Genomic DNA, 120,184 nt, shown 5'->3' with positions numbered 1-120,184 from the left:
TAAGTCTTTTTTTGAGGCCCCTAACATTAATTAAAAATACCCAATATCTAAGTAGTTAACGAAAAAAATTAAAAATGTGCAAACTTGCACGTTATAACAATCTACCTAAAACGTGGAAATGCCGCTGTTCATGTATCACAAATTTCAAAATTAATTTAACATAGCAATATTATAACAAAATTGACAGTTGTATTAAACACGTTCATAATTTGAAGAGTAAAAAAAAGTAGGTATATTATTAATCTCACAATATTTTATTTATTAACATTTTGAAATTAAACATCGCATTGTTACATCAGTAATATATTATAATTACAGCTTAATTAATTTTAACACTTTCAAATTGTTATATGCTGTAAATAGTACAGTGAAAATTATGTCAAAAAAAATCTGGTGGCTTTAGAAGCAAAAGTCTATGACATGCCTTATCAAACCTGGGTATTATAGTCACTACCACTGCGCTGTTTAAAATATATCATATAACCACTGGAACATTTATAACAGTTTATACACTTATATGGCTACATACTAAAATATTTTGTGTTCGTTGGATGCATCAATGCCCTCCTCCCATGTATGCAGCCCAAATTATATAAATACAAATCAATACATTTTATTTGTTGAAGTTGATATTTATTTATTTTATACATTTCCTAAACTGAGGGTCAAAAAGTTTTACATTTCTTTTATAGTATTCCGGCATCCGGATGCCCACCAAACATCTGCTGCCGGGGCAAGTGCTCTTAAGGCCCGTCAAATTTACATCAAATTTCAAAAATTGGTTTTGCGTAAAATTTACCTCTTTTTTTTTGTTTTTCTTGATGCTTTCTAAAATTACTCAGTTTTCAATTTTGACCTCCTAAAAGTACCTACTAGATTAACTTTTCTATCAGAAAAGATGTTGATCTCGAAAATTTGAGCATTTTTCTAATCAAAATGTTGCTGACAGACAGAAAACAAAAAAAACATACAAATGTATTTTGCTCCGCTCAGAATCTATATAATGAACTGAAAAATTAATACAGAGCTAAAAATATTAACAAAATAAGATTTGAGAGATTATCTCAAGGTATATTTATCTTAGTTGTTATGTACTAATCCTTGTAGTTTTTTTTTATGTATGAAAAAAAAATTAACTTTTAGTCATTGATCAATTTTATTATTAACAGTGAAATTAAAAATTGTTTTTTTCCAGAGAAGGCTCCAACTTATAATGACAAATATAGCTACATACGAAAAGAAACGAACGCATATCTTTAATATTTTTTAATTGCTATTATAAAAACGTACGAGGAACCTTGTGAATTTTTACACTGTGGACATTTTTTAATCAAGATTTAGTAGAAAGAAAACTAGATAGCAATAATTAATAAAATTAATGTAATATAATAAATTGGTTTCATATTATAAAAAAGATGGGTAAGTGGATGTCGCTCTGCTGTACTGCAGAAGATTACAAGTGGATCACTGTAATGGATGGTATTAAATTTGAATTCAATGATATAATATCATTGTATAAGAAAAACGATTCTGAGCGAAAATGGTCAGTCAGCTTATGATATTATTAAGTATATTTGATGATATTATTGTGAATAAAGTAATTTATATATAACCTATTTACGTGGAGCCTTCTTTTAAATTTTCAATCCTTAGCTATAAAAGTTGAACATTTTATACATTTTTAACTACAAAATAATTAATAAATTATAAATTTTATAAATTTGAGCCGCTTCTTAAAGTAATAAAAGCTGGTCGCACAGACACGTCATATACATCTCGTAAAAAATCACGGTGCTGGTTAAATTATAATAATATAATAATAATTACCTATATGTATTGTGTTTAATATTACCTATGTAGTATGATATAATGTTGGCGTAACTGAGAATATAATAATGCAACTTTCTATTTTCCCTCACGGGTTATACAATGCCGATGTAGGTACCTTTCATAAATTATAAATATATGTATAAAAAAAAAAAAGTAGAAGTAGGTAATTTTTTTTATCTGTGATTAAATGAAGCTGTTACACCGTGAAATGGTTTTTACAATACATGTTTATTGTTTAGTAAAAATATTATTATGTATAAATAAATTCATGGGCGCCCGCAGGAAATTTATCAGGGAGAGGCATAATGAAACCAAACACAAAAAAATACATTAAAAAAAGTTAATTCCTTGTCAACTACAAAATGTGTTAGAATTATATGAAATCCAACACCAAAAAGAACATTAAAAAATATATTCCTTACAACCTAAAAAATGTGTTAGAATTACATGCTATTTATTCGTTATTAAATAAAAACTGAAGTCTTCGTGGTTGTTCTCTTGCAAACCTTGTTATTAACTGTTCAATTAATTTATCTTTTCTTATATCAACTCTTTCACGATGGACACTTAACATACATAGGCCATTTAATCGGTCTTCACCCGTCGTAGATCGAAGCCAAGTTTTAACCCTTCGTAAAGTGCTAAATGACCTTTCGGCTGCACAACTTGTAGCTGGCAAAGACAGAAAAATTTCTAATGTAATTGTAATACCAGAGAAAAATATTTTGCTATGTTCTAGTAAATCTATTATGTCCATACTTTGGCAGTCTTTTTTGTGCCATAAGCTAAACCAAATTTCACTTTCAGCTAACAGATTTTCAATTTTATAAAAATTATAAATATTAGTTATGCTGTCAGTGTACTCTTGTCAATCCAGAATTTACTTGTTCAATAAAACTAATTGTTTTACCATTCATAATATCCATAAAATCTTTTGCTCTTGACATTGATTCAGTGTGCCAATTTGAAGACAAATGTATTAGTTGTATTATATTGTAGTATAAAATTTGAAGTATAAAATTCTCAATAAGGGGTTCAAAAATTAATTGGTAACATTAATTAGTGTAGTGGATTTACTGTTAAAAAAATATATATAAATTATGTAAACCTATTTATGTTAGCATTGAACATGAGTTTAAATTACTTAACTTACTTAATAACTGCAAGAATATAATCATTTAAAGCAAGCCATTTAGCATTAAAAACCCAACCGGACACAGAAAAGTTGTAAGCATCTAAACTTTTATATGCTTTAAACTGTTCTAAAGTATAAAAACTTTGGGTTAAAACTAAATAATTGAAAATGTCAGGATAAGTGATTTGTGGTAAAATCTCCGAGTCAGTTGTCCAGATGATACTTGAGTCCTTCATTAAAAAATAGGGATCTCTTGGCCCTAAAACCTCAATTTTATCTAAATATCTACGCTTTACATCGCCCGTCAGACTCCTGGCATGATTGCATGATTACTTAAATAATCAGACATTATAAGAAATGTACAATGTTACAAAATTAACCAACTATTTGAACCTAAAAATTCTATAAAAGTTAAAACTATTAAAAGTTAAAAAATAAAAAATTTTCAAAAAATTTAAGCAACATTTAACAAATTCGCATTAAAAACAATCAAAGTTGGACCACCAATTGCTGATAAGAATATTATCAGACTAAAAACTAACCTAAAACAAAATGATCAATATGCGTCGGACCAGCCCAGGGGACCGTTTTTTTGTAGAGCCGCGGTATAGGCGGGCGTGCCGTTTATAATTTTTCCGACCGTGTTCCGGAAGGTGGCTACGCATTAAACCTATATATTCGGAAAGTCAGGAAAATTCTCTATAAGACGTTCATAGTTCAAAAGTGTACACGGCTTTCGGGGACATAGTAATATGCGTCAGACCAGCCCAGGGGTTTAGCTAATAAGTGTATTTTTTTAAGCCAAAAACTAATAAGTATTAAACACACTTAAAATAAAACATTGAGCCCTGAACAATTTATTCAACATTACACTATTGCTTATAGTTGCTTGTAAAATGTATAAATTCATGGAATGTAATGAGGAGACATGGGGACATAAGAAAATAATAATAATATTATGTTCCCTTTTATCTTAGAAAATATTATGTCTGCGTACGCCTATGGTAATTTTATACATGAACCTGAAGCTAAGTTATTAAATGAGATCAACCAAAAACATGCTGACTGTGTATACGGGCAAAAAAATGTTTATCGAAGGAAAAGATTGTATTGTCCGTTTAGAAGATGTTGATGAATTACATTCTTAGAACTATAATAATAGATTATTGTGTAAAAATAAAAATGGTCAACAAGAAAAATTTGGTTTTCTACGGATTAACTCTTCAAATATCGTTGTTCCATATTGTATTATATACACTTTTGAACTATGAACGTCTTATAGAGAATTTTCCTGACTTTCCGAATAATTATCTTACTTATTTGTGATTTCTTGTGCAAGTTAATAATAATAATTATCAGTCCTTTACTCCTTTCTTATAATGTATGACTTACATATAGGTTTGGGATTTGGCTACAAAAGTGTTCATTATACTAATAATAATAATACATTGTAGGTATATTATAATGTTTTAAGAAAACAATCCTAATAAGTAATCCTGATGTAGTTGCTAACAAACTTAAAAAAATCTTTTTCTTTAATACATTTTGAAATTTTTCTTTCAAAATTTGTATACAGAGAATTGATATTAAACCAAATATACCGTACCACTGTAATAATTTGACTATAAACATGTTCATCATAGTCATTGACATGCAAACTTAGACTTATAATTAACAGCTACCTAATAAGAATTTGAAAATTTAACAGAATATTCTCAGTTAATAGTGAACTTGTTGCTTCTTGGTTTTGGTATATAGATCTTGATTTTATTTGATAAAATATATTGGTAGGTAATTAAATGTATTTATAATTTTTAATTTGTTTATTTATTTTAACAACTATCATTAATCATTAGTACAATTTATTTTTTTAATTAATTACCTAATTATTTTTATTTAATATTTAATTACTTTTATCTTTAATGAGTTAATTTTTGTTGTTTCACAACTAAATATTCCATTTAATATATAATTTTTTTAAATTTTATTTAAATACATACCTACTTACTATTTGCATAATTATATAAGGCTAACTTTATTTACTTTTATTCATTTTTTACAATATATAGTACCTATATAATCTTATGAAGTCTGATGATGAGTAGCTATCTTGTATTTTATTAGGTTACGTTTTAATGTCCTAACTATTATTTGTATAATATTATTTCCATCTACTTTTTTTCATTTTTTGTTCATTCAAAGAAAGGTCTTATCAGTATAAATTAGGACTCCACGTTCTAATATTATATATAATTCATACACTAATAAATACCTATGTACATATGAGTTGTTCCTAAAAGTAATTTAGATCGTATCAAACTAAATAATAATAAATTACCTATAGAAATAGGCTAAAGATATTGTGTATCCACACTTCATTTCAGTTTATTATTCGTCATTGTCGAGCAGTGTATATTACGATAATAACATAATAATATATTTAATAATTAATAATTCACGTTTTAAATTATATATTAGCATGTTTTCAACATGAGTGATGGACATAAACGTTTTAGTGGTTTAGACTATAAAAAGCGTGCAAAGATAAATTAATGTGATGATATAATCGACGATTTCGCATCGAAAAAAGTCCGTCGTAAAATGTTAAAATAACGTATAAGATGAAAAATGTTTTATTGTTTATTAGAATTTATAATTACTCGTTTTGTTTATAATTACTAAAGACCTAATTTGTTTAAATTTAAATAAATTTATTAGTAATAAATACTACTTTTTTTTCCTGATGAAAGGGGTGGCATATTTAAAAGGGCCTTGGACAGCAACTTTTCTAAATCCGGTCCAGCATAATAGTTATTACCTGCTAATACAGGGTTACCGAACGGAACGCAAAAAAAACGGTTCAAGAACATTGTTGTTGTTCATAAACAAAAATATAATGGAACGAAACAAATTACTTCATTTAGTTTATAGGTCCTTCTTATTAAATAACATTATAAACTATTAAGTTCAAGAGCATTTTTAGGTAATTTGTAGATGCCCAAAAATCTCTGTCTACGTTTAATCTCGTTTGTCGTATACCAAACATCTGACAAAAATGTTGACATCTTTATTGACTTTCGAACATATCATAATTATACGTTGATCTACAAATTTTACATCGAGTTACACAATCGATTACAAGCTGTTTTAAATTCATCTTTTTTAGAGCTTCCAAATTATTTAGTAATTTAAACGTCTTCACCAACCTCCGTGATTTGTTTATAGTTGATTTTACACATTCTATTTTAAATACATCTAGTATCGATGGTTGTAAAGTGTGAGGAGCACATCTTATATGCCCTCAATAGGTACCTGCGATATTTTGACTCCTGCGCCCAATTCGTAGCCTGCGACCAAAATGCTGCGCCCAAAATGATGGTTGAAGGCAATGTCTCTTGATTACTTTTATTTTATTGTTCGTTTATTATATTATTTTCTTCATCAGAACATTCAGAAATATTGTGACTATTTTTCGTCTATGTGCACGTCTTGGTCATCATCAATTATCGTTTTCAGAAACTTATCCATTACACTCGTAGTCTCTATTTATTTCGCGATTTAATGAAACAGTTTTCAACGTAGGTATTCGCTCCATTGTCCGTTATAATAGAATAAATAAATTCCGGATTTAAGCTATACATTTCCAATGTTTTTAAAAGTACACATTTTAAGTTGGTAGATGAAGTTTGATTAACAATACTGTCGTAGCCAAATCCCTAATAATAATTTTTCTTAAATTGTCACTAGTTCCTGGATTGGTGACAAATGCTTGCCACACATACACGTATTCAAACAACCTTACCCTCCCCACAGTAACAGACTAATGACCCCAGTTGTTGAAGCCTTAACTAAAAAAAAAATTTAAATAAATTTAAAAATCTAAAACATTTTTAACAATACCTATTGAGTTTAAACGAAACATTGAAGAGGATAAACAACGTAAATCGTAAATCGCAATTATAAAATACCTACTGAAGTACTAACGGTCTAAAGCTTAACTAATATGAAACTATAGATGTGCGAATAATTAAGTTTCAGAACCAAATTTCAGTCTATTTCAATATAACAACCTAATTTAGTACTCGCTTTATAGAGTGGCGCCGAACCCTATATTCAGGTAGAACATCTGCCCTACCTCATACTATTTTGGTGGTGGGTGGGTGTTGCAGTGGTTGGGTCAGCGAGTTTATTATAAGTTATAGTAAATTATAAATAAAAATACTTTATAATTAAGTCTTTAGTATTTAGGTAGACTTATTTATGTAGCCTAAAGCCTAAAACCACAATAATATTATAGTTAATAGATATATACATAGGTATACGATGATAATATTATTATATCATTAATTTTTTTGTCAATGTTTGGTATATAATATACTTATCTATGGTTTGGTTATTATGGTCCATGTGTTAAAGTGGCTTAGCCAGTATTAACATGTAACGAAAAAATTCGTTACGAGTGGATATTTTTTTACGAAAATAGAATTATCAATATAATATTATTATTCGTGAAACGTTGAATTGTGCAGAGTGGTGAGGGCGCTGCATTGTTGCGACGGGAAGATGATGAAGAATATGATATTGATGTTGACCCTAATATTGATATGGATGATGATAATGATGACGATAGAGACAGAACCGAACAAATCAAAACAAATATGGCCAGCACGCTAAAAATGTTTAACATTTTCTTTACAGCTAAATTAGCTACTGTCTTCCCAAATCTGTTTTATGTTTTAAAATTAAGTGTAACTATACCAGTTGTAGTGTAGAAAGAAGCTTATTAAAACTAAATTAAGAACATCTATGATACAAGATCGACTTGAACATTTAATTAAAATCAGCTGTGAGAGAGATATTTAACCAAACAACGAAAATATAATTATTTCTATGGTAGGCAAAAGCTCTGTGCTAAATAAATGTTTAATGTACTAAAAAATTTTATCAAGTTTATCAAAGTTTGTATGATTACTACTGATATGATTTAATAAAATAATGTGCTGTATAGGGATATTATACCTTTGTAATATCAAATATTTTTTGTAAACGTCAAATATTATTGATCATGGGATGGGGTGGTGGTGTTTCATAGTTTTAAAAGTTTGCCCTAGCTGATTTTTTTGGTTTCGGCGCCACTGGCACTCCTATACCTATAGTATTTAACAAAGCCACCCGTAAATTTATTTATTTATTTTTATATTCTGAGTGAAGCGAAGGATCGGATCTATTAGTTTCACAATGATGTTTATATTTATTTTTTTGTCTACAGATACTTTTTGGGATAGTAAAATTTGTCCAAAAGTTACGTTCAATCACTCTATGGATCAAACATTTACAAATTGTCCCTCTAAAATGTTCAGGTGCAACATTTAACACATAAAACACAACATATCTACAGTGCAATCTTAGTTTTAAAACTCTTCATAAATATATTATATGGTTTATTTATGTAGGTATAATTTAAGTATTTAACAAAATATTATTTTATTTAAACCATTTTGCACAGTGTCCCATAATTTTTAGTGCCTGCCTTGATTGCCTCCGTCTTACAAACGTTCACATAGGTATAATATAGCGATTCACCATCGGAACATATTACTATAAAACGTTCTTCTGATTAAATATTCAAGAACGTATAACTTTAAAACATTCGAGAGCGTATTACTGTAAAACGTTCTTCTGGTTAGACGTCCAAGAATGTATTATTTCAAAATGTTATTCTGATTAAATGTACAAAAACGAATCACTTAACAATGTTTATTAGGTCTATCATTCAACAACTTTAATTTTTTCAACGTTTTTTTTAAAGTATTAGTACTAGGCTCATAGTATTCTGGCACATCATTATTTGTTTCTTCTTCAGAATCGGTATCTTGAAATGGTATAGTTTCATCTTCTATGTCGCTGTTTGACCCTCCCAAAATGGCTGAAGTAACATTTACATCCGGAGCAACTTTATTTTTTTTTTTTAGAGTAACGAGGCACTCTAAAAACACAAAATATAGATTGTAATAATAATTTATGAAATAAGTCTAAATATTATTAATTATCAATGTCACCCCTCATTAATTATCAATCTCACCCCACAGTAGAATACACTTTGGTAACAGTTTAATATTCAAATAAAATAAAAAGTACAAATGGGATTATATTCCCAGTTAACTAGTCAAGTTATAAGTAGTAAGTATAAATAAATATAATAATGTATTAATTACTTTGCGGGGGAATTTTTCCCAGCACACAAAACCTTAAACTAAATATTGCTTTTAAATTTGTAACGATGACGACGTAAATAACAAGAAAAACCGTTTTATCGACTATTATTAATAATTTAGTATTATATAACTTAACCAATTAATAGAAAAAAAACACTTTACTTTAATCAGTGTTAACCACTGTCAAAGAAATAATTGGATAAAAATCAATGTCACCCCAATTTACAGTAGGCAATCTACCTGTGGTAGACCGCGGACCCCGGGCTATTTGTACGTAAGTGTATGATTTAACTCTTAAGTATCAAAGTTATACCAAGTTTGTCGTATTCTACCTATGGTGGATTAATATAATCAATTAATACAATATACAAAATATTAACCTAACCTGTTGCGTCACTGTTGTAATTTTAACATCCAGATTTCCTACTTTTCCAGTAAATTTTCCTAAAGTTTTCTTTCATAGAAACTTTTTCCGTGATATACTCTTTCGTTTAAAGAAAAAATCAAAAAGATCTGATAAGTAGTTCCAGAGTTTACCCTGTACAAAGATTTTCATTTCGCATTTATACAGTTAGATAATATATATATGTATTCTTATCTATCTCAGTGTATATATGTTATCATATAGTTCAATGGTGGTCACAAGCTGCCACACGATAATCAAATAGCAACCCAGAGGCCACCGTGATGCGCACGCACCGGATCCCAAAATGACATGCTAGCTTGAGATGCTCGTGTTTGGTCTCCTTATTCTAATATACTTCTACAATAAATACTAATAGTTAGTATATAAGTCTGTGCTTACTCTAGTCTTCATGATATCTATGGTTCCGAATTCCGATGATATCTTGCTGTAATAAAAATTGGGAAATCTAGCCCCAAATTACCCTATTTTTTGAATTATCATGGTTGGCAGCACTGTTGTTACCGTATACAACAAATACTTGTTGACTGTTGTAATTATTTAAGATTATTACTTATTAGTGCGATGTGTTTGTTGTGAGCGTGGTTGTGAGTTAGTGTATTGACAAATGGTATTTAATCTTTGATTAAATTAAATTATTTTTCCGTTGTAAAAAGACTTAAGTCGTGTTGATATTATTGTAACGTACACTGAAATCACAAAGTAAGTTTTTGTTTATCCGCATCTAATCGCGAAGCACCGCATGAAATATTTAGATATCATTGTATTTAGCATAGGAGATACTCCTTTAATTATTATTCAATGTATTTTAGGTAGCGACAGGTGTGTCCAGTCTGCTCAACGAGACAAAGCTGTGAGTTATTATTTTATGACCGCATGACCGCATCAAGCGATGACTGCTGGAGAACCCATATTCTTTTCCACTCCCATCAAATCCCACCAATTCCCACCAACTCTGTCCAGCGAGAGAACTTTACCTACCCCCCCCCCCCCCATTATACCCATTCTAATATATTAGGAATGATACAACAACGTATATTAATGTTATACCTATATTTTTATTTCATAGAAGATTATTAACGATTTTTATTGCCAAGTACTTATTACTGATTTTGAAATCGATTACATGCACTGTTTTTAGTCTTAAGTGTTAAAAATACTGGAAATATTATACAATGCAAAATACAAGGCAAATTATGGAACTCAGTCCATGTGAATACAAGTTGAAGAATTCGTCACATGAAGAGGTATTCCTAACGTTCCAATCCTTACTTGAGTAAGTAGTTAGTGATTTAAACTGCTACATAAATATTATTAACACATTACTTTTTTAGAAATAAGGTTTTATGTGATATTAAACTAGTAACAGATGACGATAACTTTATATTTTGCCATAAAGTGGTTCTAGCATCAACTTCTTCATATTTTCATGCAATGTTCACACAATTTGCAGAAAAGAATCTAAATAGTGTTGTTATTAAACAGTTAGATTTTACTGACTTACAGCTCATAATACAATATTTATATTTTGGTGAAATAAAAATCTCTGAAAAAAATGTAAAGGTAGGTAATAATAGACAATGTTTGATTTAATTATAAACGCACAAATTAATTAAATTATTTTTTGTTTATATCTCAAGGGTTTGTTAATTGTTACAAGCAGCAAATCTTTTGCAGTTACAAAAAGTAGAAGAGGCATGTTGTAAATTTTTACAGGCACAATTGGGCCTTATTAATTGTAGTATAAATGCGTTAGCTGATTTATATGGCTGTACGGAATTGAAAAATATCTCTGAATTATACATTGGACATTACTTTTCGTATGAAATATTATTTATTATTATGATTCTATAAGGAAACTGTATTAATATTGTCATATTTTGATTCTTAGGCAAATAGTAGAAAGAGAAGAATTCTTATTTATGTCGTTGGAAGAAATAGTTAAGTTGATCACCAGTGAAGAAATTGTAGTTCTATCTGAAGCAAAAGTAGGCATTAATTACATTGATAATTGTTATTTTTCAGTAACTTCATAATAGGGATTGAAAATTGAAGTAACCTACTTACATAATTATAAACTAATTCATTTATAAGTTTATTCATTTTTGTAGATATTTGAATGTGTTATTCTATGGGTTAAACATGATTTAGAATCCAGAAACCATTTTCTGCCCCAATTAATGGAACACGTACGATTGCCATTAATACCAAACAAATACATATTAAAAAATGTAGTTTTTCTTTAAGTATGCTTTTTATTTATTTGATTGAATTTATATTTTATATATTTATAATTTTTTAAGGTAAAGATTATGTAAATGAAGCATTACATTTTCATTCACTTAAGTCAGATGATCTTGTCACTATTCCAAATAACATCCGAACAAAACCAAGACAGCGTGGTGGTTCTCATAAAGTATGAATCCGTTATAATTTATTTCTCTTCTAATATATTTAAAGTTTTAATTATAACAGGGCATTTTAGTTGTTGGTGGAATGTGGAAAAGTGAAGCCATGTCTAGAAGTACAGAATGGTATGACCCTACATTCAACCAATGGCAGTCTGTACCACAACTGAATACACCACGTCTTAGTGGTGGTCTAGCTGTAATAAAAAATAATTTCGTGTTTTATATGGGTGGTTATAATTCTAAAGGAACTTATAAATCTCTTGATATACTAGACTTATCTTCGATATATCCTAGCTGGAAATCATCTGTTGATATGTTAGTAACACGACGAAATTTAGGTGTTGGTACAATAAATAATTATATATATGCAGTAAGTTATATTGAAATAATACTTATGAGGAATTAGTAATTTCTGTTATAACGTAGGTACATAATATAAATCATATAATAAATTTAAGGTTGGCGGCTGTGATGGTTATAGTTGTTTAAATAGTGCCGAAGTTTTCGACTGCACTACTCAAGAATGGCGTATGGTATCTAGTATGTCTACTAGGAGAAATTTTGTTGGGGTTGGAGTACTAAATAATCTCTTATATGCGGTAAGATATTATTTTATTTTATTAATTTAAATTTGTATAAGGTACATCTGTTATAATTGTAATCGGAATAAAGAAATTCCTCAGAGGAAAATCTTGGAGTATATCCCCAAAATAAACCATTTCAATAAATTTAAATTTGAAATGAACTTATAAATAATGTACTAATTTAAATATTTGTTTAAATACCTGCTCAGTTCAATGATTTAATAATTACATGAGGAACTGATTTTTTTTCATTGACCGACTAAATAAAAGTATTAAAGTGGAAGCTAGTATAAGACAAACTAAAATCAAAGTCAAAGTAGGAAACGCGACATCGAGAATGGTGGAGGTAAGAACCGGACTTAGACAGGGGGATGCCTTGTCGCCAGTACTCTTTAATTTAGTATTAGAGAAGGTGGTCCGAGAAATAAATATTGGAAGAGATGAAGGAGTAAGAATGGATAGAACTTGCTTCAGTCTGCTCGCCTATGCAGACGATATAGTCTTGCTAGGAGAAGACGAGCAAAAAGTGGTAGGTTTATGCGGCAGGTTAATAGAATCGGCAAAGAAGGTAGGGCTACATCTCAACATAGAGAAAACGCAGTACATGAAAGTTAGTAGGGAACTAGATAACCTTCAGGAAACCGAAACCATAACAGTTGGCCAGTACGAGTTCAAAAGAGTAGAAGATTTTAAATACCTGGGCACGATTGTAACGCAGAAGAATGAATGTCAAATTGAAATTCAACAAAGAATAAAAATGGGAAATAAATGCTTCTATGCACTAGGCAAACTACTAAGCTCGAAAGTCATGTCAAAAGAGGTTAAAACTCAGCTGTATTTGACAATCATACGACCAATAGTCATGTATGGTTCCCAATGTTGGACGTTACGAAAGACTGAGGAGGAAAGATTAGCAGTTTTTGAGAGGAAGGTACTTCGTAAAATATATGGACCTATATATGATCAAGAGCTTCAAGGATGGAGAAAAAGACATAATCAAGAACTGACGGAGCTTTTCAATAGACCAAATATTATGAACGAGATCAAACGGAGTAAGTTGGAATGGGCAGGACACGCAGTTAAGAAGCAAGATTCAATGGTTCAAAGGGTACTCCAAGAAAACCCAAAGAGAAAAAGACCACTGGGTAGACCAAGGCTACCCTGGGAAGATGGAATAAAAAAAGTTTTCCTAAGTGCTGGCGGAGCGGAATATGATCACAGGGACTGGAAGGAAGTAGCGGAGAATAGAGAAGAATGGGAAAGGATTTGTTCTATGGCAAGATGGTCTCAAAGGCCTTAAAAAAAAAAAAAATAAATAAAAGTATTAAAACTTGATATTACTAAGGTTAATGTTTGAAAATGATAAAACAAAATATATAAAAGTAAATGTATTTTCAACATTTTAGCTTAATTTTTACTTTTTGTTAAATGTTGGTTATTAATACTTGAAAAAGATTGATTTTTAATTTCTTATAGTTTTTAAAAATATATAACCTTAATTATGATATAATATATAATATATATATATATATATATATATATATATGAATTGTTAATAAATATTTTAGTTTAACGTTTCATAAGTATGTATTCAATCACTGTCATTGAAAAATGCTATATTGTACTTCATAGATTTTATTTTCTAGGAAAAGGGATTTTTAATTTGAAAATGGTATTAATTTAATTGTTTATAGGTTGGAGGTTATGATTCAAAGGATAGATTAAACTCTGTTGAATGTTATAATCCCTGTCTTGATAAATGGACACCAATCGCGGAAATGCGTGAACGTCGCTGTTCTATGGGGGTTGGAGTTATAGATGATGTACTGTATGCTGTTGGCGGTCATAATGGATTAATTAGTTTGAGAAGTGTTGAAGCATATTGGTCTGTATAGGTGTTTGGACTACTATTCCCCAAATGCATTATCGTCGATGTCATGCAGGTATAACTCGTTTAATAATTCTAAATTATTTTATGGCACACATATTTTTAAACTTATTTAATTTAACTTTAACTTTTAAATATAGGTGTAGCTGTATTAGAAGGTGTATTGTTCGTTGTTGGTGGATTTGACGGAGCTTCTAAATTGAATTCTGCAGAATTTTACAGGCCCAACACTAACTCCTGGACCATGGTCCCAGCACCAATGAATGCTTCACAAATTTATCTTGGAGCAGTAACCATTGATAATCCACGATATTTTAAAACTTTTCATTCATGATTATTTTTGATACAATATATTATATTATTGTTGTCTCATATTTTATGATAATATATTTATTGTTTTTATATTTATTCATAATCGTACAGTTTTTGGTTGTTTAAGTAAAATATTTTTGTACTATATTCGGTAATATCACAGACAATTGCAGATAATTTTATTGTTAAAAATATATAAAATTTTTATTTCTATATCTTAGGATTTAAAATTTAAATACTGTAACCAAAATTTTTCCTAAACACAGCTTCTTTAAAAATAAAAATAAAAATTTGAACTTCAAATTTGGATGAAATTAGAATTTAAACAAGGACATCAGTTTTAGTTGTTTTGTTTTAATTTAAAAATATTATTCCCATGAGTAGGTTTTTGAAACTTTTAAAGTAAGTTTATTAAATATTTCATTCACACAACAACTTTTCAAAGCAATATTTTCAGCAAAATGTAGTTCAATCTACAATATTGCTTATAGTAAAATAAAATACTTTCATAGCAATAATATCATAAAATATCCTGGCCCCTAGGTATTCAGTAATATAGACTGACGGATCATTTTTGCTCAGAATGGATTTTCGTATGCAATGATTTCATATAATTTTAATTCAAATTTAATACATTTATTACAGTTAGTTATTCAATATCTAGTGTAAGACAGACTAGTACCTACTCACCTGCCCGTCTTTTTTCATTTACTAATGAATTTATTCAAACTCTAATTTTTGGAATTATGACCATATTATAAAATATTTTGTTCAAATTCTTGAATGTTTTTTGTACTTCTTAAGCAGTATCCTATATGATACAAATTTCAGTTTTTCAAATAAGATTCTTCCTCTACTGTTGCGTTAAATTTTTTGGAAAATGATGTACCAGATTTTATTAATGTTTATAACAACTACCTATAATAAATAATAATCAATAAAACGGTTTTACAAAAAAATTTTAAATATATATATTATTGGATCTTTGTTATACTTGGGTAGTTGGGGCCAATTTTATAACTTTGAAATGTTAGTAGATTAATATTAATGCCTAACATTTCAAAATCACCAACTTACATATCTTCGAACTCATTATCATGGACATGATATTTGTACGCACGGTAAAAAAACCCTATAAGGTCCACTAGATAATATTCTTACTTATAAATTTTATAAGAGGTCAATTCACTATAATTCTTAAACTAACAGAGCTAAACGTGATCTGCCGAGCGTACAATTTGCCATGTTATGTGTTTGTATGAGAGAGAGAACACGTGTGAGTGTAGTGTCCACTTAATAAAAGGTACTTTTTTTTATTTAAATAAAGAAATACGTTAACACAGAATTTAAACATATGTAACATGTGAAACATAAGTAGTTACATAGGTGTATTATGCAAGGAACTTAAATAATGAATCTATAAATATAAAAATGAATAAATGTTTGTCTGTCTGTCTGTCTGTCTGTGTTGTCCTATGGTTGCCATAGGTTTTGAAGCTACCTATTATAATAATAATTATTGGTTGCCGGGAAACCAAGTGCACGGGATCAGCTACTAGCTAGTAATAAATAAAAATCAGTAGGTACCTATCAAAAATGTATTTATATATGCTCGAGTAGAAAAAACACTTGATTAGGGGCATAGCTAGGATTTTTTTTTGGGTAGGCCTACTATAAAACTTTTACTTGCCGACAGAAATGGGGGCTTTTCCCAATTTTTTTATAAGCCTACCATAATTTCAAAGTTGTCAATGATTATTCTTATCAATATTGAATAATTAATAACTTTAAAAAAAAACAAATTGAACCAAAAAATAAGTAGATAGGTAGTTTCAAAAAAGGAATTTTTATTTAAGTACCTAAATACGAGAGTTTTACAAAATACAATTATAAATATTAATTCTTATACTCGTAACTAATAATATACGTATTGTTAAATTAGCCTCATCAACAATTAAATTAAAAATGTCGCTCCCAAGATTAACTTCTTTTACTATTTTATGTAATGTAAGGTTTGATGCAGCTTTAATTAAATCATTTTGTATATCAGGTGACGTATATTTACTATTTTTTTGGTAATGATTTAAAATTTTCATTTTCTAATGAAATTAATTTAATCATTTCTAAAAAATTACCTTCGTTTACGTCATGATAAGACGAATTTGGATTATCTGTATCTTCGGTAGAATTGATTTTTCGATGTTCTCGTATTCCTATGTCTTGTCGAGCACAATACAAAATGAATCGTATTATACTCGTTAATGATTCTCTGTTTTTTATAATTTGGTCCTTAACTTGTTAGTTACTTTGAGATGAAACTGAGCCGGTTTTTTTTGTTGATAGACATGAGTTGTATTTTATTACAGCAAGTTTATGCGAACTAGTATTTTCATGTTTTTTTTGTCATATTACTAATATTTTTTCAATCGGAATATCCAAGCGTAACTGAATATTCCAACCAAGGATACTTGCTATACCAACTGCTCAGAAAACCTCCATGTTTTTCAGAAATAACTGTACGAGGAAAATTAATAACAGGTTGCACAGCATTTTCGTCACAAGTTGAACTTAAATCGAGAACGTTCAATTTAAAAAGTCCATCGGAATTTGTTTGTTTCGAATCTGGTTTCATTAATTTCATATTATTTATTAAATATACACTGACATACTGTAACTGTCTGTAACGACTAACGACAATTCGGAATAATTGCGAATCGAACAATACTACCCTACGTGCAATAAGATGATAATGAAATCTATGTGATGTCTGTTTTTGTTCTCAAAAGTGACATCACACCGTAACATCTATGTGCCATCATATAGATTTAGAGAAAAAATTATTATATTGCGATATCTATATTACGTCGCACAACAATTGGTATATGTGAATACAATAAGTATAGTTTGGTAGAAGTTATTAATTGGTATCAATAGTTAATTATAATATGAATATGTAACTTCACAAAGAAGTTACAACGACTTTTAATATGTGAAATTCTAACTCAGTGTATATATAATATATATATACATACATATATATATATAATTTTAATATAATGTGATATTTATGAATCCACCGCGTTTTTATCGAAAAATTATTAATAGTTTTAATAATATTAGAAAAATTAACATTACATATTATATCATACATGACGTATAATTATATAATATCATAAAATATACACGAACAAACGATACCTATTGGCTATTGCTGATAAGTGATAAGGAAAAGTCCATAACAATTATTTTTAACCGATGAGCATTTCCCGTGGAATTTCAAATTGTACCATAGTGTTGTAGTATATAGCGTCCTGCGAAAGACTCGTTAGTCCTTTTGACGTTACTAGTCGTTACAGTCAGTCAGTCGTTAGTACCGTACTATTGTTATTTGTTATATTCACAGTCCCGAAAAAGTGAAAAACGTATTCTATCTACTTACTAAATTTGGTTATATTGAAGTTACAAGTTTACAACGTATTAGTTTATTTTACTATAGTTTGTTAATTGTTATTTGTGGATACTATCTACTAAAACATGGCTTCAAAACAGGTAATTATTATTTACTTTTACAATTCAAAATATTTGGTATTTTTTTAGTTAATATATTATGTACCAACCTATTAAGTTATTTCAAATAGGATGGCTAGGTTAATAAAATTAAAATAGGAGATATACAGATACTAGGTTACTATATACATTTATTATGGGCACGTCTGGCCACTTTATTATATAGTTTATGTATAATTGTATAAGCTTATCTTTATATTTGTAATTATTAGCTTAGATATTTCTGAATTGAGCTATCTATTATGTAGGCACCAAATATTTATGATAAATAAATATACATAAATATTAAATATTAATGTGTTTATACAAATTGGGCGTAGGTACTACCTACTGTATTAAATTTAAGTTGTACCTAATTATAAACATTTTAATATTACATAGGTATCTACTTATTATTTTTTTGGTATTTGTACACATAAATATGTTACCATTTGCATAAAATAATTTAATTTTTAATTTTAGTACTTTGTATATTATGATAAATGATTATATGATTATGTAGATATTTACAATGTGTAATTACAAAAATTTAACCTAGGTTTTCTAACCTACTCATGGTATCATAATAATGTATATTAACATTGTACACTGCAATACTGAATAATTAATTAATATTGTTAGTGGATAGTCGGTTATTTTGAAGGAGAAAATAAGTACTCAGTTATACCAGAGAGTTGGCTTATTTTATGTGGAAAAATGTATATATCAAAATGGCCAAAATCTGGTAATATCCCACGAATGATATCTGAATGTACAGAATCTGAGATTGATTGGCCAACTTACCCTGTAAAAGTAGTTTCACGATTTTATAGTAAGTACCTTATCTATAATGTTTAATCGTTAATATTCAATAAAATACAATAATTATAAATACTTATGTTAGACAATTACAAAGAAGCTTCAAAGAAAGAAAAAGAATTATTTATTTCTGCTTCAGCGTCTGAGTCAGACTGTATTGTAAACAATCTGCCAGATAAATCAAAAAAATCAAGAAAAAGAACTCTTTTTAATTTAAATGAAAGCATTGACAGCAGTAAGAGTTCTATAAATTATTATTTTAAATACCTACTTACCTACATCTTTTATAGATGATATAGTCAAGTTGAACTATTTTTATGATGATTAAATAATAATTATTAATATGTTGACTATTTTCTTTTAGCAACCAGCAGTACTCAAATATCTCCTATCAAAGTATATAAGGCAAATGTTGGAGTTGGAGACGATACTTCAGTTTCCAGCAATGCCAAAAATACTACATTAACAAATTATTCATCAGCGGATGCTGAAATATTTCAATCAATAACAAGTAACTATCTAAATTATATACATTATATACCTCATTTTAAAGTGATTGAATTATTTTATTTTTAGGTGCTTTGACACATGTATATGATAATGATGGTCATGGTGAATTGTCAATAGAACCAAGACAAGAATTGTTCCCTGCATGTATGTATCAATATTTAAAAAATTTTAATACCTAATTAAGAATTGTATAAAAAGAAAGAAAAAAAAGTTTATTTAATTATAATATTATATTAGGTATTCACTATATTTTAATTTTATAGGTACTTTTTCAGTTGATCAAATATCAAATGATAATAACAACCAATATATTACTACAGAACAAAATGATCTGAATAAATTAATGTTGGAAAAAATTACAACTATACTAGCATATGTCAAGAGAATTGATGGGAAACTTGATGCAATGGGATGCAACTTAAATACAAGTTATTCAAGAACGAGTGTGGAAAATAATTTTTTAAGTCTTTTTCCTATGAAAACAGTTGAATCCCTAGAAGAAATTGAAAGTAAACTTATATTGGACTCTGTATTTGAAGAAAAATTGGTACTTAAATAATATTTTATCTAAACATTTTTAAAACACATTTTTACTTAATTGAAACTTATTTTTTAGATCGATTGTGTTACCCAAATTGGCGGAACAAACATTCATAATTTCACTAAAAGAGTCTATAGTAGACTTTTTACAAACCAATTGGCAACTTCATACTCGTGGACTGGGTTCAGAAATAACAATCAACTGCAACATCTAAGAATTACTAAAATCATAAAAGGTAATTTTACTATACACATATATATTTAAAAATATTTAATATTAATACATTCACTGTACTAATTTACCTTCTACATACATTTGGGGTTAGAGAGAACTGGGATAAGTAACATTTTGTATTCAAGTCCAATATTAAAAAAAATGTAATATTTAATTAATAAATACATTTTTAAAAAATGTAAAAAATGCCCTGACATTTCTTGGTTAAAAAAAATTATTACTTTTTATTACAGTATGTATTCATATTAAACTTTTGAAAAGAGCAGGCAGGTTACTATTAATTGTACCTAAATTAAGTATGATTTATAATGTAATGTGTACCACTAATTTGTTTTGTAAATATCAAGTAAAATTGTTTGTATCAGTTATTATGTTATTTTTCAGATGTATGTATGAAGAACTTCAAAGGAACTGAAGTAGAATTTGAAGCAAATGTTAAAAATTGGTTTAAAAACGGAAGTCAACGTCAATCACGGGAAAAGCAATAACAATTTAATTTGTTTAAATTTTTAGTTACTTACAGTATTAGGCCCCAAAGTGTAAAAAGTTTAAACACATTAACTATTTATTAAATTATGTTTTTGGCTAATGTTTTTTAAATATTATTAATTTGTTATAATTATTCCTATATTTATTTAATTAAAAATGTAATGAAATAAATATAATATTCCTATTAATTATCAAACAATTTTTTCAATTTTTTTAACTAGATTAGAAAAAAAAAGATCTGCATTTGATGTCAAAGAGGAACTTCTTACGGAACGTTCAAAGTGGATTAGCTGATCTATCACTTGCAGTGACTCAAAGTATCGTGGAAGTAGAACCGTTAACACAAATAAATAGTTCTCTAAATTCTTTGAATATAAGTGATATTATTCCACCATTGGATCAATTTATTAATTGTGGTACTGAAAAATGTAGTATTGATGATGGTATTCCTAGTTATTTTAATATAAATGATTCTAATAAAACTGAAAAAACTTCATTAGATATAAAGCTTAGTAAATGGATTTTGCAATTCCATGTTTCTCACAGTTGTGTGAATGCTCTGTTATTAATATTAATATCAGAAGGACACGATCTGCCCAGGACTACAAGGACTTTACTTAATACACCAAAAGCTAAGGATCATACTATCATAAATATACATCCAGGATCTTATATTCATCTTGGTGTAGAATTTATGTTAACTAAGTTCTTAACAGTACATTTAGACTTATTTGATAATGAAACCATAATTGAACTAGGAATGAATGTGGATGGATTACCTATTACATCTAGTTCTAAGTCATGTCTTTGGCCCATTCTCATTTCATTTGTGAATATAAAATGTTTATTAAAAACTGTAATACCAGTAGGACTATACCATGGTAAGTACAAAAAACCGACCTCAAGTCATGAGTACTTAAACCCGTTTATAAATGAAATGAAACATATTTTATCTAATGGAATACAAATAAAAGACAAAGTTTTGAGATTTAAGATTGTGCAAATTGTATGCGATGCCCCAGCGAAATCATTTGTTTTAAATGTAAAAGGCCATAATGCGTATCATGGGTGCAACTCTTGTACTGTTGAGGGAGATTTCATATGTAATCGCATGGCTTATTTAGATTTAAATGCTCCTCTAAGAACAGATGATTCATTTCGCGGAAAAAAAGATGAATTTTACCATAAAGATGTGAGTCCCCTAGAAGAATTGCCAATTGATATGTCATCTGCAGTTGTTTTAGAGTACATGCACAATATTTGTTTAGGTGTCATGAAAAGATTGTTAGTATTTTGGATAAAAGGTAAAAAACCAGTACGCCTCGAAAATCCTGAAGCCATTTCTGAAGAATTAAATAATATTAAGATCTTAATATTTAAATAAAGGAAATACAGTATAGTACAAGTATATGGTGATAATGGTATAGGTAACAATAATATATAACTATTTAGATTCTATTAAATAGATTGGTTATTTTAAGGAATGTTATTAAATAGTTAAAATTGTCTATACTTAAAATATCTCTTAATGTTAGGTGAGGAAAAATTTTTCTTTGTTCTGTTAAATTAGGGCATTCAAGGAGTAGGTGTGCTGTGGAAATCGGGGTGTTGTTGCAGAACTCGCAGTTTGGTAAAACTTTATAACAAGAACTTTGTAAGCAACGATTTTATCGATTACCTACCTATTTTTCAATATAATTCAATATATTTCTAGTATATTATCGACTAGTGCGATAGTCCTAATGATATTTTAATGACGTCGCCGCCGTGATGTAGCCAAATTATTATAGTGTTATAATAATATTATACTGTTGTAAAAACGTGTATAAGTGAATGATTATTATTATTTTTAATATTATTGGTTTTTTTCTAGAGAAAATCTGGGTAGGCTTGGGCCTACCAGGCCTACCTACTGGCAACGGGACTATTTTACTTATTTACCTCAGGTCCCATTTTCGGAATAATATTAAAGGTCCCCCTTAAATTCTTGATGTTTTATATATTATTATCAACAAAAATATATCAATATAGGTATATAAAAGTAGAGGCGGCTTGATCATGCATTTTGTGGTTCAATGAACCACTAAAAAGTTTGGGGTGGCTGTTATTTTAATTGGTAGGTATTACTTGGTCTTGGTAATCAGTGTCCGGTATAACCATATAGATAATATAAGAATGATTAATTTGATGGCCAATTCATTATTAGCAACAAATAGATACAATCACATACATTAACAATCAGCTTATGAAGTTATAAACAGCTTTAAGACGAAAATATAGTCACATAAAATGTGACATTATTTTGTTATTCAAAAATCGCAATCAATTGTATACTATAGAATTGTATTATAATAATATTGTTATTACTAAATGTGATATTTGCTGAAATGTAATCACTTATACTGAATTCAACAACTGATGAGTCAAAGCTTGATTAATTTGCTTTCGTGTATAAGTGTATTGTAGACGAGTTTGAGGTTTTTTTTTAATTTGAACAATAAAATAAACTGTTTCCACCTCCTCCAAATATTTTCTACACTTAGTAGATTTACTAACTGTTAAGTTAACAAAAAGTGTGTATTAACTTTTAACTTAACTAAGTTAACATATAGTTAAATTAACTTTTAACATTTTGTTATTGGTGCATATTAACTTAACTTAACTGAGTTAAAAAAAATCATTAACTTGCCCAGCCTTGCATATAGGTACCAATTAACATTGATTTTATAGTATATTATAAAATCAATGCAATTACCAATAATTAACACAGACAAGTTAACAGGTATGGGTAACCGAAAACCCCAATCAAATATTTCTATTTGCTGTTGTGCTACAATGTAGTTATGTAATTTAAAAATACAAAAATATAATATTTTGTATTTACCTCTATAACATGTACTATGACACCATTATGTCATCAATAAATATTATTTTCTATTCTATATTTAATAGATATTAACGTAGAGTATCAGTTTTCAACTTTTATTAATCGTGTATTCTAAAATTATAAGATAACTAAAGAAATATGGTGTTGTCCGAATTCACCCCACATGTCCGAAGTCACCCCTTTTTACAGTAGTCATTAGTACAAGAATCTTTGGTTCGGACATTTTTAAGGGGCTCCCCCTGCGGACAAAGTCTGCGCACGCCTATGGACATTTTATACATGAACCTGAAGCTAAGTTATTAAATGAGATCAACCAAAAACATGCTGACTGTGTATACGGGCAAAAAAATGTTTATCGAAGGAAAAGATTGTATTGTCCGTTTAGAAGATGTTGATGAATTACATTCTTAGAACTATAATAATAGATTATTGTGTAAAAATAAAAATGGTCAACAAGAAAAATTTGGTTTTCTACGGATTAACTCTTCAAATATCGTTGTTCCATATTGTATTATATACACTTTTGAACTATGAACGTCTTATAGAGAATTTTCCTGACTTTCCGAATAATTATCTTACTTATTTGTGATTTCTTGTGCAAGTTAATAATAATAATTATCAGTCCTTTACTCCTTTCTTATAATGTATGACTTACATATAGGTTTGGGATTTGGCTACAAAAGTGTTCATTATACTAATAATAATAATACATTGTAGGTATATTATAATGTTTTAAGAAAACAATCCTAATAAGTAATCCTGATGTAGTTGCTAACAAACTTAAAAAAATCTTTTTCTTTAATACATTTTGAAATTTTTCTTTCAAAATTTGTATACAGAGAATTGATATTAAACCAAATATACCGTACCACTGTAATAATTTGACTATAAACATGTTCATCATAGTCATTGACATGCAAACTTAGACTTATAATTAACAGCTACCTAATAAGAATTTGAAAATTTAACAGAATATTCTCAGTTAATAGTGAACTTGTTGCTTCTTGGTTTTGGTATATAGATCTTGATTTTATTTGATAAAATATATTGGTAGGTAATTAAATGTATTTATAATTTTTAATTTGTTTATTTATTTTAACAACTATCATTAATCATTAGTACAATTTATTTTTTTAATTAATTACCTAATTATTTTTATTTAATATTTAATTACTTTTATCTTTAATGAGTTAATTTTTGTTGTTTCACAACTAAATATTCCATTTAATATATAATTTTTTTAAATTTTATTTAAATACATACCTACTTACTATTTGCATAATTATATAAGGCTAACTTTATTTACTTTTATTCATTTTTTACAATATATAGTACCTATATAATCTTATGAAGTCTGATGATGAGTAGCTATCTTGTATTTTATTAGGTTACGTTTTAATGTCCTAACTATTATTTGTATAATATTATTTCCATCTACTTTTTTTCATTTTTTGTTCATTCAAAGAAAGGTCTTATCAAAAAAATGTTTATCGAAGGAAAAGATTGTATTGTCCGTTTAGAAGATGTTGATGAATTACATTCTTAGAACTATAATAATAGATTATTGTGTAAAAATAAAAATGGTCAACAAGAAAAATTTGGTTTTCTACGGATTAACTCTTCAAATATCGTTGTTCCATATTGTATTATATACACTTTTGAACTATGAACGTCTTATAGAGAATTTTCCTGACTTTCCGAATATATAGGTTTAATGCGTAGCCACCTTCCGGAACAAGGTCGGAAAAATTATAAACGGCACGCCCGCCTGTACCGCGGCTCTACAAAAAAACGGTCCCCTGGGCTGGTCCGACGCATATTATGAATTTCATGGCGCCATCTTGTGGTTGACGATAATACAAATGTTAGGTGCCTTGAACATAATAAAACGCAACCGCGCATACAATGACTGTTATCAATAACTGTCCGAGATAGGGATGGGAAGACCCGGTCATTTTCGTGATTCGGATCATTTGAATCAGTTCACTAAAAAGATTCGGTTAAAAGATTCGTTCGTGTTAATCCGAATCTTGAAAAACCCCACTAGATCATTTAGAGACGTGTAGCTCATGGGTTCTTTGAAGTGAATTGAACGAGTCGAATCAGCTATCAGTGTTTGATTCGGTGACTCATGACTCAGTATAACTAACATTTCAAATTTAATTCACAAACGAAAAAATCACTAATCAGCAGTATACTACCAAAAAGTCCGAGGTAAAAAAGTCCTAGGAAAAAAAGTCCGTGGTTAAAAAGTCCGAGGTATAAAAACTAAAAAGTCCGTGGTTAAAAAGTATGAATTATAAAAATACATCGGTGAAAAAGTCCGAAACATAAAAGGAAAAATACTATGTGATGCACAATCAAACTTCCAATTAGTATTAATATAAATTAACTAAATTATTTACCTGACAAAATAAAATTTTTTTTTTAAATATTATTTTTTGACGACAAATAGTTAATTAAACTGATAAGTCATAATACTAGATAAACATTAATATCATTACATTTTTGTCGTTAAATATATTATATTTTATATGGCGATAGTTAAAAATCAATTTAATATATTATTTCGATTTTTATATAGGTTAAAGGTAATGATACTAAGTACATTTTATATTTTATATTAAGACGATAGTTAATACCTCGGTTAATAATCAATTTAATTAAGATATTATTATCATTATAATAAAATATTATGTATATTTTATTTGTGTGTAATAATTATTTCGATTTTTTTTTAATTAATTATTTTAAATATTGTTATGTATATAATATAATATTCTGGACTTTTTAGGCTTCGGACTTATCTACGGCGGACTTTTTATGCCTTGGACCTTTTTTTCCTAGGACTTTTTTACTTCGGACTTTATTACCGCGATTCATTTCAAATATACTTGTTCACATGAACAACTTGTATCGGGTACAATGCTAAACATCAATTAATATTTTAGGGCCCCAATTAAATGACGGTTGGTGCCCAGTCACACCGCACACCCGGAACACCCCGTGCGCGCACGCCTATGTTATGGTAGTATGGTACAAAGCAAAGTAATAATATAAATATGATATCATTACATAAATATCAGTATCATTACCAAAAATATTTATTACAGTTATCGTTATTATCAGAAGTACCAAAATTATTGAACGACAAACGTAAAAATCAAATCAACACAGTAAAAAATGTTATTACGAAAATACGAAAACGACAGCTAGGCCGCCATTGCGGCCGGGGCCCAGGGCTTTATTTCTGTCGAGGGGCTCCTATTCACCAGATTTATATAATAGTTGTAATTAATTTTTTTTTTAATTTTAACTTCTACATGTTGCCTTTTGTGCAAGTGCACATGTAAATACACTTAAATACTAATAGAAAATAGTTGACATAATTACTAAATATATTTGTTGTTTTATTAATTATTAGTTTATAATTAAATTGTAACAAACTTACAACTACTTACAATATTATTGATTTTATCAATTAAAAAATGTTATTATAAAATTACTTTTGTTTATTATTTCTTTAATTATATATTTATATAGTTACCCACATGTGATAACTTTTAGTTTTTTTATATCAAGATATAAATAATTATAAGGTTACTATACAATTGGTATAGACTAACTAGATCTAGTTAATCAAAAAAATTGATAAAAATTAAGTAAACATACATTTGTTTATATACATAATATAATATGATATTCTAAATTATAAAAAAATAATCTCTTTATCTAAGAGATTCACATAAAAATGGAATATTAGTACAATTATACAAAAAATGATAATGGGTAATAATGGAGCATATATATTTTTAGATAGATACTGTATATTTTGTCTACATTTAAAACATCTACAACTCGTGTTTTTATTTGACAAAATATTCATTAAGCGAATCTTTTGATTTATTTATTCTTGTGACAATTTCATATTTATTCCTGCAAAAGTGAATAAAAAAATTAAAAATGAATCGTAAAAGAAGTAGTGTTTGGAATCATTTTAGTATGAAATCAAATACGATAGCTAAATGCGGTTATTGTCCCCAAGAAATTAGCTATAGTGGAGGATCTACAGGAAATTTAATAAGGCACCTGAAGACCAAACATATTACTGTACCTTTAAATAGACAGTTGAGGGAGCAAAGAGACAACGTTGTACTAGCTCAAGAAAATGAAGATGAGCCTATTGCTGTCACTCCGTCAAATGCCGAGAACGCTGAGAACATTGACGATGTACCTTCTTCGAGTAACGTTCAAAATCAACCAACTCTTTTAAATTATATTTCCTCGGTGGCCACTCAAAGAACAGCTACAGTGAGTTCTGCTTCAAGTATGCCAGTTGTAAGTACAGTCACATCATTATCAAGTCAAACATCTATGTCAAGTTACATCATAGCAAGTAAGCCAATTTCCATTTCTAAATCTAAAGCTATCGACCAACAAATTACTCGTTTCATTGTTAAGCATTTCCATCCTTTTTCTCTTGTTGAACAAGTCGAGTTTCGAAAGTTGATAAAAATGCTTGTGCCAAATTATACAGTTCCAACAAGAAAAACTGTTGCAAATAGCTTGTTGGTGCAGTTGTATGAAAGTGTGTATCAAAAAGTGAAATTAGATGTACAAAATGTTTCGGCTGTGAGTATCACAACAGACGCCTGGACATCTACTAACAATCAAAGTTTCATGTCAGTTACAGTACACTTTATAAATTCAGATACGCAATTATGTTCTCGTTTATTAGGTTGTTTTTCTTTTACCGAGAGACATACTGCTGATGAGTTGAGTAAATTTCTCTTGAACGTGGTGAATGATTGGGGGTTGGAAAATATGGTAGCCGCTGCTGTTACAGATAATGCAGCAAATATCAAGTCAGCAATTAATAATAATGGTTGGAGACATATCCCTTGTTTTGCCCATGTCTTGAATATTGCTGTACAAAAAGGTTTAGAATCAGTTCATCCTATAATAGCAAAGGTCAAAGGTATCGTTGAATATTTTAAACGAAGTACTTTAGCTCTTAATAAGCTCAAAAATCTTCAACAACAAATGGGATGCGAACAACTTAAATTAATCCAGGATTGTAAGACCAGGTGGAATTCCACGTTTCACATGATCCAAAGGATTCTCAAGGTGAAAGATTCTGTACTTGCAACTTTGGCTGTAACAAATAATGAACTGAACAACATTACCAGCCAAGAATGGGAATTGCTTTCTCAGTGCTGCAACGTTCTATCCATTTTCAATGATGTCACCGAAGAAGTGAGTGCTGAAAAAATAGTAACCATTTCAAAGGTAGTTTTATATTATGGATTTTTGGATGAACATTTAACATCAAACATTTATAAAAACGATACATTGCACGAAGTTGAAAAAATGGCAACCGAGATACAAAATGTTCTACGTACTTACTTTGGAAATCTTGAAGATAAAGATGTTGTAGCCCAATCTATTATTCTTGATCCTCGCTTCAAAAAACAAGGGTTTTCTTCGGACAGCAAATTTTTAGTGGCCAAAACAGTGCTTAGTAGGAAACTTCAAAGCATTCGAATTGGAACTGAAAACACTGCAGCTGGCCCAAGTACTGCATATCCACAAACGGCACAAACAGCAACAACTTCATCATTATGGAAAACATTTGATAATAAAGTAAATTCATTGATTGGTCAAAATAATCCAACTGTTGCAGGAATAGTAGAATTGGATAAATATTTAGCTGAGACGCTAATACCACGCAGCATGGACCCATTGCAGTGGTGGTCAGAGCGTAAACACATTTATCCACGATTATTTGAAGTTGTAAAGAGAAGATTATGTATACCAGCAACATCTGTACCGAGTGAGAGAGTGTTTTCTAAAGCAGGTCAGGTGTTAACTGACTTTAGAAGTCGTTTGACAACTGACAAGGTTGAAAAAATTGTATTTGTTCAATGTAATCTAAAGTAAAGTAAACAAGTTGTTATTTGTATTTAAGATTTATAATATTATTATAGGTACCTACTAATATACAATTATTATTATCATACTCATTATTATTAGGTATTATTATTATCCTATTATACAATAGTTGTTTATATTAATTAATATTTTATTACTTATGTTCAGTTTTCAGTAATCAGTATTTATACTACACTACTAATGCTATTTTTTTTCTTATTAATATTATGACTTGTTTAAAAAATTAAATATGATATGATGTATAATGTTTAACAAGTTGACTGCCTAGAGCGTCATATTTAACTCTCAACGTACCTTGCAATTTCGTTTGCTAAGAAATTTAAAAACCGTCTGTATTAGCTTTGAGAGTTAAATTTGATACACACTGTGGTTGTTGTTATGGGCTATGAGCATTAAATTTGACTCTCACATATTTTATTATTTTATTTTGTGAGAGTTGCGTTTAACTCTCATTCATATGCATCACTGGAAAGAGGAGAAAAAATTGAATATTAGGTTACAAAAAGCGGGAGCAATTTTTCATTGTTTTGTACGTATTGTGATATATGTATATAATGCACCCAAAAATTATCTATTTTACTCTAATTAAACATCAATATACTATCAAATTAATTAACAGTATGGGTACCGGCAAGTAGGTAAGTAAAATCATACAAATTTAAACTTAATATAACATATTTTTATTTTTAATTTGGTAATATTAAATGGATTACAGGTAATATGAACGAACAACAAATTATAGATAAAACAAATTAAAAACATAATTTTGTATCCTTTTCAATCAATACTATTTACAAATAACATTATGTTTATTTTGCCCGGACTCTGTGGTCATCAAAAAAACATTCGATGCAGTACACTTTCTGGCAAGCTGCACACCAATAATTTGATTGTTTCGTTATTCGCTGAGCATGTTTTCTTCCTCCTTGTTTTACCATTTCATCATAACATTTCACACATCGAGTTCTTTTTCCAGATTTAGATAGTTTGTGTTCAACTTCTTCTTTATCGGTTTCTTCATAATCACCACACATATCTTTTACCAACATTTCTTTAAATTCAGTAATTCCAATTTTCGTTTTATTTACCTTATTGTATAAACACATGGCATTTAAAACTGAAGTGCTCAGTATTATTTCAATTGCCACTTTCCTATACCATTTCATGGATTTTCTTAGTGGACTGTGGTATGAGGACCTCTGATCACATATGTCAACCAAAGCTTTTCCTTTGTTATAGTCAATAACAATTTCTGGTTTTTTTGTAGTTTGACCACGTTTATTTATTGTTTCGATCATAGTGTCTGAATGTTTAGTGGAGAGCATAAGAACATCTCTTTTGTCTTTCCACTTTAGAACAACTATACCTCGGTCACTCTGTTGCGCTATAACTTCTCCTTTTTTCAGTTTCTTTTGTACTACATCCTTTGGGTTTTGTTTTCTATTGGCCCTTAGTGTCCCAACTAAATGAGTATTTTGTTCCAAGAGCTTATGTTCCAAATTAACGCTCGTATACCAGTTGTCCGTATAAATTGTCCTACCAAAATTTAAATATTCATGTGTCAACTCCATAACTATTTTTGTAGAAACTTCCAACCCTTGGACAGCTTCTTTACCTGCATATATTCGAAAGTCAACTGTAAACCCATCATGTACACATAATTTGAATATTTTAACACCATACCTATGTCGTTTATTTTTTAAATATTGTCGAAATGAAAGGCGTCCAATAAATGGTATTACAGATTCGTCAATGCATAGCGATTCTTCAGGTATATATGCACGCTTATACTTGGAAACTAAAAGATCAACCAATCCTTGAACTTTAAAAAGTCTATCTCCAGGAGGACATTCATGGTTGTTACTAACATGAAATGTTCGGAGTAATAATTCAAATCTCTTAACTTTCATATACTTTGAAATTTTTGAGGAGTAAATCCCTTTTTTAGCCCAATAGTTCTGAATTGTTGGGAGGTGTTCTAGTCCCATCCACATTATAATACCTAAAAATCGTTTAATTTCAGCAGCATTTGTTTCTTTCCAAGCATTAAGTCGCGAATGACGACGAAGTGGAGTACTAAGTAATTGACCAGCATATCTATTAGTTTCAGTAACAATGAGATTAAAAACTTCAGTATCCAAAAAAAGTGAAAGAAATTCCCAAGGGCTTCCACCATACATGGTTTCATAAATATCCGGGTTAATACCTACAGTTTCCCTTGTAGAATTATAAGTGAAATTTGAATAATTAATTGTGGTATTTATAGTTCCCCAAATTGCTACGTTCTGATTTGTTTGTTGAATATTTATAGACACATCAGGTGAGCTTACCTGATCAGATTGAATCTGTTGACGACTTATCGTAGCATTTGCATCTGTTATGCTTGCTTCTGACTCACTATTATTTTGTAGATGTTCAATACCCTATGTATAAATAAATAAATTATAATTAAAAATACATAAAACAAAATAATTATTAATACTTCAAAATTGTAGTTGTAATTACTAATTAGGTAATATGTATTTAATAAATAATTAATTTAAAAAGTGGTTATTACCTCAGGAAAGTAATCTTCGTCGGCGTCTGTGTCGTCAAACTCAGAAAATTCGTCTGACGAGTAAACATCATCATCTGACATATTTATTAATATATTTTCTATTTCAAAATCATCCATTATAACAAATTGTGTTATTTAAAATTTGTGAAATACAAGAAATAGAATAAAATATCAAAACATTTAACGTTAACGAACGACGTGTCAAGAACAACGAACTAATAATACTAACTAGTAACTAGTAAGATATTTTATTTTCTGAATATTATCAGTTTTATAATACCCATAATCGTTTATTGTTGTTATTTTATAGCACATTTTGGGAATCCTAAACATAAAATGAAACAGTTACCATGCTAATATTAGATTTTATTATATTATAACATTTTGATAACTATAAAAATATTGTGAAAATACACTTATTGGCTATGAGCATCAAATTTAACTCTCACCTGAAATTCAATCTATTTTAAGCACAATCGATTCAAAATATCGTAAACATCATATGATAAGATAAACATCTATTTTTATTTAAATAAAACCAAAAACATTTATGACCAAACTCATTGTTTTGATTAGAGCGTGGTTGACCTGATTAGGTGAGTATTAAAATTAACTCACAAAGCTATTACAGAGGTATTCTCAAAAATGTAAAGGCAGTTAACTTGTTAAATATACTTATACAAAATACAAACCAATGTGTCAATTTTTGATTTCCCTTTATTGAGATTCGGATCATGAGGGACCATAAAAATAATGTAAATAATGTAAATTTGTAAAAGGTACTGTTACTGTATTAATGTAATAATAAGTAATAACTAATAACTATAAACTATTTTACAAAATTATTTTGCAAAAATGCAAATTAAATTAAATACTAAATAGTGGATTCTAAAATTCTAAATAATAATAAATATTAAATAATAAATAATAAATACTGATTAAGTGATAAACTGTGATTACTGAATACCTACTGATATCAGCTGATATCGTCGTACGACCATAGAACAATACGACGTACGTCTATCGCCCTTGGTGTATAATATTATCGTCAATTGTGTTCACTGATCAGTGCTCGCCTGGTTGATGGTTACTGTCAACTGTGTACTGTGAAGTATGTACAATGTAAACACTGTAAATTGTGACGAGTGTGACAGACCGAAACTATACTGGATCAACGAATCAACGAACCAGTATAATATAGGGTCTACACTACAACTACCTACCGGGTATAGACTATAGGTCAGTTAATCAGTTCACAAGACACAAATGAGTCAACTGATCAGAAGAGCCAATTAAACTATTGAACGAATCAATTTTTACATCGAATCTGAATCAGTTCGGATCTTTGTCGCGATTCGTTCAAAGTGAACGGGTCGTTCGCGAACGACACATCCCTAGTCCGAGAAAATAGTCCCCTAGCTTTGGTCCCCCAACTTCACACACGTAATAAACTTTTTAGAAAAATCAATAGTAAAAACAAATAAAAATAAAGAATATGAACAGTTGTTTCAAATAAAAAATCAATTAGAAGCTGGAATATTATCATCCCTTATTGCAGGTAAAAGTGAAGTGACCGAGAAAGAAATTACAGAAATGAATAAACATAGCAGTTCCTTACTTCAAATATTGCAAGGAAAACGAAAGATAATCGAAATAGAAGAAAATAAGGAACCTGTAAACAAGAACATCGATAAACAGAAACGATTTGTGGCCAAAAAAAGAAAAATTGAATTACTCAGTGGTAGAATAGAATGTAACGAAAGGAAATTCCTGATGGAAGGGTTGGTATTGGGAGAAGTACAAAACATACATACTTCCTACAATCATACTTACCAGTAATATATTTTAATATCCACTTGCTTTTTTTTTACTTTGATTTATTTTTATATTTTAGGACTTTAGGTTTGACAAATATTTTAATGTACCTATTTATTTAATGATGACATATTTTAATTTTACTGTAACTATTATATTATATTATAGAAACGTGATTTCCACAAATAGTGATAACAAATGTGAACGATTCTGATTGGTGGCGCAATTTTGCTCCCGAGACGCTCGTCGAAATTGTTGATATGCTATCAATTAAGGGCTATCAAGTATCAATGACATAGATAATATATTATATTATCTATGATCACAGATGTCTATATTATACTAGATACCGAACTCCGCTTATCTTGTGAAGCCCAAGTTTTTATTTTTATCTGTATCCGCCATGTTTTCGGTTGGCAAAATATTGTATAATTCATATGTTAAATATTGCTTATTTACTATTTTGTAACAATTAAAATTGTTTTTCTACTGATCTACTGAATTTGTTACGAACTTCGCTATTCGCTACATCCTTCAAGTTCATAATAATAACTATATTATTATATTATTATTATAATTATAATGCCAGTATCCTGTGTTGCCTTCGGATGTTCAAACAGATTTGAACCAGGGAAATCAATACATTTTTTTCGGTGATAGTATTCATGCTAATTTATATAGTTTGGTTTATTATTTATAAGCACCTAATTATGAATATATTTTTTTATAGATTTCCTATTAAAAATGAAGATTTAACTCAGCTGTGGGTAAATGCTATTAGAAGGAAAAATTTCAATCCAACTCAGTGGAGTCGTATTTGTAGTGTGCATTTCACTGAGAATGATTTTATGATTAGGCCAGATGCAGACCGACCATTATTGAAAATCAATGCTGTACCTTCCGTGTTTCCTTCATTTCCAACATATTATCAAAATAAAAATAAAAAACCAAGAAAGCCACCTACTCTTAGAACTATAACTAATGAACTACCCCTATTCCAGTAGGTAGCTATTTTATAAATTAGGTGCCGAAACCGTTAAATTTATCAGAACTATTGACAGGATATTCGATTTCCTGAACACCCGTAATCCATATGGTAATGGATACAAAAAACCACTCTATAAAAGTGATATTGAAAATATGAAAAAAACTATTATACCGTTAGTTGATTATTTATTAAGTTTAACCAATATAAATGGTACATTAATTTGTGATACTCCTCGGAGAACTTTTATAATTGGTAAGTTACAACAGACGATTATAAGTATAGTTTTTACATGCCCATATTTAATAGTTCAAAAATATTTTAGGTTTTGCTGTAGCTGTAAAATCAGTATTTTCTATTGCTGAAGAACTTCTAAATAATTTTGATTACAAGTATTTTTTAACATACAAACTTTCCCAAGACCATATAGAAATACTGTTTTCAAAAATTCGACAAAGGTTTGGTCATAACAATAATCCTAATGTATTAGAATTCAGAACAGCAATGAAACAAATATTATTGAAAAACTCTGTCACTTCTTCATATGCAGCCAACTGCATGGCTTTTGATAAATCCAGCAATGAAAGTGTTTTTGAAATACGTTGGGCAAAAAGAAATTCTGCGGACATTTGTCATTTACATGATGAAAGTATCTTAGAGGAAACGGAAAAAGAAGAAGAAATACCAGATATATTCATGAATGAAGCTGATGGCCTTAGGATGGTAAAAGAAAATATTTTATACTATATCTGTGGTTTCATTGTGAGAAGAATTTCAAAAAAAATAGATTGTTTACCTTGTTGTGAGAACTTACTGGAAAAATTTAATGAACATAATTATGCTATTTTAAATGAAAATTCTAAATTGGTTGCTATTAAAATAGAGGTGGGCTGGTAAAAAGTTCATCTTTTGTTGTAAAAGTTGTAAAATTTGTTGAAAAAACACTTATAGATTTAACATTTAATTTTAAATCAATTAAAATGTTGAATTCTAGTTTAACGTCAAAGATAATTATTTTTGCAAAAAATTATGTTTATAACTCTAATATTTTAGTTGATGTAAAATGTCCTAATGATGGATTCTTAGAGAACCATAAATTAGAATTAGTTACTATTATTTGTAAAGAATATTTAAAAATTAGATTGCACCATGTTGCAAAATCTAAAACATCTGATATTGTGAGTAAACGGCGTTTATTAACAAAACTAGTATTATTTAACCATCAATAAAAAGATTTACCTATAGCATGTATACTTTTAAAATAAAATTATATGAATTTAATTACTACCTATACTATTTTGTTTGTTTTTTGCGTTGTACATAATATTTATTAATTATTATAGAGATCTGAGGCTAGTAAATAGTGTTTTGCCAACTGAAAACATGGCGGCCGTCTTATCAGTGTGCCTCACTTTTCGTAATATAGAAACCACCCAGTTCGGTATCTAGTATAATATAGACATCTGTGTCTATGATTAATGATCATAATATCACAGAATTATAATATTATTCTGTGGTCATATTAATTATTAGAATAATATTTATATTATAGGTAGTCGCTGTCCACTGTCCAGGTTTAATATCTTTTTTCTATTCTGTACTCTGTGCGAGAGAAAACCGTTTTATTTAGGTACTATTGTTTTTTGTTTAAAATGTCAGAAAAGAGAAAGACTCTCGAGTAAATAGTAAATGCCAAGTGCTTATTAATATTTTAATTTTACAATAAACAAGTTAGAAACAATTTATAATTAATAATTATTATGTACTCTAGTCTCTAATAATTTGGTAGTTACATCATCATCATCTACTAGTTCTACTCAAACGTCCATGTCAGGTAATTTGACTTAATTTTAAACTATATTATATTTTATAATATACATAATTTTTTTTATAATACCATGTGATTTATAATTTCAGAAATAATTAGTTTAGCACCGTCTTGTTCTGTATCTAATACTCCAAATGTTTTTGATCAAGTCAATCAAATGCGTTCATCTAAATCAGGTAAGTATTTCTAATTGTTTTTCTTGTTCACATTTATGTGATGTCATTGTCAACGTGTGTTTATGTTAATGGTTGTATTTCATGTAACTTAAAATTGTAATGAAAGTTTCAAAATAACTAATAAATTAATAAAATAAAATTTTTTGTTGATAATCATAGTATTTTGTGATTTTATAGTAGAACCTAGGTACCTAGTAGATGGGTATATTAATTATATATTATAGCAGTGAAAACAATTTTGTATAATGTATGTGTTTTTATAATATGTATTTTGTATATTTTTGTGCTTTATGCTAATATTTACTTATAAATGTTGGTGAATTTGAAGCCTTATAAAATGTTTATTACATGTTACTAATGTATTGCTTAAGAGGACGTCGCACCCACTTATGTTGTCTCCATCTTACATGTGTACGACATAGCAAATTTTACGCTCAGCAGATCACGTTTAGCCCCGTTAATTTTAAAACTAAAACTTTGTACGTCTCAGCCTTTTGTACTTTCATGTTTTATGTACGATTATTGATTAATTTAATCTTATTATATGTGTTTATAATTTATTCCATGTAATTTGTATAGCTATTTGTTTAAATGTGATGTGTATTTATGTTAAATAAATTATATAACTAATTATTTGTGCCTTCATTTCAATCATTTGTGTGTTATGATCCATGATATACTTGTTTATAATTTAATTTTTGAATTACATAATAACATTCAATCTCAATTGATTCCAGAATCTGAAAAAAGTCTACTTGATACACATGATCCTGCAAATCATGCATTTAAGTCTGCATATAGCTTATTACTTAGTGATTTTGGACCCTATCAACCCGACGATTGTGATTTTCCAAAAATTAATGGTAGACAATTTAGGAAACAATGGTAGAACACTCACAGTTGGTTAGAATATAGTCCAACTAAAAATTTGGCTTATTGTTTTTACTGTAGAGCATTCCCATCTTAAAATAAGAAAGTTGCTTTTGTTTAAATGGTTTCAAAGCTTGGCATAAAGCAATAAAATCATTTATTCCACAAGAGATGCTGATAGTAGTGAAAAAGAAAACAATTTAAATAATTCTTTTTCAGAAATTAATATTTTTTTAATGGTATTGTATTTATTTAAATAGAAAAATTTAGCACCTACTGATGTTATATTTAAAATGTAATTTATTTTTCAAAAAACAATTATGAAAATTGAATGTATATAATAAAGAGTGTTATGGTGTAATGAATTAGTAATTAAAATGAACATACAATTTTTGTAATTTGTAACATTTAATTTTTCTTGGTTAGCTGCCATCGTAGTACTAGCAACTATCACTGCAATGTCATAAGTATCATCAGTAAAACTGAGCATCATAGGATGCATATATTTTGAAATACCTACCTATGTGGTATACGCATCTATACTCTAATCAATGAGAGAACGCACAGATTCTGCGTATCCCCCCGCGTCACACTGCTATTGAAACCTGTTCTTCTATGGCAGGATGTTGCGTGGGGGAACCAGTTTTAGTTGGTGCGCCGTGCGTTCTCTCGTTGAACAGAGTGTAGCAGTAATATTACAAATGCAGTAAGCGGTACTGATAGAATAATAATAATTTAATAATTAGTTTTTTTATATTATCATTCATGATACAAATTATTTTGTTTTGTTAAATACATGTATGTAAGAAGTATTAATTTTAAAATATATATACATCATTTAATTTTTCTTAATTCAGTTTTTTGAATACAAAATATACAGTGCATTACAATATACATGATTTTATTTTAAGAAATTAGGTAAGATAAGATAGATTTGGAGATAAATCCAGAGTTCCATCAAAATAATGATGGTCCAAAAGTAGTTACATTTAAATCATGCTTACGCGGTAAACCAGCCTTGATTCGTGGTAGAACCATGGTAGAACACATTATGTGATAGAGCGCATACTGCATCAGAGCCAAACTTAATTAATTTATTATGTAAAATACAAACAACTATTTGAAATTATAAAATATATTTATTACGATACTAATATAAAATTCCCGGTATTGGTAATTATAAATAGACTACAGAATTAACACAAAAATATTAAATACTATAAAACCGTGATGTTGTTTTTAAGCTTGTGTTCAATGCTGGATTAAACCAAAAGTAAAAAAAATTGTGATAAAAGTTTTTACTTTACATTTTTTATTTTAAATTTGTATTAATTCATAATTATTTTATTTTTTCAGTTGGCCAATTTTTGCATGGCTTCATCACAACATAGATGCCAACATATAAAAATTGACAAATTGAAAAAACATTTTTACTTGATCAATTTTTGCATCATGACTATATTATATTATATAGTTTTAAAATACTCGTTCTTCCTCCAACTATTGAAGTTGACTTGTAAAAAAAATTAATTATCTATTGTACCTAATTATATATATTTTTTTAAATTAAATTACAAAATTTGTATATCAATATTTCATGAGTAATTTTAACATTTTTGACATTATTTTCTTTATGGATTTTTAGACAGTTTTTTTTGTTAATTTTAAAAACACATCTAAGTCATCAAGTTCCGGGTTCTACTCAAAAATAATAAATTCGTTTTCCAATTTATTAATCCAGGGATGGTATAATATATAATTTAATTAAAGCTTATTTTATAAACTTAGCATTAAACACTTTAAACGGCTGGCAATTAAGAAATATTCATTTCAAGAATATTTCTTGTCTGGTATCAAATTAATGTTTTTTATAAAATGTATCATAAGGAATAAAAAATAAATAATATTGGCAATACAATAATATTACAGTCTTAAATTATACTTACATATAAAAAAGGTATTAATATAAAATGTCAATATTAATTAATGAACTTAATTATTAATACTTAATAGAACTGTTGTTCTGACATATAAAATTGTTTCACTAAGATTAATACAAATTTGCATTTAATATGATAATTTAATTTACAATTAAAGTAAAGTACAAGAAAACGATTAAATAACTTTACTAATACAATTGTATACATTTTTGGTTATAACACTTGAATAGAAAGTTAACTTGATATTAAATGTACTAATATATTTTTACTTTTCAATAATGAACTGGATGGTACCCAAGGTATTTATATTTTCTTATTGATTTTAAATCAAGTTTTTTATTTTTAATATATTGTCAATACATTTATAGTTTATACAGTAGTAAAAATGGCAGGTTTTAAACAGTTATAATTTGATTTATCCTAAACAAAAATTAATGCAATATTTAAGAAAAAAAAATCAGTCAAGTACGATAATATTGTTCCATTCACTTAATTCTAACTTGATTCTTACAATTATAAATTCTTATTAAATAATTAACAAACTAATATTAAACTGAAGGAAAAAAAATCATTATTTATGTTTGTATATTTAAATGTTTTGATATCTTAAATAGGTTTAGATCGTTTCATCTTATATAAATGCTATAAGAACACTTGCATATATGCATATACTGGCTCAAAACATACCAGACATTGGTTTACTTTTGGTGCGCATTTATAACAAGTAGATATGTGTCTACATGGTAAAAATACAGCTTGCATTTCTTCTTTGCAACAAACCTTACAAAGAACTGGATCAATTAGTTCATTCGAATGGTTGGTGAATGGAGAATGACTGAATTCTTTTAGATTAGTAACATAAAGGCCAACTCTCATAGTCATAGTAAATGGCTGTCTACATACAGCACACAGATCAAGTGTCACTGCACATTGGATACAAGCAATAACATGACCACAAGGCATGAAAAGCACTTCCAATTTTTCTTTAAAGCAAATTTTACATAACACAGAATCAGGTGCAGATGGATCTTGTGGAGTTACACGTATAATTGTCACAGGTTCCACAAAGTCCATGAACGTATTACTTTCGGTTAATGTTTCCAAATTCCTAAAAAAAAAAATAGTAATAATAAATAATATAATATAAGGATAAATGTTTTAGTTGAATAAATACAGTTATTAACATGATATAGAATTAAAATTTATATATATTATGAATACCATTTCACTAAATAGTTTTTAATTTAATTAAAATGAAAAAAATAACTTGACATTTTATTGATTATTTTTAATCAGAAATATTTTAATTGAAATCCGAGTATTTTAGGTGTATGTCCTTTTGTAAGGTTTATAAATACATCAATAAATAAATATATTGCTTTCCACCAAATTAAAATTTTGCATTGTCTATTTTAAACAGCTGTTTTTGAAACCAAAATGATTAAACATTATGGACTCTATGTTTAAGATGTAAGTCACTTCTTTGTTAAATATAAAACCAATTAAATTATTAATTAAACTTAAATAAAAATTACTTTAAAATACCAAATAAACTGACCAATAAATTAATAATGTCACATAATAATTCTACAAACATATAAAATAAATATAATCTTGAAAAATTATAAATTTTGATTTGTACAAGTGGCTCGACACTTTTCAAAATCTAAATATTTTACAAAAATATTGAAGTTTTTATCCATAACATGATGGTCTAGCGCACAGATGTGGTAAGTGACATCTTTTGGGGAAATGAGTACTCTATAAAATGTTCCATTTAATTTTTCATATAATGTACAAATTTTGTATGTGTATGTTTAATATTTTATCCAATAGATGGCATTGTTGTTTGGAATAAGTGCTGTGGTTTAAAAACGTACCGTGACAAATGCAGTATGCTCACTTACAACAAAAGTATTTTAACAGTGAAATAATATTGGTAGCACAAATGTTGCAAGTGCTCACTTACCACATTTCTATTAACATAATATAACAACTTGGTTTCTGTTATCAATAATCAATTATAGTTAATTATAAATAATAAATACAAAATATTATTATATTAATTATATTTAATACAATTCACTAATAATATTATGATAACCCATTGTAGATAATAATTACCATATTAATAATATTAATTATAATACAGTAAAACCTGTGTAATATGGAACCTGAATAACCTGGAAACCTGACTTTTATAGAAAAATGTTACGGTCCCGGGAAACCTAATCAGTTATACTACAAGCTAAATGTATATAATTTTACAATTTTTGATGGACATAAGGATGGTTATTGTTTTGTTTGGGATAAGTGTAATTGAAAGAAAGGAAGTTTAGAAATAGCAACATACCTTTTAAAATATATAACTCAACTGCCTGAAACTATTACCTATGTCTCAAAATTTTTAGACACGTGGTGGGCAAAATCGTAATAAAAATATTATGACCGCTATATTATATGCAGTAAACACTATTGAAAACATTAAGATAATTGATTTAAAGTTTATGGAATCTGGACACTCATATCTTGAAGCACACAACCATAGAAAGAGCTAGAAAGCACAAAAAAAATTATAATACCAGAGAATGGGCTTTATTACTTTGTTAGCAAGAAAACATCCAATTTATATAAAGTGATAACTTTAAATCATGATGATTATATAATGATTATAACTTAAAATATTTCCATCTGATTGTAAAAGTTTCTACGATGAACTACCAACAGCCAAAACATTGCATCGTCCAATAGAATCAGATGATGAATAAACTTTTTGTAAAATTATTGCAGATGTTTTTGTAAATTCTTCATTTGATAAATTTTCATTCTGTCTTTATTTATGCATATTTTTTTAATACTCTGGTTACTGAGAAGGTCCTCAGTAGTATTATTATAGGTCTATATTTTAAAACAGATATTATTTACCTCAAATTTATTTTTATTATTTTCCATTTTATCATTGGCTCGGTAGTTTGAAAAGTTTAACTTGAAAACAAAATGAAATCTATTAAAAATGCATGTTAGCAATTGAAATTAAATTAATAATATATATATATTATTTTACATTTTTGATAAAATAATGAATGTATTAGTATTAAATTTTTTTTAATGTGTGTACATATTGTACAGTAAAACATTTTTATATAGTTAATTTTTATGGAGTTTTCTTGTAACAAATTGGACTCACATTGTACTTTAGGGTTTAGAAAGGAAGGGGGACAATATTTGAAATGCATAATACTTTTCAAAATAATCAGGAAAAACAAAAAAAAATACTAAAGCAGTTTCTGACTAAATTGATTTTGTTATTTTTCTACTTTTTGTTGTTTTTATTCGGTTAACAAATGATTGAAACATTTTTGTTGGAAAGTAAAAAAGATTAAAAATTTCAAACAAGGCTGAACAAGTAATTACGTAATTATAAAATTTTTATATTAGCTTTAGAACGGAATTTAACAAAAATGTTTAAACAATTTTGTAGTAAGGCCCGATTTCACCAACACAGTTAATCACGGTTAACGCTTAATCGGCTGATAACAGATATTTAACCAGCCAAATTCGGCCGATTAAAACTCCGGTTAACTTTAACTGTGATTAACTGTGTTGGTGAAATCGGCCCTACAACATACATTTTCAATTATATTACCTTAGATTTGAAAATGTAATACAAAATTTCTCCAAAGTTTTTTATTAACTCATTACACGCTTATTTAATATCTATAATAACTCAAAATAACAGTGGATAAAGCATTCATCTTAGTACTTTTCATAGATAACTTTATAGGTAACTTAGTATCCTATTAATTCTTTTAATAATTTATCAGGTTACTGCTCAAAACCATAAAGTATATATAAACAAACCTCATTGTATTGCTGTCAACTGCAATATGTCTGTGAATGGTAAATAACTTATTCAATTCCTGTAAAAATAATACAATGCATATTATCAATTACATCTTAAAAATGAATTAAAAAATACCAACCTCTAGGTTGATTCGTAAACTATAGTTTACTTCACCACCAACCTCTTCCACAAAACGTTTGCCTTTACTTAAAAGAACATAACTACAAAGTGGTGACCACCGTGCATGTTCAACCCAAGGATCATCATCAACTTCCCAATCCATCAGACCTTGGTTACAGCAGAAACATAACATTCTATCGTTTTCACCTTAAGTTGCAAACATTGTTGACAATACATTCTGATCATACAAATTATAAATATTATAAAAGTTACCTATATAAAATAGCCCAGCTTTACAAAAAGTTTTAACATCATGGGTTAGTTTTTTTGTGAATGTTTCGAATGTTTTCTTACGAGATTCCAAAGAGGTTAATGCTTTATAATTTGAGTGAACTTTCATATTTGCATCTGTCACAATACCAACGGAACGTAAGAAATTTTGAATATAAGTCGTCAAAACATCAGATTTGTGATCTGTAAAAACAAATTATCATTAGTATATTATATTTTAATACATATACATAGATATAATTGATTATACAAAATACCAAAAAAAGTTATTACAATTTTAAACATATTTATTTAGTATAATGTATTTAAAAAAAATGTTTTTGTATGAAATGTATTTATATTAATTGTTTACCTAGTTTTTCCTTGAAATATGGACACTCTGGAGATGCCAATTTATGTTCAATATATGGATCGTCATCCTTTCCCCAGCATTCAAATCCGTTTGGGCAGTATAAACATCTCACTTTATCTTGTACGCCTGTATAATAAAACCCAGCCCTAGCCAATTTATCAGGTGTAATACATTCTGATGGCCATTTTTTAAATGACTTCAGACGATTTTCATACATTTTCATATCACAGATAGGAATAGTAGACTCTAGTGATTTTGTGATGCTTTTTGAACTTAGAGAAGGCAAAGCAGGCTTATGACTTGGAGAAGGCATAATCTATAAAGAAAAAAAAATGTAAAAAAGTACAAAACATATATTTAATCCATAATACATGAACATAAATTAGGCTATACTAACACACATTTGTTGTATAGTATAGTATAGTATAGTATACAACCTAAATTTTGGGTATTCACTTAATATTAAAATTAACTTATATTTACCCATAATTGTAGGAATGTGCCTATTTTAAGGAACCTACACCTAACCGATACATACACATTCTGCAAAGGATATTCATAGAATAACATAGAAAAACACTCACATGGTACCTAAGAATTATTTCTGTTTTTTGGATTTGAAGTAAAATATTATCTTCATTTAATGATTAGGTACATATGAATATTGCAATATTTTTAAACTAACAATGATATTGTTTGATTAATCAAATAGTATAAATATGTAGGTTTATCGAATTATAAGTTTTGAATTGAAAAAAAAATGGTATCTTTATAATATGCCAACCCTAGGCTGACTATCAATAAATCTTGTAGAAGCTGTAACATAATATGTCATGGATGCAAAATAAAAGTACACGATACTTACAAACAAGTCAAATGCCACACACTACAGCACCTAGCCATTTGTATTTATGTTTAATGCCATAACCAGTCACCAATTACCGACAACTAATTTTAAAAATAGTAAGACTAGCTGTCTTCTCTAGACAAATATTCAATGACAATACTGTTTCAATAAGATTGATACGCCATCAAAGCAGTACTATTAGAAGCAATGTGGATGAGGTCCTCAAAGTTATAATTGAACTAAACGAGGAAAATGGTTGGGTATCGAGGATGACGACGACGACCAACAAAACGCAAACCGTGAATAGTTATATAAAATAAAAATAGTTTACTGACTACAATTTTCTACTTACACCAGTTGTTCCGGCGGTGTTGTCGTTGGCGATATCGTTGTCGTTGGCGACATCGTTGTCATTGCCGACATCGTTGTCGTTGGCGACATCGTTGTCGTTGCCGACATCGTTGTCGTTGCCGACATCGTTGTCGTTATCGTTGCCGACATCGTTGTCATTGGAGACATCGTTGTCGTTGGCGATATCATTGTCATTGCCGTTGTCGACATTATAGTCGTTGTCACTGCCGTTGCCAACATTGTTGTCATTCTGTGCGGGCGGGTCATTCGGTGGAACACGTTCAGAACTGTTGTCCATGGTGGCAAAGAATGACGAGTGACGGGACAACAACGATCGAGTAAAAATGTAAATTCAGGCGGCGGCGAGGGCATGAAAGATGACGAGTAACGATTCTGTACTCTGTAGTCCGGTAGCGTCGTTGAAAATGGCGTCCGGCGGTAGCACGCTGACGCGCTGATTTCTGATGCTTGATTGCGTGCGGGTGGTTAGATACAGCACACCGGAACGCGGCGCAGCAGCTCCGCAAGCCAACAGGAGATTGTGTTGCGATGAGGCGGTGCCAAACATTTTGTCGTGTTAAGTGATAACACGATTACACGACATATCACCTATAAAAAAATATAACCCATGAGTCAATTAGACAGCGCTTAGAGAGAGAGATCAGCTGTACGATATAGAGTAAAAGAGAAAAGAGAACGTGGGGGAAGTATAGTATTAGTTTCATACTTCAATGATTACTCCCTTTATGTTCTTTCTCTCTTCGTTATTCCTTCTTTCTTTCTCTTATATGATTTCCATGCATTAATGGCAGGGCGGAGTGGAATGCGCTGTCCATTAGTTTATAGGGTAAGTTTTTATACATTTTTTTATCATGCTATCATGTTAATTTTTATGGAAAACCAAAGTAAATTCAAATTAGGCATTTATTTATTTTTATATATAGGTATATGACCGTCATCCATTATTACATACAATTATTTGATGTATACAAACGCATGATACTAAAGTTTACGACCAAATTTTAATTTCAATAATTTAACTTCCAGTACCTATTGTTTTAAATACAGCAATATATTTTTATTACAGTTGTGAGTATACATCCATACCTACCGTCAGCATCAGATAGCATCGATGATTACTGATCAGACAGAAACGAAATCAACCACTGTTCGGATAATGCCACCTACAACACAAGGTAATAACAATGGTGTTCTGTGTATGTTATGTTTATGATATTATATTCATTTTTGTCCTGTTAATCAATACTCATATACAGGGCTGGAAGTAAGTCACTTTTAGTAAAAAAAAAAAAATGTTTTAAATTTAAATATGTGCTATTAAAATTTGTGTTTATTTTAATCACTATTTTCTGTATTTTTTCTAAAGCAAAGTATGTAAAAATAAATTAAATTATAAGTAGAGATTCAAAGATAATGGTTTAATAGCAGTGAGTTATGAAACAAATTTATGTAGGTCACTTTTTTGATTAAATTCAGTCACTTAGTCACTTTTTCAAATACCTAACTTTAACCACTGCCAGCCCAGCATATAGTAATTTAAAATTAACATTTTTTTCATAAAGTAACATGTCCGTCATCCATTATTCCATACATTTATTTTATATATTGTAGACACATAGCTTCTATCTAGCATTTTTTTAAATATAGTAATATATTTTTATTACAGTTGGTATACATCCACTCCCGCTGTCAGCAACAGAAAGCATCGATGATCAGGCAGAAATGAAATCAACCGCCGTTGAGATACCGCCACCTACAACACAAGGTAATAACAATGGTGTTTTGTATAATATGTTATGTTTATGGTATGATGTTCATTTTTGTCCCATTAATCAATAATCATATACAAAACTGTATGTAAGTCACTTTTAGTTAAAAATTGTTTTTTAATTTAAATAGTTAATATGATTTAATTATGGGCCATTAAAATGTGTTTATTTTAATCACTATTTTCTGTAGGTTTTGTAAAACTAGGTAAACCAGAATAAATTAAATTATATGTAGAGATTCAAAGATAATTGTTTAATGACAGTGATGAGGATAATGATGATGCAAATAAATTATACATTTGTAAATTCTGTCAAAAAGAATTTAAATATAAATCATGGTACAAAAACCATGTAGTGATACATGACACAATTGGTAAACTGCTTTGTTATTATTGTCCTAGGTATTTCAAGAGATGTGACAATTAAGAAAGATATTTCTATACACATTTTGGTGGGAAAAGTTATGATTGCGAAGATTGTTTTAAATCATTTACATTTAAATTTAAGCTGAAATATCACATCGACTCTCAAAACAATGATAATTCACAGGGAGGGTAGCTGAGGGTACTTGAGACGTTTTGGAAATGTGTAATGCAACTAATTATTTAATAAAATATATATATTTCTATCAAAAATAATATGTACATGCCAGAAAAACAGAGTTAGTACAGTTGTACACTATAATAACGTACATCAATTTATTTAAAGATCAAATTCATGGATTCTTTGTCAGTCAGACCAAAATCATACTAAACGTTTTACCATACATTAAATGCAACTCTATATACCTCAGTAGACAAAGAATTTAAGGCATTTGTAAATAAAATTGGATTCATGGTGGCTGATGCAATACATCAATATAAATCATGAACAAACACGGTAAATTTTAAAAACAATATTCATCACATTACTAAAATAATTTAAATAAATAATGTAAAATATAAATTTATTAAAAACAGATTATTCCCAAATTTAAAAATCATTATAGACCATCAGTCAGTCATATTCTAATTTTTATGCCACAGGCAGTTGTTATGGATTTCAATAAAATGTTGACATTGGCGTGCATTTATATTTACTATGAAAATTCATTGGGGTCACGAGATGACACAGTATGTAATAATGTTTAGAAATATACTACATAATTATTTAAAATGTATTAATGACCTTCAATTTTTTTTTTCTCAGCTATCCAATATATTGATTATATCAAAGTAGTTATTGCTATAATACGCTACAACTATATCAACAATAAACATACAAAGGCCACACTACAACATTTGGTGAATGAAAATTGTTTAGAAGAGAAAAAAACAACAACTATACAATTTATACTTCCGATCAATCAAAAACAATACAAACATTACTACAATAGATAAACATCCAAATAGTCAACAAAATTTTAAATATTACTTATAAAACATGTATGAAGACACCAATATTTTACAAAGTAACTTGATTTTTTTTGTTTTAAGACACCAATGCGGTTCATAAATTCAAATAATTTCTATAATTGTGTATTTGTATTCTGTTTAAGCCGCCAACAACCATCTGGAATAAACAAAAACCAAAAATTCAATCAGATTATATTACATTGTATATTTAAATTTAATGACTTTACATTAAAAATGTACTACATTTTTCATTTATTATATCATCAATTATCATCACGCCTAACATGAGAATAATTGAAACTATTAAGAACATTTTTAACAATTTATTAAATTAAAAAGTTAAAACAAAATTACTAAGTATTATATAGTATCAAAATTGCAGGTTAAAGATTATTTATGTTACCGATTAAATATTAACCCGGATAACTGTTGTTATTTCCGACAAAAAAACCACATTTTGAAGCAAGATTTTGGACAAATGCACCCCATTGGCACACAGATTTTTCCTATCTTTACTTAGCTTGATAAAATATATACCTAGCCGCAAAGTAGGACTTAATTGGTTTGAAATACTTGTTTAAACTTTTCATCAGAGTGCATACTTAACATCGTTAAGCGTGCTAAGAACACATAGACTAAAAAGCACTTTATGAATTTCTTCACTAACCGATGATAATAATATCACTTTTTTAAATATTGTTTTTGATTGAATTTACTAAAAAAAAATTGTAGTATCTATACCTGTTTCAAAAGTTCCTGGTGATCCAATAGCTTGACCGAAGTTCATTATTGAATCAGTCTTAGGAGTTGTCATTTTGTATTGGTATAAATACACTTAACACTTGAAACTTCTAAAGCAATAGTGATTATGATTAAACTGTTATTGTCTTCGTCGCCAATTTGGTGTGTATTATTTATATAAATAATATCAAACATATTAATTATAGTCCTTTATTGTCAAATGTATAAATCGTTATGACATACATTCAAATTGTTTACTCGCTAATGACCTATCAAAAATATCTACCAATCATATATTTATCATATAAATATATGATACTTATGATTATTATTAATATAAACCCTACGTCTTGTATACAATATAAATGCTGAATATGCAACAGTTTGGTAAAATATATTATTTCTATGAGTGGTTTTGGTTTTCCACTAGGAGAGAACGATTTAAAACTTATCATCTTATCGTAAAAGATAATCTTACAAAAATTGGAAAAAGTGTGAACAATTTCAAAAACAATTGTCCTGGGTCTGATTGGGCTAAACAGTTTTTAATACGTCATCCAGAACTGTCTGTACGATTTGTAGCAAACATTAAAAGTTGTTTACATTTATTTTAAATTTGTTATAAAATTATATATACAAGTAGTATTAATATTAAAGTGTTAATTTTTGTTTTTTTAATAAGTTAATTGTTTATTTTGATTTGTATTAATAACTAGTTTAAAAGTTGTAGATTTTTATTTTTAATTTTATATAAAATTTTTATTTTTTATGCAATAGAAGAAGTAGGTAGGTACTCATCATTTAAATACAAGCAATTTGAGAATGTTTGTTTCTTAAATAAGCAGTGACTGATAACATTGCACCAGAGGGCAGAGACAATATTTCATTCAAAACAAGTACCTAATTTGTAGTAGTGGTGCAAAGAAAACTCCTGGGTAACCAAAACAAAAAAATTAAACAATTTTTTAATAATCTAAAATAAAGTAATTTGGCTATGGATATATGTTTCTTCAGTACCCTAAAGTAACCAATAAAAGTTTCAAAGTTCTAACTCATACTTTTTTTATAATCAGAAATAAACAAATAATATTCAAAATGTAGTGCAAGGGTTAGTGCTATTGCTCTGTTTTATATGATTCGCTATAATATATATATATATACATTCTTACTATAATATTATAATATGTGCCAATGAATGAAATTATGTCGAATTAGTATTTTTGTTGTTCGCCCATTGTCCTATTTATTTAGCTAAAATACTAAACTGTTAAAAATTACGTTCTATACCTACACAATTATATTAAAATATATCGTGAAGAAATTAATATTTTTTCTTTATTTTTTTTACAAACGACAAAACTTCGTTAATATTGTTAAACTATATTAAGAAATTTAGTTATAATTAAAAATATTAAATTTATTAAGAATAAAAACCCACCTCAAATAAATTTTTTTGATTTCTATTCAAATATTATTATAATTCATAACGATTAACAAAGTAATTACTTGCTTGTTAGTGCGTTAAAATATTCTCAATTTTTAATTCCTTTGACATTTAACAGAGTTTTTCTATATTTTGTATTAATCAATATTAAATTAAATAATTTTATTTTTAAATGGATGGATGGATGTTGATAAAAAATAATGTGATCATCAAAACTGCCCCCCAATCATCTTCATATCATATACCACAAACTTTTTTTACTAGGACAAGCAATTGCTGTATTATATATTGTACCTATTTTAATTAGTTTAATTTACTATATTTTGAAATTTCATAGTAAAAATTATTTCCATATATTTCCTTCTTCTATTTAACAAACAAAAATATTTTTTACGCTAGTATGTTTAAGTATTTGATACGACTAAGATTACTTTTAAATATGTTTAATATTTTTACCAAAACTATTTATAATTTTATTTTTTAAACATGTTATTATACAGTTTCAAAAACATTGAAACACAGTTTTATATCTATAACCAGCTAAAGACGTATTCCCCGAAAAGAATTTTTTTTCGCGGAATTTTACTACAAAAAATAACCAATTGTAAACCCAATTTATACCTAATGGCTAATATATGTAAGTATGGCATCCAGTGGCCCAACACCATACAATTTTGACTTTTTTTGAGCTGTTTATGGACATTGCAGTTTTCAATTTTTTTTTGTTTCTTTTCATATAAATATCAATAATATTTTATTTGTTGGGTAAAAAAGCGTGAAAATTTAATGCAAGGCTCCTGATATATTTTTACAATAGCAGTTGAAAAATATTAAAAATACATAGGCACAATTTTTTTTTATAAGGATTTAAAGTTCTAATTTTGACAAAATTTAATAATTATTTTGTAGTTAAAAATTTATAAAATGTTTAAATTTTATAGCTAAGGATTGAAAAATTAAAACATTATTCCACGTAAATAGGTTATATAAATTACTTTATTCACAATAATATCATCAAATATATTAGTAATACCATAGGCTGACTGACCGCTTTCGTTTCAAATAGTTTTTCTTATACAATGATATTATATCATTGAATTCAAATTTAACATCATCCATTACAGTGACCCACTTGTAACCTACTGTACAGCAGAGCGACATCCACTTACCCACCTTTTTTTAGTATAATGTTTATATTTTATTTTGTATTTCTTTTAATGGATCAATAGTTGTATCATATGAACCCCCCCCCCCCCCCCCCCCAAATATATTAATACCTATCATAATTAATTATAGATTCTATTAGTGCTTGATACACTACTCTAATTGTCATAAGTTCTAAGATATCTGTTAAATTTTTAAATGCATACATAAGTTCTCTTAATTTCAATATTAAACATTTTATGTGGTCATTTTATTCAATATTATGACACATTTCTATACCAAAATATTTACAGTGTTTAAATATTTTTCCAAAGGTTTGACATGTACAAATTTTGATGTATACATAGATTTGTTTTATTTGGTTGATTCGAATTAACTATATAGTGTGGTAATGTGTAGGTTTTTTCTACGTTTAGAAATAAATTATTTTCACATAGCCATTTTTGTATTTTACTCATGTCGGATATTCAAGTAAGTATTTTGGTTTATATGTATATTAAAGGTGCGGTGCCGATCATTTATTAAGGAGCAACGTTTAGGCAATTCAATTCACATGTTGTATCGGCCTCGTGCGAAACGTGCATGTGTGTGAGTATGTAAATCTATATTAGTGTGAGTGAGCTACAATTACATGCACAGATAACGATACTTACGCACGCGCATGCACAAGTCAGTAGTTGACTTCGATGACTATTCACTGTTTTGATGAACAAAATGCTTCTACAGGAAAAACTCTCACGCCTCGTTGATATGTCGGATTTTGGTCATTTTTTTTTTATCTGAAAGATGAGAAGTTTTTGAAGGTCAGATAAAAATTTCGAATTTTTTTTCACTATAAATAGTAGTAGAAAAATACGTTTGAAAAAGAACAAATATTGTGCATTATTCAAATGCATATTTCAGCTTCTATAATTATAATTTTCAAAATTGGGCTTAGATCCGACCTACAAAATGTTCTCTACTTTCAAATAAAAAAAAATTAACGAAATCCGACTATTCTACAGGGCATGAGAGTTTCTCCTGTAAGACATGTTTTTATACCAAAAAACGCACCGGCTCCGACCCCTTAACACTGATGCATGATAAAGTAGCGGCCAGTTAGGTAAACTGTTGTCGTGAAACTCGGAAAAAGCGTAGCCTTAGCTCGTAATTCGAGTGAGAGACGTGTAATGGTAGCCACTCTTCGTAAATAAACTATTCTAAAAAGAGTGTCATCATCATAACCCTAACATATACCTATATTATAATATTGTATAATGTATATACAGCCACACGGCACACAGATGTTTATATTATATACGTTTTGATATACTAGTTCATGTTGTATTGGTAATCCACAAAATATTGTTTTTAATAATTTAGTAGTTAAACAAATTACTAACATGTAGCTGCAATTTGTTGTAATAAAAGTGTAAGATATGCATTTATATGCTAAATAAAATTTTAAATCTAGCTTTGTGAAAGCATGAAACGTAATTGTTTCGTACTCTGCTATTTTTGTGACTGTGTAAAACAAATATGCAAATGCTACAAGTCCTTTGCCCTAGTTATTCAACTAATAATTACATGGGCGAGCAAGGACTTGCAATAAGGAGCAAGTACTGGTAACAAAGAGCAATTACTTGCAACAGGGTGCGAGAACTTACAACAGCTAGAAAGTACTTGCAACACGATGCATTATGTACTTGCAACAGGGAGCAAGGACATTCAACCAGATACAAGAACTTGCAATGGCGAGTACCGGAGTACCTAAGGACTTGAAACAACGACGAAGCACTTACAATGACGTGCAAATGCTTGCAATGACGAGCTGCAAGGACTTGTAACACTGAGCAAGGATTTGCCACGCCGAGCGCAACAACTTGCAACCAACTTTCATGCATTTGCTCTTTTTTGCCAGTACTTGCTCGTTATTGCAAGTCCTTGCTCGCCCATGCAATGATTAGTTTATTCGCAAATAATAGGTGTTTTCTAAAAGTTCATGTTTTTATGATAATTTGTATTATGGTCGTCAAAAGGAAACAATACGTACAATTAAAAAATAATTGAATTTAATTAAAATTTCTTTTTTATTATACCTAGCTCTAATTTCGCCAATTTTGGGTTTAGAATACAAGTTGATGGATCAAAATTACTTGAAAAAAATCGATCAATCCAAAAATGATATTCAAAATAAGGGTTACAGTAAAAAAATTGTAATTCATAGGAATTTATGATCCATTATTCTAGTAGAATGTCCCACTAACAGAATTGAAAAATATTTACAGGGTAATGATTGATGATTCCCCTGTATCCATTAAACTAGGTACTTCATTAATAACCCACGAGCCGCTGAATAAAGTAGAATAAACTTGACTTTTTCGTTTAATTACCATATCTTTATTTGTTGTACAATATTAATTATAAAATTGGTAATAAACATAAAAAATCTTTGAAAGATTAATAACAGAATGCACATTTACATTACACATATTATACCATAGTAAATAAGCACTATAAACACAATGTAGGAACTTTGTTGTATAAAGACCGTAAGTGTCAATATTGCTGTGGTTTCATTATTTTGACAGTCCAAAATATTACGATAAAAACAAAATATAATAACAATTATACTATTTATTTAAAAATGTTTCACTAGATTCTTATACTGAAATTGTTTAACCATTTTGTTAAAAATACATTTCGTTAGTTCCAGGTCGTAGCAAGGATCGTGGGGGTACATTCCTTTGTGTTGTTTTGAACATATAATTTTATGTGTTTCTACTAGACTCAACATCCGTCCTTGTTTATTATACGCTCCTAAACTGTATTCATATATGACTTTCATATTTCTCATTGTGATTAATTGTATGTAAAAATGTTGATTATTTGATATGTCAAAACATGTCATATTTAGTAGATTATAGTTATTAATTTGTAATCTGTTCAAAATGTCCATATCTGTGGAACCGTTCCATAATACGATTATCGTTATTTTATTGTTATATGCTAGGTAACGTCTAATAAATTCGGCGTTTAAATTGTTTGTACTAGTGCTTAGGCTGTTATGCAATTGCTTCAACAATGCAACCTGTAATTCTAGTTTTAAATATAGATTAATCACTGAAATTGCTTTCCTTATTTCTTGGTTATTCAGTTGTCTAACATTCTGATTTACTGATAATAAAAGAGGTTTCCCCTCCAATTTAACAGTCTTAAAATGATACGAGCTATTTGAAATCGCACCAGATATTAATACTATACTGGTCCTGTAAATTGTTGTGAACTCGAAGTCCATTAAAATAAATTGATGAGTTCGTTCTCTGAAATTTAAAATAAAATTGTAAAATTAAAAACAAATAATTTTTTTTGATGATAAATGTCATTTGAATAAATTTAAGTTATTTTACATGTTAGAACCAAACTTTGAGATTCCCAAACCAATATAAAGCATGTTATTGAATCAACTAGAGGCCATTCAAAGGACAGACATTTATCATTATTAATAAATGTATCTAACCTACCATAAACTTAAGTTTAAATCAGCTGAAAAAATTTTCAAAAAAAAAAATGAAAAAAAAAAATTGTGAATATTTTAATTAAGTTTCAGGTGCAAACGTCACAGTGACTTTATTTTAAGCTATGAATTGTATTTTAGAGTATTATTAACAATTACGTTTGGATTATAAGAAAGAAAAAATTTACAGAATGTGGTTGAATACTTATTTTTTTAGATTCTGAGCGTAGTAATGTATTGTTTGTACAACGATGTGTGTTTTTTTTCTGTGCTTCATCAACATTAGGATAGTTAAAATGCGCCAATTTTCGACATCAGCATCTTTTCTAATAGAACAGTGAATTTAGTTTGTGTATTCAAAAGGCCAAATTGTTTACCCAAAAAAAAAATTTTGAAAAAATCAATTACATTTTTTTGTTGTTACTCAAAAATTAATAACCGTAAACATTTGAATCTTTAAATAACAATTCTACATAATATATGGTGTATCATTATCGAAATATTTTGATTTTTTTCAAACTATTTATAACCTTGAGAATTTTTCAAATTTTGTATTTTTTTAAAACTATTGTTGATAAAAACTTTTATACCCAGTAAAAAAGCTTGAAAATTCAATGAATATTCCTCATATGTTACTTTAATATCAGTTCAAAAATATTAAAGATGCATTTGCACGATTATTTTTGTATGCATTTAAAGTTCAAAATTGATTAAAATCTCGAAAATTTGCTAATTATTTTTCAGTTAAAAATTCATAGCTAACATTAGAAATGATAATAGAATATTCCCCACAAGTTGTATACCTTTATCAAAGAAAAAGTTCACCGGAGTCAATTGGCTATTTAAGTATTCTAGGATGACAAAACGTCTCCGCTCAGAATCGTTTTTCGTATACAATACCACCTTTTTTTCTTTAAGAATTTGGTGATTGGTGAACACCCAATAACAACAGGTTTACAATTCGGCATAATATAATAACAAAGAATAACTTTATTATTATAATTGTATTGAGTATCAAGTTCATTGAGTATTGATGACGAATCTTCAAATAACATAATATGAAAATAAGGCGTTGGTAAAGCGTGTGATCTACCGGGTCCACCGTGATCTACTATTAATAGTTAACGTATAATATGCCTTTTGTGACTAAATACACGGTGATAATGTACGAGAACGTACCAATCGAAGGTCCTTGGGTGTTTGGTATATTAAGAAAAATGTGTGGGACTAATGAAAATCTATTACCACGCCATTTAATTGAATGTTGGTATCGCTCAATAAATAAAATATAAAAAAAAGTTTATGTTTCATAAAATGTAATATTGTAACAATTATCATATTTTGAACATAATTTATATATTTTGATTAATACTAATTGTATCATTTGTTCTGTAGACACAAAAAAACTTTTATGTATTAAATATAGTTAATTTTTAATTGAATTACATTTTTATTAAATAATATTACATATTTATTTATAATTTTTATTTAACTAGTTATTTACTGTTTTCTCGGTAGATCCACGCTTTACCAATGCCGAAAATAAACATACATTTTATACAATATAATCAGAAGACTTACGATTTATTCATATTGGATGTCTCGTACATTATGAAATATATTTGAAATTTGTAGTTTAAAATCTAAAATGCCAAGACTGTTGTTTTATTTCTCTATTGATTCGATCTCTTGAAATATTCTACTTGAATCGTATAAGGAATGGTACATATGTATTTTGGCAATGGGAAAACAATTTAGTTTTTTAAATTGTGTTCGGTAATAGATCAATTTTTGTTTGGATCATTACACATACAATGTCATTTTTGGCTTGAAATAATAGTTTATTATTTAATAAAACTTTTTGTTTAAACTAGAGAAATATTTAACTTCAAGGAGCTAATAATGGTTTTAAATACAACTATCATACGAGTTGCTTAGTAATTTCACAAAGTCAAGAGCGTGAGAGTTGCAATTATTTATTTTGTTTGTATTTATTTCACATGGCCCTACAGTTAATATAAGATATTTAACATAATATCAGTTCAAGTCTTCTAGAATATTTCCATATCAGGAATTATTCTGAAATAATTCTTATAATATTACGCTTTGATCTTTTATCGAAATTAATAATTTATACATATATTATAAATATTATTTATAATGAGGAGAATATAATTTCCACATTCTTTTGAAAGTATCGTCCCGCTTACAGGATAGGATGATGGATGGTTGAATAAGTACTCAAATACAAACTGGTTGAAATGTTGACTGTATTTGCGGTTGCATCCAAAAACCGCACACTTTTGATTTTGACCCTAAAAAGGTCGAAAAACAAAAACCGCACAGCTTATCGGTCATTGTACAACAAATTACCGTACATTTATAGTGGGTTAAAACCGCACACTACTTTTAGTGAAGATAGTGAAAAGATAAGATTATAAGATAGGTACTATTCAATAATCAAGTCTTTAGTTGTCACTCGTTATTAGTCGGTCTCAAGTCGGTTAGTGTGCTTACGTCTATATAGTGTTCAAACGTTAATATTTAAAATTTTTATAATGGATTTTAAAATTTTTGAAAGTAATAAAGGGGGCAAGTGTACTTGACAATTTTAAATACAGACAATTTAGAGTCAGTTATAGAGGAAATGTGGTTTGGCGGTGTTATATTAAAAATTGTACATCCACGGTTACAACACGCAGTCAAATGAAGAATATACTAAAAATTAATAACACACACAAGCATGAACACGTGGAAACAGTGAAAATTCAAATTCAAGAGGTACGTAATGAATGTAAACGCAAAGCTTGTAATGACATTCATGAAAGACCGCGAAAAATAATACGGAAAGAGATATCATATCCATAAAGAATAATGAAGTAATAGGAAGCAATGACGTAAGCTTAATAAGGAAGTCAATATAAATAAATAAAAAATAAATAATAAATAATATTTTTGATTTTTAATTAAATTGTATTTATTTTTTGGAGCATTTGTTTCAATTTTGGGAAGAATTTTTACGTGACGAAGATCGTATAAAGTTTTTAATATAATACATTTTTTTTTCATGAACTATGAGAATAAATAATTAATTATACATATACATATGTCTTTTTTATTTATCGACGTTTTCGGGGTCAAAATCATAACTGTGCGGTTTTTGGATACGACAATTTTTAAAATTGTACGGTTTTGACCTATTAAAAGCGTGCGGTTTTAACCTACCAAAAGTGTGCGGTTTTTGGAGTCAACAGTATTTGCTGTTTATTAATACTTTCACTAAGCTGTTGCAACAATTTATAAGATGAAGTGAATTACCCGATTATCGAATTGCACAGAGAAATTATAAACTCCTTACGTTGGTCATCAAAAACCTCATTGCTTTCTCCACGGGGGGACTGGTATTAGACGATGATGGTGACTTATCAACAACAGTTACTAAAACAAATTAAAAATTGATTTTAATATTTTAATGTACATATAGAAAATCAATGTTACTTGTTTACGTTGAGCTTAAATAATGTTTTAATTCCATCAATATAAAAATAATTACCATTTGACATATCTATATCTGATGAAGCTGCTGTTGAAATTAAGAAAAAAAAAAATCAGAATTTTAAGTATGGAATCAAAGATAAACAGAATACTTACACCGATCAACAGAACACGTTTTACATTGACAAAGCAGGTTTTCATCGTCAAAGTAGTGATTGCCATAGTAAACTGTTATTTCTTCCCCTGCTTGTATGTTTTCGACTGCTTTTACACCGCTTCTTAATTTTGATATGCAAATAATTTCCGCATTTGCCTCACAGTCGTGATTGCAGAAAGCAGCCGGTCCTAGGAATAGCAATTCTAATTTTGACCTGCCGCTTTGGATCAACGAAAAGTCATTTTGACCACGGACAATATATTGTGGTTCTATCGGGTAAGTGGCCCCGCACAACCCTTCTATAACTTCACCTGTAACAAGTCGTTAGCTTTAATATATAAAATACACTTACATTAGAAAAATACAAACCTTTTTTTATGGGTATTTTGGCCAAAATTGACAAGTCCGTGTACCTTGCATTTCTAAATCTTGTATTTTTTGTATAATAGAAAGGACAAGACTCTTGAATCGAATTGTTGTAATATGACAATTGTGTGTCGTATATTTTATAATCATTTCCAACGTCTGGTTGAAAGTGCATCATGCCAGTAGTATGAGGCGTGACTCCCAAACGTTTACCAACAATGTTAACGACACAGTGGTCGTCAGCTGTAGCCATTATATGAGCCTTCCAACTTTTGGATTTCCTTGTTATCATTTTTACCTAGAATGTATCACATGAGTAATGCTATAACTCGCGCATAGATTGTGTTGTTGCCGATGCATATAGTCTCACGCAAAAACGATTTTTTTTTATTTTATAGTTTTTATACGAAACATTATAATATTCCAAGTACATTTAATTTCGTAAATTAAATTAAAATAAATGTGAGATATCATAAATTGCGGTCATTTCGACCAAATCGCTACTAATGATAATGTTATTTTTTTTTATTATAACGACTAAAATATTTCTGGTCAGGTTATTATATTTTTCCTTTATTTGTATTTTTTTTTACTTATTTTTTTAAATTACTCATACATTCATAATATACAAACATACAGTATACAAATCTTAATAAAACTCGTTACCCAATTTAACGTTATCATAACGTGGTTAATAACGACGTAATTTACACTAGCCCGACTAACACCGGGTTAATTCCAAAATGGTAATTAATAAACTAATTATATTACTGAAAACAAATACGTGTAAATCTACAATATTAAAAATTGAAAAATAATACATAATCCACCGAGAATAACAATTAAATCAATTGCAGATTAGCATAAACTTTATACTATTAGGGTTTTATAAATAATAAGTAATAATAATATAAATATTTTACCAATGGTCTGCAGTTGGAACGTGGTAGTAGTAGTCTCGTAACGCTGTAAGAACGTAGCTGTGAAGGCGTCAAGCGCGGAAAGACAAATGAAATTAATTGAAAAATAATACATAATCCACCGAGAATACGGTTTCCAGGGGGGCGTGGCATACGTGAAATAGGGAATGGTAAACAAGCCGACCCCGCGTAGCGTATCCTGCCATAAGTCATGGAACCGTTTTCATAATATTGGTGACCATGTGTCTAACATCATGTTGGTGCGTGGAACCGTTTTCATGTTTTTCATAGGTTCAGAGTCCCTATGAAGTGAATATTATTCAGAGATTATTATTTATTATGAGTCCCTACATGAGCATATAGGTGTGTGCTGAGCCACGGAGACTGGTTTACGGCTTCGGTCACAACGATAAGATAAGATATGATAGGCCAACGGTAAAAACCCAGTTATTATTATATATTCTATAAATAAAAACCCTGTACACAGTGAGCTGACGGCTGAAGTCTGGCCGATCTAGCTGCAATCACCCGGTAGACATGCAAATAGTACTTTAATAAATTAATTAAAAATCGAATAATAGTACGACCGACTCGAATCGTATACCATTAGATTACCCAAGTACCCAGCTACCATCCCTGCTAAATTCGTGTAAAAATATCAAAAACCCCGTATGCACTGAGCTGACGGCTGGAGTTTGACACTTTAACGTGCAATCACCCGGTAGTTGTGCAAATTTTGATTTCAAAAATTAATTAAAAATCGAATAATAGTACGACCGACTCGAATCGTATACCATTAGATTACCCAAGTACCCAGCTACCATCCCTGCTAGTTTCGTGTAAAAATACTAAAAACCCCGTGTGCACTGAGCTGACGGCTGGAGTCTGGCCGATCGCCCGTGAAATCACCCGGACGTCATGCAAATTGCACTATAATAAATTAATTAAAAATCGAATAACAGTACGACCGACTCGAATCCTATACCATTAGATTATTACCCAAGTACCCAGCTACCATCCCTGCTAGTTTCGTGTAAATATATTAAAAACCCTGGAGTCCAGGAACGGATGGCTGGATATTGCCGGAGATTGTACACGCGTACTCGCAATTGCCAAAGTCAAATCGCATGATATTGAACCGATTGGTCCGAGACTTGTAAATCGGATTGTAATTGCTCAAAGAATCATAATTGAATCACGTCCTAACCTAACACTACATGGACCAGTTCAAACCAAAATATTAAAAAATGATTTCGTGAGGAAATATTTATCAATTGCCAAGTGCATCAAGCCAAAAATGAATGATGAAGCTTGTGGGATGATCACTGTGGAGTACGCGAGAATACGTTCAAGGGAGGCTGTCGGTCCGAACGCAGCGAGAACTCTGCCCGTAACGCCCAGGACCGTCGAAGCCATGATTAGATTGTCGACAGCTCATGCAAAGGGACGGTTATCACGGTTTGTCGAGGCGAAAGATGCGAACTTTGCCATAGATTTATTGAACAAAAGTTATTTCATAAACAAATAACTAAAAAATAAATGTATATAATTATTATGTATAAATATTATAAATATTATGTATAAATAAAAAAAAAGAATATTATTTACTATTATGTATTCTATTTTATTATTCTAAATTCGTAAAAGTGAGTTACGTCCTTTTTCGTTGGGGCCGTCGGTACTTATCTACCGGACGGCCGTCGATTCGGTTTATAATTTAAATTATTTTCCTTGAAATAAATTATAATCACGATTAAACGCATATCAGTGTATCCGTGGAAAACTCTATAGGTACTCTGAATAACAGTGTTAACTTCTTGGGCAGGCAGACGAAATACCAATAACTACATGTAATTAATATTATTATTATTATTATTATACTAGATATTGTAGCCGTAGCTTAAAATTACGATTCATACGTTTCTCAACGGCTTTCCCGACACGTTAGTCACGTATTTTAATTAACATGGAATTCAATAACTGTAAGTATTGAATTAGTTTATTATTTTATTAGTATATTGGTTTTACAATGGTGTATGTTTTAATAGAAGGATTTACATAAGTTGTTCTAACTCCCATTCAAAAATTATAAAAATACATAGCCACAAATTTTTTTTTTTATAAGCGTTTATAAGTGCTAATATTGACAAAAATCGTCAAAATCATGAATATTTGCTAATTATTCTGTAGTTAAAAATGTATAAACAATTTTTTATTAAAAGTTAGTTTTTTAATAATTTTAAAATTATATATAAACGGTTGCCGCATAATGCCATAAATTCGGACTTGCTGCGGTAATCATCTCTTCATCGCTAACCAGCTCAAATGTTATCCCTACAAACGTATTCACAGGATAGCAGACTACCTCCTCTTTCCAAGGACGTATTTTTTATAGCTGTAGGGTGGATGGTTATTTTTTAATAATTTTGCAAAGCTATAGCTTAGCATACGGTTGCCGCATGATTCTTGACATTGATCACATTGCAGTTACGATTAACGGCAAAACAGATATGTTACAAACGTTGGGGGGGGGGGGGGGGGGGGGTATTGAGCACATTTATGCCGGTACAGTATTTCCACTTTGAACAGTCTCCAAATATGTTTTGCTGTTATTCGTAACTACTCGATTTTTTTCAATGCAATGCAACCATACCACTTGCAGACCTCTAAGTCTAATAGTCGACTTAATACGAACGTCATTTTAAATTCAAATTTGGACAAAATTACATATTTAAACCAAGAATAACTATTTTTTTTAAATTTTTTTTATAGTTTTTGAAAACACTCCGATAGATACGAATTATTCCTCTACGGAAAAACAATTACAATTTATTATGATAAATTGCCCTTTTTGTGAAAAGGCGTTCATTTATGAAATAACATTACTATGGCATATGAACATCACGCACTTCCAAACAAAATTATTACATAAAAGAAAACATTTGTCAAATAAGGTATAAATGTTTTATTTTTTTAACTGCATTGGTGTTTTGTTATTTTTTTGACGTAAATCTTACCAGTAAATAAATCTTATAAAACATGATTAAGCTGATCGCGGCGGCAATCCCGAAATGCGGGGTAACACAGAGTAGCGAATCACTATTGTGGTTCGTGAAAAGTTTCGATTGTAGGGTTGATAGTGTTTACAAGCTAAATGCATTCATCGTGGACAACATTGCCGAAATTCAATTTTATGTATACGCTAAAACTGAAGTAGGTATATATAATATAATAATATATAATAATAATAATAGTATAATATATAATATAATAATATAATATAATACATAATATTAATAATACATTAATTAATAATACATTTTTTACAGGCGCCATCAAGGTATACACATATCAGAAAGGCTATTGATTACATAGTAGATGAGAATGAGGAAGAAACAATTTTAGGGGGGGGAATTTATAAAATTAAAATCTTTAGCTTCAAAATTCGTCAATAAAACTTTCAGCAAAAAATTGGGGAAAAAATTTATTTCAAATCAAATTAAATCTACAATTAAATTATTCCAAAATGGTTCGGTACATTGTCACTTAAAATTTATTTATTTACAAAAATCGTTAACAATTAATTCGGAAACTTCATATTTAGACCCATTTTTTAAAAACTTTTTTCAACCTCTTCCTCCTCCACTATGTAATCACTCATCTAAATTAGATATGAGTACGGTTGATGCATTAAACCACAGCCTCAATGAACATTTAATGTACAATTTGAACGTAAATCCGAAAAAGTGAGTGTAATGGTTCATAGGTAATTTACAAAATTTTTATTCATTTACATTTTTAATTTTTCAGTGATGTAATTTGTTCGCTTCTTGAACAGAAGATCTGGCTAGTGAAGACTGAACTGGTGGCGAGGTACGTCGCCAGATTTCAGTCCTCAATTGATGGCTTTGTAAAAGGGTCACGTTTGGTGGTGAATGCGACGGAGACCATTCACCACCAAATGTTGTGCATGTTGAACTTCGATTTTCAATGTTTTATTTCTGGGCTAGACAACTGGTGGAAATGTTACCATACTGTGGATGATCTGAATTTGCATATGGGGTAAGTGTTGAGAACAGTATTCCGATGAAATCTAAGACATTTTATAATAAAAAACATGGCATTGAGAAATTTACTCATTATATTAAATTATACTTATATTTATATAAATCCCTAAAATCTAATACCCCCTAAGCCCCCCCCCCTATTAGCGCCTATGGTCACACCTCGTATACTTTTAACATAATATTTTAACATTATAGATGTCCAGGCGAAAATCATTCCACACACAATATAATTATCGACAAGGAGGCTATGGCTATGTTTCGCCTACCTCCTGTCGATAATTATAATGAAACATTAATATTAGCGTGCACCTACTTATACTTCACACATTCTAAAAGCCCTTCCGATCACACTGTAAGTGTTTATATTCCTATTGAAACATTTTTATTTTACACATTTAATTACATTATTCACATATCTAACTATTTTTTTCAGCTTAATACACTTTTCAACCATGTAAAAATTGTCATGACTATCTGCAATCATCCCTTCACCACTAAGAAAAATTTAAAATTCACCCTCAATCAGAAATATATCATCAGCCATCAAATCCATAACAAAAACACATACCATTTTGAAAATCTACAAAAAATTAAGTCACTATTTTCGAAACATTATGACACCACCATCCATAGAATCATTAATATAACCAAGGACGAGTATTTCAATACTCGATATCGATTACCGGATTGTTATCAAGGTTATTGAATTTATACCCCTTCTAGATCAAATATTTGATGATAAAAACAAAGATGGCAGCGTAAAAGGAGCCAATAATAACCAAGTACACATGCGCGGGAATTTTGAATTTGTTAGCTTTTGTTGGCGTGTTTTTGATGATAAGAAAAATTTATATGTGTGATATCCTTTTACGCAGCCATGTTGTATATGATGATAACAATCTGAGTCAATATGCAATAACCTGTATATTTCAACCATGGGTAAACCACTGTTGGGAATTAGGTGTACACAAATGTAGGAATTACAAAGAATTACATGATTGTCTACAAAAAAAAATTTAGAACAAACAACAACATTGAAGGGTTTCACAGCAAATTAAGGCAAATATTTTAAGTTTCCCGCTTAAATATTTGGTCATTTTTAGGTAAAGTAAACCAAAATAAATAAGAAGAACTATATTTTTTAAAAATGGTTTTGTTTTAGCTTATATATTATGCAAAATAAATGCAAATTACTCAGTCAAGCTTGATAAATATATAACGGATTGGTGATATCACGGAGCCCTAGGTCAAAATATTTAGCCAATTATAAACAAATTTAAACAGCCAGTTGCCAACTGCGTCAAGGAACAATAAATATGAGGACATTTTTCTTGCGCTGTTCTTACAGCGTTGCAAGGTATGAAGAACAAATATGCGTGTGTTGGCAATAAATGACTTGCTTGAAAATGAAGGCGGCGAAGACCCACTACAAGAAATATACGATTTCGACACAACCGTGGCACAACATAAATCAGGTGTTATTCATTTATTTACCAACCTCGTGCGAGTTCCTAACCTTCTGACCCTGGAGTTAGGGAAACGATATTTACGCAGGTGTGGTTGTCGCCATTGTTATACCACTCACGCATCGGCACTTCCACATTTGCTAAAATAAACCCCAGACCACAACAACAACGAATGAACAGTGCTACACGATATAAAGAAAAAAAAGGAATTTACCGGTACGTGGCAGCACGCTTAAATTCTAGACATATCGGACACGATTTTATCATCATTAGACCCTATGTTAAATGAAATATGATTCCTTTCTGTTTATTTTATGTCGCTACCGCGAATACACCGCTATGCGGGACTCTTACGTAACGTCCACCATTTTACCTCCACCGTTAACGTCACGTAACATTTTCCGCGAACGAGGCTTCGACGCCACTGCGACGAGATAGTCATCGATCCATTCGACGAAGGCACATCGTGCGAACGTTGCTAACTGTTTGACGCGATTCTGTCAGATGATTCTGTGTTTGTTAGTGGGACGAACTCGACACCGACAACCACGTGCGATCGACATTCAGCACGTCAGTTATACCATTTTCGATATATGTTAATAAAACACCGTTTAACCCAATCGCTTTAGTGTTGTTTATTTATTAGATGTTGAACGACTTTGGTAACTCGAGTCATGCCACACAGGTATTCATAAGAGACTCGACCACAATCACAGACTTCTATACAACACCACTTCAAAGTTGGTTTTTAATGCTAATGGCTTGTATCCTTGTAGTTGCTGAGATAAGTTAGTTTAGTAATTTAAACTCATGTTCAATACTAACATAAATAGGTACATAGAATATTTAAAATTTTGTAAATCAGTTAACTTCCTCAAAAATCTTTTTTCAAAATTAAAAATTTTTTTTGTCTCTACACTAAAGGTTTTAAATTAATTTTTGAACCCCATATTGAGAATTTTACGTTTCATAATACTTAACTAAACTCAGTAACATTCTACTCAATATTATTCTTCTAGAAGGAAAATCTATGAGTAACCATGACAACAAAAACCTTACGAAATTTGGCCTCACAAAAACAAATTGTATAGGTACATTTAATTTATGTTAAAAAATTATATATTTTATGATATGCATGCAAAACAATTACAATTGAAGTCAGATAATAATGTTTTTGTATGTATTAGTTTGTTAGTAAGACTTAGTACTAACCTTGGCTTTAGATTTTCTGTTGGTATTTACTACTTTCCAAACTTGCTTTGCAACTATATTTTACTTCTTGCTTTACTACTGTATTTTTTTACATGGATTTACTACAGGTTACCGCTTACGTTCGAAATTTTTCTTCTCATTCTGTGCTTATAGGTGGCTCATTCTCAAAGAATGAATGATGCAAAACTCTTGCCTTGGCTTGTCCTTAAGAGTTGTGGAAGTGTTTGCGGTGCACATTGCAGCTGTATGGCTGGATTAGTTGAATATTGTTCACATAAAACAACATAAAACATTAATTATTCGTCCTTTTCGTTGTTACCATCGCCACTGTCGTCGTCGTTGGCAAAAATATGATGTGCAATATTGTCCATGTGATAAAGTATGCCAGCGTATTTAAAGAATTCTGTCGTCGGGTCCTAATTATGTGACCGACAAATGTTTGGTGAACATACATTTGGCCAGATACCCAGCATAAAAAAATTTTTTCCCGTAATAATTCGACATTGATTGTTTGGAGTGCCTCCATGCACTCTCTATAGTGTTTGAATGAAAACCTGTCACTTGTAGCCTTTATAATTTAAGGTATTGGAAGCCAAAGTATACTACCTTTCAACAATCCGATATTATTGTTGTTTCGGGTTTAACTCTTTTATTACGGTAAGAAAGATTACGGCAGTACGTTTCTCAACATGCACCACGAACTATTTTCCGGTTTCTCTCTCATACCCTTCAAAAACCCATTGACCTTCAACTCTATGGCCCCTGTGATGTTTACTGTCTACAAATTTGGATTTACCTATTTCGATGGTGTGACCATATCCACCCAATTTAGTTATATTAACTACCGTCATGTCATTTGCGACTTCCCGACAAAAAGATGACCAGTAACAGCCCTTACATGTATAGTATAACAATATCCTTAGCATTTTATTTTTTTTGCGTATACGGGACTTTTAAAATTTGATTCTGATAAATGATGATCAATAGAAAATTGTTTAGAGTCTTCAGCTAGATCATTGAACTTTTCATCAGAACGAAGTGCAACTAATTTACAACTAGCATTGTCTGTTAGTTGAAAAGCTTGAATAAAATCAATGTTTTTAGATTGCAAGTAACACGATGTAGAAGTTGTAATTAAAAATATTTTGCCTACCAATTTAATAAAATTAAATGATGAAATTGTTTGTAAGAAAGTGTGTGCTCTATCTGTTGAGCTGGACAGAATATTTAAAGTATCAATTAATGCGTCAAATTTATCATGAATCACAGAAATAACGCGGTCATGTGACGTCCATCCAGTATCAGAAAATTTTTTTATCTTCCGAATTAGGTCCTTAGATTTTGGACCGACATTTAGATTCTTTTGGCATTTGTAAAATGTTGTTGTACGTTTTCTAGCTCTCATGTAGCTTACTAAGCCTTATAATTCTCCAAAAAATTCCTTATGTCTGTAGTTTAGTCATAAGTGTCAACTATTACTAAATTCATTATATGAGCAAAGCACCAGACATATACTGCTTGTGGGTTTTTATTTTGGATAAATGTTCTCTAACCAGAATACTCCCCTTGCATTGAATCAGCTCCATCATATGACTGTGCACAAAGATCTTTATTCCAATTAATTTGGTAATTAACAGTAATACGGCAAAAAGTATCAAATATTCCATTTCCGGTCGCATTAGTAGCTGCTTCTAAGCACAATAATCGTTCATATGGTTTACCTAAAAATAAAAGTCTTATACTGATTTCAGTTGATATAAAAGTTGTAATCATATTTTTTGATACCTTCATGTATATATCTCACTACAAAAGTAAATTGCTCTATGTTAGCAACATCAGTAGTGGTATTAATTATAACAGCAAATAATCCAGTGTCTTTCAATTCTTTGATCATAGAAAACCGAACTTGATTTCCCATAATTTTCAAAAAAGAATTCTGAGATTCGTGAGAAAAAAATGTTAGCCGATTTTTTTTTGAGGACCAGACTATTTAAATGATTCAATTGAGGCTCATGATATTTTCTAATAAGTTTCAACACCGCTATGAAAGTAACTGAAAATATTTTATTTCATCAGTTAAAATGTCAAATAACCTATCCACCCATGACATCAAATCATTAAAAGTACCGTCTACACTTAATATTGCTAAAAAAAAAATCAAGTAAGTTACTCTTTCGTGCCATCCTCAATATCGTCTTTTTCTGATTTTACAAAGCTGCTCATCATAAACTGTAAAATGTTTTGTAAATCGGTGTAAAGATAGGGACCAAGAGGTTCATCGCTTTGGAATTGTTTCAAAAAAGGTTCAAGTTGACCGGCTATAGTCTTAAAATATGCCAATTTGGGTTTTATAAATGGATCATTTAATCCTTTTACCATTTTACTGTAACTGTATGATGTTGGCTCTCTGTTTGTATTTTTTACACCTTCAACGTAAGCTCTTAAATTGGGTAATATTTTTTCAGCTCTTTCTGCCACAATAATATTTTGCAACCATCGTACAGCACAAAACTTCAATGGAAATTCAGATGAACCAGAATAGTGAATTAAGTCTGCTCTGCGAGCTGGAACGTTTTTAAATAAATTATAAATTGCTCTTAGGAAATCTATTATTTCCCATTTAGGTGCCTTTATACCAGCTTTGAAAGCATTATGCAATGTATGAAGGCCACATGTCCCAATGTCAATAATTTTTGGATCAATTAAATCTGATGTTTTTAACTTTTCTTTTAAAAGACGAAAAAGTTTGATGTTAACATTCGGACCATCCATTGATACTTGCATAATATGTTTTAAATTCAATGGTTGTAAACCTAAAACTAGTGCATCCAGCATATCTTCCGCTGTTGTATGGCCTAAAAATGCGGAATTATAATACTGACATACCACTTTATTTCTTTCATCATCCCAATATCGAATATATCCATTTGCTCTTTTTCGGATATTTTGTTCAGCGACTCGTCAAATGCAATTGTAAAGCAATCAACCTTTTTTATGTTATCCTGAAGCTCATACAGAAAATGTTTTGCTAATCCATGCACAATAGTGTAAGTTAATTTGGTACGTTGCAATTTAATATTTGAAGCAATGTTACTATCTGGAAACATCAGTTTCATTGTCTCTACGCATGCACCACCTGCAGACATTGATAGATGGCTAAATACATATTGTAGAGCCCAAAGTATTTCGGCTTTTGTAGTGGCATTTCTTTCAAAAAATGGTGTTATATTCTTTTATCCTAGTATTGGTGCTTTAGGTACATCTGATGTTAACACTATAGAATTGTAACCAGATAATGACGTTTGTGTATTATTTAGATTGGATGGACCCGTCACTAAATGTTGAACAAGTGGTGTTTGTGGTTTAGCATTTAAAAACATGGGCATGCCATAAATCTTTTTTTCAGTTGAAATGATCGCAATATGTTTGGAACTACGTGCATGACTAGCCAATGATTGTTTTCCCATATTACTTAGTGAAAAATTTTTCTTGCAAAATGAGCAATATGCTGAACATTTGTCATTAGCATTTTCTTGTAGCCAAGGAGATAGTTTTTCGTCCTTTAACCAATCCACATTAAAAACTGTTTTTTTTCCTGGTGCCATTATTTGAAACTACAAATACATATTAAAAAAATTTAAATTTTTTAATAGTGCTATAAGCTCAATTAATAAAAAAAAACCTATAGTATGGTTGTTACAAATTATTAAAATGTGGTATTATGTTCTTTATGTTTTGATAATAATAACAATAATAATTGTATACAAATTGCCAAAATGCCAACATATTAAATAATTAAAAATGTTATTGACCATAAAAATTAATTTAAAAACAAATTAAAACTTTAAATGCTTAAAATTTTTTGTTTTAATTTTTTAGTTTTTGCCCAACTGTCCGAAATTATACTTGTTTTATTTTTTTATCAACATTATTAAAAATGCTACTTGAAACATTTAATTTTGATTTGTAATACACTAATTTTATTTGCAAAACTTATAAACGATAGTCGATAAACAGTGCTAAATCTGTACATCAGAGATAAAGAATAAATAAGTCCATATTTTTTAATGTTTTATATTATAAAAAATAATAATATAGGTAAATCGTGGTAAAAGTCCGAAATTGTTATTTACAAAATACACGAAAGGCAAACTATCTTGTCATAAGTAATAACTATTAACAAGATACGCAAGTGGTTATGCTCATGTACAATGTCCAATGTGTTATTTAGAACTATTTAATTTAACTTTGTTAAATAAACATTGTTCGTATGAAAATATGATAATATACCCCTAAGACAATCCTTACTTTACATAGGATGAACAGAAATAATGACATTTATTAACTATGTATTTTATATCTTATATTGTATCCTCAATGTTTAAATCAAAAATATACTTACGAGTTTAGGTCTGGTACGATGATTGAGATTTGATGATAAGTGATGACCTATGTAGAGTCTGAGTCGTAGACGATAGACAAACATAACATGTAGGTAAAATAATATTAAATAACAATAAATTTAAGCGAACTGTTGTTCAAAAACTACCAGCACAAAACTGTCAAGCAATAACTATCATTATTTTTATATACGTGAAAATAACAATATTCGTAAATATTCGATAATAAATAATTCAACTGAACTTATTTTTAGCTATTTCTTAACTTTCGCGAGGCGACGCGAGCGCTAGTAATTATGGTGGGGTTACACTGTCGTCTCGCACTCTCGCGGCCTAGTGAATAATACGTATTCACTATTCACGCAAAATAGTATACGTATATTTCTAATGTAAATACACACGAATCTAAAATACCAAGTTATTTTCAGTAAGTTATTTTTTTAAATTTTGTCATAAAATACAATTATTAAACAGAATAAGAAATGTTTAACGGTGTTTGTTAAATTCATAGATTTTTCCCGGTTTTTCTTGTATGAAAAATAATTCCCTGACTTTTCCCGGTTTTCCTGACTTTTCCCGGTTTTTCAGGTCCGTGGCAACCCTGAACAGGGACTCAACTCGTACCTCTTTTACAATCATAGTTTAAAACTAGGTTACGCTTGAGGCTTGACCCACTGATTTCATCTGCAGAATTTCACGGTTTAACCTTAGTTTAACTATTGTAATACGGCCCTTAATGTTCCGGGAATAAAAGCAACGGTATTAGTACAGGTAAACAGGTACCCGGAAATCAACTCGTACGAAACCAATTTCAAAGCCGATCGAAACGGCATCCGTCGCACCGCCCGGAGGACGCATTTTATCCACACAGCAAAAACAATCCCGACAAGAGTTAAGCCGGAGACACACTATTATCACGTCACGTGAGCTCACGTCCTATTTCGTTAACTCACGTCACGTCACGTCACACAAATAATATGTGAAACCTATTAATGCCATATTGTTTTAATATATTAGAAACACATTAACCCCCACTCACGTGATATTGAAATATTTCGTTGAACCTCACGTGATATCACGTTTTTATTTTTCTATCGTTTCACAAATTTAATATTACGTGACATCACATTTTTATTTCGATTTGGTGAAATTGAATCTTCAAGCTCAACGAATTTATGAATTATTTTATTAAACATGGAAGAAAAATTAATTGAACAAGTTAGAATTCACGAAGTTTTATATAATTGTAAATTGACTAGCTATAGGGACCAAAATATCCGACAAGAATCTTGGGAAGAAATCGGAAGGGAATTGCAAATGCCAGGTAACACACACTTATGATAAATTGAATTTGTTAAATTTTATACTTTAATAATTTTGAAGAATGATTGAATTTTGCATAACAAATGGTATACTATAATAAAAATGACACGTATTTGACAGTGATCTCACAGTCGAACATGGGTAAAATGTCTATTTTTATCTCGGTTAGTCCGGACCTCAGACCTAAAGTTAATAGGTCTATTGTCCAAACCATCATTTTTATCTCGGACGTAATGTTTCGATGTATTTATAAATATATATTATTTACAACTGTATATTATCATTAGATAATGAAATATATTCCATAAATTAGAGTAAGTACTAAGTATTAGGTATTAAGTATTTTGGTACGTATTTATCAAAGACGACATTTTCATTATAATTGTTGATTATTGATTAACTCACAGTTTTTCAAAAAACGGTGAGTGTTCACAAGAAATATTTTTCATATACATAATAATTCATATACCTAATAAATTTAAATAAAATTATTTAATAACATGGTTTAAAATGTTGTATAATTTTTAAATGTATTATATTACAAAATAATAACACTGTGTAGTGTAATAATAATATGCATTATATTTTAGTAGGTATTCTTAAATGTATTATACAAAAATATGATGTAATATTTTATTATTAAATTAATTAAGTATTTAAATTATTAAAAAAGAAAAAAAAAACTTTTATTAGTCATTATCAGTTTGAAGTCGACCCCTACGAACATAATTTAGTTGCCAAGGTACACTACCAGCGGCGGAGTTAAAATAGTTTTTAAAATTTTCTCGTAAGTCAAAAGCTTCCCGCGTACAATTTCTTCTTATACCACTTATATTTTGCATGCCCAATTCTTCATTTGATGATATATCTACATCAGGATCTATATTATCTGTACATAACATATTATGGAGACAACAGGCTGCTAATACGATTTTTTCAGCCAATTCTGGTTGGACCTCTAATGATTTTCGAAAACATCTCCAACGTGCTGCCAGTATTCCAAACGCATTTTCCACCACTCTTCTACCTCTAGATAGCCTGTAATTGAAAATTTTGTTTGGTTCATTTTCTCCTAAATGGCACCTACTATAGGGACGAAGTAAATATCGTTTGAGAGGAAATGCTTCATCACCGAGAATGACGTATGGCTGTGGTACTCCATTCGTAACTAAAGAACGTCTTCGGGCACATTCAATGTTTTATTTTCCAACATTTGTCCAATAGTTGATTTTGAAAAAATTCCACCATCGCTATTCCTCCCATAAAAACCTACATCAATTGCTGTAAATTTATAGTCAGCGTCAACAAGTGCTAATAGTACTATTGAATGGCAACCTTTATAATTATAAAAAGTAGACCCGGCATTAATTGGGCATTTAATATTAATATGTTTCCCGTCGATCGCCCCGATGCAATTGGGAAAATTCCATAACGTATTGTACCTTTCTGCGACACCTTTCCAAAAAATTTCTGTGGGTTGAGGCATTACAATGGGTCCTAATCTTGTCCATATAGTATCACAAACTTCAATAACTATTTCTCTGACGGTGCTAAATCCCATTCTATAGCTAAATGCAATGCTTCGAAAGGAATTTCCAGTTGCCAAATAAAGTTGTTCGAACGCCTAAAATTAAACATGCGTCTACAAATGGCCATATTCACACTAGGGGAAAAACCGCGCGTCCGAACGCATCGAAACGCGTTGGTTTAATTTTGAGCGTTTTGTACGCGGCAATATCTAAAATTAAACATTGTATTTACCATTTTATCATTCACACTGAGCGTTTTCGACGTTGCGTTTTGCAGCGTTTCAGTATATTCATTTTATTCGTCAATGAATCATTACGCATATTGAGCATATTTGTCAGTTTCAATTACATTTTTTTTAATCAGTAAAAAGACCTAGGTATATTAGGCAAAATGTTTGATACAGAACTCTTTATAATAAAAGTGAATAATGAAGAAAGTATTTGGAACATAAGTAAGTTTGTGTTATATATTAAAAAAATAATAAAAATATATAAAATGATTCTTCATTCTTTGTATGTTTAATATTAATTATTTCATAGAATCAAAAATGTATCATGACCGTGTAGAGAAACATGTCAGCTGGAGACGAGTTGGCAAAGCCATGTTCAATGATTTTGAAAATTTTACGGAAAAAGAAAAAGAAACAAAAAGTAAGACAATAAAATAATACTTAGTTTTATTTAATTCCATTACAAATACCCAAACATATAGGTGTGAAAATAAAAAATGGTTATTGAAATAAATCTAACACCATTTAATAATAATAAATAATAAATAATAAATCTCAAACCATGTTTGCTTAAAAATGTATTAGATTACCTATATGTTGGTTGTAGGTTAATTTTAACATAATTATTATTATTAAGTGCTGTAAATATATTAACAACATAAAAAGTCTGTGTTATAATATTTATTTTTATCATGGTAAATTATGTATTTGAAATCTAAGAAATAATTATTATATTGAAACTGAAACTGAATAATGACGTCCAAAATAAAAAAAAAAAAAATGAAAAATATACCTGGTATAAATTAAAATTAATATATTGGCAAAGGTAATAAAATATTATATTTTTTACCAAATAAAAAACATTATAAATTTAATGATATAGGCCATATTATTCCACAACTTTATTTTGCCAACTTAATGAAAATTCTGGTTTGTTTACATATTTTACAAAATATTCTCTAACATTTTTTGCTTCTAATGGAGCATTTCCGACTCCTTTTTTTTCATTCACATCTCCTAACATACAGTTTAACGTGTCTTCGATGTGAATTCCATCTCTACGACGCACAAAATTGTGTAAGACACAAGACGCTTTGGTGATTGAAATAGCAAAATCCGGTTCAACTAAAATATTTGAATGAAATACTCTCCATTTATTTGATAAGATACCAAACGTACATTCAATATGTTGTCTCGCTCTAGACAAACGATAATTGAAAATACGTCGTTCATCATTTAAATTTCTCCCGGGAAACGGCCTCAATAAATGCTTGCTCAACGCAAAAGCTTCGTCTCCGACTAACACAAACGGCTGAGGAACACCTTGTTCGTCTCCGGGTAATGGCTTTTCACATGGAAAGTTGACACGGCCAGAATATAGTTTTTTACCAAAAGATGATTGTTTGAAAATATTACAATCGCTTTCCTTGCCATATGACCCTATATCAATGACGCGAAAACAGTAATTAGAATCACAAATTCCCATAAGAATTATTGAGAAGAAATTCTTATAATTGTAGTAAAGCGTTCCACTTTTTTGAGGGCATTCAATTCTAATATGCTTGCCGTCTACAGCACCCACACAATTAGGAAATTGGCTTTTTTCAAAATATCCAGCTGCAATGTCTAGCCATTGTTCTGTGGTAAGAGGTGCCATTTCAATCGGGTGTAGTTGTCTCTAAATAATTTCACAAGTCTCGCGAATAATTTTCGAAATGGACGAAACACCCATTAAAAATTAAAAATGTAGAGCTGAAAAATTTGTCCCTGTTGCTAAGTACCTAAATAAAACAACAATGTGTACATTATTATCAATCTTGTTGATTATTCGAATAAATATTTGAATATTATTTGTATTTGAATACTATATATTATTTTAGACAACGTTATGAATGTTTATTCTGAATAAAAATTCAGATTTTGTTGATGAAATTATTTACCGTTATTTATATTTTATTTATTAATTATATAAAATCATTGTACAAAAAAAATTTGATAGTTTAATTAAACTTTAACTATAGTCCGCGACACGAAAAGTGGCCGATTTGTACCGCGACCCGTTGCGGCTTCCCTACCTGTTAGCCATTGGTTCTCAACCTATACCACCTCCTGCCCGGCGCACGGCGGTCGCAGTGCCATGCATCTGCGCGCAATGTGTATTCCATACATTATAGTAGACTGGTTTTTTTTGTGCACCCTTAGCTGATCTTCTGGAATGCCTGGAGGGCAGCTGCAGAATGTGCTGTGGTAGGGGATACAGTAATGCACATAATACAAACACGTTTTATGGCACTCGTGTTTTATCTTTTTGTATGTTGTGTACTGTGCGCTCGTAAACAACTATTTTTTTACACTGTTTTTTCTCCTGCGTTACCGTGTTAATCCATTTAAAAATGTCGTTTTCCGATTCAGATACTCACAGTCAGAGTAAAAAAATTATTCATAGTGTGTATTTATTTTTAAAACAATTATCAAAGAAGTCAGATTTAACTGCTGATTTTTTTAAAAATGCGCAAGTTGTTACTGCCGAAGCTTGTGGTGTGGGTTATCGTACTGTAAGACGGATTTGTGCTGAAGGAAAAAATAATATTAATCCAGAAACACCAGGTGCGGAACCTACATTTGTTTCTCCACGTAAAGGGTATAAACGAGCAAAAACTGTTTCGGAGCTGGATGATTTCGATTCCGATGTTGTGAGGAGAACTGTCCACGAGTTTTACGACCGGGGTGAGTACCCAACGGCTCAATTAATATTAAATGTCGTAAAAAAAAAAACAAATTACAATGGGTGCGTTCGATCAATGCAAAGGCTCCTAAAAAATTTAAAATTTACTTACAAAAGATGTAACGATGGTCGTATGTTTTTAATGGAGAGGAATGATATCGTCGCACTTCGGTGTAAATTTTTACGACAAATGTGTACGCTGCGAAAAAATAAAGACGATCGTCCAGTGGTTTATCTCGATGAAACGTGGGTAAACCAAAACCATTCACGCACCCTTATTTGGCAAAATGAAAATAATTCTGGTGGTCTGAAGGTGCCGACGGGTAAAGGAGGCCGACTTATTGTATGCCATGCAGGATGTAGTCGCTACGGGTTTATAGAAGGGTCAAAATTGGTATTTCGAAGCAATACCGGAAATACCACGGATTATCATAATCAGATGAATGGTGAAGTATTCAAAGAGTGGTTTATTCAACTGCTTAAAAATCTAGAAGAGCCATCAGTTATAGTCATGGACAATGCGCCTTACCATTCAATCCTCAGAGACAAATATCCGAAAAGTAATTGGAGAAAAACCGAAGTACAACAATGGTTAAATGAAAAAAATATTGAGTTCCATCCATTGGAAACATTACCTGAACTTCGGCAAAAAGTTAAAAACCTATTGCCACGTGAAAAAAAATATGAGCTGGATGACATTGCAATTGAAATGGGTCATGAGGTAATCCGTCTTCCACCATACCACTGTAAGTATAACCCAATTGAGTTAATTTGGGCTCAAGTTAAGGGCCAAGTAGCGAAATTTAACAATACTTTTAAAATGGTTGATATTGAGCGGTTAACACACGAGGCATTAGATGCAGTAACAATAGACGACTGGACGAAATGCGTTCGTCATGCAGAAGAAATTCAGGACGAGGACAACAAAAATGAAATAATGAGGGACACCATGATAGAACCAATAATTATGACAATATTACCAGATGACAGTGACTGGAGTGATGATGAAGAAGATATTGACGAAGAAAACCACGGATAACATATGTCTTAAATAATATTAAATTAAAAATTTTTTGTATTTGTATTTTTTTTTAAATTTTTTTTGTTGTTTGGTTTGAATAAAAAAATTAATTATAGTAATTTTAGTAAATTATGTTTAACTCTTTCGGTCCTGATTTCTATCTAAAAATTCATAATGGTGTAAAAAAAGTAATTATAAATAGATAATATAATGATAAAATAATAATAAATAATGGTTATGGTGTATAACGTCTTTGTTAACACTATTAAAATTGAAATATAAAATCATTTGTATAGGAGTTTTGGAGTTTAGGAGTTACCGTGTTGATTACGCGTTGAAATGGTTAATTTAAAAAAACGCGGCAATTTATTTAATTAGATTATGAACCACTTAGGCGAAACGGCCGCTAGGTTCGCGACGGTCATCGGCCACATTTCATGTCGCGGACTATACAATATTATTTTAGAATGAATTAATACAAGGCTCTTAATATATTGTTACAATGGCAGTTAGAAAATCTTAAAAACCCATAGGTAGTCTTAAGCAGTAGTTTAAAGCATTTAAAATTTGAATTAAAAAAAAAAATGGGTAAGTGGGTATCGGTCAGCTGTACAGTAGGTTACATGTGAATCACTGTAATAGATTGTGTTAAATTTGAATCCAATGATATAATATCATTGTATAAGAAAAACGATTCTGAGCGAAGACAGTCTATAATATCTTTGATGATATTATTGTGAATAAAGTAATTTTATTAATTTTAGTATGAGGCAATAAATATTAATTACTACAGTTGATTAAATTCATTTTTCCCAAAAAAATGTCATTGCGTGTATATAAAGTATAACAATATACTCTAAATGTTTCATAAATCAACAAATAATATTTTTAAAATACAACAAAATATATAAAATCGTTATTTTTGGTTTTAATATGTAATTTTGTCCAAATTTGAATTTAAAATGTCTGTAAAAAATAAATGTGTTTATATATTTTTTAGATTTTTTGATTAAAGTAAGAATTTAATTTTAAGTATTTAATAGAATCTTTGTTTTAAATTTTCAACTCTTAGTTATAAAAACTGAACATTTTATATTTTTTTAATTCCAATAATGATTGATAATTTTCGAGATTTTGACAAATTTTGTCAAAATTCGAACTTAAAATGCTTATAAAAAAAAATCGTTCCTATGTATTTTTAAAATTTTTCAACTGATATTGTAACAATATATTTGAAAGCTTGTATTAAATTTTCAGACTTTTTGGCCCACCAAATAAAATTTATTGACAATTATAAAAAAAAAAACTAAAAAAAAAACTAAAAAAATTGAAAACTGAAAGTGTCTGTAAACAGCTCAAAACAAATCCAAATATTTTAAAAATAGTGAATACCCAATGTTGTAAAATTATGAACTTCAAACGCTCATAAAAATTTATTTTTACTTGCTTTTAGATATTTTATGTTTGATAAAAGTAGAAAAAGTTATGTTTATTATTGAGTTATCGTTTTTCGTATACAATGATATTATATCATTGAATTCAAATTAAATACCATCCATTATGCAGTGACCAACTTGTAACCTACTGTACAGCAGAGCGACATCCACTTTCCCACCTTTTTTTTCTAAATTTTAAATCAATAAATAAATGTAACTATTAATTATATAAGTAAAATATAACACGCCACTGTCTACCTACTTATTTTATTTTATCAATAACGAATACTTAGATAGGATTTTACTATACGTATTTTGTAAGTGTTATTGTATAAATATTTAGCTCAAAACAATGTATCTATGAAGAGGGACAAAATACTCATGAAGTTTTAGCACCAAATGAAAATGGTAACTTCAATATGGTGACTGTCAACCAAGTACATCAACACAGTACGTTAGCTCGTACGTTCACTCATCTCCAATGTAGGTCACTAATCACGTATTATACATACCTACGTGTTCATGTAAAAATATATTTTTGGCATTCAGATTTAATAAATTAATTATTTTATACGTTTCTGAATTTATTATTTAGGGTAAATTTATTAGCAAATAATAATTACATGAATGGTATTAGCCATTTAAGTCCGATTGAAAATGTATTGTGCGATGATGATGATAATAATTTAGATATGCGAGAAGATTTCAGTGGAAATTCATGTAAGAAAACAATGTCTCCACTATCACATAAATTAGCTGTCGAAACTGAAGATTCTAACACGTACCTATGTTTTATTTTTATATTCTCTGTTTTTAAAAATATTTTCATCTATTGACCTATGTATATCAATTTTAAAGTGAAACGCACAATAAAATATCTGGGAATAGAATTGTTGACATATCGTATCTATTCAATCAAATTCAAAATAATAATCACGATGGTGGATTTGGATGTAATTTTATGAACATGGAATTTTTATATGAGATTCGTTTAGGATTTTATTCTGAATATTGGTTTATTTGCAAAATGTGTAACATAAAACAAAAAATACAATCTATGAAAAATTCATCTGAGTGGTCAATAAATAAATCTGTTGTTAACAGTACAATAGCTATCGGTGAGTATGATAAAATATTATTATTTAAACTACATGAGAAACCTAGTTTGTACGTGATTTCGTATCAGTTCAATACTTTCAAACGTTCATACAAGTTTTTAGTTTTATTCAGGAGTTTTGTTTATAGCTATTTAAAGAAAACTTATGGAGAACCTTGTACCAATTTTTTTATAAGCATTTTAAGTTTTTACATTTTAAGAATTTTTAAAAAAATACGCAAAATATTTTGAGTCGGAAATTCAGAAAAAATTTTCTTTTTAAATCTAAGTTTTAGAAATTAAATGCAAGATTCCTTATAAGTTTTTCTACCTTCACTTAAAAAACAATGTCTACTGGAAAGTCAAATTAAATTTTTATGAGCGTTTGAACTTAAAATGTTTACAACATTATTTATTCACTCCATTTCTCATATAGCGATTTTCTTATGTTGTTGTGCTTGTGACTCCATTCAGAATATAAAACTAAGAAATAGAAACTATATAAATATTTGCAACCGTTAAATTCATTTTTTATAAATGTCTAACCAAAAATAATTTTAATAATTGTAACATACTGTATCATGAAATATGGCTACTTTGCCACTATTTAATTTGTTTCATTTCACGTCATTTACGCAACTGTAACGGACGCCTGCATATTTTATTTTATCAAACAACTAGAGCAATTCATAATTATTTTGACGGTAAGTTATTTTATTACAATTTTATGTTATATAATTTTTATGTACTAGCTATTATTTACTTTTACTACGTATAATTACGTAGGTATTACTTTTATTTGAATACAATTGTATATTATATTTTTTGTTTCGTATAAATATATAATGAAAAAAAAAACTTATGCCTATTGCATACCTTATAGAATACTTGATTTTATGATATATCATATAATTTTTTTACCAACAATTTATTATTGTATTATTATGTAGACATTTTTTGGATCCTAGTATAAATATGGATAGTCAACCAGGACCATCACGAGAGAGGTCTCCAGTAGTAACGAGGCGTAAGACGTTGACTGACGAACAATTATTGGCATTATTACAAGAGTCAGATGTAGATGAACTATTTAATATTCCATGTTTCAAAAAACATATTATGAGTAGAAATCGTTTTTTATTAATTCTTCAAATTTTACATTTTAGCCATGACGCTGTTGACCCCAATGATAGACTTTTTAAAATTAAATCAACTGTAGAATATTTTAATAATAAAATGGATGAGGTGTATTATCCCGGTAAAAATTTATCTATAGACGAGTCAATGATATTATGGCGTGGTAGATTGATTTTTCGACAGTATATACAGGGAAAAAGACATAAATTTGGGATCAAATTATATATGTTAGCTGAGCCAAATGGCCTGAATTTAAAAATTATGATTTATACTGGACAAAAACTGTCACAGCTTGAACAACCGCATTCTAATAGTCATACGGAAAATGTAGTTATAAACCTTATGGAAGGAAAATTGTTCAAAGGTCATTCGCTTTACATGGACAATTACTATAATAGCGTTAATTTAGCTCAGACACTAATTTCAAAAAATACTTATTGTACCAGTACATTGCGTTCAAATAGGAAAAAAAATCCAAGCGACATTATTAAAAAAAAATTAAAAAAAGGAGAAAATATATCGAAGTACTCATATAACAGGATCTGTGTATTCAAGTGGAAGGGCAAAAGGGATGTTTTGGGCATATCAACAGAATGGACTGTAGATATGGTAGATACACAAAATAAACGGGGAGACAAGAAAAAAAAAATCATTGCCAATAATAAAATATAATGATTATATGTCAGGTGTAGATCGTCAAGACCAACTGTTGTCCTACTACCCGTGTGAACGAAAAACTCTTCGATGGTACAAGAAAGTTGGTATTCACATTTTACAACAGCTACTTCTCAATTCTTATCTTTTATATTGTCAAAATGAACGTAAAATACCTTTTTATAATTTTCGGCTGAATATAATACGTTCATTGTTAAAAAAAAATGATAAAACTGGTGAACTTGAAGAAAAACAATATGAAATTCTGACTAAATTACCGACTACAGTTCCAAATGTACATACTCTACAACTCTTACCAAAAAGCGAAAAAACGACAAAAGTTCAACGCAAACGATGTAGTTACTGTAAAGAAATTGGTAAACGCAAAGATACATCATACTACTGTTCTCTCTGTCCACATAATCCACCTCTATGTTTAGGATCCTATTTCGAAAATTATCATGCAAAATAATATGTTTTTTTAATTTTATAAATTTTTAATGATTTATATATTTATTCATTTTTTAAAACATTTTACAAAGATTGTAAATCATTAGTTTTATGATATAATTATGATAAACAGATTTTTATTTTATTTTATTACACATTTTTCAATTTATTTTATGGTTATTATTTTGTATTCGTAAATTTTATATTCATGTTTAGAATTTTCCCAAGGTGGCTGAGTTGCACTTATAGCAGGTGGATTGCCTACTTGATATGGTGTCGCAAATTGTCCGCGGTTATAATATTTTTTTGTAATCAATAGCAACCTTTTAAATAAACATAAAACAAAATAAAATAAACGTATTATAATTACACAATCACGGATTTTCTACGTACGACTTTGTTTTATTGTGCCGATATTCTCATTAACAATTTCTATTGAATGGCCATACACCAGACACAGAAAAACCATTTATAATATTTTTTGGTGTAGCTGCGTTTACAAGGGCATTAGAAGTAACAGAAGGCAAATCATATATAGTAAACCTTTTACCAGGGTTGCTCTTTATCCAAGAATCCATTTCTTGGTTAATACATTTTTTGAATGGACCAAACACTGACCTGTCTAAAGGTTGAAGTTTGTGGGAGCAATGAGGGGGGAATGAAAGCAACACCACACCATTCTCTCTACAAAAATCTATAACTGGTAAATATAAATGTGATTCGTGGTTATCTAATAGTATCAGCACCTTTTTTTCTTGTGTGAGTCTTACATGGTTGACAAAATGTTGCATGAATTCTAAGAATTGGTCTCCTTGCATCCACCCTGATTTATTTGATGTGCCTACACACCCTGGTGGCCCTCCTCTAATAAAATGATCTTTATAATTCACTCTAGGGAAGACAAACATAGGTGGTATAGTATTTTCTAGAGCACTTACTGCTAAGCACATTGTAACCAATGTTCCACGTTCAGATGATGTAATTGCTCCTACTTGTTTTTTTCCTTTTTGTGCTACTATTTTACCAGGATTTTGCACAGTAGTTATCCCAGTTTCATCTAAGTTATATATCTGATGTGCTTCAAATTTATATTTCATAAGAACTGAATCATATTTGTCCATACATTTTTTAACATTTACTGGGTTGAAGTTCATTGCCCTAGCTAAACTAGTAGCCTCTGGTTTTCTTATGGATAATGTATTGTTGCGTTTTAAGAAACTAGAAAACCAATCATCACCTGCAAATTCATATTTGGTCCAACTAGGTGGTATTTTTAAATCTAATTTAATTGCAAATTCATAAACAAGTTTTTTCACATCTTTGGGGCTCAATCCAAAGTACATGTCAGCACAATTTTTTAAGTAATTTGTTAACATTGATTCTTGTAAATTGTTAAATATTCGGGTGTGAGGGCGATAACCACATTCAGGTAGAGGACCACCAGTATCACGGTGAGCTTTCAATTTTTTTATGTAGCGATTTAAACTTACATGACAGATTTCAAATTGATTTGCAACTGATCGTTCAGATTTATTTTCTTTAATACAGATTTCTGCAGCTCTCTTTATGGCTTCACTATTATTGCCTCTATTTGTTGTTCTTTGTCTTATTCGTGGCATGGCTATTACATATAACAAAGAATAATGAATAACTGCTTCTTACAAATATAAATTTAATAAACAATAATAAAATGTTACATTTGTCCCCCGCTTAACTGTTACAATTGTCCCCAATCAATATTTATGTAAGAAAGTAAATATAAAAAAAAATACTTACTACGCACAGACCAGACAAGACAATCAAGTTGAAGAACACTTCTTTCCTTATATAAATATAACAGTAACTAGATATTATAAATAAATAACAAAGTTTAAATAAAAAAATACGACAAAATATTTTATTTACAAACTGAGTTGATAAACGTATTTTATTATTTTTCTGATAAGGACAATATGATATCGCCGTATTGATGAAGGGGAACTAGTTGCTATTACAGTGGGACAACTGTCGTATTTTTGCCATATTTTAAAATCTAACCTAGAGGAGAAAATCAACGATGTTACAATTGACCCGTGTTACATTTGTACCCGGTCTCCCCTACCATACCACGACCAAGACGATCAAATACTTCACGTCAAAGCCGTAATGCAACTAGGATTCGAAACATTGCGAATGAAAGGATAAATAATGTATATATGTATAAATTAATGTTTGTGTGTAGATAAGACCTCTGGGAAGAATATAGGTTAATTTAAAAAGGGTTATATTTGGTTTTTTTTATTCATCGGATTTTAGTAAGGTAAGGTTAGGATTTTGTATTAATTGATTATATTAATCCACCGTAGGTGTAATTAAGTAATAACGACAAACTTGGTATAACTTTGATACTTTAGAGTTGAATCATACACTTACGTACAAACAGCACGGGGTCCGCGATCTATCGCAGGTAGATTGCCTACCTGATAATACATGCTGCGAATAAGAATTTTTATTCCGGGCAACAGAAAAGTTAAGATAAATCTAGATCATCATACACCGAATATTAAATAAGGCATTGAACAAAGTTTGAGTCATATACAGTTTGTAAATTTAACGGGTAACGAAAGTAACAAAGGTGACTTATGCCCCGGGCAACGCCGGGAGGGACAACTAGTTCTATATATATATAAAAATACAAGTTAATACTATATAAGTTAACATTAACATAAAAATATTGAGATGTTGTACTGGATGCGTATGGAAAGGATAAGTACTTATAGAATTGAAGTTAAAGAAAAACGTACATATCATGGACACGTTTTTCAACGCAACCGCAAGGCATTGGAGAATGGTTGGACATGTCCCGAGACACACAGAAGAATTTCATAATATAAATTAACAAGAATATGTATATGATAGAAAAATGGGAACTAGGGGTCCTCAAAACTCTTATATACAGTTCAAATTAAAAATGATGAAAGAGGTAAAACTTTTAAGGACCTAAAGGAATAGGTGCGACTATATAATTTGAGTTGTAGACTATACCGGTTGAAACGAAAATTATACATAAATGAAAAGTTTGATACATAATTATTAAATTATATTTTTATATATAGGTAGAGGGGTACTATAACATGAGTTTATTTTTGTAAAACAAGCACGACGTGTCCGTCGAATGGTTTTACTCGGTTTATTCGATTCATTCTTGGCTATTGGACTTATATGCTAAGATTCAGACGATCCAAGGCTCTCGTTCGAATCCGTAGAGCTATCACGATGATTTAGATAGGTGTTGTTGGCAACCTGTTTACTTACACAAAACCTGATAAGATCTTTTAACGTTTCATTGCTCCACATATCGCGAAAAGTCTTCAACATATGTTTTGGACAATTATATTCACTGAGGATCGTTGTGAAATGTTTCAACGCGTACACATAAACGTTTTCAAATAATTGCAACCAGGATGTTTCGCTTAGGCAGCATAGACACTGTTTGACGTGGAAATCCAATAATGACATTCGATCTCGAAGTCTACCACTAAATTTTGATAAAATGAACAAAATTAAATTATAACCTATAAGCGCATAAAAAGTGTAGGTGTAGTATATTATATATATATTATATTATTCATTTAATTAGTGTAAGTTCTATAAAACGATTATACACCTACCTATTCTAAAAACCCTCTCAATGTTAAATTGTTTTTTTAATAATATTCTAAGTTTTTATCTATCCGATCGAAAACAATTCGTGAAAATATTTTGTATCAAATCACATGTATTTAAACACGCCGTCTGGGGTACCTCAAGGTGGCCATCTTTTCCCTTTACTCTTTACATTGTTTATTAATGACGTAAAAAAAGTTATTTGCCACAGTAAATTCTTACTATTTGCAGATGACTTAAAGCTATTTCTAGAAATTCGCTCAGTACATGACTGTCAATTACTTCAAAGTGACTTGTGTGCATTAAATGCCTGGGCTATAAATATTGGCTTAGACTTTAATATCTCCAAATGTTGCTATAAATCTTTTTATAGAGGTCGCACTCACTTGGAATTTAAATACTTGGTGGGACCTATCTTGCTATCGAAAGGAATACGGTGAAAGATCTTGGAGTTTTCTATGATAGTAACTTAAATTTTCATAACCACATAGATGTGACATGCTGTAACGCCTTAAAAGCTCTTGGATTTCTTAAGTGGGTTTGTAACGAATTTAAGTTGATAACTCCACTAAAAGCCTTATATTGTGCGCTTATCAAATCTATTTTCGAATTTTCTGTAATTATATGGAACCCTTACACCGCCAGCAATATGAAACAACTCGAAAGGGTCCAACGGAAGCTTTTTGAGTTATGCAGCATTTCTATTAAAAATAAAACATAGACCTCATGTTCATGATGCAGTGACAGATAGGTTAGGTTTACAGTCTTTGGCCGATAGACGTATTACGATTAACAAGGTCTTCCTAGTTAAACTTATAAATGGGTCGATCGATCCAAGGTCTACTTTAAAATTCCCTGTGTCCAGGTCCGCTTTTCCTATCCTTTTACTATTCCACTGTGTACAATTTATTCCCGTAACAAACCTCTAAATAGGATGATGCGTATTGCTAATGAAGATCCGTCTTTTAGTTTTTAAGTTATAATTTGTAATTCTTTTCTTTGTCTTATTTCCTTTTCTATTTTAATTGTTATATCTACTACACAATTTTATATTGTACTTTTATTATGTTAAATTTATATTCTGTACTTTGGGCTGCGGCCCGTATTAAAATTAAAATAAACATTTTTATTGCACAGTTTTTTAATAAATAGGTATATCGAACAATAATTAAATGTTGTGATATTTATGAAAAAAAAACATGGTCAAGAGAATGAAGAAAAAAATTATGAAATTAATAGAATGTAATGTATAACATTTATTTTTTCGTTTCTTCTATTGTATATGTCTAATATATATACATTACAACTATATACATTTATAAGCCCTAAAAATTACATTAAACTCTACCGTAAATATGTTTAAACGAGACGAAATATAAAATTGGAAAAGTTTCCAAAAATAATAGGTAGGTATTTAAAATACATTTCTTACTGATTCAAAAAGAGTGGTAAAAAAAATTTTAACAACTCTGAACACACGTTATTCATTCTAAAACTGAAAGTTTATCATCACATTGGATGATAAATGTTGTTTTGTTTTGGGACATTTAATAAAAATGAAATAAAAATATTATACCTCAACACTATGAAAAGTTCCATTAAAACCCATCGATAAAATACTCGTAACTTTATGACATAGCTGGGAGTCATTTTTTTCCCATTGACGTCATAAATTTGACATTCAACACTTTGGAATGGGTTGCCGGTGAATTTATCGATGGCCTCTGGCCGCTCAGCCAACAAATCAAATATCCAATTAAACACGGCTACGATATCTGCATTTTCGGCCAAAGAATCAAAAAATGTTTCATATTCATCAGAAACGCGACCTTCCAAAAACAACCTAGCGTGCCTTATCACGGAATTTTGAACATGTTGAAAAGTCTGTAGTTCGTATATGTCTTCAATGTGACGAAACATAAACAAAATGTTGTAATCAACCGTGCCATCGTATCCTCTGAAAACAGAAAATAAAACCACAAAATTAGAGCGACACCACAAAACAGAGCTTAAATGATTTGAAATTGGTTTACAGTAAAAAACTAAAAACGGCAAATGCGACCATGGCGACTTCATATGAATGCAGTTCTTTGTTAGCGGCTGCCATTTTATAAGCTTTCAACAGACCATCCGGCACTTTTCTTCCGTCGCCAAATTTTAGACGCCATGCGCGGACCGTTGTCAGTGCGTCTGTAGCGTCTGGTCCCCAATCCTGATATGGTTCGTTTCCGAAAACATATCTAAAATTTATAACACATTTACGACATTTGTTATCAGGCAAACCAAAATTGAACGTTTCTATGTATTATTATTATATTTTGGCATTTACCATGACGTCCAATAAAACCTATTTATATACGGCTATACCGCGGTATTGCACTGAATATGGAAAATCGAAGTAACTAATTATTGGCCTCAATGATATTCCTTTTTATTTAGAGCAAACAAATTATGTATTTAGTACAACCCAAACAATTAATTATGTTTAACAATAAAACCAACAATCATAATATTATCATGATCAATACGAGAAATGCAACAGTTCAAAATCAAGTAAAAGTAAATTATAATTTACGGGATACGAATGATTGACTTCGTTTTAAAACGGTGGCTATACTAATGCAAATTATTATTGTCTTCAATAACGCGAATAATACATTTGGGCATCCAGTTCTATATCACAGCTGTATAGTACCCACTTATGTAAGATTCTGAATGAATGGTATAGGCTGTGCGCCCATAGGTAAAATTGTATTAAAAATATAAAATAAAAAATATCTAAAAATGAAAGCTAAATAAAAGCTTATTATTTCAGCATATTATAATTAATATAAATGCAATGATTATGCTATGCATTCATTAATAATTAATTGTTTTATTGTTACGTAGGTAGGTGTATAATACTATATATAGGTATATAACTAAATGTATTTTAATAAGTACCAGTAAAAAAAAAAAATATTAAATTAAATATTTAAATATTCGAATATAATTAAATATCAAATTTAATATTCATTATTCGGTATCGGTTTATAATAACTGTAAATTGGTTGTTTTATTCTAAATTTATTATAATGTTGGATCCTGAATGTCAATAATACTTAAATCCTGAATAAAACTATTCTTGTACAAGTACATTTTTTTGCGATGTCCATTCATTTATAAACTCATATTATTTTGTACAATTTTTTCCAAGGGGAAAGTGCCCTGTCTTGTCACCATTTTCACCTAACTATTTTCCTGAAAGATAATTTCACAAGAACTGTATTATCACGAAAACAATAAATCCCAAATTAATTTTCTTTCTTTGAAAATGTTATTATTAGGTAGGTGTATTATAATACGTGTAATAACATTAGGTAATTATGTAATGTTTATAGTCTAAAAAACGCTGCTCTGTGCAATATAAATCTCTGCAACATTACATTTTATGCTATAATTATTATTGTATTATATTTAAATATTTTTTGTTTAAATTTATTGATAATGATCAAAAATTATCGATAAATAAAAGACTAAAGTACCTAAGTTATGTAAAATATACTATACAATATGTACACTACATAATATCATACCTGTTATACATCTATAACCTATACAGTATATATATATATATAACTATAACATATAAGTTATAACATTTAAAGACAATTAACTCGTGGTTCTTGTTTTTGTGAAATGGTTTGTCGGTAAAATGGAGATTTGGGAAAACGTTTCGTGTTGTTTTCTCATTAAATCCAACACTTGGCGGTAACCTATTACCAGAGCCGGATTAAGAAGGGGAGGGCTAAGCATCGCCCAGGGCCTCCAAAAAAAAAATATGGGCTTGTAGCTTTTTTACAGTTATAGATATATAATTAGAAAAATATGATTTTAACAATCATATTAATCATTTGAAATAATTGTCTGTGACAACCTGCATGTTATTGAATTAGATAGGTACATACAACACGCAATATACTGAGTTCTATCTTTTTTTTTTATCGCTTCAAATAAGAGTTAATAAACTTTAAATTACAGTTGATTTCTGAACTTGACAGAAGATTAAATTCTTATAATCTTTTTCTTTCTCAATTCAAATTTTTAATTAACTTTAAAGCTGACAATGACCAAGACATTGATTCATTCTGTATTCAGTTTTACCATAATGATCTCGATGATAACTTGAAAACAGAAATATCACATTTTTATCATTTATATCAAAACAGTTTCTTCAGATATTGACAATTGTGGTGCTATAGCAAAACTTCTATATGAACGACAACTTATTGATGTTTTTCCAAATGTATATATTGCACTGAGATTATACCTGAGAAATTGTGAAGCAGAGCGTTCATTCTCAAGGTTGGCTCTAATTAAAAATCGACTAAGATCTACACAGATTGAAGATAGATTGAACGTATTAACAATTATGTCAATTGAAAATTACATATGTAAAAAAACTTTTATTTGATGACGTTTTAGATACTTTTGCATCAAGTAAATCTAGAAAAAAATATTTTAAATAATCATTTGTTTGTATTTTTGTTATATTACCATATATTTTATATTTTAACATTTAACTAAATTGTATTTTTTAATAAATTAACTATGTAATGTAAATTTGCTGTAATGCTCTGTGAGAAAAAAATATTTTTCTTATTAATTAATAAATATCAATTGGCATATTATTATAAAAATACTTTTTTGTAAAATTAGGGCCCAAAAAATAAATTAGCCCAGGGCCACTAATTTCATTAATCCGGATCTGCCTATTACTAATACCTGTTGATCTGATGCAACTTATAATGCCGCACGAAATTGTACAGCTTGTGGTACAGCTGAAGTTTGGGAGGCGTCTGATAATATGGGTCGACTTTTTCCAGGTCTTGTGACATCACGTCGTACACTCTGTCAAACGCGCGGGCCATGAGCCTGTCGTGGTACGTTTCTCCCACGCTGCTAGTCGACGACCAACTGTCGTCCGCGGTGGCGGTTGAGGATATCGTGTCATTGCAGCTGTTACCACCCGTCGAGGTCGCGTCGTTGTTTCCAATCCGCTCGAACAAGTCGAACACCAGTTGTCCGCACGTCTTGAGCACCATCACATCTAAAACCTCGGTCGAGTCCATGTTTTGGTCACCCGATTCGCATAATTCCACCACCTCAACGCACTCCATATTTTATTTGCGCTTTTTGATATTTATAGCTATAAAGCCGAAGTCCGGTGCGACAATGTAGAAGAATCGAATCGATTATTTATTATTGTACCTACTCGATTGTTATTGACAACAGAATAATATATTATCAAACAACGTGTTTTTCAATTATTCCCGCGTCGTTACTTGGGTAACGCACAGTACATCCACTGATAATATTTGATGTTATAGACCTGTTCTTTGCTTTAAATTGGTTTGCTTTGATATGCGTTGGGTAGCGTGGATACTAATTATTTTTACATTATGTACTTGGAATATCTGTTCCATCCTATTTCATGTATGTTCTGTTCTATTTTTATCGTATTCTCACCACCCCATAGGAGTGTCACTGTCTTCTCTCGTTGAATCAAAATAATTGATTTGTCCTCGAGGGCTAAGCATTGGTCACGTTAACCTGGGCTTGGATTTTTTCTACTGCGCCATATTGTTTCCTAATTTCATTGTGAAAGAACCGCACCTGAAAACAGATTGCAAAATGTTATCCACGCATAGTGCATCAAACTGGAGAATAATAATTCAGCAGAGAAAAAGAAATGTATAACTGGCATTACATTTTTATTGAGTATGTATAGACAGCAGAATGATTATAATTTATAACCAACTCATAAACAATTATTTTTTTAATATAGGAAACTTAATATTAACGTTATTAACCCCTCACGAATAATAACTATGGAAATAAATCAATATAAAATATTCGAATTGTACATTACATTATAATCATTATATTACATTTTATAAAAAGTTGGCAACTTTTCATAATAATCTGTGATCAGATACACATACGATAATCAATTGTGCATCAATATACAACATTAGAATAAAAATTGTTTATAAAAAATATTTTATTTTTAGATTGTGAGTGGTACGAGGTAACATTTGATTTTACTTTGACGGCTTCTACAGTTATACAGTTTAATACCATCAAGAATAAAATTAATGAACCATCATAAATAATTTACTACCATTTCATGTTTTTAGACCAAGCAAAAAAATTGTTCTCGAAAATAATGAAAAAAACTAATTTAACTCAAAATTTCCTTATGTCTATAAATAGCTCAATATTTTGAAAATTGTAAAGTGCATAGAACATAAACATTCAGTGAAAATTTCATGTATTTTATATATACGGTTTTTTTAGACATACAGTAAAAAACAAAATTGTTTTTTTCTAAAACTGGGTTTAGGTAAAAATCTCAGTTTTTGTAATTTTTTGTTTGTTTTCCTGACGCCGGAATTTTACTGATGACCCCTAAAGTACCAACTAGATTCACTTTCCTACCAGAAAGTCTGTTTAAGAAAATCAAAACATTTTTACTGTCTCAAAAGGTGAATGATAATAGATGCAAATAAAAAACAAACACACATCATTGTAAAATTAATAGATTCCTCCGTTCAGAATCTAAAAGTAAAATGTAATTATAATTATATGATGTATCATAATATTATATTATTGTATACGATCTGACTGATGTAATTTATTTATTATTATAATTATTCAATTTGTAATAATTGATAATATTGTAATAAATAATGATACAATACTGTATCGTCATTCGTGCAGGAATCAAAGGAGCATGACCTGTGCCTTATCATTCTGCTTTTGTAAATTATCTGTATTTTTATGTTTGCAGATAATCTATAAAACCATGTTAATTTTATACAACATGCAATTGAAAAACACAATAAATAATGCGAGTTTTTAGTTATTGCAATCGAATTTATACGTTTTTTAGTACAATAAAAAATAACTTCCGATCTTTATTAATAGCATACAAAATTATCTCTGGTATTAACAAACGAAACCATTTTCTATAGATTATTAGCAATATTTTTGTTTGTTATCAAATATTGATCATCAAATTTTATCGTCTAAAATAAAACTGTTTTTTTATTTTTGACTTGTGATTTAAATTATACCCATATATATAGTTATATAATTTAGAAAACTTATTTAATAAAAAGAAAAATTTTCAACGAATTTTGGCATGTTATGATTCAAAAAATTACGAAGTACAATATTTAAGAAACTATAAAAATTATAGTAGAAAAAAATTTCAATTTAATATTTCATATTAATATGAAAACTACGTCGTAAATATGAACTAAGAAAAAAAATATGAATATATTGCAGTATTTTGTCGAATGTATATAAAGTACATGGATACTTTAAATACATTCAACAAAATAATGCTAGTTTGCTTTTTTATATGGTTGAAAATATACCGCGCCAGCTCCGAATAAAGTGAAGTCGTATTAATCACTGACCGTCCCCACATACCCGCCTACCTATCGGTGTCCACTTCTGTTCATCATAGTTCATGGTATTAGTATCTGTGGGGTCATATCACAGACAGATTTTTTTTTCACAATCAAATAAAAATCAATATATTACTGATATTAGTATATTACTTGGACATCTAAAAATTCCCTAAAACCAAGAATTTGTTTACAAATATTCCCCATTTCCCTAAAACCTTTGGAAATTTCTATTGAGTTACGAAGACGTCCATGCCACCATTTGCAATCGGTGTCCACTTCTGTTCATCATAGTTCATGGTATTAGTATCTGTGGGGTCATATCACAGACAGATTTTTTTTTCACAATCAAATAAAAATCAATATATTACTGATATTAGTATATTACTTGGACATCTAAAAATTCCCTAAAACCAAGAATTTGTTTACAAATATTCCCCATTTCCCTAAAACCTTTGGAAATTTCTATTGAGTTACGAAGACGTCCATGCCTCCATTTGCAATCAACGTCGAATTCACGTACGCGTTATTGCTATCACAAGTCCGCTTACCCCGTGTCGGCAAGTATAAGTGTTTGCAGCCACTAGGGTCTACATACGTGCTGGATTATGGTTTATGTCGCATTTTCTTCGCTCCACACAATCTTATTCACGAATGTGATTGCTGTCAGATTTTGTATACAGGTCCACATTGGTCTTCGTCATGATCGGCTGCCTCCGAGAGGTGAATTGGGAACTCCGGTGATTCTTTTTCAACACTGTGGGACATGTAGCTTCGGGTAACCAGTTAAGGTGGATCAGACCCGTGATAGGGTAAAGTTGCCAATATTGGACCGGTGCCTAAATTGGACCACCTCAATTAATCAGCTGTCAGACATAACTAATGATTACAACATTCATACATTTGTATAAAACATCTTTGGAGTTATCAATCATCGTTTGGTGGGGGCGCACAAAAGATCAGATCTAACCTAACCGGCATCCGTGACTCGTGAGGTCGTTGGTCTGGTGTCATGGCTTCGTTATATATGTGGTAGTTCGCCGGTATCGCGACTGGATAGAATGGGGTGAAGCGACCCACAGTTTAGTCGTCACATTTTTTTATTTGGAAGATCAATGTTGGTTTTAATGAACTCTGTGCCAGTTGCTGTTTCTTTTGATGCCACATCAATAAAAGCATCAAGGGCTTCTAACTTTTGCATGGCCACCTTAAGATACTCTGGATTTTGGATAGAGGTAATTTTATTTATAATACTAGAGGAAGCCGGGTGAATAAAAATAAAAGTATAACTTCAATATACTATTGTCATCGTTCAAGAGTGTTTAAAAGTAAGAACACTGGAAAACGCACTTTAAAATTGGTTGGTTCGTGTAAAATAGGGAAAATATTATACTATATTATTTATTGTTTTGTGATATTTTTATATTATAAAAAAAATAATATGATAAAATAATATTATAATATTATAAATATTAAAAATAATAAAATAATATTATTATAAAAAATTATAATATTTTTATATTATTTTATTTCAATGTTTTATTGAGTATTTATATTTAATGTTTATTTATTTATTTAAGATAACATGTCATAATATGTATGTATAAAAATTAGAAATACCAGTCATGCATTAAGCCTTGGTCACACAGTGCGAGCTAGACGACCGAGTTTCTATGTCAGTTACTGCAGTGCAGCCACTCGCATCGTGTTACCACATTATACGAGTAACTGTTACCTGAAATACGGCCAGTGACTCGCATACCAGTTACTACAACATTTTTTGTTTTTACCTGCCTGCTCGCATTCCCCCACCACACCACAAGCAGCAGCTCGCTTGTGACTCGTACTGTGTACCACGTGCTTATTGTTTTATACTTTTTAAACGTGTTTTTGTGTTTACATTTCAAGTGACATTTTTAAAAGAAAAAAATTACGGATAGATAGACTTCCGAACAAATATAAAATTTGTGGAGTTATACAAAGACCAAACAAATTTATGGAATTGTTTGGATCCTAGTTACAAAAACAGAGATTTACGTAAAGCCTCGCTTGAACACATTCGCAAGGAATTGGGTTTAACTGACACGAATGAAGTAACAAAAAAAATCAAAAATTTACGTTCAACGTATAGCCAGGAAGTATTGAAAATTGAGAAAAGTAAAAAAAGTGGAAGTGGCACTGATGAGGTATATAAACCATCCATCAAATGGTTCGATTCCATGGATTACATTATGAAAATAATTAATCTAAAAGAAAAACAAACCATAAGTAATCTGGCAAGTATTTAATTATTATACTGTATTTTATTGATTAATCACACAATCATATTATTTTGCCAAGTAACAGCTCCCTCGTCATTAAACTAATTTTTATATTTATCTCGAACTTTTTCTGCTATTTCTTTTGATCTATTATTGATCCGTGAGCGATGGATGCTTTGTAATGCATCAATTTCTGACCTCCAATGCCCCACATTGATTTGAAAGTTCATGATGTCTTCATAATCTGTCGTTCCTATTGGTGTGTAGGTTCTTGATGCAGTGATACGTAACCAGTTCTGTAAGGTACACGCACTTAAGACGAGATGCTATAATGCCGAACCCATTCTCAACAATTCGTTTAGCTCTGCTCAATCGATAGTTATATATCTTTTCTCTTATAGTCGGTGTACTTTTGTAGGGCTTTAGTAAGGCTTTAGAGGAAAAGCATCATCTCCAACTAGAATACCATTTTCAGGCAACAAAAAGTTAATTTCTAGATAAGGATACAAAGAGCAATTTTTGAACACCCCACCGTCTGCATTACGACCATAAGAGCCTATACCTACATTAGGGGGTCCTTATTTTTTGAATTCAAAAAATTGATGACGAGTACCCCGAATTTCATTCTATGTATTAAAAAAATAATTATGATAAAGTTTGAGCGTGATATGTTTACCCCTTCCCGTGCCTCAAAGGGGTTGAAGTTTTATTAATTGGGGATGAATTTCTATTTTTTGCGTGTACTCTCTTAAATATTGATATTACGCAAAAAACTTAAAGCACTATTATTGTAGCTATATGTATTTACTAAATAAAAGCTTCTTATAAATATGCTGTAAAGTTGATGGAATAACGAGAATTTAAAAAAAACTGGTCAAAGTTAATGTTTTAGGACAATTTATAAGTTTTTAGTTTTTGACCTTTAATCTCTTAAATATTAATGTTACGCACAAAACTTGAAGTACTATTATTGTTGCTATACATAATATATATTTACTAAATACAAGTAAATCGGTAAATCCATATTTGCTCTCCGATAATATAATATTTAGACTATTAGCTGTGTGTTTTCAGATACACTTCCAGGGCTTAGAAATGGTAAGCCGTAGCATTGAACTAACCACCTTCTAATATCGCTGTTTTTATCTATACCGCAATAGTTATTCGATAACGAATTGGTATTTTTATACATTTTGATCGAAAAAGTACACAATCATAGATTTACTTAAATAAGTTAAAAGTTTTGTATAATTTACAAATAGGGCGAAGCATACATTATACAAAAATAACGATTTAGGCGTAGTTTACAAAAAAAAGGTCATTTGAGCCCGATTCTAAAACATAGTTTTACTTTTTTACGATTGTTGTAAAAATATTGTCACCCCATAACTAGTGTTGGCCAACGATATCGATAATTCGATACGATATCGATATCGTGGGTATTTTTCAATGATTTCGATATCGATATCTAAAAATAATTATCGAAAATATCGCAATATCGGTGTGATTAAACACTGAACTGAGTAAACAGTAAAAAATTAAATTTAAAAAAAAATGAGCTGTAAGAATTAACTACTGATCCAGAAATAGAAAATGAAGAAGAATTAATCTCTGAATCAATATTAGAAAATGAAGAACATTTTGAAACACACTCTCCTTCTCGTAAGAAATTACGATCATTAATGATATATAGCGATGATGATGACGAAGACGATTATTCGGTAACTCAAAGTCCTACGATGAAACAACTTGAAGAGTATAAAAATTTGAAAATCAAAGTTCCCTACGATCAAGATCCTTTAAATTGGTGGAAAGAAAACGAATCTAAATACTCAGCTGTATCATTACTAGCCAAAAAATAATTAAGTATAGTGGCCACTAGTGTTCCCTGTGAACGATTATTTAGCGAAGCTGGAACAATCATTTCCAAGAAAAGAAATAGATTATCTCCTGAACGACTCAATCAACTGTTATTTTTGAATTCATATTTCAAATCGAACCCAAGTTCTGAAACATTGATGGAAAAACTGCTCGAAGAAGAAATTTTTTGATTAAATACATTGGATACTTTTCAGTTTATACAAAATAATATATAATTGTTAATTAATAATTAATTTATACTCATAATATAATATTAATATAATATGCATTCTATACTTTTAATGTTTTAAATTTTTAATATGCTTCGATATCGATATCGGTATTTTTCCGATATCACAATACGATATCGATATTGAAAATTATATCGTTGGCCAACACTACCCATAACATAAGCCAGGTAGGCTATTCGTATAGCTAATACGTAATACTATACGCTATAATACCATATGGCTAATACCCAGGGGCGAAACTAGATACTTTTATTAGGTCAGGCCAAATGAAAAATATAAAAATAATTCTATTAACAACTTTATAATAAAGTAATGTTGTTTAATATATATATATATATATATATTAATTATATTATAATGAATATTGTTTTACAATTTAAATATTTAGTAATAAATAAAAAATTATAATAATTAATTAATACATTTATAATAATAGACGACGATTAAATGGTACCAATTTTTTTAATTTTTCAATGACATTCTTAACATCAATGTTATTAGCCAAAGACTGTTCCATGTATGGTAGCATAAGGTCATCTAAACGGTCTTGTTTCATGGTGGATCGAAGTTTAGTTTTTACATGAGTGAGTTTAGAAATGCTCTTTCACTAGAAGCACTGATTACTGGAATCACACAAAAATCCCTAATAATTTTTATAAAATTATTATATATACCTTCAATTTCATTTTTTTGGAACCAATCTAACCACGTCATATAATATTGTTTAACAAGTTGTGTTACATTATCTAAGTCACGTGACAAAAGTAGACGGATTTCAGAAATTAATTCCTCTTCAGAAATATTAAAATATGACGATAATAATTTAATATCATCTTTATTTGAGTCAAGTTTAAACATTTTCCCGACTTCTGTGATTAAAGATATTGTATCTTGATCAAAACGTTGATCAATACCATGTATAAAAGAATCTAACATGGGAATCAATACAGTAACACGAATTTCTTCTTTTTTTGTATTGAAAATATGTTCATTATCTACGTTATCATCAAAACGTTTTGATTTTTTCCTTAACTTAATCGATAGTTCATCAATATCATATTCTTTGCAAATTTTTAAAACTGTTTTATATGGTTCATCATAGAAATCATTATTACAACGTAATTGCTGTAAAGCTGAACGAAGATTCTTAACTTCATTTATTGCAACCAATACATTAATTGAAGGATTTTGAAGTATTTGACTTACTTTCAGAATTAATTGTAAAATGGGATGCATTAATTCTAAGGAAATATTAAAATTAAATTTCTGACAATGCATAATAATGAATTTAACTTTAACTTTGACTTCAGGCAATTTCGTTATTTTATTTACTTCAATTATTGTTTTTATTATAGCTGAAAAGTTTTCACGAATTACAGATACTGCCTCTGCTCTACAATCTACATGCCCATCTGTCTGGTTGTGGATAAAGATTTTAATGATTTTAATTTTAAATTTGTTCAAATATTGCATGACGTGTTGTACTTCCCTGAATAAAATTGTAAACCATTTAAATGACGCCAAAGAAGTCGAAAATGATCGAATTTTCCATTCGTGAAATACAAGAGTCAACCAATACAAGATTCAAACAATGCACATTAAGTATTTTCGAATTTTGTTCTTTGCATTTTGATTGTACACCAGCTATTTTACTAGTCATTGATGCTTTGAAAACAAACAGATACTACTGATTCCCATTTTAAATTTAATTCCAAAATTATTAAAAAACTACTCCGATATAAAGCTTATAACTCCCCTATAAAAAAACACAACGGTAGTCTAACGTCATCAGATTCTGAAAAAGCGGAATTATTTAAAATACATCTCTCCGAGATATTCCAGCCACATCCAGATATACCTGTCCTGATACTATGAACCAGGTCTCTCAATGTCCCTCCTCAATCCTCTCTCCCAATTAAACCCTTCTCTCCTAACGATTTAAAATATCAAATCCAAAAATACCCACAAAACAAATCTCCAGGCTACGATCTAATCACCGGCGAAGTGCCATTATTCGATATTCATGTCGTATGCGGTCTACCGCACACTTGTCGTCTACAACGTATGTTTCTACACGTCATATGCGGTCTACTGTTGTGCATCTATATTTATATTTTAAGTCATTCCCGTTGATCCGACGGAGGCATTCGACGGCGGCATTCGATTAAGCTTTATCTTAACGATTTATTACTCTAATATAGCAATATAGGTTAATCCAATATAGTAAAAATCGTAAACGTATGAGAAAATCAGTTACAGTTAATTTGTGCCGTTATACGTGATACATTACTCTACAATTCTGCATTCTCTGTGTTTAAGCATTATGTAAGCCAAACATTTTTATGCAATTGTTCATTCGAAAGAAAATACCGTAGCTTTTTTAAAGGAAAGAGGACTTATTGAAACCGGCACTCCTCCTTATGTTCACTGTGGCTCGCAAACTAAATTCTATAAGCGAAAAGAAAGGGGAAAAGAACGAACCGTGATTCGATGCACAAAGAAAGGCTGTCAAAGAACTCAATCCGTCCGTAAAGGTAACATGTTTTTTCACGTATACTGATAAAAATGGTCAATGTAATAGTGGTCTATCGTTGTCACAAATTTTAGAACTATCTTATTATTGGTGTTTTGAAATACCACAAAGTACCATAGTAAAATTAACGGGGCATGGAAATCACACAGTGACTGACTGGATGAATTTATGCCGTGACATACCAATAGCTGCTTTTGAAAAAAGAAGTAAAAGGGGGGGGGGGGGGTATCAATACTATTGTTCAAGTCGATGAATCCTTAATGCGTGGTAAAAGAAAGTACAACCGAGGACGATTATTGGGGGTTGATATTGCTACTGAAAATGTTGATGTAGACGAGTTGAGCGACGAAGAGGAACCTGATTTTAATAATAGAAATTATGGTAAAAAACTAACTGGTCCATGTGTGTTTGGTATGTGTCAAAAATATGAAAATGGTGTTATTGATGCAAGATACTTTATTGTAGAAAAAAGAGACAGACAAACATTACACGAAATAATTCAAAATGAAATTGAAGTTAGTACAGAAATACACTCGGATGTATGGCTTGCATATAAGACGATAGAAAATAAAGGGTACATACATAAAACCGTCAATTATTCCCAATTTTTTGTCGATCCCACCAGTCGTGAGCACACACAACGCATTGAAAGTATATGGGGAAGTCTAAAACTTCGAATTATTAAAAAAAATGCATGTCACATCTCCATCATTGCTGCCCTCATATTTGGCGGAAAAATGGTGGCGTTTAAAAAACAAGAATGACAGCACATTTGATTGTTTTTCAAGAGATGTGAAATTATATTGTACCTAATTTAAATTGATTAATGCATATTTCTATATATTTTTACATTTTTTGTCAGTTAGTTTTTAATACATAAACTAATTAAATTGACCTACATATTATAATGAACAGTGGCGCACACGTTATGGGTCAAGGGGGTCAGTTGACCCCCTAAAAAAAATTGGGTGGTGGGTGGTGGTTGACCGTTATTATAGCCTTAAAGGGTGATGGTGAATATTATAGCTAGGATTTTGTAGACATCTTACTTCTGTAACCTACATCCTATCCTCTACAGTCTACAGCAACAACATAAAACCTGTTAATTAAAGTAATATAGTTCAACAATTTAGTAGTAAATTAGTAAGTCGAAAACATCAGTCTGTCGATGCAGACGGTTGTCGTCGGTCGTTTACAATGTACGAATGTATTAGGAAAACAGTAAGGAACACAGATAAGCTGGTTGGTTTCTAGAAATTCGCTCAACGACCACGATTGCTTATGCCCGCATGATAATATTATATTTTAATAATAATACCTAATATAGTCAATATAGAGCCCTTTGTGTCCCCACTGCCAACAATATTTTATACAAATTACAAAATGTTACAAAATCAAATAATCGATTGTGGTTTTGCGTGAACACTGAACAGTGAACATTATCACAGAGTTGTTTTTGTTATTAGTGATTTATTAATAGCAAACTGCGTGTTATCGTATTGCCCGTATTGGTAAATCCTGATATAGCGTACTGCTACAACTGATGTCTGCTGTCAACAACCGTTTAGTCAGTACGACTACAGATTTTTCTCATATTATAACTTATCAGTTACCACTTACCAGTTTGAAGTTTTAAGTTTGCCTTGTGACTTTTGTCTTGCGGCTTGTGAGCACTCTGGATTTATAGTTGTATTTATTTTGATTTATTAATTATTAATCAACCATGCCTGTCATCGAAACATGTTTATGTGGAAAAAAAAAAAATAATTTAAATTCGACAAATTGGGGAAGACATTTAAGTACGTGCAAATCGATAAAAAACAAAAATTCAACTTCAAAATATCTAACTACTTATTTCAAAAGAATTTCGGCATCTTCTAGCTCTACCGAGTATGATGCAAAAAAAATGAAAAAAACTGGTGAGTACTAAGTATTATGCTAATATGATATTATGATAATATTATGATCTATCATTTATTTTTAGAATTTAAATTTTATATTACCTTCCTATTTTATCTAGGTATATTCTATGTTAGATATTATTTACAATTCAGTTTATAAATGGCGTACCTAGCCACCTATTATTCTATTATTAGGTATTCAATCTGAAGAACATGCCAATTTCTAATCATTTTTTTATCTGTTCATATAAAATACTGTATATACGTATGTACTACAGCAGTTGAGCAGTACAGAATACACTATTGCAATAATCGATTAAATTTAAATGATTTATGGGTAACAATTTATTTTAGGTCAGATGTAACATTTTTTTTTCTTAGTAGGTATTAAGAAATTATTTATGATTATAGAAGGGCAAAATTTAATAACATTGGAAGATATTAATGCGAAGGAAATGGAAAATGAAAACAAGGAATCTGATATAATTATTCCAGTTCCAGATTTAAATAGTTCAATGGCCACTAAAGATATAAATGGTGAACATGACATATCTGGTAAATTATATTATTTATTTAAAAGTAATTAAATTAAATTAATAAACTATGACTTAAATAAATGTTTTTACAATCAAAAGATTTCTAAAATCCAGATTTACAAATTGGCTATTTTGAATTTTTGAAAATAAATTTAACACAGACATAACATTTTTATTTTGAGTATTAAAAAATGATTTATGATTACAGAAGGGCAAAATTTAATAACATTGGAAGATATTAATGCGAAGGAAATGGAAAATTAAAACAAGGAATCTGATATAATTATTCCAGTTAATTCTAAATAATGGTCCTTGTCAACCTCAAAAAATTGATATGCCAAATAAAAAATTTCCAGTACACAATAGTAGAAGTTTTCAATGTTCCTGGTATATGAAAACCATGCCAGATGGTTCAGCTACTAGAAGAGAATGGATTTCTTACTCTTGTAGTAATGATAAAATATTTTGCATTTATTGCATATTAATCGGAAATGAAAAAAGTACTGTATGGACTAGCACAGGCTTCAGCAGTTGGAATAAAGCATCTGAGAGAATAGTGATGCACGAAACATCATCAAATCATATTGAAGCTTGTCTTAAAATTAAATTGGAAGATACATGTTTGCCTCTTTTGCCTAGTATGTTAAAAGCAAGAAATGAGTTTGTTGCAAAAAATCGTATGATTGTTGAAGCTATTATAGAAATAATTTTATACTTAGCTAGACATTCCCTTGCTTTTCGAGGACACCGAGAAAGTTGGTCAGACAATTTAAGAGGAAATTTTAAAGATCTAGTTTGCTTACTGGGCAAATATCATCCTACCTTAGCAACTTACATTGTTGGGCATCAAGAAAAAAATAAAAACAAGTATGATTTTATTTCATGGAGACGACAAAATCAAATTATAGAATCTTTAGCTAGTTATACTCGTGTTGTGATTTTGAAACAGATAAAAACTGCCAAATTTTTTAGTCTTACAATGGATGGTACCTTTGATAACTCTAGAAAAGAACAGTTAACATTTGTGATAAGATATTTAAATGAAGATAGTGGAGAAATCAATGAAAGGTTAATTAACTTAAAAGAATGCAATAATACGTCTTCTGAACAATTGTTTAATATTTTTGAAAACATTTGTAATGACAATTCTTTAAATTGGAATGATTATTTAGTGGGACAGTCCTATGATGGGGCTAGTAATATGCGTGGTTCATATAATGGTCTCCAAGCTATAATTAGGCGTTCTAATACAGCTGCTATTTTTGTGTGGTGTTATGCACACCGACTGAATTTGGTCCTTACCGATGCAGTTAGTTCCTCTGTGAATGCTGTTGATATGTTTGGAATTATAGAAACTGTACATGATTTTATTAATTCAAGTAAGAAAAGGGTTGCATTATTTGAACTACATCAAGAAAAATGTTATGGTAATAAACAACGTAAACGTCGATTTAAAAGGGTTCAGACAACAAGGTGGTGGTCCCATGATTTGGCATTAAACACAGTTTTGGATACATTTGATGCATTATGTGACACATTAGAAGAACTTCAAAAAAGTGAAAGTTCAAGTGATCGAAAAGGAGCCCACCAAGCAAAATGTTTAAAAGAAAATTTAATTTGTGACAAATTTTTGTTGACTGCATTTATTTACAAACAATTATTTGAAATTGTGACACCTTTAAGTAAAATGTTACAAACTGTAGACATAGACCTAATTGGAGTTATAGCTGTAGTCGATGACAAAATATGTGAACTAAAAAATGCCAGAAGTGATGAAAACTTTTTAAAATTACAGGAAAAAGTTGATAGGTTTAAAATGTGTTCATCTGTGGATAACGAAGATTTTAAACTATTGCCACTAAATCGTTCAAAGAGAGTTCCAAAAAAGTCTGCTGAAGAAACCCAAGATGAAGTAATCAATGATCCACTTCAACATTTTAAAATTCAAACTTTTTTTGTTGCATATGATACTGCAATTATACAGATTAAAGAAAGGTTCAGTGAAATCACCAAGGGTATTTACAAAGATTTGTCCTTATTTTCTCGGAGACGTTTGGAAGAAATTTCAAAAAATAATGATCTATTACCTAAAGATGCATTTGATGTGTTTTCTGACGTTTACAGTAAATTTATACTGAAAGATGATTTAAAAAGGGAATATTTGCAGTTTTCTAAAAGTTATTTCAATTTTGAACAAGTGAAATTATTGCCCTAGCAATTGCATAACTCTGAAATAGAAATTTATGATGACCTCAGTGGTTCATTGACTGATGAAGCATCAGAATCAGAAATAGAAGATAGTTTTGAGAACAATCACGATAGACAAGACAAAGAAGTACCAAAACTTCATAAAAATGGATGCAGTTTGTCAATTGTTTTAAAGGTTTTGCTAATCAGTGGCCTATCATCTACATTCCCAATGCTTACTACTGCCTTAAAAATTGCTGTTACTCTCCCAGTGGCCAGTACTACTCCAGAGAGAACATTCTCAAAGTTAAATATTGTGAAAAATAAATTACGTAGTACTATGGCAGAAGGTAGACTTGAAAGCTTAATGATACTTTTGTGTGAATCAGATATCAAAATTGAAACTGATCAAATAATCAACGATTTTGCCAGAAAAAGTGTATTGTTAGAAAAAGCATTATTGTACTAATATAGTTATTTCAAATAATTGTATTTCCTCTCTTTAAAAATAATATACAACTTAATTTTAGTAAATTGTATTGCTCATTTAAGTAAAAATTACAATTTCAAGTTCTTTTACTATCTCAGTCTTACTAAATTAACTTTGCTTTTATTTTAAATACCCATATTTGTAAAGGATCATGTATTAAAAATGGTAAAAACTATTTTTATTAATTTTGCCTTTAACATTTTGTCTATTTTTGAATAATTATATAATATGCTATAGTTTTGTCTTGTGTATGCTAGTTTAAAATGTTGATCTAAGTGTATAGGAATATAATTTGATTTGACAAAAAGTTTCCTTATTTACAAGTTACAAACTTAAATAAGTAATAAAAACAGTTCGCCTATATAGACAAAAAATGTACCTATGTAATAGTTTTTAAGTTTTATATTCATTATTATTATATAAAAATAGTTTTTTGAATAAATTTAAAGTTAAATTATATTAAACTTCAATGAATTTAGGGGGGGAGGACTAGAGTCTCAAGTGCCCAGAGGGTCTATATTGGAGTTGCTTTGATAATGGTTGGTGGGTCGGTGGTCATCGATATTAATGTTCGACCCATGTTAGTAAGATTGAGTGTGCGCCACTGATAATGAATTAATGCATATTTTTTATATATTTTTACATTTTTTGTTAGTTAGTTTTTAATACATATACTAATTAAATTTACCTACATATTATAATGAATTAATGCATATTTATATATATTTTTTTGTATTATTAAATATTATATTGAAATTCTACATTAATAAATATATTGTAATTCTACATTTATGTATTTATTCATATTTTTAACGGTGGTAGACCGCATACGACATGAATACCCATTGTTCATATTACACATATTTACAACTCAATAATTAGACTATCTTATTTTCCACTACTCAACAATCATCATGATCCAAAAGCCAAATAAGCCAGCTGATGCAACTTCTTCCTACAGACCAATAAGTCTTCTTCCCTTTCTTGCGAAAATCCTAGAAAAACTTATACTTAAACGTATTCTACCAATAAAGTTCTGCTGGACTACCAGTTTGGTTTTTGTTCTTCACATTCGACGACCCATCAACTGCACAGAGTAGTAGATGCAATATCTTTCTCCCTGGCAAAAAAATTATTTTGTACATCCACTTTCTTAGACATATCACAAGCTTTTGATAGAGTCTGGCATGATGGTCTCCTACATAAACTAAAAACATAAACGTACCTAACTAAACGTACCTTCCAAATACGATACGGGTCTGACACGTCAAGTATTGGCAGTAGTGATGGGCACTATCGAATATTTAGAACTATCGAATAGTATTCGATAGTAAACGTAAACTATCGAATATTTTATTCGAATGTAAATTTATATGACCGAATAGTTTTTTACACGAAAACTATTCGAATAGACAGAATGAAAACTATTCGAATAGACCGAATAAAAACTATTCGAATAGACCGAATGAAAACTATTCGAATAGACCGAATGAAAACTATTCGAATAGACCGAATAAATACTATTTGAATAGACCGAATAAAAACATTAAAAACTATTCGAATAAACCGAATAAAAAACTTTATCTTATATTCTTATTATATTATAAGAAACGTACTCATCGTCAGGGGCCCACTATTGTTCGATATACGTTGGGGCCTGGGTCCATAGTCCGGTCCTGATAAAATGTTCTAACAGAGTCACATACTTACATTATAATTTAAAAGTGTCAAATTGTATTTTGTAAACAATTGCACAGGTTTCTGAGAAATTAGATAGGTACCTTAATCATTAGTTGTTATCTTAAACACCGCCGTTTGATGGAATGCCGTATGTGACAAAAAGGTAGCTAAACTTTTGGACCTTGGACTTATTAAATATTTTATTCGAAAAGGGGGATAATAAAAAAGTCATCATGAAAAATTAGTACTGATTCATAAGTCATTCTTCACTTGGTTATTGACTGAGTAATACTCGTTTTTGTGTACCTATATTATAGTACTGTGCTGTTGTATTTTGGTTTTTTTTATTTGTGATTTTTGTGAGCATATAAATATGTTTCCTAAAAAGAACCGTTCAAATGTCTGGGATTATTATTCAAAAGAACCGAATAATCCGGGGCAAGTAAAATGCAGAATATGCAAATCTTTTTTTAAATACTCTGGTAACACGTCAAATTTATGGGATCACGTGAAAAGGAAACATGCAACTGTGTTAGAGGCAGAGAAATTAGTCAATGAACTGGAACAATTAGACAATGTTCCAAATATTTCAATACACAATCAGCCCTCAACTTCTACTGGTAAGAATATATTTATTTTATTTTTATTATTACGTTCGTAAAACAAAAAAAAATACTTTTCAGTCAAAATTAAAAAGGTTAGATTTTTGTTTTCATTAATTTTTGATTCCGAGAAGAGCGTTGATTAATGTATTTGTTTTATAATAGGATGTGTGTTTTTTATAGTGTGGCTGTCATTACTTTTAGGATAATAAAAATATTCTGAATTTCAAGTTTTATTGTTTGTTATATGTTTTGGTAGGAATTGGATTGAGTTGGTACTTGGAGAAGGTCATAAGTAAAAATTTTAGTAATTTTCAAAATAATCGGAAAAAAAGTAAAGAAAAACGGAAATATTTATGTAAAACTAGTTGTTGACAAAATCCATTTTGTTTTTTGGTGTAACTCAAAAAATAATTACGTAGATACTCCAAATTTCACAAAGTATTTATATTAGCATTGTAAAATTTGTAAGATATTTTGACTATTTTTGAGCTATAAATTATAGACGTTAACATTTTCGATTTTTTGAGTTTTTTTTTGTAAATACATTTTTCATATATTTTTTTCAAAAATCTTATAAAGTAGTTCATATTGTTACCAAAAATATAAAAACTTTTTTATGGAGACTTTAACATAAAATACTTTTAAAATCATATTTAAATAGAGATTGAAACACATTAAAGTACAACAAATATATAATATTTATAATTTTGATTTTAAAATATGATTACAAATAATTTTAAAAATGTATAATATGTTTAATTGTACTAGTATTTTTTCAAGGTATCTCTACGGAACCTAGACGAACGTTAGACAGCTATATTGCTCAAATACCTACCAACATGATCAACGAAAGTTTTGTAACTAAAACATCCGAAGCAACTGAAACCGGTCAATTGTCAGTTAAAAGATTAATGCCAATTTAGCAGTATAAGTGCTGGGGTCCCTCAGGGCGGAATTGTATCCCCAATTCTCTATAATATATTCGCTGCAGATCAACCAACCACACAAAATACATCAGTTGCAGACTATGCCGACGACAAGGTAATTATCTCTATGAATGACAATCCACTCATAGCCTCTGCTAACTCACTTAGATCTTATGGAGAATTGGTTTACCAAATGGAGATTTAAATTAAATCATAGAAAGTCTGTCCACACCACCTTTACACTTAGACCAGCTCCTTCCCCTGAGGTAACTCTATACGGTGCTCCAATCCCATCGTCTCCTACAGTTAAATACCTTAGTCTTATACTTGATAAAAGACTAACATGGGCCCACCATATTAGAGAAAAAAGACTATCACTGAACAACCGTTTTCGTATCCTCAAACTACTAATCTCTAATAAACACACCTCCCCTAATATCAAACTTCTCACCTAAAAAACATAACTGAAACGAATCTGGACATACGGCATACAGTTGTAGGGAAGTGCAAAAAAGACAAATTTAAACAAAATTCAATCCTTCCGAAACATTGCGCTAAGAAAATTAATAAATGCTCCCCCATACATATCTAATCATACCCTCCGCGCAGACATGAAATTAAAAACAATCAATGAAAAAGCCAAACACTTTTATAAAAGATTCCACAACCGTCTTTCCTCCCACTCAAATCCTTTAATTAAAAACCTTTCCTCCCTTACAATCCCTGGCAGCCCTCCTAGACGCTTAAAACGCAAATGGTGCAGAGACCTTTTACATATTTTAATATAAAAAAGGAAGAAAAAAAAAATGATTATTAAAGTGTCATCATTGGGAGCTTCTTTACTTACCTTATTTTTCTTTTTTGTGTATACTCTCTTATCATATATATTTATTATGTCATGTGATATAGATTGTATATTTCGAATTAAAATTAAAAAAAAAAATATTATTCTTTTAGACAGCGATGCGATTAACGGGGACTAAATTATTTGGTGATGTATACTAATGTGTATAATAGTAATAACTAATATGGTATTATATTTTAAATAATAATTAAAATATTTAACTTATCTTCTATCTATAAAAAAAATATTCTAATTAATAATTACCTCTCCATGATTTTGTAATGTAAGAATCTTGTGATTTGTTAACAATCGCCGGTCAACGACAAAAATAAGAATTTATACCAGTCTAAAAAAAATAATATGAAAATAGTACGTAGAATCGACAATAATAATTGTCTACGGTTAACAACATTACCGATTGGCGATTTGTTATGTAAAATTAACTATTACTTGCTATAATATAAAAATAAACGTCAAATGTCTAAATTAAACAATAACTGATAAAATCGATTATTCGAGTACATAGAATTGAGACAATAGTCTATAATATTATTCAATAGATTATGCGACTCCATATTTCCATAATCAATGCTAAAAATAAATGTTATTAATATGTTCATTGTGTAGTGTACAATTTAATTTGAGAAATCATATCAGGTCCACATATTCGTACACTTATAATAATAGATACGAGTGGTATTATAAAAAACGTACAAATGTATACGTTAACATGTATAAATATAATAATATTATTATTTATAATGCCTAAATAATTATTAAAATATATAATATATACAAATTTTTAGTCAATATTAAATCAGGCCATGGCCTGACCCGTAGTTTCGCCTATGCTAATACCTATCAAATTTGTCCATCAGTGTTTTTATATCAACGATTAATCTCAGCAACCATTATTCTGATGATGTGTGTTGAAGTACACATATTATATACAGAAGTTAAAAGGTAAATAATAATATAATCGGATATATATAATATAATAATAAGTATAATGATACGATGTACAATAGTGTTACGAGGCGTAATATAAATCAACGACTAACTAGTAACTATGTATACCCGGCTACACTACGCAGGACATATATGCTGTAGTATATAAAAATGTATAGTCAGCGTCTGATAAACTACAGTGTGAATATATTACTTATACACTTCATTATATAGGGTGTTTTGTTTATAGTTCCAACAATGTGTAAAATTATTACTAACACTAAGTTTTTTTTATATTCACCCCGTTACAGTACTCGATTACATTTTCATTTAACGTTTGCTGCCACTGTCAAATTTTAAGTATTGTACATACTATTGCTTTTTTGTTTTCGAGAACGCCCGCTTACCTCGTAATTTGTAAGTATGATCTGTGTTCGAAATTAGATAGAGGTAGAGAGCAATTTTTATTCGACCACTGTTCACTTGACGACAAGCATAATTTTCACTTGTCACCTCAAACTCAGTTAGGTAGTAGTTATTTTAATTTTAACATAGCACGTAATTTTATTTAAAATATATTATTCCCTGGGGTTTGTTTATTTATTCATTCCCTCGTTTCTCAACGATTACTCTCAGCAGCCATTATTCTGATGATATTATTACTAACACAGACAAGCATTATAATATTTTCTCATATGGTATACCTCTATTATAGTTGACATTTTTTTTTTGTCTGTGTCTGTGATTTTTTAACAAACTGATCTCTAAACGTCTATTTAATATCTTCATTTTATATTTTATATTATAGAATTAACATTTTTTAATAGTTTGTTTTTCGCGTCATATCAAAATGTAAGTAATATATTATTATAAATAAGGTTACCATTGTACACGTATTTAGTAGCTAAAAATCTACAATATTACCTCAACTTGTATAATCGTGACTATAAAATATAAGTTCATAAGTTCCATAAAAAATTGAAAAATTTGCATTTGTTCCATTAAAATGCTCACATTTTAGTTGGAAAATGTATCCAGATAATATTTTACCAATAATCAAAATATAGTTATAACAACTTTTATAGTAAATCATTATTTTATGCCTTTTATTATAATATTAACACTTATTAACATTTGTTTGAATTTTGTTAATTGTGTATGATAACTGCTGATTGCGACGGCGGTGAAGTAGTTTGGTAGCGATGGCCTAACGTAGTAACGTCTAGCAAGTACGGTGTAGACAGACTACACTGCGACGGCGACGCAACCATGACCATGGCTGTATTATATTTAGCCATGACTGCAACTGCGATGGTGGCGCTACAGCAACGGTGGTTGTTGCATGGTAGCACCGGCGCCTACAAAATCCAGTGTTTTTTTTTTTTGTATTTTCATATTTTTTTTTATAAATATGTAATAATATTTACTGCAAATAATGATAATTATTTTTATTTTTGTTATTATGATCTAATTATACGACATTTAACGTTACCGTGTGGTATCGGCTACTGCATATCATTTATTACAAGTAAGCACAATGTTGCGTAACAATTCAAATTGAAATAATATTAGAAAAAATCAGGTCAGTGGATGTCGCTCAGCTATACTGTAGGTTACAAGTTGGTCACTGTATAATGGATTGTATTCAATTTGAATTCAATGATAACATATCATTATATACTAAAAACGATTTTGAGCGGAGACGGTTTGTCAGTCTGGATATTTTATATTTTATTATAGCCTGTTTAGTTGAATCAAGGCACCCGGTGCCGATGCCATTTTGTCCTCAAAAATACACTCTGCGGGAATAACGATACCGCCTTGTAGAATTAACCAAATTTCATAATTTTTTTTTTAATTGCTAGAGGGATATATTCTACAGCCCGCATCGATCTCTGTTTTTCAATATTTTATTCTCAAACTTTATAATATGTTTAAAAAATACAAGATAAAAATCTTTTTTTACAAATTTTTTAATACAGTTATTTGATTTAAAATACAAATCAGAGATCGATGCGGGCTGTAGGAAGTCTTCTTTCAGATAAAAAAATAGTTATCAAAATCCTACAAATCTTCAAAGCTTGAGAGTTATCCCCTGTAAGTCATTTTTTTCGATATAATACACCCTATCAACCCCCCCCCCCCCCTAAATAGGTATCGGGTAGTAGATTGGTAGAAAAGTATTATCATTGAAGTGGCAACTAAAATATAAAATTGTATTTTCAAATTTTATAGAATTGTGGAAAATTTGATAAAAACTAGCACCGGGACGCTTAATATTATAAATTACAACAAAATAACTAAAATCGTTATTCTTATTTTTAATCGTTTCTAAGGTGATAAATAAAGTGTTTGAAATATTAAAATCCATGTTTTAGCGGTTTTTGTAATTTACAAGCATTTAGCTGTATACAAAATTTTAAATAAACAATATAAGCTAACAACAGAAAATGTTCAAGATAGTAATGATTTAACTAATGAAATCAATCATGTTGTTAATCATTCAGAACCTTTAACAGAAGATAATCAAGTGGAAATTAAAGAAGGTAATGATAGTGAGGATAATAATACTTCCAATTACAGAAAAAATACTGAAAATTTACTCCCTCAAAATAATCTTTTGGGAACTAAAGATATTTCTTTGAGCAGCGATGAAGCAGCGAAATAGAGTTGACAGAACACGTATTATGAAAAGGAATAGCTATACATATAAGAGCCCATTAATATCCCCAATAAAGATTTTTCAATTAAAACATTCTAACTATGGTATTCAAGATACAATGCGTTTGTCAAATGGAAGTAAAAATGTATTCAATACCACAGGAACTAATTCTTTCAATACTTCAAAAACTTTGGAATTGAAGAAGGAACCTTTTCTATTAATAAGCAACTTCGGAACACAATTTTTGATGCCGATCAAAGAATATTAAATGGTGTTCTTTTAAAAGTATTGCAAACGTTAAATAATACATGTGTTTAAATATTTGATAACAATAACGCATCTAGGGGACGGAGTGGCCGAGCGGAGCCGACCCGAGTTCGATACCTTGGCCGCGGGCGGCATTTTTCTTCGGGCAAGTCACGGTGTCCGGAGAACAAGTGCCGCCATCCCCCCACCCGGGGCACGGCAGAAACCTACGAGTGCCCCATTAGAAATTCTGCCAAAACACAACACACACGTGTACCAACCTACCCAATTTAAAAACCTACAGTGCCCTCCCCCACACCCTATGGTTGCCTATGTTGCCGCGGGTTATCCAATAAAAAAAAAAAAATAACGCATCTAAGAGTGAACTTAGTCTAACTCGGCTGACCAAAACACATTATTCCGCGCATCCCAACCACAATCGGCGAGAGCGTTAGCACAGGCACCCGACGACGGCCGGCGATGACTGTCTGCCAATCACAGAACACATAGCCATCGCATGGGGTCAGGCATTGTTCGGCAGTTCAACTGTCTGCGTGCGCGAAAGCGGTTCACTCTTTAGTCTTTAGATGGAACAGAGTATAATGATGGTCGTTGTGTAGTTATGTCTATTTATGCACATTGTAAACATGAAAAGTGGAAGAGGTTTATTATACGAATAGTATTGGATGATGTTGAGGTATTTAGAACCTTGTGGAGCACATCATTTTTGCACGACACATCCGAGTTGCATCCGCGATTTTCTCACGAATGTACGAATTGCGTCCCGGTTAATATTTGATTAATTGAAAAAATGTACCTTATCTTGTAAGTCACCTAGAAGACTGGGAATTTATACATAACTTTCAAACCACAAAAACAGTTGGAATATTGGGATTTATGTGCTGTATTTTGTAGAACAATTAATTAAGCAGAGAAATATAGAATTAGACTTTGATCCAAAACTCCACCGAACACACATCAAAGAATTATTACTTGAGAATTCTGATAGTAAACGTTATTGTTGTTTAATTTGTGGAACATACAAATGATATAAATATTATAATATTATAAAGCAAAGTGCAACAGAAGAACAATTTATGTTGAAAAAAATGGTTTCATGTAAAAACTGTCTGATGGTTATACTTTTCATGCTTACCAAGTGAGGAATTTGACTGGATAAAATATTTAGATAAAGCTTAAAATAAAATTAATATTGAAGACAAAAATATGACATGTACTAAATTGATTGAAAGTAATAAGAAAGTATCAACCATGAATAATACAGACAGCAAATAAATCTGGAAATAAACTCAATTCTTAAAGAACTTGTAAATAACACAGATCATAAAACTGATCCACGAGTAACAGTCAGAAATGAAATTAATTCTGGAAATATTAATCCTCTGTATTACAGTTCAATTAATAATCTATATTTTCGAAAAGTTTTTATTGTTGCGACTTACATATTGCCATTACACAGAAGAAATAATATAGATGTTACTGATTATGATGCACTCTTCGATAGTAATTGGCTTAGTGGTCAATGTATTGATCATTTGATCTGTACTTTTATGAAACAATGTGGTAGTTTTATTAGTGCACAGCCATGTTCCGAAGGAACTTCTATAATTAATGGTAAGAAAAGTATCATTTCAGATAAGTTTATTGTTAACAGTATTTCCAAAAGTACCTACCTAATGTATTATTTGTCCCATTTCATAAAAATGCAAATCATTAGTGCTTATATATATATTAGATTTTGATAAAGAAGTTGTATTTTATTTAGACCCCTTCGGAGTTCATGAAAGTAATTGTTCTGACTGGATTGTATAATTTAAAAAATATGAACATAACAAATCATCAAATTGAAAACTTGACTTTTAAAACACTTGAACACTGTTATCAATATGACAGTTACAAGGAACAATTGTAGTGTATACCTACTGTATATTTTTAGACTTGTATTTAAAAAATCATCATTAAACTAATACATTTGATATAAATGAATACCGTTATGCTTCACAGAAAAGATTAGTATTATGATGATATGTCTAATGAATGTTTATACTGTACTAGCCATGGAAAATCAAAAGTGTGTATGATCCAGTGCGATATTTGCAGTAGATGGGGGCTCATATGAAATGTATTAGAAAACCATATTCTACAATGACAAATGAAGAAATAAATGATCCAGTATTTGAGGCCTCTGAATATGTGTGTAACCACGATGTAGTGTAGATAAGGTGACACCGCTTCCGTATCTTTCAATGGTACAATATTGACGCAAAAAATCACGGCAGTTTGGTAGCTCAGAATTTAATACCAGAGTGGCGACCCTCGAAGGTCGACTTTTATAGGAGTCGTAATAAAGGAGATTTACATTTAAATTTTATTTAAGTGTATTAATTGTTGTTCAAATGTCAATAATGTGCATGCCAACATAATATATTTTATGTTATATTGTATAGATTATTAAAATAAACCAATGTTTTGGAATAATATACCAATGTAAAAATTGTAATAATATTATGGTATGTAGCCATATCGTACAAATTTATAAATTTAAATAAATATATATTTATTGTATGATATTTATATTTTCATTTATTAATTGACACATATATGTACAATAATGGAATTAGTAATATCTACATACAAATATACAATAAGTATAAGGTACAAGTTTAAACAGTTAATAAAAGCTCAATACCTACTGACCCAAGTACACCCAAATAACCAAATAAAAAATCATAATTATATGTATATAGGTACCTATATAATATATAATAAAAAACTAAATATTCAGCATGATGTAGAGAAGATATAATATCAGTTAAAATAATAATATATATCATCAGTTATTGATTTTTGCTTTTTATTTTGTAAGGCTTCGCGTTCCACACACTCCTTGGCTCTCGAAATCAAATCCAAAAGCTCACTATTGGACACTGTGAGGGAAAATTTTTGTAGTTCCTCGAGGTAGCAGATAGCAGTATTGTAATCTTTTACCATATTTTCTGGTTCTTCATGTTGGTTTTCGTCGTTGTCTTCGTCTTTTTCACCTTCATTCTCAATCATGGATATAGCCGAATCATGGGTTTGCTGCGTCTCAAGTTGGTCATCAATTTGAAGAAATCGTTCTTGGTCAAAATCAAGTGCAGCAAAGATATCTTGAATTTCAGTCAGGGCATTCTCATTGGGATTCATGTCCGATCCATCAATCAAGAATCCAGCTTTACGGAAACAATTTTGAACACATTCATTTTTCAAACTATTGCACGATAAAAAAATCCAATTTACAGTGTAAATGACAGTAAATGCAACTACACTTTAAATATAGGTAAGCTAAATAAAATGTAAAAGTAAATAAAATAATTTATATTCATATTAATAAGATAATGGTGATAAATATAAAAGTAAGTGGTACCTACCATAGATTATAGAATAGATAGAGATTACAGAATATTAATAAATAGCTCAAAAAGAGTCAAAATATTTTGTTCTATTTCTTTAACTATTGCCGTAGTACCTATAAAATACTAACTTAGTAAAACACAAAATATTATTCAAAGTGACTAATAATTATTCTAAGACATTACTTTATGTATTATATTATAACATACTTTATGAATAATAATAATAATGTTATAGTTAAGTATAATTTAATAAAACAAACGTCAAACATCTACAATTAGTAAAATCTATTTCAGAACCAGATTTAAAATGATGATGATCTACAGAATCTGATAATTTTTGTCTTTTTATCAAGAATTTGTCCATTCATAAGGTGTTTTAAATTTTTTATTTAGTTTCAAACAGTAACAATATCTTTTGTTTGACTAAATGAATAAAAACTTAAAAATTATTATTTACCTATAATAGTATAATATTATGTATATTATATGATATTATGATAATCACATACTATTATCAACTAAACGCTAAACGCTAAACGTGGTTATAGCCACTAACCTTATACTTAAATTTAGGTCTATAGTTGCAGCACAAACGCATAGATTACTAGATTAGATCACCAACAATGAATAGTTATCATTTTTTTTTTCAACAAAAAATATTTTTACTGATAACAATGTTTAAAAATTGATAAAAATTAAATATAATTTGAATTTATAAAAATCCAGGAAATACTCATATTTCATAGTAGCTGGTATAATGTATAATAAAACCATAGTTCACACACGTTCAAATCGTAGTGCACACTTGTACATTCGTGGTGCACATTGTGTGTCGTAGTGCACATAAAAATAGGGCCTGGTTAGAAGAGTACTACCATTAAACTATGCACAACAAACTCACTATTATTACAGATTATGAAAGAGCTTTAATGACCGCCGTAAAAAGTATTTTTCCCGAAAGTAAACTTTGTGGTTGCTGGTTCCACTTCTGTCAAGTAATGCCAAGTTATGGCTTTAAGGCTTTCTGTAATAATTATAATTATTTTTTATCTAGTCCGTTATCCGATACTGCCGAAGGAGTTTAAATAGTGTATTCCTATTATTCAAAAATAACCCTGAAGCTAATAGAGTTCTGAGTATGGTATTATTATCTTATTCTAGTTATTATGTTTACAGGTTAGGTTAGGTTGAAACCGACAACACGCACCTCCGCATCGCTCCCGTCGCGTTTTTTGTTTTCACCGGAAACATCCAACCGATCCGCTCGATTCAGGTACCTGTCGATTCGTCTCGACACCGCCGTCACGCCAATACATCTCGCGTCAAAATCCGACAAGCCGCGCCCGAGATATCGTGAAATCAGTTCAACGAAATCCGGCGCCCGCCGCCGCCGAAAAGTTGGACCGAAAGTTCGCCCGATCTTCGCGGTTGATGTCTTGATCGCTTCGGCCGCACCCAACTAAGCGAAAAAGCTATCGCGCTCAAAGGTAGGATCAAACCCGAGCGATTAACGGCGACCTAAGTCCTCCGCGGCCGGCCGCCCGACCGCACGGCCACTCTATTCTCGCCACTACCGTCAAACCAAATACCGCACACACCCGTTCGATACACCAAAAAATTCGCACCGCCCGTGCGCATCTTTTGGTGTACTCAGCGGGTCCGCAGTCGGTCGCCCGAGCAAAGCCGACAGCGCTTTGTAAGGGATCCGGAAAAAGCGCTACCGAATTACGCAGCTTCAAAAAAGTTCGCCAAATCGGGCTTATCGACCAAAAACGCAAAAACCGGATCGTGCGTTAAGTGCACGGTGACAGTCCGGTCACAACGCGAGTTCGCTTTTCCAGTTTGCTGCAAAAACCAGCCCACCAGGACAACTACCGTCAAGCATAAAATCGGCCGACAAAAGCTACCACCCAGCGAAGACCTGAGCCGGCAAAGTGCTACCGCTGCCATGGCAACGGCCATAGCTCGCGGCAGTGCACCGGACCCGACCTCTCGCACGCCTGCCGGAGATGCGGACTGACCGGACACACCGAGTCCACATGCACCGAAAGCGCGGACCTGTGCGTCGCTTGCGACCGCACGAAGGCCACACGCGTGCCACACAAGCCCGGCTCCGGTGCTTGCGCCGCCCGGCGGGCAGCTCTAGCAGTCATCAACTCCGCGAACCGTAAATGATCCGCATAATCCAGATTAATCTCCAACGGAGCTCCACGGCCCAGAGCCTCCTTCAGCAGACGTCGGCCGAGAGGGGAGCCCACGTCCTCGCCGTC

General features: G+C 29.9%; 10 protein-coding genes, 1 long non-coding RNA gene and 1 pseudogene across 15 annotated transcripts in view; 7 read left to right on the top strand and 5 right to left on the bottom strand.

The window, feature by feature from the left end:
* Positions 1–10,267: 10,267 nt before the first annotated feature.
* LOC132936027 (kelch-like protein 2) lies at positions 10,268–14,891 on the top strand (annotated as a pseudogene).
* A 4,407-nt stretch (positions 14,892–19,298) lies between these two features.
* Positions 19,299–20,937, top strand: LOC132933598 (uncharacterized). Its single transcript, XM_060999863.1, has 6 exons — positions 19,299–19,399; positions 19,529–19,675; positions 19,741–19,818; positions 19,938–20,221; positions 20,291–20,450; positions 20,834–20,937. The coding sequence occupies exons 4-6, from the start codon at positions 20,018–20,020 to the stop codon at positions 20,935–20,937; spliced, it is 468 nt and encodes a 155-aa protein (XP_060855846.1). The 5' UTR covers positions 19,299–19,399; positions 19,529–19,675; positions 19,741–19,818; positions 19,938–20,017.
* Positions 20,938–30,028: 9,091 nt separating this feature from the next.
* On the bottom strand, positions 30,029–31,402 carry LOC132936838 (piggyBac transposable element-derived protein 4-like). Its single transcript, XM_061003622.1, has 2 exons — positions 31,393–31,402; positions 30,029–31,313 (listed from the first exon to the last, which is right to left on the bottom strand). The coding sequence occupies exon 2, from the start codon at positions 31,100–31,102 to the stop codon at positions 30,587–30,589; it is 516 nt and encodes a 171-aa protein (XP_060859605.1). The 5' UTR covers positions 31,103–31,313; positions 31,393–31,402; the 3' UTR covers positions 30,029–30,586.
* Positions 31,403–31,409: 7 nt separating this feature from the next.
* LOC132950676 (uncharacterized) lies at positions 31,410–32,451 on the bottom strand. The gene is made up of 3 exons (XM_061022209.1): positions 32,335–32,451; positions 31,461–32,200; positions 31,410–31,413 (listed from the first exon to the last, which is right to left on the bottom strand). The coding sequence occupies exons 1-3, from the start codon at positions 32,449–32,451 to the stop codon at positions 31,410–31,412; spliced, it is 861 nt and encodes a 286-aa protein (XP_060878192.1).
* A 2,838-nt stretch (positions 32,452–35,289) lies between these two features.
* LOC132950669 (uncharacterized) lies at positions 35,290–36,498 on the top strand. Its single transcript, XM_061022196.1, has 4 exons — positions 35,290–35,389; positions 35,460–36,027; positions 36,129–36,312; positions 36,478–36,498. The coding sequence occupies exons 1-4, from the start codon at positions 35,290–35,292 to the stop codon at positions 36,496–36,498; spliced, it is 873 nt and encodes a 290-aa protein (XP_060878179.1).
* A 2,242-nt stretch (positions 36,499–38,740) lies between these two features.
* Positions 38,741–46,277, bottom strand: LOC132934196 (baculoviral IAP repeat-containing protein 7-B-like). The gene is made up of 6 exons (XM_061000475.1): positions 45,755–46,277; positions 44,556–44,871; positions 44,186–44,386; positions 43,932–44,119; positions 43,810–43,868; positions 38,741–41,056 (listed from the first exon to the last, which is right to left on the bottom strand). Exons 1-6 carry the CDS (start codon positions 46,049–46,051, stop codon positions 40,591–40,593), a joined length of 1,527 nt encoding a protein of 508 aa, XP_060856458.1. The 5' UTR covers positions 46,052–46,277; the 3' UTR covers positions 38,741–40,590.
* A 172-nt stretch (positions 46,278–46,449) lies between these two features.
* LOC132934197 (uncharacterized) lies at positions 46,450–54,298 on the top strand. Of its 5 annotated transcripts, none has more exons than XR_009662994.1 (7): positions 46,450–46,600; positions 46,841–46,949; positions 47,441–47,539; positions 48,252–48,422; positions 48,532–48,655; positions 48,732–48,993; positions 49,081–54,298. It is a non-coding gene; the product is annotated as an uncharacterized LOC132934197 (long non-coding RNA). The 5 variants fall into 5 exon arrangements; XR_009662991.1 differs by having other exon boundaries at positions 46,451–46,600; positions 48,569–48,655; XR_009662990.1 differs by having other exon boundaries at positions 46,451–46,600; positions 48,503–48,655.
* Positions 54,299–77,814: 23,516 nt separating this feature from the next.
* LOC132950660 (uncharacterized) lies at positions 77,815–78,711 on the top strand. Its single transcript, XM_061022183.1, has one exon. It carries the CDS (start codon positions 77,815–77,817, stop codon positions 78,709–78,711), a length of 897 nt encoding a protein of 298 aa, XP_060878166.1.
* A 5,177-nt stretch (positions 78,712–83,888) lies between these two features.
* On the bottom strand, positions 83,889–85,085 carry LOC132950650 (uncharacterized). The gene has a single exon (XM_061022175.1). The coding sequence runs from the start codon at positions 85,083–85,085 to the stop codon at positions 83,889–83,891; it is 1,197 nt and encodes a 398-aa protein (XP_060878158.1).
* Positions 85,086–86,670: 1,585 nt separating this feature from the next.
* On the bottom strand, positions 86,671–92,270 carry LOC132933803 (uncharacterized). Its single transcript, XM_061000081.1, has 4 exons — positions 91,876–92,270; positions 89,145–89,351; positions 88,688–89,068; positions 86,671–86,983 (listed from the first exon to the last, which is right to left on the bottom strand). The coding sequence occupies exons 1-4, from the start codon at positions 92,268–92,270 to the stop codon at positions 86,671–86,673; spliced, it is 1,296 nt and encodes a 431-aa protein (XP_060856064.1).
* Positions 92,271–104,310: 12,040 nt separating this feature from the next.
* Positions 104,311–106,566, top strand: LOC132950640 (zinc finger MYM-type protein 1-like). Its single transcript, XM_061022164.1, has 2 exons — positions 104,311–106,087; positions 106,148–106,566. Exons 1-2 carry the CDS (start codon positions 104,311–104,313, stop codon positions 106,564–106,566), a joined length of 2,196 nt encoding a protein of 731 aa, XP_060878147.1.
* A 13,519-nt stretch (positions 106,567–120,085) lies between these two features.
* Positions 120,086–120,184, top strand: part of LOC132950632 (uncharacterized) — a 1,545-nt gene continuing 1,446 nt past the window's right edge. Inside the window, exon 1 of the mRNA XM_061022156.1 lies at positions 120,086–120,184. This exon is cut by the window's right edge and continues 1,446 nt beyond it. Coding sequence (XP_060878139.1) covers positions 120,086–120,184 — 99 coding nt within the window.

Source organism: Metopolophium dirhodum, chromosome 1 (assembly GCF_019925205.1).
Source record: "Metopolophium dirhodum isolate CAU chromosome 1, ASM1992520v1, whole genome shotgun sequence".
NCBI classification, from domain to species: domain Eukaryota; kingdom Metazoa; phylum Arthropoda; class Insecta; order Hemiptera; family Aphididae; genus Metopolophium; species Metopolophium dirhodum.
Note: the sequence above shows the minus strand (reverse complement) of the source record. Positions and strands in the feature narration are given on the sequence as shown.

What these genes read in the sequence shown, in the direction of transcription:
- LOC132933598 (XM_060999863.1), top strand. Translation starts at nt 20,018, where the DNA reads ATGTTGGAAAAAATTACAACTATACTAGCATATGTCAAGAGAATTGAT. An exon ending in CTGTATTTGAAGAAAAATTG is followed by an intron (nt 20,222 to 20,290) that starts GTACTTAAATAA and finishes CTTATTTTTTAG; the next exon opens with ATCGATTGTGTTACCCAAAT. An exon ending in AATTACTAAAATCATAAAAG is followed by an intron (nt 20,451 to 20,833) that starts GTAATTTTACTA and finishes GTTATTTTTCAG; the next exon opens with ATGTATGTATGAAGAACTTC.
- LOC132936838 (XM_061003622.1), bottom strand. Translation starts at nt 31,102, where the DNA reads ATGCTCTCCACTAAACATTCAGACACTATGATCGAAACAATAAATAAA.
- LOC132950676 (XM_061022209.1), bottom strand. Translation starts at nt 32,451, where the DNA reads ATGGATGATTTTGAAATAGAAAATATATTAATAAATATGTCAGATGAT. An exon ending in ACGAAGATTACTTTCCTGAG is followed by an intron (nt 32,201 to 32,334) that starts GTAATAACCACT and finishes ATTTATACATAG; the next exon opens with GGTATTGAACATCTACAAAA.
- LOC132950669 (XM_061022196.1), top strand. Translation starts at nt 35,290, where the DNA reads ATGAAAAAAACTATTATACCGTTAGTTGATTATTTATTAAGTTTAACC. An exon ending in TCGGAGAACTTTTATAATTG is followed by an intron (nt 35,390 to 35,459) that starts GTAAGTTACAAC and finishes AAAATATTTTAG; the next exon opens with GTTTTGCTGTAGCTGTAAAA. An exon ending in AATCTAAAACATCTGATATT is followed by an intron (nt 36,313 to 36,477) that starts GTGAGTAAACGG and finishes TAATTATTATAG; the next exon opens with AGATCTGAGGCTAGTAAATA.
- LOC132934196 (XM_061000475.1), bottom strand. Translation starts at nt 46,051, where the DNA reads ATGGACAACAGTTCTGAACGTGTTCCACCGAATGACCCGCCCGCACAG. An exon ending in ATATTTCAAGGAAAAACTAG is followed by an intron (nt 44,387 to 44,555) that starts GTAAACAATTAA and finishes TTGTTTTTACAG; the next exon opens with ATCACAAATCTGATGTTTTG. An exon ending in GTTTACGAATCAACCTAGAG is followed by an intron (nt 43,869 to 43,931) that starts GTTGGTATTTTT and finishes TTATTTTTACAG; the next exon opens with GAATTGAATAAGTTATTTAC.
- LOC132950660 (XM_061022183.1), top strand. Translation starts at nt 77,815, where the DNA reads ATGGAGAGGAATGATATCGTCGCACTTCGGTGTAAATTTTTACGACAA.
- LOC132950650 (XM_061022175.1), bottom strand. Translation starts at nt 85,085, where the DNA reads ATGCCACGAATAAGACAAAGAACAACAAATAGAGGCAATAATAGTGAA.
- LOC132933803 (XM_061000081.1), bottom strand. Translation starts at nt 92,270, where the DNA reads ATGGAGTGCGTTGAGGTGGTGGAATTATGCGAATCGGGTGACCAAAAC. An exon ending in GCCGTTTTTAGTTTTTTACT is followed by an intron (nt 89,069 to 89,144) that starts GTAAACCAATTT and finishes TTCTGTTTTCAG; the next exon opens with AGGATACGATGGCACGGTTG. An exon ending in GAACTTTTCATAGTGTTGAG is followed by an intron (nt 86,984 to 88,687) that starts GTATAATATTTT and finishes ATCAAAATTTAG; the next exon opens with TGGTAGACTTCGAGATCGAA.
- LOC132950640 (XM_061022164.1), top strand. Translation starts at nt 104,311, where the DNA reads ATGCCAGATGGTTCAGCTACTAGAAGAGAATGGATTTCTTACTCTTGT. An exon ending in ATATTTGCAGTTTTCTAAAA is followed by an intron (nt 106,088 to 106,147) that starts GTTATTTCAATT and finishes ACTCTGAAATAG; the next exon opens with AAATTTATGATGACCTCAGT.